General features: G+C 43.6%; 9 protein-coding genes and 2 long non-coding RNA genes across 15 annotated transcripts in view; 4 read left to right on the top strand and 7 right to left on the bottom strand.

Moving 5' to 3' along the window:
- Positions 1-7,275: 7,275 nt before the first annotated feature.
- LOC128448860 (uncharacterized) lies at positions 7,276-7,825 on the bottom strand. The gene is made up of 3 exons (XR_008339818.1): positions 7,722-7,825; positions 7,566-7,609; positions 7,276-7,351 (listed from the first exon to the last, which is right to left on the bottom strand). It is a non-coding gene; the product is annotated as an uncharacterized LOC128448860 (long non-coding RNA).
- A 4,060-nt stretch (positions 7,826-11,885) lies between these two features.
- LOC128448896 (uncharacterized) lies at positions 11,886-12,390 on the bottom strand. Its single transcript, XR_008339820.1, has 3 exons — positions 12,353-12,390; positions 12,090-12,190; positions 11,886-11,968 (listed from the first exon to the last, which is right to left on the bottom strand). It is a non-coding gene; the product is annotated as an uncharacterized LOC128448896 (long non-coding RNA).
- A 7,549-nt stretch (positions 12,391-19,939) lies between these two features.
- Positions 19,940-46,672, bottom strand: nek10 (NIMA-related kinase 10; the record flags this gene model as incomplete). The annotated part of the gene is made up of 34 exons (XM_053432210.1): positions 19,940-20,139; positions 20,354-20,397; positions 20,510-20,615; positions 24,715-24,825; positions 24,947-25,047; positions 25,209-25,246; positions 25,435-25,480; positions 25,746-25,820; positions 25,928-26,015; positions 26,135-26,342; positions 39,671-39,741; positions 39,834-39,963; positions 40,603-40,678; positions 40,772-40,874; positions 41,121-41,242; positions 41,330-41,375; positions 41,486-41,623; positions 41,758-41,886; positions 42,039-42,141; positions 42,298-42,362; positions 42,466-42,537; positions 42,621-42,682; positions 43,132-43,271; positions 44,035-44,259; positions 44,464-44,550; positions 44,628-44,707; positions 45,102-45,169; positions 45,251-45,329; positions 45,442-45,483; positions 45,608-45,692; positions 45,774-45,869; positions 46,140-46,276; positions 46,405-46,477; positions 46,581-46,672. Coding segments are annotated over 34 exons (3,243 nt in total), but the record flags the coding sequence as incomplete, so codon positions are not given.
- Positions 46,673-47,959: 1,287 nt separating this feature from the next.
- septin7b (septin 7b) lies at positions 47,960-61,113 on the top strand. 3 transcript variants are annotated; one of them, XM_053431745.1, is made up of 15 exons: positions 47,960-48,082; positions 49,394-49,410; positions 49,758-49,857; positions 51,363-51,469; positions 52,319-52,419; positions 52,540-52,674; positions 54,876-54,993; positions 55,344-55,436; positions 55,528-55,624; positions 55,759-55,810; positions 55,960-56,088; positions 56,819-56,839; positions 58,056-58,191; positions 58,937-59,079; positions 59,822-61,113. In XM_053431745.1, exons 1-15 carry the CDS (start codon positions 48,079-48,081, stop codon positions 59,859-59,861), a joined length of 1,293 nt encoding a protein of 430 aa, XP_053287720.1. In that variant the 5' UTR covers positions 47,960-48,078; the 3' UTR covers positions 59,862-61,113. The 3 variants fall into 3 exon arrangements, with proteins under 3 accessions (XP_053287720.1, XP_053287719.1, XP_053287721.1); XM_053431744.1 differs by having other exon boundaries at positions 47,970-48,082; positions 49,755-49,857; XM_053431746.1 differs by lacking the exon at positions 56,819-56,839 and having other exon boundaries at positions 47,970-48,082; positions 49,755-49,857.
- Positions 61,030-62,306, bottom strand: LOC128448895 (protachykinin). The gene is made up of 5 exons (XM_053431747.1): positions 62,051-62,306; positions 61,755-61,857; positions 61,643-61,666; positions 61,484-61,540; positions 61,030-61,393 (listed from the first exon to the last, which is right to left on the bottom strand). The coding sequence occupies exons 1-5, from the start codon at positions 62,144-62,146 to the stop codon at positions 61,356-61,358; spliced, it is 318 nt and encodes a 105-aa protein (XP_053287722.1). The 5' UTR covers positions 62,147-62,306; the 3' UTR covers positions 61,030-61,355.
- Positions 62,307-63,171: 865 nt separating this feature from the next.
- Positions 63,172-69,151, top strand: si:dkey-256h2.1 (uncharacterized protein LOC337520 homolog). The gene is made up of 12 exons (XM_053431743.1): positions 63,172-63,832; positions 64,417-64,556; positions 64,646-64,821; positions 65,158-65,318; positions 65,575-65,715; positions 66,309-66,430; positions 66,519-66,687; positions 66,843-66,988; positions 67,614-67,738; positions 67,826-67,946; positions 68,369-68,508; positions 68,938-69,151. Exons 1-12 carry the CDS (start codon positions 63,363-63,365, stop codon positions 69,061-69,063), a joined length of 2,037 nt encoding a protein of 678 aa, XP_053287718.1. The 5' UTR covers positions 63,172-63,362; the 3' UTR covers positions 69,064-69,151.
- Positions 69,152-70,133: 982 nt separating this feature from the next.
- Positions 70,134-82,104, bottom strand: col28a1b (collagen, type XXVIII, alpha 1b). Its single transcript, XM_053432956.1, has 34 exons — positions 81,966-82,104; positions 80,607-81,169; positions 79,393-79,413; positions 79,242-79,301; positions 79,054-79,107; positions 78,918-78,962; positions 78,813-78,839; positions 78,686-78,730; positions 78,559-78,603; positions 77,624-77,677; positions 76,504-76,572; positions 76,140-76,208; positions 75,998-76,066; positions 75,741-75,809; positions 75,269-75,337; positions 75,085-75,153; positions 74,770-74,838; positions 74,376-74,447; positions 74,198-74,266; positions 74,013-74,084; positions 73,837-73,905; positions 73,684-73,752; positions 73,532-73,600; positions 73,379-73,447; positions 73,199-73,267; positions 73,032-73,100; positions 72,857-72,925; positions 72,635-72,715; positions 72,418-72,453; positions 72,122-72,158; positions 71,452-72,006; positions 71,152-71,336; positions 70,394-70,667; positions 70,134-70,306 (listed from the first exon to the last, which is right to left on the bottom strand). Exons 1-34 carry the CDS (start codon positions 82,102-82,104, stop codon positions 70,134-70,136), a joined length of 3,573 nt encoding a protein of 1,190 aa, XP_053288931.1.
- A 1,572-nt stretch (positions 82,105-83,676) lies between these two features.
- On the top strand, positions 83,677-94,342 carry mios (missing oocyte, meiosis regulator, homolog (Drosophila)). The gene is made up of 12 exons (XM_053432601.1): positions 83,677-83,802; positions 84,881-85,748; positions 85,850-86,339; positions 86,762-86,860; positions 86,948-87,202; positions 88,738-88,907; positions 89,403-89,468; positions 89,638-89,796; positions 91,068-91,220; positions 92,073-92,277; positions 92,524-92,653; positions 93,812-94,342. The coding sequence occupies exons 2-12, from the start codon at positions 84,930-84,932 to the stop codon at positions 93,900-93,902; spliced, it is 2,637 nt and encodes an 878-aa protein (XP_053288576.1). The 5' UTR covers positions 83,677-83,802; positions 84,881-84,929; the 3' UTR covers positions 93,903-94,342.
- A 2,554-nt stretch (positions 94,343-96,896) lies between these two features.
- Positions 96,897-115,481, top strand: LOC128449432 (glucocorticoid-induced transcript 1 protein). Of its 3 annotated transcripts, none has more exons than XM_053432599.1 (9): positions 96,897-97,028; positions 97,215-97,598; positions 102,415-102,563; positions 108,686-108,775; positions 111,144-111,269; positions 112,482-112,622; positions 113,794-113,983; positions 114,417-114,537; positions 114,693-115,481. In XM_053432599.1, the coding sequence occupies exons 2-9, from the start codon at positions 97,280-97,282 to the stop codon at positions 115,063-115,065; spliced, it is 1,509 nt and encodes a 502-aa protein (XP_053288574.1). In that variant the 5' UTR covers positions 96,897-97,028; positions 97,215-97,279; the 3' UTR covers positions 115,066-115,481. The 3 variants fall into 3 exon arrangements, with proteins under 3 accessions (XP_053288574.1, XP_053288575.1, XP_053288573.1); XM_053432600.1 differs by having other exon boundaries at positions 96,901-97,028; positions 97,220-97,598; positions 102,418-102,563; XM_053432598.1 differs by having other exon boundaries at positions 96,901-97,028; positions 97,220-97,598.
- A 2,866-nt stretch (positions 115,482-118,347) lies between these two features.
- Positions 118,348-128,748, bottom strand: ica1 (islet cell autoantigen 1). The gene is made up of 13 exons (XM_053432704.1): positions 128,613-128,748; positions 126,842-126,871; positions 126,589-126,760; positions 125,952-126,024; positions 125,512-125,635; positions 123,469-123,667; positions 122,628-122,753; positions 122,297-122,395; positions 121,795-121,895; positions 121,613-121,659; positions 121,258-121,521; positions 118,938-119,027; positions 118,348-118,845 (listed from the first exon to the last, which is right to left on the bottom strand). Exons 2-13 carry the CDS (start codon positions 126,856-126,858, stop codon positions 118,724-118,726), a joined length of 1,434 nt encoding a protein of 477 aa, XP_053288679.1. The 5' UTR covers positions 126,859-126,871; positions 128,613-128,748; the 3' UTR covers positions 118,348-118,723.
- A 12,361-nt stretch (positions 128,749-141,109) lies between these two features.
- LOC128449160 (neurexophilin-1-like) overlaps positions 141,110-141,205 on the bottom strand; it is a 5,684-nt gene continuing 5,588 nt past the window's right edge. Inside the window, exon 3 of the mRNA XM_053432209.1 lies at positions 141,110-141,205. This exon is cut by the window's right edge and continues 780 nt beyond it. Within this exon, the coding sequence (XP_053288184.1) occupies positions 141,110-141,205 (96 nt within the window).

Below are 141,205 nucleotides of genomic sequence, written 5' to 3'. Positions count from 1 at the left end.
AGGCAGATAAATGAATGAACAACAAACCAATAATTGTTCTATGTTTCACAGTTTGAAGAATCAAGTTCTCATGATGGTCTGCACAAAGACCTCCAAAAGGACAAAGCTGCCAAAGCTGCTCTTGAAGAGAAGTTGAGAATAACAAGAGCGGAAACTAAAAGGAAAGAAGCCCAGAGGAGAAAGCGAAAAGAGAACTCCGCTCTTTCAAAATTTTCCAAGAAGGAGCAGGTTGAAAAAGATGAAACAGCTCATTTTAGGCAATCAGAGAAAGACCAGGAGCACAGATATGCAAAGCCTCAAAAGCAAAAAAGCAAAATGACGGCTGACCTCAAAGAGAAAGATGGGCTGGTAGAGAAATTCAAAGATGAGTCGAAGGGGAATTGTGAGGTAATCTTTCAAGGACAGAAAACAATTAAGGAACTCAAACAGGCATATGAGGATCTTTCGATGATGAAACTGAAATTTCTTGAACGAGACAATGAAACCCAATCCCTTCACATCAGTATCGTAACTCTTAAAAACATGTCCGAAGCCAAGAGCAATACTATTTCCATGCTACAAGAGAGAGTTGACCAGTGGGCCTCTGGCCTCAAAGAGGAGCAGGCAAAAAACTACAAACTCCAGAGGGATTATGAAGCTGCCCTCTCCCAACAGCAGAGGGACAAAGAAGAGCTGATCGATCTGACTTGTAAGAATCAGCAACTGGCTTTGGAGCAAAAGAGGCCACAAGGTGAACCTAAGGATGACCACAAGAGACAGCGTGCTCGATATAACCAGTTGACTGCGAAATTCAAACAGGAGCAAGGCAAAAACGATAAACTCCAAAAGGATTTGGAAGTTGCCCTCTCCAAGCAGCACAAAGACAAAGAAGAGCTGCTGCTTCTGACGTCTAAAAATCAGAAACTGGCTTTGGAGCTAAAGAGGCTCCAAGGTGAACCTAAGGATGACAACAAGAGACAGCGTGCTCAAGATAACCAGTGGATCTTAAAATTCGAACAGGAGCAAGGCAAATATAATAAACTCCAGAACGATTTGGAAGTTGCCCTCTCACAGCAGCACAAGGACAAAGAAGAGCTGCTGCTTCTGACGTCTAAAAATCAGAAACTGGCTTTGGAGCTAAAGAGGCTCCAAGGTGAACCTAAGGATGACCACAAGAGACAGCGTGCTCTAGATAACCAGTGGACCTTAAAATTCGAACAGGAGCAAGGCAAATATAATAAACTCCAGAACGATTTGGAAGTTGCCCTCTCCCAGCAGCACAAGGACAAAGAAGAGCTGATGCTTCTGACGTGTAAAAATCAACAACTGGCTTTGGATAAAAAGAGCCTACAAGTTGAACTCCAAGATGTCCAACTCAAGAGAGAGCTTTCTCTAAACCAGCTCAAGAAGGACCAAGACACTTGCAACATGCTTGAAGAGAAACTCTGGAAGTACAAAACCCGCTTATTGAGAGAAATAAAACAAAACGAGTACCAAAAGAAAGCATCAAAAGCCACAGAGAGTAAGATGAACGACATGGCCCAACTTGAAGATGCCCTGCAAAAGGAAACAGTACAAAGGTCAATCTTGGAGGAGAGAACCATTGAGATTGCATCTGCTCTTGAAAGAGAACGGGAGAGAGCCAATGAAATGTTCTCTGCTCTTAAAATCGAACGGGAGAGAGCCAAGGAAACGTTCTCTGCTCTCAAAAGAGAACGGGAGAGAGCCAAGGAAAATGTATCTGCTATTGAAAGAGAACGGGAGAGAGCCAATCAATGTTCCTCTGCTCTTGCAAGAGAAAAGGAGAGAGCCTATCAAGCTTCCTCTTCTCTTGAAAGAGATCGGGAGAGAGCCTTTAAACCTTCCTCTGCTCTTGAAAGAGAACAGGAGAGAGCCTTTAAACCTTCCACTTCTCTTGAAAGAGAACGGGAGAGGGCCAATCAATCTTCCTCTGCTTTTCCAAGAGAACCGGAGAGAGCCTATCAATCTTCCTCTTCTCTTGAAAGAGAACGGGAGAGAGCCTTTAAACCTTCCTCTGCTCTTGAAACAGAACAGGAGAGAGCCTTTAAACCTTTCTCTGCTCTTGAAAGAGAACGGGAGAGAGCCTTCAAACCTTCCTCTGCTCTTGAAATCGAACGGGGGAGAGCCTATCAATCTTCCTCTGCTCCTAAAATAGAATGGGCCACATGCGATAAGTACCCTGTTAGGCTCGAGGAAGTTTTGACGAAGCAGAAAAAAGTGCAGACAAACTTTCATCTCCGAAAGTCTGTTGAGCTCAGGCTGAATGAGCAGCAACACATGATTTCTGAGTTGCAGAGGCAACACACAGATCTTGGGAGGAAGCATAAAGAATTTAATTCTAATTTCCATTAGCAGCGTATACCTCCCACCTCCAGAACAACCAAGAGCTGCTCAGCTCTGCAAAAGGAAAGCCCCGCCCACCATTCAGTCGGTCTCAGACGAACCCAGAGAGGACATCACTAATTTGTACCCCTCCCCAACCCTTATCCCTTCGCTAAACCTCAACCTAAACCCTGCCCTAAAAACCCAACCCCTACTCCAACCCATCAACATATCATATCACATCATGAGGCATGGCTGGTGTTCCTCAATAACAAGACCTGGCAAACTGAGCTGAAGAAGCCGCTGTGCAACGTCTGAATAAAGCGTCAAAGTATGAAGGAGATTGAGCATTTTCCCCATTCATTTGAACGAGTGAAAATATAAAGAAAATACAAACATCCACTCACCAGCTCAGAAAATACTTCAAGAATTAGAAATGGATGAATAAGTCCTGAACGAGCTGTTGGAAACGGGACTGATTTGTTTTCAATCCATCTCGTGGGGGACGTTGATATCTGCGACACCTTTTTTGGGACATTTCACTATGAACCAAAACCTATTTATGGACCCAGAAGAGACAGTGAAGCCTGGATTCAAGCAGTGCCAACCTGCGAGTGAGAAAACGATTACAGGAAATTCATTATTTTCAACTCTTCAGTGACCACGGTACTGAATTTATGTAGGGGCACCTGGATATTTCAGGCAATTATAAGTTGACAGTACAAACCTTGCTTAGCTCCACCTTGAGGTTGAATGGATCGCTTCCATAGTGGAACAGAGACAGAGACCAGCTGCCCGAGGAGCCTCTGGCTGGGATCCACAATCTGTTGAAGCTTCTTCTGGGAGACGCAGATCCCTGCTGACACTGTGTTAGGACCCAAGAACAAACACAGGACAGATAATTGTTTATAACTTTCAAACTTTTAAAACGTTTGTCTGAACTTCTGTTGTTTTATTTGTGACGTCTCCTCATATAGTCAAGATATTGAAAGAGAGGACTAGGTTTTGGCCTTAGCCTGAACACATACCTGGTCTCGCTCTTGTTCTTGCTGCAGCATAATCCTTACTGAGGAGAAAAGGCAGAAAAGTGAGGAAGGAGATGTCAATAAACAATGTGAGAAAAGAAATGTTGGTTTGTGTCTTGATTATTGTCCCAGAAACAACTGGCCATTATTTAGAAGACACATTTTTTACATGCATGGATAAAGTAAACTCAATTTTCGGCTTGATCTGACCACAAGATCAAGCAGAAAAAGATAATGTGAGCTTTTTCACTTACGTATGTAGAACTAGGTCGGGTGTAGCACAGGAACTGGGCGTCACTGCTTTCAGTCAAAACCGAAGAAAAAATATCAAATCAGCGGGGAACAGAGTTGCGTATCATTGATAGCCAAGGGTTGAAGTTATATCTGTTTGGACATCTTTCAGAAAGGTGAAATAATAACGGATATCACTGTCAGACCTTCATTCAGAAACAAATCCAACAATCAAATAAGTGAAGGATCAAAACGTCCTAATCGTGAAATAATACCATGTTTTCAATGTGAACATTGGCTGAATAATAAATTACTCTGATTACTCCAGAGAACTCACCGTAGTGAGGCTATGGAGCAGGTCATACACAGGGACCAGACCTACTTCGTGTCCGGCAGGTCCATGTGGACAATGTCCACCTCATTCGAGACCTTTTGGATGTCTCCAGACCAAGAAAAAGCTTTTGACCGCGTTGAACACCTGTGGTTCAGCGCTGGCTTCATAGCTAAGATGAAGGTGCTGTACAGTGACGTTGAGAATGTTTTAAAGTTCAACGGCAGTCTGAGTGCTCCTTTCAGGGTGTGTAGAGGTGTCAGGCAGGGCTGTGCTCTGTCAGGGATGCTCTACGCACTCTCCCCAGAACCTCTCCTCCACAGAATAAGGTCTAGAATTCAAGATGTGTTTTATCCTGGTTTTAGTGGCTGGTTTTATGATATACGTAAGAAGAACTGGGAGAACGTCACAGAAACAATTGAAAACAGGCTTTTAAAATGGAAATGGCTTCTCCCAAAAATGTCTCTTAGAGGGAGAGTACTGGTCTTAAATAACCTTGTGGCATCCCAACTGTGGCACCGCCTAATGTGTGTGGAACCCCCCCCCTGGCTTGCTTGCCACATTACACTGGAGGACTACACTGGGTGCCACAGGGGGTGCTGTTTTTAGCCAGGGAGGAGGAGGGACAGGGCCTCGTCCACTTAGCCAGCCGGTGTTGAGATATCTATGTTTCTCTGTATCTTGTGATTATATTTTACCTATATCCTGTGAACAAATATTAGCTGTATAATCCATATAATCAATAATGCTACAACAGTTTCTTTTAATTAGAATGATGTATAATCTTTTTGACTCAGACGCAGGGTCAGGCCCAGAGCACGACCACAGAAAGAGCAGGTGTCAACCTGAATGTCAATCTGACCCAAAATATAATTCGGAGAAAAGTGTGTGATGGAAGTTCATCTTGAGATTTGAAATAATGAAAGCACGGATGCTCAGAAAAGAGAGAGGACGTGCCAGAACTAATACAATGAGGTGCTTCATGAAATATTGTGAGAAAAGATATGAAATCCTCCTGAAATGTTCAATCTGCTGGGTCTCCCCACTGTGGCAAGCTCCCTGTTTGTCAAGGCCACAATGATGGGACACCTGGTCAGTTGAAAGTGACGTACTTGCAAAAACTGCATTTTGAGGAAACAATATTCATCTGGCCAATAACTAAATTCCCTCAAAGAAAAAGAACCGCCTCTGTGCCCACCCTGTGTCTGAATATATATATACTGTGGACTACTGAGGATTGAGAGAGGGTCTTCTCGACATGATCCAGTGAACCTGGTGACGTGTCCGGCAGAACCCCAGAGACTCTCTGTAAGTATTGTTCTTATACAATAAACTTGTTACTGTGAAACTTTTGAACATTGAATTTGTCTAATCATTGCCTTTCCCATCTGAACCTCGAATCAACGAACACAACGCTGTCCGGTCCGAACGGGACCGGCCTCGACACCGGACTGCCACTTTTAGACTCCAATTCATTAAAAATTACCTCACAGGTCCAGCAGATCTGGTGTGGAGAGATGTGGCCAGCAGCATCCTTAGGCATGCCAATAACCTGGGGTTGGATGATGCTCTGTTTTTAACAGATTCTAAATTCTTAAAACTAAGTGGGTTGCCTCCTTTTTATAAAGGTGTTTTTAAATCTTGGGGCCTTTTTAACAAAAAAAAGTCCCAAAAAGCAGACTCTCTGTGCTGGTTGTTGAGAGAACCACTCATAAATGGAGCCAGACTGGACGTCAGCAGCACATCAACACCCGGCCTAATGGTGGCACTGACCCGGTCTGCAACAGTGACCTTGCAGCAGCTGGTGGATGCAGTGGGGCCGGCACTCAACAACACCAAGGCATGGGCTCCCTGCTGGGGCTGCAGTCTACCCGGATGGCCCAGAAGATTCTGGAGCTCTTGACCCAGAAGCTCTCCATATGTGAAAAAGACCTCCTGGGGGCCTACGAACTTTGATAACGGGGATAGCGGGCTAGCCACCATGCTAACTGCAGTGGGAACAGCGCAAAAACCTGCTGACTTTAATCCCACAGCTGTCATGACACTGTTTCTCAAACACCGTCAGGTTAGAAGCAAACACTTGGTAGTAGCTAGTATCGGGTGTCCGTGCTGACTGTGTGTGGAAGCTGGGGGGGAAGCTAGCTGCCTCCGTGTAGCTTCAAGCTGTTGCAGCTGTTGAATTAGCAACGCAGTTTGGAAAAAAGACCGGGGAACTGCTGCGCTAAGACACGATAACATAAGCATTATGACCCGCTGGGTTTCACTTTATTTCAGCAAAACTGTCGCGTCATCAACAGCCTTTTTCTGTTGTCATCGTTCACTGTGTGTGAGGAGCCGGGAGGACGTAAATAAACCAGCGTGGACTTCTTCTATATACCTCATGAGGTAGGCTCCTCTAAGCTCGACTTCCGTTGCGCCAACTACTGTTCTGGCGGTGAATTGTTTTCGGAACAAAAAGGTTCGTAGAACTATAAATCAAAAAGTGTCCGTCCGCTCCGTCCGTTCGTCCTCCCGCAGCGGACTCGGAGAAGCATACAAAGGCCTTTAATCCCACCATTTTTTAACAAGTGTCCATTTTGCATCCTGCGTGAAACTATTTATCACGTTTTTACTAAGCATTAGTTTCTTCGCTCTTTTAACTGCGGTTTTTAGTGATTTTAACGTCACTTTTACGGAGAAGGTTTTTATCATCGGGGCTGCCTATAACAAAACAAATAGAGATAAGTGGCAGCTCCTGAACCACCTCTCAGGCAAGGCAATGATGGCCATTTACATTAGTCGAAAAAACAGGGTAGAGAACAGAGACGGGCAGGTGTGGCTGGTAAACCTCCGGGCCAGACTCCGACTATAGTTCAGTTTTTACACAATGGTATCTGATCTCGAGTCTTTTAAAATAATTTGATGTTTTAATGACATACTCTGCACCGTCACGAACAATGAGCTGTCCTTTCCACACTTTTTAGAAGACTGAGTTTTTTTTAAATCAGCTCTCTTGTTTATTTATTGAATAATATTGCGAGCAAGTGTTTTGTAAAATGAAGAATATGTAAATAAAGTGTTAAAAGTTAAAACAGTCAAACCACTGGAGGTTTGCTTTTGAGACTTTAAAGCACTAAACGGTGAAGTCAGTTGTTTTTCTAGTGAAGCTGCCAGTTCACATAAATAAAACAACACTTAACAACAACCATTACAACCACATGCATGTACAGTACAAGTAAAGTATCATACATTCCCATTCAATATCAGCACAGTCACATCCTATTTGAGCGAATTTGATTATTTTATTGTGGAACATTTATTGTTTCTGTAAACAAGTGTTGCCTTTCTGAAATAACAGTTATGAGGATGTATGAGGACAATGATCTTTTCTTTTCTCTTCTGCACCAATGCTGTTTGGTGCTCGGTAGTAGCTGCTCTCCTCCAGCAGCTCCTCTATGATCCCCTGTGAAGAAACAGTTCAACAGGAAATCGTGACCATGAAGTGGAAATGAAAGGAAGTTTACAGAATGATACACAGAAGTGAAACAACCAGTATATTGTCTAAATCACATATTTTAAATATAAGTACTAGTTTGGCAAATTAGCACATGTCCCAAACTGTTCCTTTAATAAATTGGCAAAAAAGGAAATGGATTATTGAATGACCGGAAAATGACCTGCATCTGCTGATAGGTCACTCCCTCTTTTAGGCTCCCATCACCTGTGAACAGAACAAACACTGTAAGATTTCTGGGCATTTCAAAAAAGGAATTTGCAATATTTGAGATCAGGGGTCACTCTCCTCTGCAGTTCAAACTTGACTGTGGCTCTACCTGCGCTGTCAGCAGTGACGGGGTCTCCTGTGTAGCGGTGGACCAGAGACCACCAGTCTGAACTGGTTGAGCCTAATTCGATCAGCTCTGTAGAGGCCTGGAGGAGCTGCAGGGAACAAACGGGGAGATTCTTATTTTGCTCACACAGGTTGAGGTTGGGTTCCCGGTCGAACACGGTCCCATTTTATCTGAACCTCATGGATTGATGATTTCATCATTGAAATGCCTACCACTTGTTGATGTATACCTACCTTTGGAGAGACCTATTTTACAACCAGTGAAGATGTGCCTGAGTAGCTGGAGTTGAGCATAGAGGGCAGGGTGGATCTTCTTTCATGCTTCAGGCTTTTTGGGTGGGAGAAGGACGTCACAGCTCGCTCCAAGCAGGAAGCTAATCATGCTTGCTTCCATTTCCCCACAGGTCCTTCCAGCTGATCCTACCTTTTCTAGATGCTCTCCCGTTTCATCCACTGCTCCTGTTTTGCTTGAGTGACAGCCTTTGCACATCTTGCTGCCTTTTCCTGATGCCGGATTTCCAGGACTACAAATTTTTGCCGCTCTGAAGGAGTTGCCTTGTTCCATAGGGGTCGACTCTAACCTAGGCCCAAACTACTGAATGTCCTCCATGTTGAAGGTGGCTCACAAGTGCAGCTTTTACCTGTTGTGTTGCTTATTTACTATTTTATTACCATCCTGTTGCCAGTGATGTTCAAACAGCCTGTATAGATGTGTCTCAATACTCTGAGAGGGTCTCCAGTCTTGTCTTGGGACCTTTAAACTCCTCTACAAGACTTGAGGATGATGCTTCCATACATATAGGAGTTGATCATTTTCTCCATGTTCTCAACTGTTGTGAGGGGAAGTCAGACCTCTGTGAGTCAGTCAGGGTAACAGGCCAAACTGTAAGCACCAGAGCTTTAAGCCTGCCAGGAGACATGGAATGGTCGATGTTCTTAAGGCCGCTGCTGACATCCTGCTTCAGTTGCTGGACCTGCACGCAGTCTTTGAGGCTTTTTATAGAAGGAAAAGAGCAGAACTGTATCTGAAAACTGAGCCAAGTTGTGTTGTTCTTATTCCCTTTGGTTGACAGGCAGTTAGCAAACAATCTACGGTGTATTACAGCCATCTACTGGACTTCTTCTTTGATCAAGAGCCACATCTTGTGTGTGTGCAGGGTTCAAAGAGAAACATTTGAGAGTGATGCCATCACATTGTGCCTTTAATAGAACAGTCCTTGAATCTTTGTCTTTAAAGGAACTTCGAACAAAGAACAGAAGAAGAGTAGTAACCGTATATATGGTTGGTGGATACAAAGTTTTATCACAGCGAATTCAATCATCGGCAAGTCAAGTTTTTCTCTTTTAAAAGATGGCGAAATTGAAAGTGATGGATTACAGGAACGCTTTTAAGGTGGAAGAGCTGAACTTTCTGAGACAGGTTGAGAAGGAGATTGAGTGCTTCAACCTCCAGGAGATAGAGGAGGGCATAAAGGACAGGATGCAGGAGGAGATTGAGGAGGAGACAGAAGAGGAGATTGAGAAGGAGACAGAAGAGGAGATTGAGGAGGAGACAGAGGACAAGATCAGCTTTCAGCGTTTCTCAAAGAAGATGCCAAAAAAAATGAATGCTGAAGAGGTTGAGGAGGAGACAGAAGAGGAGGATGTGGATGAGACAGAGGAGAAGATCAAGGAGGTGATGGAGGAGGAGACAGAAGAGGAGATTGTGGATGAGACAGAGGACAAGATCAGCTTTCAGCGTGTCTCAAAGAAGATGCCAAAAAAAGTGAATGCTGAAGAGGTTGAGGAGGAGACAGAAGAGGAGGATGTGGATGAGACAGAGGAAAAGATCAAGGAGGTGATGGAGGAGGAGACAGAAGAGGAGATTGTGGCTGAGACAGAGGAGAAGATCAAAGAGGTGATGGAGGAGGAGACAGAAGAGGAGGATGTGGATGAGACAGAGCAGAAGATCCAGGAAGTAATTGAGGAGAAGCTCGACAGCTCCAATTATGAGGTAAGTGTGTATGTAGGTTCACACCCTATACACAAAATATTTGTAATAATGATTACATCTTGTGTAATATCTAATATTTTAACTATTATTGACTCCCTTTCAGTAATTGACTGCATTTTTTATAATTCATTAATTATTATAAATTAATAATTAATTTTGTTTGGCTACATAACCATATGAGTATAAAACAACATGTCAATAGGCAGATAAATGAATGAACAACAAACCAATAATTGTTCTATGTTTCACAGTTTGAAGAATCAAGTTCTGATGATGGTTATGATGGTCTGCACAAAGACCTCCAAAAGGACAAAGCTGCCAAAGCTGCTCTTGAAGAGAAGTTGAGAATAACAAGAGCGGAAACTAAAAGGAAAGAAGCCCAGAGGAGAAAGCGAAAAGAGAATCCCGCTCTTTCAAAATTTTCGAAGAAGGAGCAGGTTGAAAAAGATCAAACAGCTCATTTTAGGCAATCAGAGAAAGACCAGGAGCACAGATATGCAAAGCCTCAAAAGCAAAAAAGCAAAATGACGGCTGATCTCAAAGAGAAAGATGGGCTGGTAGAGAAATTCAAAGATGAGTCGAAGGGGAATTGTGAGGTAATCTTTCAAGGACCGAAAACAATTAAGGAACTCAAACAGGCATATGAGGATCTTTCGATGATGAAACGGAAATTTCTTGAACAAGACAATGAAATCAAATCCCTTCACATCAGTATGGTAACTCTTCAAAACAGTTCCGAAGCCAAAAGCAATACTATTTCCATGCTACAAGAGAGAGTTGACCAGGGGGCCTCTGGACTCAAAGAGGAGCAGGCAAAACACTGCAAACTCCAGAGGGATTATGAGGCTGCCCTCTCCCAACAGCAGAGGGACAAAGAAGAGCTTATCCATCTGACTTGTAAGAATCAGCAACTGGCTTTGGAGCAAAAGAGGCTCCAAGGTGAACTTAAGGATGACCACAAGAGACAGCGTGCTCGATATAACCAGTTGACTGCGAAATTCCAACAGGAGCAAGGCAAAAACAATAAACTCCAAAAGGATTTGGAAGTTGCCCTCTCCAAGCAGCACAAAGACAAAGAAGAGCTGATGCTTCTGACGTCTAAAAATCAGAAACTGGCTTTGGAGCTAAAGAGGCTCAGAGGTGAACTTGAGGATGGCCCCAAGAGAGAGCTTGCTCAAGATAGCCATTGGGCTTTGAAACTCAAACAGGAGCAAGCCAAATACAATCAACTCCAGAAGGATTTGGAAGTCGCTCTCTCCCAGCAGCAGAAGGACAAAGAAAAGCTGATGTTTATGACTTTTACAAACCAGAAACTGCCGATATTGGCGCAAAAGAGGCTCAGAGCTGAACTTGAGAAAGCCACAAAGAGAGAGCTTGCTCAAGATAACCATTGGGCCTTGAAACTCAAACAGGAGCAAGGCAAATACAATGAACTCCAGAAGGATTATGAGGCTGTCCTCTCCCAGCAGCAGAAGGACAAAGAGGAGCTGATGCTTCTGACGTGTAAAAATCAACAACTGGCTTTGGATAAAAATGGGCTGCAAGGTGAACTGGAAGATGTCAAACTCAAGAGAGAGCTTTCTCTAATCCAGCTCAAGAAGGACCGAGACACTTGCAACATGCTTGAAGAGAAACTCCGGAAGTACAAAACCCGCTTATTAAGAGAAATAAATCAAAACGAGAAGCAAAATAAAGCCTCAAAAGCCACAGAGAGTAAGATGAACAACATGCACACACCGAGGATGGAGAACGAGGACATTATGGTTCAAATTGAGGCAGATCTTGGGAGGAAGCATAAAGAAATTAATTCTAATTTCCATGAGCTGCGTATACCCCCACCAACCTCCAGAACAACCAAGAGCTGCTCAGCTCTGCAAAAGGGAAGCCCCGCCCACCATTCAGTCAGTCTCAGCCGAACCCAGAAAGTACATCACTCAGTTTAACCCTCCCCAAACCTGATCCCTGTGCTAAACCTCAACCTAAACCCTGCCCTAAAAGCTCAACCCCGACTCCAACACGTCAACATGTCATATCACATCATGAGGCATGGCTGGTGTTCCTCAATAACAAGACCTGGCTAACTGAGCTGAAGAAGCCGCTGGATATTTCAGTACGACAGTACAAACCTTGCTTAGCTCCACCTTGAGGTTGTAAGGATCGCTTCCATAGTGGAACAGAGACTTTTTAAATCTTTCGATGACTCGACGTCTGATGTTGTGGTGCGGAGCTGGTGGAAGCTGGGGATGACATAACCCAATTCAATACCAGTCCGTTTGCAGGCAGATCACGATGAGATAATCATTTGAATTGCATGGATTTCTTGGATTTTCGGTGACCAAAAACTGTGCGTTACAATACTTGAGAGATGTAGACAATTTTGTGCAGCTGCCCGAGGAGCCTCTGGCTGGGATCCACAATCTGTCGAAGCTTCTTCTGGGAAACGCAGATCCCTGCTGACACTGTGTTAGGACCCAAGAACAGACACAGGACAGACAATGGTTTATAACGGTCAAACTTTAAAACGTTTGCGTGAAAATCTGTTGTTTAATTTGTGACGTCTCCTCATATAGTCAAGACATTGAAAGAGAGGGCTAGGTTTTGGGCTTAGGCTGAAAACGTACCTGGTCTCGCTCTTGTTCTTGCTGCAGCATAATCCTTACTGAGGGGAAAAGGCAGAAAAGTGAGGAAGGAGATGTCAATAAACAATGTGAGAAAAGAAATGTTTGTGTGTGTCTTAAAAAAATGGTGTATCAATAAATGGATAAGTAAACATAATTTACTGCTTGATTCCTTCTCACTGACCACAAGATCAAGCAGAAAAAGATAATGTGAGCTTTTTCACTTACCTATGTAGAACTGGGTCAGGTGTAGCACAGGAACTGGGCTTCACTGCTTTAAAACAAAACCAAAGGAAAAAGATCAAATCAGCAGGACCAGAGTTGAGTATCATTGATAGTGAAGGGTTGAAGTTATATCTGTTTGGACATCTTTCAGAAACATGAAATAATAACAGATATCACTGTCAGATCTTCATTCAGAAACAAAACCAACAATCAAATAAGTGAAGGGTCAAACGTCCTAATCGGGAAATAATACCATGTTTTCAATGTGAGCATTGGCTGAATAATAAATTACTCTGATTACTCCAGAGAACTCACCGTAGTGTTTTCCCTCAAGGGAAGTGGTGGAGTTTTTCATGTCAGACGGTTCAGCATCATCATCTGAGGCCTCTTCTGAACACACATACACATACTTATTAATAACATGGTGTGATGATGAATTTAAAATGCTTCCAGTTGGTTTTAAAATAATAAGCAGAATGAAACAGGAAACAGATTCACCTGGACAGATTATTTCCTCGCTGTGGTTTGAGCTGTAGGTGGCAGATGAGCAGGGAATCTGATATTCACTTTGCATTGAGGGTGTTTCCTGAAATCAGTGCATCACAGCTTTAATTCACCTTCACAAAAAACATCTAATAACATCATAAAAGGATATGAAACGTTCAGGTCCCATCCAAGTTTTCCTCAGCGACATCATTTCATTACCTGCGACAGACTCCAGAGGCAGCAGCTCCTCCTGCTTTTGTGTCGCTCCAGAAAATACTTATGTGCTCGTTTCCTGTCTCTCTCTGCTCTTCTCTCCAGAACATTCTGGGAAGTGTAGAGTCCGTCCATCAGCTTCATGATGAGGTCACAGATCCTGGAGCTGACGGCCACAACGTCCGGCCGCTGGTCTGCATCTGGACTCAGACACCTGATAGGTCCATAACGAAACAGATATCCAATTGCTCTTAGTTTAAAACAGTGAAAATATAAGTGGGATCAAATTTATGACAACTATGATTTTTTAGAATGAATTTATCAGGTTAAGTAGAATCGCTCTTTGAGTTTAAATGCCACTCAATCACAGATTTCAGCATTTTCTTTCCCCAGATCTACGATTACTATCTGTATCTTATCCAGAATGTTCAATCTCAACAGCATAAATATTTCTGGCCCTTTACAACAGGATTCATTACTGAGAAATTGAAGCAAATGCTGAAAAACGACCCATCTTTTAATGATTCAAAATAAATCATTTAATAAGACATTTTATGGATTCATGCACAGTTGCTTATGTTTGAAAACGTTACCTCCTTGGCAGAGGAAATAAGCTCGTAAAACACCAGCGGATCAACATGAGTGTCAGTGAAATATAACATTTAAATTTATTTAGTCATGACATTTTTTACAACTAAGACTGAAGTCCTTCTTTTATGGATTCTATAAAACTTGCGGGCTTGTGTAAAACACCCTCGGGCAGGTGCAGTCACAAGTCAGTATGATTAATTTAAAAATAAAAGTCCCACCATCGAATCATGTCTGTCACTCTCTCAGAAAAAGAGCCTTCTTCAACCGGCTGGTTGTCGCTTTCCACAATCTACAAGGAGGGAATAAGAGGAAAAGATCAATTACAATTATTAATTGTCAAGCATTTGTGTTGTGTGTTGCCCTGTTGGCCAGCGACAGCATGTTACTGCTGTAGAACGGAGGACGTAAAGTGGCCGTCTGGTAGAGGATACAGCCCAACGCCCAGATATCAGCTTTCTCTCCGTAAGGCTCATTCTTCACCACCTCTGGACTGACACACAAAACATAAACATCTGTGAATTTACACAAAACCATTCCTTATGCTAAGTCTGTTTGTAATTCTACTGACTGAACCGCCGGTGGTTTAGTTGGAGCTTTTGACCAGAAAGAAAAATTTTGTCCCCTAAACGTGTAACTGCTTTTAAAATATATATATATATATTCAGTTCACAAAGATCTAAAGATTTAAGTTACCAATTTTTAATCTTTACTTTTACTTAATTTAATAACTAATATGAACACATCTTCCATCACATTCACTCACGCACTGACACCTCTCTCTCTCTCTCTCTCTCGGTGCATGCTGGGAATGTGGTGCGTGAGCGAGTTACTGAACAGTGTGATTTCGTTATTTATTTGTCTTTTTTTGTTGTAAATGTTATATTTTTTCAATCACATATCAAATTAGAGTCACAATAGTTTATTTTCTGGTGGTTGGGTCTTGCTTTGGGTGTCTTTCACCTCACGAGCGTCTGGCTGGTTGCTTGACAGCCGCCATGGCTAGCGTGAATTTGAAATAACTGACACGAAAACATGGGGGTTAAGATATGTGTGAGTTTCCCCTGCAGCATGGAGAGCATCGGGCTCGCTGTGGGGGAGAAGGTCGGTCACAGCGGCGTGGTGTCGGCCGCCCGGATGAACAGCGCCGTGGTTGTGTTCCTAGACCGGGTGTAGAAGGTGAACTCTGTGGTCGAGACAGGTATCACCGTGAACGGCTGTTTTGTACAGGTACTGCCTTTGTCCCACCCCGCTACCAAGGTGGTCCTGTCCAATGTCCCTCCGTTCATCACCGATGAGTTCCTCAGTAGTGATGGAAGTTCGGATCTTTTTACCGTGTCGGTTCTTTGAATCTCGTTCAGTAAAATGAACGAATCTCTTTTTGAGTCATTCGTTCGTTTCAAGGGGGGGGGGGGTGCGGGGGGGTGCAAACGAGATGAACGAATCGTTCAACTCCCGACCGTGTGTTTGGATCAATGATCGGGTTCATCTGCCCACAGAGTCTTCGGCCGACGTGTCGGCCACACAGAGCGAGCTCATCTCGCCGGTGACCGCGGTGCGGGTGGCGCACGGGAAAATCGCCCGGCACCTCCATACCGCTGCACGTCCACCCGGACATGAACGGGAATCTATGGAGCTGCTGATTCGCACGCTGCCAGCACATCCAGCTGGCCCGCCGCATCCGCGGACACAGAGCTTAAACTGCTGCTGATCCACTGACTATAACAACGCTGCATTCAAATAAAAATGTGGGAAAGAATGTTGTACAGTATCTAATATTGTGTTGGTCATATTTAAATCATTCATTATTTTTTTTTGGGGGGGGGAAGAGAGGATAAAATAAAAGAATCGCATATTAAATCTTAATCGTTCAGCCCTATTCACAAGTCATAATGACTGGTTTTGTTATTTTCACTTTACATTTACACTTACAGTTTAGTGCAGTGTAATTATTTCCCGTGATAATTAAATGCCAGTGTGACAATAAATGACAATTTAAAACCATACAAACTGTCATGTTTTACTGTATTTAATAGAGGAGGTTTTCTTAAAAAATATATGATCTGCCACACAAAAGCTGTCAGTCATTGCTGCTTTTTAACAGCTGTCACGCGAAAGGGGATGAGGTAACTGTTTCCTCTTCTGAGCCTATGGAGGTCACGTGGAAAATGATCCAAAGACTCGTACCCGGCAGATGAATGAATCGTTCACCTCCCGACCGTGTCTTCAGATCAGTGTTTCGTTCTTCTGCCAACAGAGTCTTCGGATCAGTGATTCGTTCATCTGCCGGATACGAGTCTTTGGATCCTTTTTCACGTGACCTGCATCAGCCTATGCAACAGTCCCAATGCGCGGCCACGAGAAAATGAACGAATCTCTCTTTGAGAGGACTCGTTACTCCCGAGTCCTTGTAAGGATTCGTTCAAAACGAACGAATCGTTCACGACCGACACATCACTATTCCTCAGTAGAGAGCTGTCCAGACATGGGAAGGTAGCGTCCCCATACGGAAGTTGTTGTCTGGATGTAAGTCTCCGTTACTGAAACACGTAGTGTCCCACCGCAGACAGCTCTACATGATACTTAACAACCGGAACGAGGAGCTCAACCTCCGCTTCCATGTCAAAGTAGATGATTACGAGTACGTGATTTTTGCCAGTTCATCGGTGATGAAGTGCTTCGGGTGCGGAGAGGAGGGACACACGGTGAGAGCCTATCCGAAGCGGAGTGACCCGGCTCTGCCCGGTCCTGATGCTACTGCGAGCGCTCGGGCCCCCGCTGCTCCTCCTCCGGTGCAGGAGCGACAGGCCCCCGCTGCCGGCCGGCCCCCCCAGTGTCATTGCTCTGTGTGGATTATAAACTTCTGTCCAAAGCACTGGCCTCCAGGCTGGGGAAGGCTATGGAGCAGGTCATACACAAGGACAAGACCTACTTCGTGCCCGGCAGGTCCATGTGGACAATGTCCACCTCATTCGAGACCTTTTGGATGTCTCCAGTTCATTAGATGTAGATATAGGCTCGATTTCCCTAGACCAAGAAACAGCTTTTGACCGCGTTGAACACAGCTTCCTGTGGTTCAGCGCTGGCTTCATAGCTAAGATGAAGGTGCTGTACAGTGACGTTGAGAGTGTGTTACAGTTCAACGGCAGTCTGAGTGCTCCTTTCAGGGTGTGTAGAGGTGTCAGGCAGGGCTGTGCTCTGTCAGGGATGCTCTACGCACTCTCCCCGGAACCTCTCCTCCACAGAATAAGGTCTAGCATTCAAGATGTGTTTTATCCTGGTTTTAGTGGCTGGTTTTATGATATACGTAAGAAGAACTGGGAGAACGTCACAGAAACAATTGAAAACAGGCTTTTAAAGTGGAAATGGCTGCTCCCAAAAATGTCTCTTAGAGGGAGAGTACTGGTCTTAAATAACCTTGTGGCATCTCAACTGTGGCACCGCCTAATGTGTGTGGAACCCCCCCTGGCTTGCTTTCCACATTACACTGGAGGACTACACTGGGTGCCACAGGGGGTGCTGTTTTTAGCCAGGGAGGAGGAGGGACAGGGCCTCGTCCACTTAGCCAGCCGGACTGCCACTTTTAGACTCCAATTCATTAAAAATTACCTCACAGGTCCAGCAGATCTGGTGTGGAGAGATGTGGCCAGCAGCATCCTTAGGCGTGCCAATAACCTGGGGTTGGATGATGCTCTGTTGTTAACAGATTCTACATTCTTAGAACTAAGTGGGTGGCCTCCTTTTTATCAAGGTGTTTTTAAATCTTGGGGCCTTTTTAACAAAAAAAAGGCCCAAAAAGCAGACTCTCTGTACTGGTTGTTGAGAGAACCACTCATAAATGGAGCCAGACTGGACGTCAGCAGCACATCAACACCCGGCCTAATGGCGGCACTGACCCGGTCTGGAACAGTGACCTTGCAGCAGCTGGTGGATGCAGTGGGGCCGGCACTCAACAACACCCAGGCATGGGCTCCCTGCTGGGGCTGCAGTCTACCCGGATGGCCCAGAAGATTCTGGAGCTCTTGACCCAGAGGCTCTCCATACGTGAAAAATACCTCCTGAGGGCCTACCAGTAGGGGGAGACCGCACCAGAGGCAGCAGACCTCTACCCGGAAATTATCCTGAGCCCAGGCCTGGGAGAAAAGACCGGCCCCCTACTAACTGAAATAAACAAACAAAAACTAACAATACACAGAGCGGACAAAGAGACACTATACAGGAACTGTGTAAAAAGCATCCACCAGACCGGACTGAGCAACAGATCCCCCACTGTGTGGTCACAGAGGTGGGGAGAACATGCACCCAGCCCACAGTGGAGGATTTTATACAAGCCTCCCCAAAAGAAACTAACAAAAAACTGAATTTTACACGGCGCCGTCGCTCCCAACGCTTTTATTTCTATTCTTAAGGCCAATGTATGCTTCTCCGTTTTGACGGACACGAACAGATAGGACCGCCTTCTCCAACGTGGAACGCCCTTTCTGGGCCTCTCGGAGAGCTTTTCGTGCGGCTCTCATTTTTCTGACTACACGTCGAAATGGCGGCAGCCCATGGATAGCACTTGGCTTTGATTGGTCCACTAAAAACATCATTTCTGCCCAACGTCATTTCCGGACCTCAAACTTCCTGTTCCATTCCCTAAATCACAATAAACCTAAATCACAACTACGACTCTATGATTAATGTGACAAGTGTGCTAAGCCAGTGGAGTTGTCCGGCTGACGGTGGCTGGTTAGAGCACTTACAGCATGTGTGTACGGTCACATACGGTTATAACGAACTTTGATAACGGGGATAGCGGGCTAGCCACCATGCTAACTGCAGTGGGAACAGCGCAAAAACCCGCTGACTTAATCCCATGGCTCTCATGACACTGTTTCTCAAACACCGTCAGGTTAGAAGCAAACACTTGGTAGTAGTTAGTATCGGCTGTCCGTGCTGACTGTGTGTGGAAGCTGGGGGGGAAGCTAGCTGCCTCCGTGTAGCTTCAAGCTGTTGCAGCTGTTGAATTAGCAACGCAGTTTGGAAACAAGACCGGGGAACCGCTGCGCTAAGACACGATAACATAAGCATTATGACCCGCTGGGTGTCACTTTATTTCAGCAAAACTGTCGCGTCATCAACAGCCTTTTTCTGTTGTCATCGTTCACTGTGTGTGAGGAGCCGGGAGGACGTAAATAAACCAGCGTGGACTTCTTCTATATACCTCATGAGGTAGGCTTCTCTAAACTCGACTTCCGTTGCGCCATCTACTGTTGTGGCGGTGAATTGTTTTCGGAACAAAAAGGTTCGTAGAACTATAAATCAAAAAGTGTCCGTCCGCTCCGTCCGTCCGGCCTTCCGCAGCGGACTCGGAGAAGCATACTGAGGCCTTTAATCCCACCACTTTTTAACAAGTGTCCATTTTGCGACCTGCGTGAAACTATTTATCACGTTTTTACTAAGCATTAGTTTCTTCGCTCTTTTAACAGCGGTTTTTAGTGATTTTAACGTCACTTTTACTGAGAAGGTTTTTATCATGGGGGCTGCCTACAACAAAACAAATAGAGATAAGTGGCAGCTCCTGAACCACCTCTCAGACGAGGCAATGATGGCCATTATTAAATAGTCATAGTCGAAAAAACAGGGTAGAGAACAGAGACGGGCAGGTGTGGCTGGTAAACCTCCGGGCCAGACTCTGACTATAGTTCAGTTTTTACACAATGGTATCTGATCTCGAGTCTTTTAAAATAATTTGATGTTTTAATGACATTCTCTGCACCGTCACGAACAATGAGCTGTCCTTTCCACACTTTTTAGAAGACTGAGTTTTTTTTAAATCAGCTCTCTTGTTTATTTATTGAATAATATTGCGAGCAAGTGTTTTGTAAAATGAAGAATATGTAAATAAAGTGTTAAAAGTTAAAACAGTCAAACCACTGGAGGTTTGATCCTGAGACTTTAAAGCACTAAACGTTGAAGTCAGTTGTTTTTCTAGTGAAGCTGCGAGTTCACATAAATAAAACAACACTTAACAACAACCATTACAACCACATGCATGTACAGTACAAGTAAAGTATCATACATTCCCCTTCCATATCAGCACAGTCACATCCTATTTGAGCGAATTTGATTATTTTATTGTGGAACATTTATTATTTCTGTAAACAAGTGTTGCCTTTCTGAAATAACAGTTATGAGGATGTATGTGGACGATGGTCTTTTCTTTTCTCTTCGGCACCAATGCTGTTTGGTGCTCGGTAGTAGCTGCTCTCCTCCAGCAGCTCCTCTATGATCCCCTGTGTAGAAACAGTTGAACAGGAAATCGTGACCATGAAGTGGAAATGAAAGGAAGTTTACAGAATGATACACAGAAGTGAAGCAACCAGTATATTGTCTAAATCACATATTTTAAATATAAGTACTAGTTTGGCAAATTAGCACATGTCCCAAACTGTTCCTTTAATAAATTTGCAAAAAAGGAAATGGATTATTGAATGACCGGAAAATGACCTGCATCTGCTGATAGGTCACTCCCTCTTTTAGGCTCCCATCACCTGTGAACAGAACAAACACTGTAAGATTTCTGGGCATTTAAAAAAAGGAATTTGCAATATTTGAGATCAGGGGTCACTCTCCTCTGCAGTTCAAACTTGACTGTGGCTCTACCTGCGCTGTCAGCAGTGACGGGGTCTCCTGTGTAGCGGTGGACCAGAGACCACCAGTCTGAACTGGTTGAGCCTAATTCGATCAGCTCTGTAGAGGCCTGGAGGAGCTGCAGGGAACAAACGGGGAGATTCTTATTTTGCTCACACAGGTTGAGGTTGGGTTCCCGGTCGAACACAGACCATTTTATCTGAACCTCATGGATTGATGATTTCATAATTGAAATGCCTACCACTTGTTGATGTATACCTACCTTTGGAGAGACCTATTTTACAACCAGTGAAGATGTGCCTGAGTAGCTGGAGTTGAGCATAGAGGGCAGGGTGGATCTTCTTTCATGCTTCAGGCTTTTTGGGTGGGAGAAGAACGTCACAGCTCGCTCCAAGCAGGAAGCTAATCATGCTTTCTTCCATTTCCCCACAGGTCCTTCCAGCTGATCCTACCTTTTCTAGATGCTCTCCCGTTTCATCCACTGCTCCTGTTTTGCTTGAGTGACAGCCTTTGCACATCTTGCTGCCTTTTCCTGATGCCGGATTTCCAGGACTACACATTTTTGCCGCTCTGAAGGAGTTGCCTTGTTCCATAGGGGTCGACTCTAACCTAGGCCCAAACTACTGAATGTCCTCCATGTTGAAGGTGGCTCACAAGTGCAGCTTTTACCTGTTGTGTTGCTTATTTACTATTTTATTACCATCCTGTTGCCAGTGATGTTCAAACAGCCTGTATAGATGTGTGTCAATACTCTGAGAGGGTCTCCAGTCTTGTCTTGAGACCTTTAAACTCCTCTACAAGACTTGAGGATGATGCTTCCATACATATAGGAGTTGATCATTTTCTCCATGTTCTCAACTGTTGTGAGGGGAAGTCAGACCTCTGTGAGTCAGTCAGGGTAACAGGCTAAACTGTAAGCACCAGAGCTTTAAGCCTGCCAGGAGACATGGACTGGTCGATGTTCTTAAGGCCGCTGCTGACATCCTGCTTCAGTTGCTGGACCTGCACGCAGTCTTTGAGGCTTTTTATAGAAGGAAAAGAGCAGAACTGTATCTGAAAACTGAGCCAAGTTGTGTTGTTCTTATTCCCTTTGGTTGACAGGCAGTTAGCAAACAATCTACGGTGTATTACAGCCATCTCCTGGACTTCTTCTTTGATCAAGAGCCACATCTTGTGTGTGTGCAGGGTTCAAAGAGAAACATTTGAGAGTGATGCCATCACATTGTGCCTTTAATAGAACAGTCCTTGAATCTTTGTCTTTAAAGGAACTTCGAACTTCGAACAGAAGAAGAGTAGTAACCGTATATATGGTTGGTGGATACAAAGTTTTATCACAGCGAATTCAATCATCGGCAAGTCAAGTTTTTCTCTTTTAAAAGATGGCGAAATTGAAAGTGATGGATTACAGGAACGCTTTTAAGGTGGAAGAGCTGAACTTTCTGAGACAGGTTGAGAAGGAGATTGAATGCTTCAACCTCCAGGAGATAGAGGAGGGCATAAAGGACAGGATGCAGGAGGAGATTGAGGAGGAGACAGAAGAGGAGATTGAGAAGGAGACAGAAGAGGAGATTGAGGAGGAGACAGAGGACAAGATCAGCTTTCAGCGGGTCTCAAAGAAGATGCCAAAAAAAATGAATGCTGAAGAGGTTGAGGAGGAGACAGAACAGGAGGATGTGGATGAGACAGAGGAGAAGATCAAGGAGGTGATGGAGGAGGAGACAGAAGAGGAGATTGTGGATGAGACAGAGGACAAGATCAGCTTTCAGCGTGTCTCAAAGAAGATGCCAAAAAAAGTGAATGCTGAAGAGGTTGAGGAGGAGACAGAAGAGGAGGATGTGGATGAGACAGAGGAGAAGATCAAGGAGGTGATGGAGGAGGAGACAGAAGAGGAGATTGTGGCTGAGACAGAGGAGAAGATCAAAGAGGTGATGGAGGAGGAGACAGAAGAGGAGGATGTGGATGAGACAGAGGAGAAGATCAAAGAGGTGATGGAGGAGGAGACAGAAGAGGAGGATGTGGATGAGACAGATCAGAAGATCCAGGAAGTAATTGAGGAGAAGCTCGACAGCTCCAATTTTGAGGAGGTAAGTGCGTATGTAGGTTCACACCCTATACACAAAATATTTGTAATAATAATTACATCTTGTGTAATATCTAATATTTTAACTATTATTGACTCCCTTTCAGTAATTGACTGCATTTTTTATAATTCATTAATTATTATAAATTAATAATTAATTTTGTTTGGCTACATAACCATATGAGTATAAAACAACATGTCAATAGGCAGATAAATGAATGAACAACAAACCAATAATTGTTCTATGTTTCACAGTTTGAAGAATCAAGTTCTGATGATGGTTATGATGGTCTGCACAAAGACCTCCAAAAGGACAAAGCTGCCAAAGCTGCTCTTGAAGAGAAGTTGAGAATAACAAGAGCGGAAACTAAAAGGAAAGAAGCCCAGAGGAGAAAGCGAAAAGAGAACTCCGCTCTTTCAAAATTTTCCAAGAAGGAGCAGGTTGAAAAAGATGAAACAGCTCATTTTAGGCAATCAGAGAAAGACCAGGAGCACAGATATGCAAAGCCTCAAAAGCAAAAAAGCAAAATGACGGCTGACCTCAAAGAGAAAGATGGGCTGGTAGAGAAATTCAAAGATGAGTCGAAGGGGAATTGTGAGGTAATCTTTCAAGGACCGAAAACAATTAAGGAACTCAAACAGGCATATGAGGATCTTTCGATGATGAAACGGAAATTTCTTGAACAAGACAATGAAATCAAATCCCTTCACATCAGTATGGTAACTCTTCAAAACAGTTCCGAAGCCAAAAGCAATACTATTTCCATGCTACAAGAGAGAGTTGACCAGGGGGCCTCTGGACTCAAAGAGGAGCAGGCAAAACACTGCAAACTCCAGAGGGATTATGAGGCTGCCCTCTCCCAACAGCAGAGGGACAAAGAAGAGCTTATCCATCTGACTTGTAAGAATCAGCAACTGGCTTTGGAGCAAAAGAGGCCACAAGGTGAACCTAAGGATGACCACAAGAGACAGCGTGCTCGATATAACCAGTTGACTGCGAAATTCCAACAGGAGCAAGGCAAAAACAATAAACTCCAAAAGGATTTGGAAGTTGCCCTCTCCAAGCAGCACAAAGACAAAGAAGAGCTGATGCTTCTGACGTCTAAAAATCAGAAACTGGCTTTGGAGCTAAAGAGGCTCCAAGGTGAACTTAAGGATGACCACAAGAGACAGCGTGCTCTAGATGACCAGTGGACCTTGAAATTCAAACAGGAGCAAGGCAAAAACAATAAACTGCAGAAGGATTTGGAAGTTGCCCTCTCACAGCAGCACAAGGACAAAGAAGAGCTGATGCTTCTAACTTGCAAAGATCAGAAACTGGCTTTGGAGCTAAAGAGGCTCAGAGGTGAACTTGAGGATGGCCCCAAGAGAGAGCTTGCTCAAGATAGCCATTGGGCTTTGAAACTCAAACAGGAGCAAGGCAAATACAATGAACTCCAGAAGGATTATGAGGCTGTCCTCTCCCAGCAGCAGAAGGACAAAGAGGAGCTGATGCTTCTGACGTGTAAAAATCAACAACTGGCTTTGGATAAAAATGGGCTGCAAGGTGAACTGGAAGATGTCAAACTCAAGAGGGAGCTTTCTCTAATCCAGCTCAAGAAGGACCGAGACACTTGCAACATGCTTGAAGAGAAACTCCGGAAGTACAAAACCCGCTTATTAAGAGAAATAAATCAAAACGAGAAGCAAAATAAAGCCTCAAAAGCCACAGAGAGTAAGATGAACAACATGCACACACCGAGGATGGAGAACGAGGACATCATGGTTCAAATTGAGGCAGATCTTGGGAGGAAGCATAAAGAAATTAATTCTAATTTCCATGAGCTGCGTATACCCCCACCAACCTCCAGAACAACCAAGAGCTGCTCAGCTCTGCAAAAGGGAAGCCCCGCCCACCATTCAGTCAGTCTCAGCCGAACCCAGAAAGTACATCACTCAGTTTAACCCTCCCCAAACCTGATCCCTGTGCTAAACCTCAACCTAAACCCTGCCCTAAAAGCCCAACCCCGACTCCAACACGTCAACATGTCATATCACATCATGAGGCATGGCTGGTGTTCCTCAATAACAAGACCTGGCTAACTGAGCTGAAGAAGCCGCTGGATGTTTCAGTCAATAATAAGTTGACAGTACAAACCTTGCTTAGCTCCACCTTGAGGTTGTAAGGATCGCTTCCATAGTGGAACAGAGACTTTTTAAATCTTTCGATGACTCGACGTCTGATGTTGTGGTGCGGAGCTGGTGGAAGCTGGGGATGACATAACCCAATTCAATACCAGTCCGTTTGCAGGCAGATCACGATGAGATAATCATTTGAATTGCATGGATTTCTTGGATTTTCTGTGACCAAAAACTGTGCGTTACAATACTTGAGAGATGTAGACAATTTTGTGCAGCTGCCCGAGGAGCCTCTGGCTGGGATCCACAATCTGTCGAAGCTTCTTCTGGGAAACGCAGATCCCTGCTGACACTGTGTTAGGACCCAAGAACAGACACAGGACAGACAATGGTTTATAACGGTCAAACTTTAATACGTTTGCGTGAAAATCTGTTGTTTAATTTGTGACGTCTCCTCATATAGTCAAGATATTGAAAGAGAGGACTAGGTTTTGGGCTTAGGCTGAAACATACCTGGTCTCGCTCTTGTTCTTGCTGCAGCATAATCCTTACTGAGGAGAAAAGGCAGAAAAGTGAGGAAGGAGATGTCAATAAACAATGTGAGAAAAGAAATGTTTCGTGTGTGTCTTAAAAAAATGGTGTATCAATAAATGGATAAGTAAACATAATTTACTGCTTGATTCCTTCTCACTGACCACAAGATCAAGCAGAAAAAGAAAATGTGAGCTTTTTCACTTACCTATGTAGAACTGGGTCGGGTGTAGCACAGGAACTGGGCGTCACTGCTTTAAAACAAAACCAAAGGAAAAAGATCAAATCAGCAGGACCAGAGTTGAGTATCATTGATAGTGAAGGGTTGAAGTTATATCTGTTTGGACATCTTTCAGAAACATGAAATAATAACAGATATCACTGTCAGATCTTCATTCAGAAACAAACCAACAATCAAATAAGTGAAGGGTCAAAACGTCCTAATCAGGAAATAATACCATGTTTTCAATGTGAGCATTGGCTGAATAATAAATTACTCTGATACTCCAGAGAACTCACCGTAGTGTTTTCCCTCAGGGGAAGTGGTGGAGTCTTTCATGTCAGACGGTTTAGCATCATCATCTGATGCCTCTTCTGAACACACATACACATACTTATTAATAACATGGTGTGATGATGAATTTAAATGCTTCCAGTTGGTTTTTAAAACGTCAGCAGAATGAAACAGGAAACAGATTCACCTGGACAGATTATTTCCTCGCTGTGGTTTGAGCTGCAGGTGGCAGATGAGCAGGGAATCTGATATTCACTTTGCATTGAGGGTGTTTCCTGAAATCAGTGCAGCACAGCTTTAATTCACCTTCACAAAAAACATCTGATAACATCGTAAAAGGATATGAAACGTTCAGGTCCCATCCAAGTTTTCCTCAGCGACATCCTTTCATTACCTGCGACAGACTCGAGAGGCAGCAGCTCCTCCTGCTTTTGTGTCGCTCAAGAAAATACTTGTGTGCTCGTTTCCTGTCTCTCTCTGCTCTTCTCTCCAGAACATTCTGGGAAGTGTAGAGTCCGTCCATCAGCTTCATGATGAGGTCACAGATCCTGGAGCTGACGGCCACAACGTCCGGCCGCTGGTCTGCATCTGGACTCAGACACCTGATAGGTCCATAACGAAACAGATATCCAATTGCTCTTAGTTTAAAACAGTGAAAATATAAGTGGGATCAAATTTATGACAACTATGATTTTTTAGAATGAATTTATCAGGTTAAGTAGAATCGCTCTTTGAGTTTAAATGCCACTCAATCACAGATTTCAGCATTTTCTTTCCCCAGATCTACGATTACTATCTGTATCTTATCCAGAATGTTCAATCTCAACAGCATAAATATTTCTGGCCCTTTACAACAGGATTCATTACTGAGAAATTGAAGCAAATGCTGAAAAACGACCCATCTTTTAATGATTAAAAATAAATCATTTAATAAGACATTTTATGGATTCATGCACAGTTGCTTATGTTTGAAAACGTTACCTCCTTGGCAGAGGAAATAAGCTCGTAAAACACCAGCGGATCAACATGAGTGTCAGTGAAATATAACATTTAAATTTATTTAGTCATGACATTTTTTACAACTAAGACTGAAGTCCTTCTTTTATGGATTCTATAAAACTTGCGGGCTTGTGTAAAACACCCTCGGGCAGGTGCAGTCACAAGTCAGTATGATTCATTTCAAAATAAAAGTCCCACCATCGAATCATGTCTGTCACTCTCTCAGAAAAAGAGCCTTCTTCAACCGGCTGGTTGTCGCTTTCCACAATCTACAAGGAGGGAATAAGAGGAAAAGATCAATTACAATTATTAATTGTCAAGCATTTGTGTTGTGTGTTGCCCTGTTGGCCAGCGACAGCATGTTACTGCTGTAGAACGGAGGACGTAAAGTGGCCGTCTGGTAGAGGATACAGCCCAACGCCCAGATATCAGCTTTCTCTCCGTAAGGCTCATTCTTCACCACCTCTGGACTGACACACAAAACATAAACATCTGTGAATTTACACAAAACCATTCCTTATGCTAAGTCTGTTTGTAATTCTACTGACTGAACCGCCGGTGGTTTAGTTGGAGCTTTTGACCAGAAAGAAAAATTTTGTCCCCTAAACGTGTAACTGCTTTTAATATATATTCAGTTCACAAAGATCTAAAGATTTAAGTTATCAATTTTTAATCTTTACTTTTACTTAATTTAATAACTAATATGAACACATCTTCCATCACATTCACTCACGCACTGACACCTCTCTCTCTCTCTCTCTCTCGGTGCATGCTGGGAATGTGGTGCGTGAGCGAGTTACTGAACAGTGTGATTTCGTTATTTATTTGTCTTTTTTTGTTGTAAATGTTATATTTTTTCAATCACATATCAAATTAGAGTCACAATAGTTTATTTTCTGGTGGTTGGGTCTTGCTTTGGGTGTCTTTCACCTCACGAGCGTCTGGCTGGTTGCTTGACAGCCACCATGGCTAGCGTGAATTTGAAATAACTGACACGAAAACATTGGGGTTAAGATATGTGTGAGTTTCCCCTGCAGCATGGAGAGCATCGGGCTCGCTGTGGGGGAGAAGGTCGGTCACAGCGGCGTGGTGTCGGCCGCCCGGATGAACAGCGCCGTGGTTGTGTTCCTAGACCGGGTGTAGAAGGTGAACTCTGTGGTTGAGACAGGTATCACCGTGAACGGCTGTTTTGTACAGGTACTGCCTTTGTCCCACCCCGCTACCAAGGTGGTCCTGTCCAATGTCCCTCCGTTCATCACCGATGAGTTCCTCAGTAGTGATGGGAAGTTCGGATCTTTTTACCGTGTCGGTTCTTTGAATCTCGTTCAGTAAAATGAACGAATCTCTTTTTGAGTCATTCGTTCGTTTCAAGGGGGGGGGGGGGGGTGCGGGGGGGTGCAAACGAGATGAACGAATCGTTCAACTCCCGACCGTGTGTTTGGATCAATGATCGGGTTCATCTGCCCACAGAGTCTTCACACAGAGCGAGCTCATCTCGCCGGTGACCGCGGTGCGGGCGGCGCACGGGAAAATCGCCCGGCACCTCCATACCGCTGCACGTCCACCCGGACATGAACGGGAATCTATGGAGCTGCTGATTCGCACGCTGCCAGCACATCCAGCTGGCCCGCCGCATCCGCGGACACAGAGCTTAAACTGCTGCTGATCCACTGACTATAACAACGCCACATTCAAATAAAAATGTGGGAAAGAATATTGTACAGTATCTACTATTGTGTTGGTCATATTTAAATCATTCATTATTTTTTTTGGGGGGGGGAAAGAGAGGATAAAATAAAAGAATCGCATATTAAATCTTAATCGTTCAGCCCTATTCACAAGTCATAATGACAGGTTTTGTTATTTTCACTTTACACTTACAGTTTAGTGCAGTGTAATTATTTCCCGTGATAATTAAATGCCAGTGTGACAATAAATGACAATTTAAAACCATACAAACTGTCATGTTTTACTGTATTTAATAGAGGAGGTTTTCTTAAAAAATATATGATCTGCCACACAAAAGCTGTCAGTCATGGCTGCTTTTTAACAGCGGTCACGCGAAAGGGGATGAGGTAACTTTTTCCTCTTCTGAGCCTATGGAGGTCACGTGGAAAATGATCCAAAGACTCGTACCCGGCAGATGAACGAATCGTTCACCTCCCGACCGTGTCTTCAGATCAGTGTTTCGTTCTTCTGCCAACAGAGTCTTCGGATCAGTGATTCGTTCATCTGCCGGATACGAGTCTTTGGATCCTTTTTCACGTGACCTGCATCAGCCTATGCAACAGTCCCGATGCGCGGCCACGAGAAAATGAACAAATCTCTCTTTGAGAGGACTCGTTACTCCCGAGTCCTTGTAAGGATTCATTCAAAACGAACGAATCGTTCACGACCGACACATCACTATTCCTCAGTAGAGAGCTGTCCAGACATGGGAAGGTAGCGTCCCCATACGGAAGTTGTTGTCTGGATGTAAGTCTCCGTTACTGAAACACGTAGTGTCCCACCGCAGACAGCTCTACATGATACTTAACAACCGGAACGAGGAGCTCAACCTCCGCTTCCATGTCAAAGTAGATGATTACGAGTACGTGATTTTTGCCAGTTCATCGGTGATGAAGTGCTTCGGGTGCGGAGAGGAGGGACACACGGTGAGAGCCTATCCGAAGCGGAGTGACCCGGCTCTGCCCGGTCCTGATGCTACTGCGAGCGCTGGGGCCCCCGCTGCTCCTCCTCCGGTGCAGGAGCGACAGGCCCCCGCTGCCGGCCGGCCCCCCCAGTGTCATTGCTCTGTGTGGATTATAAACTTCTGTCCAAAGCACTGGCCTCCAGGCTGGGGAAGGCTATGGAGCAGGTCATACACAAGGACAAGACCTACTTCGTGCCCGGCAGGTCCATGTGGACAATGTCCACCTCATTCGGGACCTTTTGGATGTCTCCAGTTCATTAGATGTAGATATAGGCTCGATTTCCCTAGACCAAGAAACAGCTTTTGACCGCGTTGAACACAGCTTCCTGTGGTTCAGCGCTGGCTTCATAGCTAAGATGAAGGTGCTGTACAGTGACGTTGAGAGTGTGTTACAGTTCAACGGCAGTCTGAGTGCTCCTTTCAGGGTGTGTAGAGGTGTCAGGCAGGGCTGTGCTCTGTCAGGGATGCTCTACGCACTCTCCCCGGAACCTCTCCTCCACAGAATAAGGTCTAGCATTCAAGATGTGTTTTATCCTGGTTTTAGTGGCTGGTTTTATGATATACATAAGAAGAACTGGGAGAACGTCACAGAAACAATTGAAAACAGGCTTTTAAAGTGGAAATGGCTGCTCCCAAAAATGTCTCTTAGAGGGAGAGTACTGGTCTTAAATAACCTTGTGGCATCCCAACTGTGGCACCGCCTAATGTGTGTGGAACCCCCCCTGGCTTGCTTTCCACATTACACTGGAGGACTACACTGGGTGCCACAGGGGTGCTGTTTTTAGCCAGGGAGGAGGAGGGACAGGGCCTCGTCCACTTAGCCAGCCGGACTGCCACTTTTAGACTCCAATTCATTAAAAATTACCTCACAGGTCCAGCAGATCTGGTGTGGAGAGATGTGGCCAGCAGCATCCTTAGGCGTGCCAATAACCTGGGGTTGGATGATGCTCTGTTGTTAACAGATTCTACATTCTTAGAACTAAGTGGGTGGCCTCCTTTTTATCAAGGTGTTTTTAAATCTTGGGGCCTTTTTAACAAAAAAAAGGCCCAAAAAGCAGACTCTCTGTACTGGTTGTTGAGAGAACCACTCATAAATGGAGCCAGACTGGACGTCAGCAGCACATCAACACCCGGCCTAATGGCGGCACTGACCCGGTCTGGAACAGTGACCTTGCAGCAGCTGGTGGATGCAGTGGGGCCGGCACTCAACAACACCCAGGCATGGGCTCCCTGCTGGGGCTGCAGTCTACCTGGATGGCCCAGAAGATTCTGGAGCTCTTGACCCAGAGGCTCTCCATACGTGAAAAATACCTCCTGAGGGCCTACCAGTAGGGGGAGACCGCACCAGAGGCAGCAGACCTCTACCCGGAAATTATCCTGAGCCCAGGCCTGGGAGAAAAGACCGGCCCCCTACTAACTGAAATAAACAAACAAAAACTAACAATACACAGAGCGGACAAAGAGACACTATACAGGAACTGTGTAAAAAGCATCCACCAGACCGGACTGAGCAACAGATCCCCCACTGTGTGGTCACAGAGGTGGGGAGAACATGCACCCAGCCCACAGTGGAGGATTTTATACAAGCCTCCCCAAAAGAAACTAACAAAAAACTGAATTTTACACGGCGCCGTCGCTCCCAACGCTTTTATTTCTATTCTTAAGGCCAATGTATGCTTCTCCGTTTTGACGGACACGAACAGATAGGACCGCCTTCTCCAACGTGGAACGCCCTCTCCGGGCCTCTCGGAGAGCTTTTCGTGCGGCTCTCATTTTTCTGACTACACGTCGAAATGGCGGCAGCCCACGGATAGCACTTGGCTGTCATTGGTCCACTAAAAACATCATTTCTGCCCAACGTCATTTCCGGACCTCAAACTTCCTGTTCCATTCCCTAAATCACAATAAACCTAAATCACAACTACGACTCTATGATTAATGTGACAAGTGTGCTAAGCCAGTGGAGTTGTCCGGCTGACGGTGGCTGGTTAGAGCACTTACAGCATGTGTGTACGGTCACATACGGTTATAACGAACTTTGATAACGGGGATAGCGGGCTAGCCACCATGCTAACTGCAGTGGGAACAGCGCAAAAACCTGCTGACTTAATCCCACGGCTCTCATGACACTGTTTCTCAAACACCGTCAGGTTAGAAGCAAACACTTGGTAGTAGCTAGTATCGGGTGTCCGTGCTGACTGTGTGTGGAAGCTGGGGGGAGCTAGCTGCCTCCGTGTAGCTTCAAGCTGTTGCAGCTGTTGAATTAGCAACGCAGTTTGGAAACAAGACCGGGGAACCGCTGCGCTAAGACACGATAACATAAGCATTATGACCCGCTGGGTGTCACTTTATTTCAGCAAAACTATCGCGTCATCAACATCCTTTTTCTGTTGTCATCGTTCACTGTGTGTGAGGAGCTGGGAGGACGTAAATAAACCAGCGTGGACTTCTTCTATATACCTCATGAGGTAGGCTTCTCTAAGCTCGACTTCCGTTGCGCCAACTACTGTTGTGGCGGTGAATTGTTTTCGGAACAAAAAGGCTCGTAGAACTATAAATCAAAAAGTGTCCGTCCGCTCCGTCCGTCTGTCCTTCCGCAGCGGACTCGGAGAAGCATAAAGAGGCCTTTAATCCCACCACTTTTTAACAAGTGTCCATTTTGCGACCTACGTGAAACTATTTATCACGTTTTTACTAAGCATTAGTTTCTTCGCTCTTTTAACTGCGGTTTTTAGTGATTTTAACGTCACTTTTACTGAGAAGGTTTTTATCATGGGGGCTGCCTATAACAAAACAAATAGAGATAAGTGGCAGCTCCTGAACCACCTCTCAGGCGAGGCAATGATGGCCATTTACATTAGTCGAAAAAACAGGGTAGAGAACAGAGACGGGCAGGTGTGGCTGGTAAACCTCCGGGCCAGACTCCGACTATAGTTCCGTTTTTACACAATGGTATCTGATCTCGAGTCTTTAAAAAGAATTTGATGTTTTAATGACATTCTCTGCACCGTCACGAACAATGAGCTGTCCTTTCCACACTTTTTAGAAGACTGAGTTTTTTTTAAATCAGCTCTCTTGTTTATTTATTGAATAATATTGCGAGCAAGTGTTTTGTAAAATGAAGAATATGTAAATAAAGTGTTAAAAGTTAAAACAGTCAAACCACTGGAGGTTTGCTCCTGAGACTTTAAAGCACTAAACTGTGAAGTCAGTTGTTTTACTAGTGAAGCTGCCAGTTCACATAAATAAAACAACACTTAACAACAACCATTCCAACCACATGCATGTACAGTACAAGTAAAGTATCATACATTCCCATTCAATATCAGCACAGTCACATCCTATTTGAGCGAATTTGATTATTTTATTGTGGAACATTTATTATTTTTGTAAACAAGTGTTGCCTTTCTGAAATAACAGTTATGAGGATGTATGTGGACGATGGTCTTTTCTTTTCTCTTCGGCACCAATGCTGTTTGGTGCTCGGTAGTAGCTGCTCTCCTCCAGCAGCTCCTCTATGATCCCCTGTGTAGAAACAGTTGAACAGGAAATCGTGACCATGAAGTGGAAATGAAAGGAAGTTTACAGAATGATACACAGAAGTGAAGCAACCAGTATATTGTCTAAATCACATATTTTAAATTTAAGTACTAGTTTGGCAAATTAGCACATGTCCCAAACTGTTCCTTTAATAAATTGGCAAAAAAGGAAATGGATTATTGAATGACCGGAAAATGACCTGCATCTGCTGATAGGTCACTCCCTCTTTTAGGCTCCCATCACCTGTGAACAGAACAAACACTGTAAGATTTCTGGGCATTTAAAAAAAGGAAATTGCAATATTTGAGATCAGGGGTCACTCTCCTCTGCAGTTCAAACTTGACTGTGGCTCTACCTGCGCTGTCAGCAGTGACGGGGTCTCCTGTGTAGCGGTGGACCAGAGACCACCAGTCTGAACTGGTTGAGCCTAATTCGATCAGCTCTGTAGAGGCCTGGAGGAGCTGCAGGGAACAAACGGGGAGATTCTTATTTTGCTCACACAGGTTGAGGTTGGGTTCCCGGTCGAACACGGTCCCATTTTATCTGAACCTCATGGATTGATGATTTCATCATTGAAATGCCTACCACTTGTTGATGTATACCTACCTTTGGAGAGACCTATTTTACAACCAGTGAAGATGTGCCTGAGTAGCTGGAGTTGAGCATAGAGGGCAGGGTGGATCTTCTTTCATGCTTCAGGCTTTTTGGGTGGGAGAAGGACGTCACAGCTCGCTCCAAGCAGGAAGCTAATCATGCTTGCTTCCATTTCCCCACAGGTCCTTCCAGCTGATCCTACCTTTTCTAGATGCTCTCCTGTTTCATCCACTGCTCCTGTTTTGCTTGAGTGACAGCCTTTGCACATCTTGCTGCCTTTTCCTGATGCCGGATTTCCAGGACTACAAATTTTTGCCGCTCTGAAGGAGTTGCCTTGTTCCATAGGGGTCGACTCTAACCTAGGCCCAAACTACTGAATGTCCTCCATGTTGAAGGTGGCTCACAAGTGCAGCTTTTACCTGTTGTGTTGCTAATTTACTATTTTATTACCATCCTGTTGCCAGTGATGTTCAAACAGCCTGTATAGATGTGTCTCAATACTCTGAGAGGGTCTCCAGTCTTGTCTTGGGACCTTTAAACTCCTCTACAAGACTTGAGGATGATGCTTCCATACATATAGGAGTTGATCATTTTCTCCATGTTCTCAACTGTTGTGAGGGGAAGTCAGACCTCTGTGAGTCAGTCAGGGTAACAGGCCAAACTGTAAGCACCAGAGCTTTAAGCCTGCCAGGAGACATGGACTGGTCGATGTTCTTAAGGCCGCTGCTGACATCCTGCTTCAGTTGCTGGACCTGCACGCAGTCTTTGAGGCTTTTTATAGAAGGAAAAGAGCAGAACTGTATCTGAAAACTGAGCCAAGTTGTGTTGTTCTTATTCCCTTTGGTTGACAGGCAGTTAGCAAACAATCTACGGTGTATTACAGCCATCTACTGGACTTCTTCTTTGATCAAGAGCCACATCTTGTGTGTGTGCAGGGTTCAAAGAGAAACATTTGAGAGTGATGCCATCACATTGTGCCTTTAATAGAACAGTCCTTGAATCTTTGTCTTTAAAGGAACTTCGAACAAAGAACAGAAGAAGAGTAGTAACCGTATATATGGTTGGTGGATACAAAGTTTTATCACAGCAAATTCAATCATCGGCAAGTCAAGTTTTTCTCTTTTAAAAGATGGCGAAATTGAAAGTGATGGATTACAGGAACGCTTTTAAGGTGGAAGAGCTGAACTTTCTGAGACAGGTTGAGAAGGAGATTGAGTGCTTCAACCTCCAGGAGATAGAGGAGGGCATAAAGGACAGGATGCAGGAGGACATTGAGGAGGAGACAGAAGAGGAGATTGAGAAGGAGACAGAAGAGGAGATTGAGGAGGAGACAGAGGACAAGATCAGCTTTCAGCGTTTCTCAAAGAAGATGCCAAAAAAAATGAATGCTGAAGAGGTTGAGGAGGAGACAGAACAGGAGGATGTGGATGAGACAGAGGAGAAGATCAAGGAGGTGATGGAGGAGGAGACAGAAGAGGAGATTGTGGATGAGACAGAGGACAAGATCAGCTTTCAGCGTGTCTCAAAGAAGATGCCAAAAAAAGTGAATGCTGAAGAGGTTGAGGAGGAGACAGAAGAGGAGGATGTGGATGAGACAGAGGAGAAGATCAAGGAGGTGATGGAGGAGGAGACAGAAGAGTCGATTGTGGCTGAGACAGAGGAGAAGATCAAAGAGGTGATGGAGGAGGAGACAGAAGAGGAGGATGTGGATGAGACAGATCAGAAGATCCAGGAAGTAATTGAGGAGAAGCTCGACAGCTCCAATTTTGAGGAGGTAAGTGCGTATGTAGGTTCACACCCTATAGACAAAATATTTGTAATAATAATTACATCTTGTGTAATATCTAATATTTTAACTATTATTGACTCCCTTTCAGTAATTGACTGCATTTTTTATAATTCATTAATTATTGTGAATTAATAATTAATTTTGTTTGGCTACATAACCATATGAGTATAAAACAACATGTCAAAAGGCAGATAAATGAATGAACAACAAACCAATAATTGTTCTATGTTTCACAGTTTGAAGAATCAAGTTCTTATGATGGTCTGCACAAAGACCTCCAAAAGGACAAAGCTGCCAAAGCTGCTCTTGAAGAGAAGTTGAGAATAACAAGAGCGGAAACTAAAAGGAAAGAAGCCCAGAGGAGAAAGCGAAAAGAGAACTCCGCTCTTTCAAAATTTTCGAAGAAGGAGCAGGTTGAAAAAGATCAAACAGCTCATTTTAGGCAATCAGAGAAAGACCAGGAGCACAGATATGCAAAGCCTCAAAAGCAAAAAAGCAAAATGACGGCTGACCTCAAAGAGAAAGCTGGGCTGGTAGAGAAATTCAAAGATGAGTCGAAGGGGAATTGTGAGGTAATCTTTCAAGGACCGAAAACAATTAAGGAACTCAAACAGGCATATGAGGATCTTTCGATGATGAAACGGAAATTTCTTGAACAAGACAATGAAATCAAATCCCTTCACATCAGTATCGTAACTCTTCAAAACCGTTCCGAAGCCAAGAGCAATACTATTTCCATGCTACAAGAGAGAGTTGACCAGGGGGCCTCTGGACTCAAAGAGGAGCAGGCAAAACACTGCAAACTCCAGAGGGATTATGAGGCTGCCCTCTCCCAACAGCAGAGGGACAAAGAAGAGCTGATCGATCTGACTTGTAAGAATCAGCAACTGGCTTTGGAGCAAAAGAGGCCACAAGGTGAACCTAAGGATGACCACAAGAGACAGCGTGCTCGATATAACCAGTTGACTGCGAAATTCAAACAGGAGCAAGGCAAAAACAATAAACTCCAAAAGGATTTGGAAGTTGCCCTCTCCAAGCAGCACAAAGACAAAGAAGAGCTGCTGCTTCTGACGTCTAAAAATCAGAAACTGGCTTTGGAGCTAAAGAGGCTCAGAGGTGAACTTGAGGATGGCCCCAAGAGAGAGCTTGCTCAAGATAGCCATTGGGCTTTGAAACTCAAACAGGAGCAAGCCAAATACAATAAACTCCAGAAGGATTTGGAAGTCGCTCTCTCCCAGCAGCAGAAGGACAAAGAAAAGCTGATGTTTATGACTTTTACAAATCAGAAACTGCCGATATTGGCGCAAAAGAGGCTCAGAGCTGAACTTGAGAAAGCCACAAAGAGAGAGCTTGCTCAAGATAGCCATTGGGCCTTGAAACTCAAACAGGAGCAAGGCAAATACAATGAACTCCAGAAGGATTATGAGGCTGTCCTCTCCCAGCAGCAGAAGGACAAAGAGGAGCTGATGCTTCTGACGTGTAAAAATCAACAACTGGCTTTGGATAAAAATGGGCTGCAAGGTGAACTGGAAGATGTCAAACTCAAGAGAGAGCTTTCTCTAATCCAGCTCAAGAAGGACCGAGACACTTGCAACATGCTTGAAGAGAAACTCCGGAAGTACAAAACCCGCTTATTAAGAGAAATAAATCAAAACGAGAAGCAAAATAAAGCATCAAAAGCCACAGAGAGTAAGATGAACAACATGCACACACCGAGGATGGAGAACGAGGACATCATGGTTCAAATTGAGGCAGATCTTGGGAGGAAGCATAAAGAAATTAATTCTAATTTCCATGAGCTGCGTATACCCCCACCAACCTCCAGAACAACCAAGAGCTGCTCAGCTCTGCAAAAGGGAAGCCCCGCCCACCATTCAGTCAGTCTCAGCCGAACCCAGAAAGTACATCACTCAGTTTAACCCTCCCCAAACCTGATCCCTGTGCTAAACCTCAACCTAAACCCTGCCCTAAAAGCCCAACCCCGACTCCAACATGTCATATCACATCATGAGGCATGGCTGGTGTTCCTCAATAACAAGACCTGGCTAACTGAGCTGAAGAAGCCGCTGGATATTTCAGTACGACAGTACAAACCTTGCTTAGCTCCACCTTGAGGTTGTACGGACCGCTTCCATAGTGGAACAGAGACTTTTTAAATCTTTCGATGACTCGACGTCTGATGTTGTGGTGCGGAGCTGGTGGAAGCTGGGGATGACATAACCCAATTCAATACCAGTCCGTTTGCAGGCAGATCACGATGAGATAATCATTTGAATTGCATGGATTTCTTGGATTTTCTGTGACCAAAAACTGTGCGTTACAATACTTGAGAGATGTAGACAATTTTGTGCAGCTGCCCGAGGAGCCTCTGGCTGGGATCCACAATCTGTCGAAGCTTCTTCTGGGAAACGCAGATCCCTGCTGACACTGTGTTAGGACCCAAGAACAGACAAAGGACAGACAATGGTTTATAACGGTCAAACTTTAAAACGTTTGCGTGAAAATCTGTTGTTTAATTTGTGACGTCTCCTCATATAGTCAAGACATTGAAAGAGAGGCGTAGGTTTTGGGCTTAGGCTGAAAACGTACCTGGTCTCGCTCTTGTTCTTGCTGCAGCATAATCCTTACTGAGGGGAAAAGGCAGAAAAGTGAGGAAGGAGATGTCAATAAACAATGTGAGAAAAGAAATGTTTGTGTGTGTCTTAAAAAAATGGTGTATCAATAAATGGATAAAGTAAACATAATTTACTGCTTGATTCCTTCTCACTGACCACAAGATCAAGCAGAAAAAGATAATGTGAGCTTTTTCACTTACCTATGTAGAACTGGGTTGGGTGTAGCACAGGAACTGGGCGTCACTGCTTTAAAACAAAACCAAAGGAAAAAGATCAAATCAGCAGGACCAGAGTTGAGTATCATTGATAGTGAAGGGTTGAAGTTATATCTGTTTGGACATCTTTCAGAAACATGAAATAATAACAGATATCACTGTCAGATCTTCATTCAGAAACAAAACCAACAATCAAATAAGTGAAGGGTCAAAACGTCCTAATCGGGAAATAATACCATGTTTTCAATGTGAACATTAGCTGAATAATAAATTACTCTGATTACTCCAGAGAACCCACCGTAGTGTTTTCCCTCAGGGGAAGTGGTGGAGTCTTTCATGTCAGACTGTTTAGCATCATCATCTGAGGCCTCTTCTGAACACACATACACATACTTCTTAATAACATGGTGTGATGATGAATTTAAATGCTTCCAGTTGGTTTTTAAAACGTCAGCAGAATGAAACAGGAAACAGATTCACCTGGACAGATTATTTCCTCGCTGTGGTTTGAGCTGCAGGTGGCAGATGAGCAGGGAATCTGATATTCACTTTGCATTGAGGGTGTTTCCTGAAATCAGTGCAGCACAGCTTTAATTCACCTTCACAAAAAACATCTGATAACATCGTAAAAGGATATGAAACGTTCAGGTCCCATCCAAGTTTTCCTCAGCGACATCCTTTCATTACCTGCGACAGACTCGAGAGGCAGCAGCTCCTCCTGCTTTTGTGTCGCTCAAGAAAATACTTGTGTGCTCGTTTCCTGTCTCTCTCTGCTCTTCTCTCCAGAACATTCTGGGAAGTGTAGAGTCCGTCCATCAGCTTCATGATGAGGTCACAGATCCTGGAGCTGACGGCCACAACGTCCGGCCGCTTGTCTGCATCTGGACTCAGACACCTGATAGGTCCATAACGAAACAGATATCCAATTGCTCTTAATTTAGAACAGTGAAAATATAAGTGGGATCAAATTTAATCAATTATGACAACTATGATTTATTAGGATGAATTTATCAGGTTAAGTAGAATCACTCTTTGAGTTTAAATGCCACTCAATCACAGATTTCAGCATTTTCTTTCCCCAGATCTACGATTACTATCTGGATCTGATCCAGAATGTTCAATCTCAACAGCATAAATATTTCTGGCCCTTTACAACCGGATCCACTTCTGAGAAATTGAAGCAAATGCTGAAAAACGACCCATCTTTTAATGATTCAAAATAAATCATTTAATAAGACATTTTATGGATTCATGCACAGTTGCTTATGTTTGAAAGCGTTAACTCCTTGGCAGAGGAAATAAGCTCGTAAAACACCAGCGGATCAACATGAAATATAACATTTACATTTATTTAGTGACATTTTTTTATCACTAAGACTGAAGTCCTTCCTTTATGGATTCTATAAAACTTGCGGGCTTGTGTAAAACACTCTCGGGCAGGTACAGTCACAAGTCAGTATGATTCATTTAAAAATAAATGTCCCACCATCTGATCATGTCTGTCACTCTCTCCGAAAAAGAGCCTTCTTCAACCGGCTCATAGTCGCCTTCCACAATCTACAAGGAGGGAATAAGAGGAAAAGATCGATAACTGATGATAGACAAAGAATTATTGTCAAGCGTTTTTGTGTGTTTGTGTTGTGTGTTGCCTTGTTGGCCAGCGACAGCATGTTACTGCTGTAGAACGGAGGACGTAAAGTGGCCGTCTGGTAGAGGATACAGCCCAACGCCCAGATATCAGCTTTCTCTCCGTAAGGCTCATTCTTCACCACCTCTGGACTGACACACAAAACATAAACATCTGTGAATTTACACAAAACCATTCCTTATGCAAAGTCTGTTTGTAATTCTACTGACTGAACCACCGGTGGATTAGTTTTAGCTTTTGGCGAGAAAGAAAAACATATGGAATATAAATACTTTAAAAAGAGTGAAACCATGAAAACATTTCCTTCCTCATTTTCCCCAAAAATCTCCTCAGTCTCAACATGTACAACTCAAACTTCATTCAATTAAATATTTACTATAATCTTTAAAGGAGACATATTATGCTCATATTCAAGTGGATCATTTTAATTTATGTTTTTACTTGAAAATCTTTAGAAAACACGTGACTTTCCTCATCCTGTCCTTTGCTGCAGCTCCTCTTTTCAACCTCTGTCTGAAACACATGGTCTTAGGGCCTGTCTCTTTAAGGCCCCCCACCAACGAAGCCCAGTGGGCTCTGATTGGTCAACTGGCTAACTCTGATGTGACTGGTCAAATACAGACTTTATAAATAATAACCTCTATAGCACACGAGAGCAAAGAAGAACTGAAAAAGCATATTGAATTTTCTGATAAGTTTTGAAAACAATAAACATCTTTGCCATTGTCTTAATTTGAAAGCAGCTGGATGTTCAGAATGCGTTTCCTCACCAGGAGTAGAGGATGGTGCCGACCACCGACGTCAGCTTGCTGTTGTCCTGCTTCTGTTTCGCGAGGCCGAAGTCGGCTTCAGACACGGGAAAATCACACGGGTGTCATAACGAGACGAGAGAGGAAGTGGCGTACATGCAGATGTGTTACACTGGAAACACACACTCACTGATGGTGACTCTGTCCTTCTCCCCCAGCATGATGTTGTTGGGCGTGAGGTCACGGTGGACTATCCTCTTCTCCTTGTGCAGGTACCTCAGTGCCAGGCACATCTGGCCGTTACCAGTTAGTAATAAATGAGTGAGGAAGAGGAGTTTGTGGAGAGAAGTCTCCACTCGGGCCAATTATTTACATTTATATTTTGGGCTTTTGTTAGATAAAAAAGGATGATTATCATTAAAAGTATGTTTTCTGAATGTCTTATATCTTGACCTCTGACTGATCAGCTCCCAAAGTCGATCATCTAAACACACCCTCCAGAAATTTATTTCCTAAAGGTCGACTTCGGCATCTCTTACCTGAATGAATATATTCCAAATTCTGTCTTCGGTGAACTGCTGCTGCTTCTCCTTCAGAGAGGTGAAATGTTCGGCCAGCGGCACGCCCTCTATCAGCTCCATCACGATGTACAGCCGGTCACCTGAAATAACGTGACTGCATCATTTGTATATCTTCTATTTTGTTGTGCTCCTTCTCACAATTTAGTAAAAGTAAAAATGATCCTCACCTTCCAAAAATGTCTTGTAATATTTAACAATGTTTGGATGTGTCATCTAGGGAGGAATAACAAAACAACACATAATCATAAGTGAATATGATCTTATTGGTTCGTATAGCTTGTTGCTGAATTGTGTGTCAGTGATTCCAGTTGAAAAACGTGTGCCTGCTCTTTGACGATCGTTAGCTCAGAGATGATTTTCTCCACGTTGCTGTCTCTGGACTTCTTGTCTTTGCCGAACACCGGGTTGTGCAGATTCACCTCCTTCAGCGCCAGGAGGTTCTGGCCGCTCTGCTTTCGAACCTGTCAGCGAGAACATTGGCTGAAATCACGCGAGCCGCTGAAAGCACGACTGCTTGAGGCCATAAACGATATATAATGATCACGAGAAAAACTGCTGAGTCAGAGTCTGTCAGTTTAGAGGAGGTTCATCGTACCTTGAAGACGCTTCCGAACGCCCCGGTGCCCAGGTGGTCCAGCACAGAGTAACCGTTGATGACCCTGAGGGGGGGGCGATTCTGGTCCACAGCCTCGACGCTCTCTCTCAGATTGTCCAATTCATCATCCTGAAGTAGAAAAACACAAAGCAATCAATCCTCCCTGATGGTTTGAAAAGTTTTATTTATACCCAAAAAAACGCAGTAATATTTCGTTTTATTTTACAGCCCCAAAACCAGCTGGACAAACAGAGGAATGAATTCCGGAGCTGTTTTCTTACAGTGTAGAGTGAGACCTTGGTTTGCAGCCCTTCATAGGCAGTGAGGTCCCGCACACAGTGGCCAACATCAATAAACATCTCAAAGAGGTCTGTGGGAAAGAGTCTGAAAGAGAAAAGATTACGTAACAACCGAAGGAGAACATTTGATGGAGCTTCTTTCCAAAGCAGATATCCAACAGCTCATGTGCTTGCATGTGACATGATATAAAGATTATAAATGTTTTCCTCAGAAATAATAATTATTTATGAACTTCATCACCTCTTGAACAGATGCCTGTTTCTTTCCACGCGGAAAAGAAATCGGAGGGTCCTGAATGCATAGCACTGCCAACAAGCCAACAGGTTTGCAAGTATGTTATTTAAAATGATAAAATATCTTGATTTAAATCATAATGTAATTTTAAAATAATTGCGTGAAGCCATTTACCTGCAATGATGTGATCTTTGCTCCAGACTTTTGTGGTGATATCAACTTTGCTATAATGTAGATGCCATTTTCCTGAGAAAAGAAAATGAAAAATGCAATGTTTTATATATGGTATATGAAGGTGTACTGTGCACGTCTCAGGGACTTTCCTTTACCTGCACAATGTGGTGAGCAGATGTGTCATCCAGACTGAGCTCGGTCAGAGCTGTACAGCAGGCTGCATTAGACAGGATATGACTTCATTTATGAATTTATACGTGCAAGTGTCAGAAACAGCTGCAACAATAACAACTCTCCCCAAACTGTTTACTGTCGGAAGAGCTGTACTAAATATGACAAAGTAATAGTAGTTTTATACACAGGTGTTTTATTTTAGTATCTTTTGAAATCCAGAAACAGAGAATTTACAACCACTTCCTCCGAAATTCATAAACAAGTCATGTATCAGTGGTCTGGATCGTTCAGGAAAAGCATGTTTATGTTCTCTGCTGCTGATAAGAGTCTTCTGGGGGAAGTGGTTTTCTTCACTGTGCAATGGCTCTGTGCTTCTTCTCCATTTTATGTCATTAAAATAACTTTTTTTCTTCACTGGATGAATCATAACTCTAAAGAAACCTATAAATAACTCATCATTTTCTCTTCCAGTTTGTAGCTTTAACCTCTGACCTGACTGCAGAGCCTCTGTATGGTCCACTTCCTGCTGAGGGCTGAGCTCCTCCCTGACGAGCTCTCTCTGGACGCCAGCGGCTGCTACGGGGCCGGAGGGCGTCTCAGTCGAGGAGCGGTCGGAGACACATTGTCTGTCACTGTGAGAGTTATTTTACATGTCAGCGTGTTGAGAAAATGTCAATTAAGACACAGCTCACATACTCTGTATCTTAGAAGTGAAACTCTTTCAGATGAGTGGAAATCGTTTGTTTCTAACACTGAGAAATAAAAATAAAACTATTTAAAAAAAACAGAAATCTTGTGGTCAACAACTGGAAGATGTATTATTCCCAAAAGTTTAAAACTTTTAGAATGAGAGAAAGAGGCAGATGTGAGGCACGACAAAATTCATGTTGTTGTGCCTGAGAAAAGACTTTAAAATGGGTCATGCTCTAAAATCTCTGGACTACATTACCCTTCAGGCAACCAACCGCATATTTGCCTTAGACACTCCCTGCTTGATAACATCCATGTTTATCAAATTCCACACCCCAGTTTGTAATCCAGGTTTTCTAGTATACATTTTTCCAGAGGCCCAGGATGATGTCGCTGTGATGACATTAGCAGCTAATGATAGCGAACTGCATTGTGGGAAATGTAGGACACATTGCTTTCATGATTGATCCATATTACGGAAGAAAAGTGTGGGTTTGATTAGGATAATTATCTTTTAACCAGTTTCCTGTGAGTCCTCAACCTTGTGGAACCATAGAACCACATCAAGATCTTCAAAGATCACATATCACTTCAATAAAGACGGGATGGTTAATATTCCTAAATGTGAAAGGTTTCCTCGAGCGGCTGTAAAGGGAAGATGTAACATAAAACTCAGTAACACAGCTTCAGTTGAGTCTCAAAAACCTGTTCAGCAGCCAGAGCAGCTGCTGCACCCCTCCCCAGCTCCGGATCTCCGTCCGGGTGGTTTGGTCCTCGCAGAGCTGGACCAGGACCCAGGCGAGGCTCCACAGCAGCTTCAGGTTCTGCCCGTGCAGCAGGCTCAGCAGCACGGGCAGAACCTCCAGCTCCCTCACCTGGTCCCTCACCTGCCGCACAGGGGAAAGGAGCCTCAGCAGCTCGGCAGCCGTCCTGGAGGAAATATCAGTATTAACCAAGTATTTTGTATGATAAATTGTCATTTGCGGCGATAACATCATAAGTGATTTTTCAGCTTGAATTTTGACTTTATCTCCAATCCCCCATGCCAGGATTATTTCTTAAATTCCCCTCTAAAACTTACACGCAACATTTTATCTTTAAGAAAATAATATCAACAAATAATTGATTTATTACCTCTTTGAGAGCAGGTCATATTCCTGCAGGATTACAAGTAGATTCTCTACAATCGGTGGCTCCCCAATCTCCTCTTTGCATTCTGGGCTGCAGAAAACAAAATGTTTGTCAATAGATTAAATCAAAGGTGTATTTAAAGCAAGAGATGAAATGTGTGCATTTACCTCTCGGCCAAAGCGGTGAGAGCCAGCAGAGCTCCCAGTAGAACGCTGCTGTCTGTTGTGGAGAGGAGCTTCACCAGGGTCTGAAAACAGTTAACGCAATAAGAGTTACGCAAAGAGAAAATGTAGAGGAATCTGTGTTGATACAAACTCAAAGTGCAGAGGCCTTTGCTGACTCTCGTACTACAGGAATAGATTGATTTTATATTGTCGTCCATCTCACAAGATTATATGACGACTCAATTTTGCCAATATCTGCACACAGGAAGCAGTAACGTTCCCTGACGCCTACAAGTCATCTATCACATGGAAGTAATTACAGATAATTTCTCTGGTTTATTCTATGAACTAGATGCGGTGGATGAACAGGCTGCCAGTAAAATACACTGTGTCCTGTAGTTTATCTCACATATTGAAAGGCATTGAAAACAAAAAGCACATTCAGACAAATAAACCTCGTCACAACTTGTCATTTACCTTGTGAGCGCCGCTCTTGATGACCCAGGCCCTTTGATCTTCTATGGCAGACAGCTTCTTAAAGATGTCTGTGGAGCAGAGTGTTGATGAGGACGTACACAAGACTCAACTTATCTGTGTAGCAGTGTATTATTCTTCAGATTACTCACAGGTCAGTGTGACCAGTGTCTGAGTGGAAAATGACTGTTCGCCACAGGATATGTAGATGGAAGTGACAGACTCCATGTGCTTAAAGAGAGAAGAGGATACTGAGGATGACCTGTGACACAGTATATATGTGGATAAATCCCAATATAGACCCTGTTAATGCACGTGGGAAGAAACCCAGGAGAAACTTTACCCTGGCAAGTAAACTGATGCCCTGAAGCTGGTGGAGGATTTTCTAAAGGGGGAAGCATTTAAAAGAGACAGTTACTGATTTGACTCTTTTGTTGCACAAGTATAAAATATGGGGAAGTGTTTCAACAATACATAATAATGAATATTAAAAACAGCAGCGGTTATACCTGGTGGTGAGGATCTCTGGTTAACAATCTGAGGCAGATGAGGACCCTGAGGACTGATTCAGGTGCTGCTTGGTCAATCCATTCACTGCAGAATGAGAAGCTATTGTTAGTAACCTAAGCTCTGTGTGTTTCAATGGCAGACTTGTTATTTACGAGGGGATTTTACCTGCAGAGTCGGTTCTCGACCAAAGACACCAGGATGTTGGAAAAGAGTTTATGCAGTGGGTGGCTACTGAAGCTTCTCTGGTCTCTGTATGTTTTACTGGAAAGTGAATACATCAATGATCAGTACAAATGGACCTGAATCTAAACATTCAGCTTCAGTGAGTGTAACAATCTTAACTACAATCAGACTAACATGGATTTTTGGCTTTAAAACAAAAGAAATGAAATGAAATTGAAGGGTTAACATTACTTTCTTGGAAATTGCCAATCTGCTGTTGAGGTTTTGTGTTTGTGTTCTTTGACTTTCAGCTGATACACACGTGGCTCTTAAGATCTGAAGATTATAAATGAACTTGTGATGATCAACCTGAATTTCTCCAGTTCAGAGGCTTCACTGTTGATGTCGCTCTCACTCCGTTGTCTGGTGGCGTCTTTCTGAGGACGCAGGCCTCGTGATCTGCCGGCTCCACCACTGCATGCTTTAGCGTGACTCAACGCTGCCACCTGCAACATGGGGAGTCTCATACTACAGTATATAAACAAACCTGAAGAAATATGAGCCGGTTTGTGTCGTTATCAAAATGTCTAGACACACACACTGCCTCAGAATGGCGTCACTTGTTGTTGTTCACCTCTTGTCTGGGGCCGGTTTTGGCAAGCAGGAACTGAAGCCTCCTGAGATCATGAGATGCCCTGGAAACAAGCCTTATCAGGTGATGTGCTTTTGGTCATAAGAGGGAAACTAACTTTAAATTGTGTTGTGTCACAGACTAGTAACTGGCTTTGAGGGGGAAATGAAGTAGCTTACTTGCTGTGGATTCCTGTGGATTTCAGGTCCAGCTTTTCTCCTTTTCTCACTTTTTTAACTGAGTTGGACATTTTCTGCATCCCCCTCTGTTTCCATTAGAAACCTGTGGTTCAAGTTGGGCAGCAGTGGAAGATGCACACAGATACTTTCAATAGTTATAACAATGTAAAAAAATACTCTACTGCAGGGTAAAGACCTCCACTCAAAACTGAGCAAAGAAATCAATTAAACATGGCATTGAAATATATAAGTAGCAAAAAGGATTAATTTTGCAAAAATATGTGTATGATCACCTCCACAAAGGAGGGTTAAAGCTCTGTATTTTGTTTGATTCATTGTTTATTTATTTGTAGCTCCACCAAAGAGATTATGTTTTCATCCCTGTCCCCCTTTGTTTGAATGTTTAGGGGACAGATATTTATGCTCTTTGGTGTAGCGCCAAATAGGAATCTGGATTCTGTGAATTTAGATGTGGTTTCAAAGTTATATAAAAGTTGTTACTCTGTTGAGCGCCCTTCTGCTTTCTTGGATTATAAATAATGATTCAGTAAAAAATTTCAATATAATGTTTCAGCTACTTAAGAAACACCTAACATAGATGTGGCTATATAAAGTATTGTCTCAATGTATAATAAAAATGAATCTCATATATATAAATATAAATAAATAAGTAATCAGATAAATGTAATGGGGTAAAAAGCACTGGGTCAAGTAATTTCAAAATTATACAGTGCATTTAATAACTTGTAATCTGGTGCATTGGACAGTTAGCTTGAATTATACATGTATTAACCATTTATAAAGAAGCCAGGCCTCTTATTTACCCGTTTAAAAAGGAGTTAAACTGAATTTCCTCACATAACAAGACAAACATCGCCTCCTACCCTTCCTCCAGCCTCACACACCAGCAGCAGGTTGTTGTTTATGGATCCTGAAACATGAATATTTCTTCAATAATTCTCCTTATTCGATGAGACGCTCGACACAACCTTGTTCGCTGACGGACCGACCTCAGCGAATCAGAGAACGCTTTGCTGTGTTTTTAACCAATGAGGGCGCGCGGTGTTAAGAGTTCCTGGTTGTCGTGGCTACAACGGACGCTGCTCTCATTCCGTCACAAGCAAACACAACGTGAAAAACACAATTTCATAAAAAAAAAGACGTAGGACATATTTTAATAAAAGCTCTTTATTATTTACAATATAGTCTTCATGTTTAAAAAAAATATATATATATAAAAACGTGTGGTTATCGCGAGAAGACGCCGGAATTGTGAAAAGAACTCGAGGCGGCCTCGCGAGATTTGCCGCGTGCCATTCCCGTACGCTTCTACGCCAATTTTCCGCCGTAGCCTCGTTGGGCGTCGCTGACGTTGCGCTCCGCACGTTGCGTAAAGCTTAACCCAGAACCAGCGACGACGAGGAGTAGAAAGAGAAAGGAGGGGGGAATGTCGGCTTGTGGGTGATCGGTACTCGAGGCGGCAGGGAGCGTCAGCGTCATGGGTGAGAGCCGACACACTGTTCCCCGGACCCCGGGCCCGGTTTACCTGCGCCCCGGTACCCGGTGTCGACGGTAGATCCGCTTCTTCTCGGGCTAAGTGGCTCCGCCGCGGCTGGAGCTTGTGCAGTTGTCCGAGCAACCAACGCCCAGTCGTGCGCCTCCACTCCCGATGCCTGCTAGCTAGCTCGCTAGCCGCTAGCCTCGGTGGTGTCATTTCCTGCCTTCGGCTCGCTCGTTCGTTCGATTCTCTTCTTTTGGGTTTTAACGTGTGTTAAGTGATCGAGCTCCGCGTGAACACCGCGTAGAGACACATTCCGCGACGGGTGTAGCCAACCGGGCGTCGTAGGATGGGTTCGAAACCCGCTCGTCGATGCTAACTTGTTTGAATCTAAAAGGGGGAGAGGATTGAGATTTGAGCTTTTTATTACATGTGTCCTGATAACATCTCACAGTCCCACGTTATACAGAATCTTTAGATCCGAATCCTCTTTAAAAACAGTGTATCAACGAGCACTCCATCGTGTGTGTGTGTGTGTGTTCGTGTGTGTGTCAGACAGCTGCCCCAGTGTGGGATCGATAATTTGATTAATCTGTATTAATTGGGACATGTAGGTCAAACCAGGAAGCTTTCACGGTTCAACCTCAGGAGGAAGAGGCTGCCATTTAATCTGGATTGCACTCGATCTAGAACCTCCAAGAGTTTTGACTTTTTAACGTCATTAGCTTCAGGCCTGATGATGATGAGGATGATTTTAAATAACACATCTGCAGCCCATTCCTGCATCTTCCACCACTTCCGTTCGCAGACACGGCCTGACAGGAAACTGACAGCTGCTTTCCAAAAATAAATCTACTCTCTTACTCAAACAGAGAAAGAATGTGATAGATTTTTTTTCACAGATATTGATTCACTGGGCTGCTGCTGAGGGTTGAACTCTTCCTCATCCTGTGGGCCAGGCAGCTCACAGTGTCACACTGAAGACATGTGGGCTGCTGCTGGTTGGCAGGAGATGCTGCAGCCGAGGAGGCAGAAATCCTCCCCTGCAGCGGTGAATGGGGGGGGGGGGGGGGGCCTTACCTTACTGTGCCACTAACTTTAAAAGAGCTGCTTTAACGTCTATCTGTGTTTATAACAGTAGAGAAGATCGTTAATCATTTCGCCTCGGGGGGTCTTTGCATCTTGGGAAGCTGATTCTGGAAATTGATTATTTTTCTTTTGTTGTTTTTCTGCTCTCTCTCTCTCTCTCTCTCTCTCTCCCGTGTGACCCTGGATCGTTCGCTCTCTTCCTGCATCTTGGAACTGCCTCGCAAAGATCTACAGAAAGTAGCTGTGAGTATTTAACTGAATCGGATACTTTGAGTTTTGTTTACACTCTTGTTCAGTGTCCAGCGCTGCATAATCCAATTACAGTCAAGATTCTCCATTATACTAATTGTGTTATGCCTCATTCAAGCTGAAAATATGTCACAATGTATTAATTTATTTAATATAATTGGGGCATCTTCAGTCTGACTAGGTCATTAAATTTGAATCTTCATTGAAAGGGTATATTTCAGTTCTAATACTGTGGGAAAAGGGCGATGAAGACTTCTCTTTTGAGTTTTGCAGCCAAACTTGGTTACACAGTCGATTTACTTATTGTTTTGGATGTTTAATTATTTTCTGTCTTTCAGCAGCAGAAGAACCTGGAGGGATATGTGGGCTTTGCGAGCCTCCCCAACCAAGTGTACAGGAAGTCTGTCAAGAGGGGCTTCGAGTTCACCCTGATGGTCGTGGGTAAGCACACACGCTGCTCAGCTCTCTGGCTGCCTTATTGTTTTAATTGAATCCTTTCATTGTGTTCATTGCGGTGCTGTGGCGTTTTTGAAGTTGTCCGTTGTGGTTTCTTGTTGTGAGAGAGGGAGAGAGATTGTCGGTGTGAAGCCACATTCATACACAAGGAACTTGCCCCCAGTTTTATAGTATTTATTGCTTAGTCAGACACAAGTTTACCAGTTCTCTTATTTGAATTCATCCTGATGTTATGTGCTCGACATTGCCTCACAGAACAAAAACATTTGGGTTGGATTTATCTAGAGCAGCACTCGGCGAATCAAAAATGCAGACATTCTTTTGAAATGCTTGGATGTGGTGGTTGACACGCGGCCAAGATCCTCCCCGGCTGATTGGTCTCTGTTTGGAGGGAAATGTTTCTGTGGGTCAAAACCATTTCCTGTTGGGCGCATCTCCAGTTGCGTTCACACCAGCCAGTTCTCTTGCTTATAGAACTACGTTTCTTTTTACTCATTTGAACTGGCTCTTAACAAAGAACTTGGATTTCGCTTGTTCTTGTCCTCTGAAGTGTTCTTGATAAAACCTGCTGGTCGGTGACCAAGTGCTTCTCTGCAGCCAGTGAATGCTTCAAAGTGTTTTGCTTGCAGAAAACATAAAAGATCACTGAGCATCTAGCGGCAGGAAAAGTAGAGGACGTCCTGTGGGCTTTTTAGTAGATAAATGGTTGCCTTTGTTTTTATGGTGTCAACCTCCTGCATAGACACACACAGACACACAAACACACACAATATTCAGTTTTTCTTGGCTCTGATTAGCTGTGTGGCCACATGTCCCCGCCGTGCAGCGCAGTGCGTCACCAGTGGTGTGAGAAGAGGAAAAGAGGATGAAAGATGGAGGAAGTGAAGGGGAGCGACGGGACTAGTAATACCACCAGTGACGGGCACGTCTGTCCCTGCCTCATGATGCACACGACCCAACAACATGTTGACTGCACACAATGCAGAGCCAATCTTTTCACTGGCCTGTCCTCACCTTTTATTGCTGTATGCCCATTACAGATGGTTAAATGCCATGTTTAAAATGTTCGCCAAATGCTGCAGTGCAAGCTCCACACTTTACCCTTTGACTGTAGCTGGGGTGTAAATGTTGGCTCGTTAAATATTGACCTGGAGCCATCAGCCCCCGGGAAGGCAGTGCCAGTGGTCATTTCCACTAATGATCCTTTTCTTTGGGAACTTTGGAAACAGGGCACACAAAGGCCAATTGTCCGCGTTGTTTCTTTAGCCTTTTAACTGCTACCATAATGGATTAATGTCCTGGTCAAATGTCAGCCTCATCCCCGGCTCTGCACATGCCCTTTTGATTCTCTTAAAAATGTCAGCTTTGATTTATGTAAAGCTGTAATGCAAAGGGAGGGTTTTTGTTAAATACCTCCAGATTTTCATTGTTATTCCAGTAATGCAATGATTTATTTTCCTGATTTGTCCTCTCGTGTTCCTGTGTTTCAGGTGAATCGGGTCTTGGGAAATCCACGTTGATCAACTCTCTGTTCTTAACAGACCTGTATTCAGCAGAGTATCCTGGACCCTCACATCGAATTAAAAAGACTGTACAGGTACATTTTATCTTAAAAGCAAATAAACGTCTTTAAACAGAGATAGTCATGCTGTGCTAAAAAACAATCAAACACACCTGCATTGTTCTCATGGAGCCGGAACAAAAACAAACACACAAGGTTCTGTTTTTAGATACAGAAAGTATGTAGACCAAATGTCAGATATGAAACATGGCCGAGATCCAATTTTGACATGTAGATGTTGAAAATGTGGCTACAGAAATAACGATTACACATTCTACACTGTGTCATAGTACATGTGATCCATGTGACGTACATACCAAAGTAGTGATCTGTTTGTTTTATTAAGTATGTTGCTCCAACGAAGATTAAACGACCTTCGAGTCGATTAAGATGGATGCAGTGACATTGCATTCTTGGCTTGTTTAACATCTACAGCAGCATTAAGAAGCATAATATATTATGATTAATGCAGTGACTCCTCAGTTTTTCCCCCATGGCTTCAATACGTCAGACTCACTGTCGGCTCCTGTTACAAATGTATTTAATCTTCATCCTTTTTGAGCAGGCTGGGTTGTTTTGAATCTGGAGAGCCTCAGGTCCTGTACTTTATCTGTCTGGCTCCTGACTAACAGCATTGCTATCTCCAGATGCTTGTGTGCTTTTCTGGTTTCCCAGCATAGTTCGCTAATGGCACAGTGTGGGACGGCGTGTTGCTACATGCTGCTAGCTTCAAGGGTTTTCTATGTGAAATATATGATACCGTCAGCTGACAGCCATATGATCTATACCCCACCTTTCCTAACTGGGTTTTTATTTTTAATTAAATGGTTTTCTCTCAAAGACAGAAGTAAACACAAGGTACTCTTCTTCTTCATCCTGTGTCAGGTGGAGCAGTCCAAAGTTTTAGTAAAGGAAGGCGGCGTCCAGCTGCTGCTCACAATAGTTGACACCCCAGGGTTCGGAGATGCTGTCGACAACAGCAACTGGTAAGAATCTCACCAGCCTGCAGCCTGGATCATATTCCTTCATTTGCAATCACCAAAATGTCCTTCTGGGTCTTTGTGGAGATTTGTTTCTTACTGGAAGCTGTCATTTGTACTATGTAGCTGGCAGCCAATCATTGATCACATAGACAGCAAGTTCGAAGACTACCTGAACTCAGAATCACGGGTGAATAGAAGACAGATGCCCGACAGCCGAATCCACTGCTGCCTGTATTTTATCGCCCCCTCGGGACACGGGTGAGTCTGGACAACTTCACAAGACAATCATTTTAGCGGATGTTTTAATCCAAGGTACAATGTTGTATGTAAGCACAATTCTAGTGTTAGTCAAACTCTTAAATGTCACTGGCTTGATCAATGCAGAGGAAGTCGATGGTAAGAATGTCTAGAGAGGACTGAAGAAAGGAAAAGGTTGGAAGGGAAAGGGTGAACAGTGGGAGGAAATGAGTAAAAATAGTCGGGTGACCCAGAAGGGAAATAAGAGGTCAGCCGTGCCCCAGAGGTCAGAGACTGACTTCCAGCTAAGTTTGCTGGTTCAGATCCCTGCGCTGTCTGAAAAGTCAAGGAAAGGTTAGTCACTAAAGCACTTCCTTCCTTTTTTGATTTGATCTTATTAGGATCCCCATTCCCCCACTCCTCCTGGGGTCCACACACGAAACATGACATGCTTCCTTCCTTAAACTCTCCAGCGAGGTGCTCAAACCTCAGCTGCTTCTGGAACAGCTCAGTGGTCAAAGGCATGAGGTAGATGTGGACAGTATGAACGGTATAGAACGTACACAGGAGTCAATTTGCCATTTGATGTGGATTTTGACTGCACCATGCTGACCAGTGGAGCCCTCGGGGATCAATGATGTAGCTACACCAGTAGGAGGCAGACAAAGTTACTGGTAAAAGGCCTAACAGATCATGCTGATTGCCAAATGACTGTGTGGAATTTGAATGTGGATGTTTATTATTCCGAAGGCATCGGATATTGCGATAAACAATTCAGTCAAAGAGCAAAAAGAGTGGGAGCAGTGAAATAGAAAACTGAGGCTTGAAGTAGTTGCTTCCTGCCATGAATGAAGCTTTAACTCCTTATTCAGTGTGTGAAATTTTGTTAATGTGGAAATCTGCTCCGAGTCACAACTCGTGACCTTAAAAGGTCTAAAACCCGGCTGTTTGCCGCTGCAGGGCAGGAACATGTGTTTATGTCTCTGTCGTGTCGGGCTGCCCCATTTGTGTATACGCAGAAATGCAGCATGTGCTCACATGCCCCGAAAACGGTTGACCGTGAACTGAAATGAAGAAGCCTCTTGTTTTTTTCTTCATCTTATGTCTGTCCGTCTTCTGTGAGACGTTGTGTATGTACAAGCTTGTCCTCTGTACGCACACAAGCAGAGCTTCAGCCTTGAGGATGTGCAGCTTATGTTCCCACAAAGACACAGAGCATTCCCTCATAACACCAGCTGACTCTCTCACTGCAGCACAATGACCTCCGCTGCTCAGACACACTCTGAATATTTAACTCTTGACTGTTTTTTTTGGAGGACAGTGACTAATAAAACTATCGCCCACGCTCGTCCCTGCTAGGTCATAAAATGTGGCCTCCTGCAATTTGCCTCTTTACGCTTTAACTAGAACAGAAGCAGTTACAGAAAGAGGAACTAAAGTAATATCAATTTAAAATGAATCAATAGCTTTATCACTTTGAGTGATTTTTCAAGCAGGAGCGTTAAACATTACCTCCCACCAGTCTAACATTTACGAGGATTTCCTTATCTCTCTGACTTGAATATCACTTTCCATATTGTGATGTGTGGATTTCACAGTCCAAATAACTGTAGTCGTGTCCGCCTGTCGCTTTCTTGTGATAGATTTCAGTGGTTCAAAGGTTAAGCTCACGGTGACCTCATTATTATTGTAAAGCGATATGTCGGGAACACCTGGAGGAACTGACCCTGCACTGGTTGATGGGGGAAGTAATTCTAGTGTCTGTTTTCTCTGTGATGAGATTTCACATTCCTCATGGTTTCAAATCTATTTTCATTTTGGCCCAATCTTATGTTTCCTCTGTTGTTGCCATGTTTGTTTGGGACAGTCTGGTTTGATAAATTCCGAATAAAGAGATGGATCAGGGACATGTTCAGCTGTGACTGATGAATCGCACAGAGGTTAACGTTGTGGTTCCTCTTTGTGGCGACGTCAACAGCACATTCTTCTGTTGAGTTAGTGTCTGGTCAGGCCTTGTTTTAGAGTAATTTATACAAAATGTATTAGTTTTGTAGTTGACTTAGATTTTGAGGCACAATTCAACCAGCAAGAGCTGCAACAGTGATAGAGTTTAACCCCAAAAGCTCAAAATACTTTCTATCCTTTGTTTCTATGTCTACATTTACAATATATGCACCAAGAATTTAATATACAATAACTCTGTGACTAATATCTCTCTGCAGACTGAAGCCACTCGACATTGAGTTCATGAAGCGGTTGCATGAGAAAGTCAATGTTATCCCACTGATCGCTAAAGCAGACACCCTCACCCCGGAGGAATGCCAACAGTTCAAAAAGCAGGTCAGTGGTTTCCACAGCTGCACATTGCTGCAGAAAACAAGAACCGCCACAGAGGATTTAACTTTTCTACATGGGTGTGATGACAGTTCTGTGCATCTTGAAGAAAAGTCCTCTGTGATGTGGGCTGCGACTTGATGACCTACATTCTTTGAATTGTGGAAAAAGATGTACTGAAAAGAAAACAGACATAAAATTCAAAAAGGCTGTAGAACATCTTTCAGCTAGATATTAAGTGGTTGCTTTTGAGTTGATGTGGTTAATGTTAAGAAGAGACAAACCCATTAATGCATCTTTAAAAGCGGGAAAAAAATCAATGATGCTCAGCTCACACATCTTCTCTTCTGAACTAGATCATGCGGGAAATCCTAGAGCACAAAATTAAGATCTACGAGTTCCCCGAGACAGACGACGAGGAGGAGAACAGACTGGTGAAGAAGATCAAGGTTTGTCTCCTCCAGTATCCACACATCAAATTATCTAAATGTACCAGTTTGTTAAATCCCCAAACTCACACACTTTGTGTTCTACTTCTAGGACAAGTTGCCGCTGGCTGTAGTAGGAAGCAACACCATCATCGAGGTGAACAGCAAGAGGGTCCGAGGGAGACAGTACCCCTGGGGGGTTGCAGAAGGTATGAGTGTTTTCTTAATGTAATAATACCACATTCAAAATACCTGATTAAATGCTTTCTTGGTATCTGAGGTACAAACAGGGTTCCTTGTTTTTAATTGATAATTGACTCACTTGTTTTATTTCCCCCTCTAGTTGAAAACGGTGACCACTGCGACTTCACCATCCTCAGGGATATGCTCATCAGGTACTGAAACATACACAGAGACGCAGCCAGAATCATTCACACTTAACACTGTCATCCACCAGGTGGTGATGGACCAAGCTGAGTTTTCAGTTTAAACGTTTCTCACAGAGGATTTTAAATATTTAGAATTCTTTCCCTGCCGTTGCCAGGACACACATGCAGGACCTGAAGGACGTGACAAACAACGTCCACTATGAAAACTACCGCAGCAGGAAGCTGGCGGCCGTCACCTACAACGGAGTGGACAACAACAGGGCTAAAGGACAACTGTGCACCAAGTAAGTCCTGCACGGAACACATTAGAGACAGCGAGGCAGGAGAGAGACGCTCAGAAGTAAAGAAGTTATTGACAGACCTGCATTATTGTATACAATAGAACAGGGTCCTTATGTAGGAGACTTAATTCATATGTAGAAGTTGCAAGATCTGTTAAGAAAATATGTCAAACAACTTGTGTAGTTCCATTTCGTAACGCAATGTTGGTGTCGTAAATTCTACGGGTTTGAAGTCGACCGTGTTTTTGGCCAGTTGCATCCGTTGCTCTGAGGTAAATATAATTGTGAAAGCAACATGGCCGTCATTTCATTCTTCAACCATTTGTCCTTTGTCTGTGATGTTTGACAAACTGTCTGTGGTTTTAGTTCACTCATCACTTAACTGCTCTACTTTGCCTAAAACCATGCCACCGCTGAATCGAGGCCTCACGCTGCTGATGCTAACTCACAGCTGAACAATAAAAACAAAGTCTGCTAATATATTTTTTCACACCCGGCTCATAAAGCCCACATTGTTATTTTTCCACACTTTCAGTTTTTTTTCTCAGTTTTTTCCACTTGCAATGAAAAAGCAGTTTGAGTCACAGACACACGACTAATAGACGGCAGTTTTATTTTAGTGCATGACCTCATCATTGCATGCCGTGTGTGTCTGTGTGTCTGTGTCTGTGTGTGTGTGTGTGTGTGTGTGTGTTTTTGTATGTGTGTGTTTGGTTGTATGTGTTTTTTTTAGAGTTGACACAGTTGACGGAATGTAAGTGGTCATTTTTTCACTTTTTTTGCCCGCCCCTTGTTGAAGATCTTCATTTCTCTGTCGTCTTCTTCTTCTCTCCTCCCTCGTTCACTGCATCACGGTGTTTTCTCTCTTCCCTGTTGACTCAGTTCAGCAGCTTCGCCCCTCGACGTCCCTCTGTCACTAGATGGTTTCAGAAACAGTGAGGGGGGGCTGGACTTTGAACTGCCACATCTATAAATGTTATAAATCTAGTTTGACGGTTATGCTTCCATAATTCATTCCACTGTTGTACGTCTTGCTGCTTCCACCTGCTGCTGTTTGGACTAATAACAGAGACCTGGACATGAGGTGTTTACGGCGGTTACCTGTGTTTGTGACATGCAGGACAACAATGTTGTAATTACATAAAACCTGCAGTGTTTCCACATAAGACAAAAGTTGCATGCTGCTGCTGCTTCAGATCACGATCAGATGAATGATAGTTTTGAAACATTGCTCTTGTTGTCACTGCTCTTAATAATCACAGGTAACCGCTACACACTTTTCATGACGGGTCTCTGGACACTGCAACAAACTGTCCTGTTGAGCTTCACTAACATTTAACCCATCCCCCACACTAACAACCAGTGTACCCAGGTCCCCTCCATTAGCCCCCTGGTGCCTCCACTGGTTTCCAGATATGGTTTGGTTTCCTGCTCCTTTCACAGCCTTGTCGGATCCTAAAACCTTCTCCTCTCTTTTCCCTCCTGTGCTCCAACAGTTTGTTTTCCTTTGGGGATTGTGGGGGTAAAGTTGTTGTCTGAGAACTGTTAGATATTTTTAAAAAGCTTCTACTGCACAGATTTTAAAGGTAGTTCCTTGTTTTTGCTGGCCGCTGTGTAGAAAGGAAAGAAAAGAAGTAAATCAGATTTAGAAATTTAATTCAAAGGCCTTAAAACGTCTAAATTTAATGAGACTGATTTACTTCCATAGGAAAAGGTTGTAGCAGTTTAGTCAACCAGTCCAAATGAGTTGGGACCCAGTTGGCACATTGTCAGGTGTATGAGCCCTGCTGCTGTGTTCCACTGTTAGAAGCCAGAGCAGCTTTTCTCCTGCTTGTTTATAAAACATAATATGGCAATGAATCCTAAGACATCGTTATCAAACCCTCGGGAACAAAGAAATGTAGCTGAGGCTTTTATATTTCACAGTTTATCAGTAAACGTGTGTTTGTTCTCCCGTCTTCCCCGTGCAGGAGTCCTCTCGCCCAGATGGAGGAAGAGAGGCGAGAGCACGTTTCTAAGATGAAGAAGATGGAGATGGAGATGGAGCAAGTGTTCGAGATGAAAGTCAAAGAAAAAGTGCAGAAGCTGAAAGACTCCGAAGCAGAGGTGAAGTTCCTCCTCTATCTGAACATCTTCCTCCGTCATGTGCTCGCGTGTTTCAGTGGTTGATTGTGTAAATGGATGTTCTTCTTGTTAGTTCCTCCTCAAAGCAGATCTCAGATAAGGGCTGTTTGCATGTAAACGTTCATACAGACTCAAACATGTCTGTAGAAATATGTGTTGTTCACATGGAGCAGTTCATGTTCAGCAGGAACATGAATATAAACTTGTTGACACCACACAGGCTTTTACACAAACTGAATATTATCTCTTCGTGCTGTCTGCTGCCGATATGAGAGATTCCTCTTTAAGGATCCATGAAGAGTTTGTGAAAGCAAATCTGATAATATTGTAGATGATGAATAATGTATAAATGACTTGTTTTATGTGCATAGAAAAATATATTCGACATGGTAATGTGACACAGAGTTAAAAGAAAGTCTCAACATCACTCATTCTTGCCTGAATTTCAAAGGAAGTTATTATGTTGTTTTAAGATTGCAGAAGTATTTTCTCATTTCTTTTTCTGTTGAAACTGTTTATAATTTCCCTCCCAGGAGCAGTTAACTGACATTCATCACTTTAATCGGTCCATAATCTTGGAAATATTATTGTTACCTGTGCAAAAAAGCCTGTTTCTCTGTGTGCAGGATACATTTTGAGGGTACAAGCTGTGTACTTTACATTTTGCAGTCTGCAAACTGTGTTTTCTTTTTTAACTGATTCCCCCGACCTGCCTGTGTCTCTGCAGCTTCAGAGACGCCATGAACAGATGAAGAGGAACCTGGAGGCGCAGCACAAAGAGCTGGAGGAGAAGAGACGTGTGTTCGAGGAGGAGAGAGCGAACTGGGAGGCCCATCAGCGCCAGGAGCAGCAGAAACTCGAGGCCTCCAGGTACAAGTCACTGTCACTGTCACACGTTCCATGGTCAGGTGTCTGCATGCACTCCTGTCTCACGCACAAATCAACACAATGTGAATTTGCAGGGTTTGTTCAGATCAAAAGCTCAAGGCAACAAAACTAAAGACGATTCATTAAAGGAAATGCAGTGAATTATCATTATTCACCAATTAACTTGCATGTTTGCAACATGCAAACTTCAGATAACAGTTTCCCTTCAAGGTACTTGGCCTCAGTTCTTCTGTGGATTTAGTCTCTGTGTTTGCTGTCTCCTCATGTGAGGCCAGATCCTCGTGGAGATCAGGGCTCTGCAGGGTTCTCACCTTCTGTTGCTAGACTCCTTGTTCTCTTTGACTCCAGCTTGTGTTCGGGCTTGTGTTGTCCTGGAAATTTGGGCTGATCAGATCCCTCCCTGAAGTTATTATGGGATGGATAAGAAATCTAAAGATCCTAAAACCATTCTGAGCTTCAAACCATTAGTGTTCAGGATTCTGTTAGAGTGGCAGGTCAAAAACAAAACCAGGCCTGATACACAAGATAAAATCAAAGCAGTCTCTGCTATAAATGACCTTTACTTTGATATACAGGATATAACTGCATCATTAAGAACTGTGTGGGTGTTTATCTATCATCCATATCAGACACGACCTATAAAGTGATGTATTTGTCACTTATAGATCTAACAGAGCTGAAATGTTAATTAACATCTTACTGGTTATATCTCCTCCTCTCTCAGGACTCTGGAGAAGAACAAAAAGAAAGGCAAGATCTTTTAAAGTCGGCAGGACCACCCCAACTCGAGTTGTTTTGTTTGCCAACGTTGCCGGTCAGGTCACCAGTGTGTGGTGCTGACATTACCCTCATCCTCTTCCTCCTCATCCTCCTCTTCATCCTCTTCCTTTCCGCTCTGTCTGCCAGCACAGCTGTGCTCCTGCTCCCACCCACTAGAGGGGGTCACTGGGAGTATATGTGGGGGGGTGGGCGGTGGAGACGGGTCTACATGTACAGTCAGAATCGCCATCACAGAAGCCCCTCCCCCCTCACTGCCTCGGGACTCATCATCATCATCAAAGAATGTGTTTACCTTAACAGCCAATTAAAATAACCCCACGTTAGAAAGGCCAAACCCGCATTATTTTAATTATTATTATTATTGATGTTATTATTATTGTTGTTGTTATAACTGAATACTGTCCCCGCGCCCCCCCACCTGCTGCTCTTCTTACCCCCCCATCCCCAAGGTTGCTTTGAAACGACTGACGTGTAGTTTTAATGGAGGTGAGATGGAGAAGAGACCTGAGTTACGTCTGACTGTTGTACAATCAAGTTCTGGTGAATTCTATTTGTTTACAGGAAAAAGTGACAGTAACATTCAGTGAATATTAACCTGATCGTCGTATTAAACCAAGAGGACAAGGCATTAATTAATCCTTCTTTTTCTTTTTGAGTGTTCCTGGTGAGCCGTCGCTCCTGTTAGGGCGACACAACCCAGCCAATCATGAAATAGTGTCAACTGAAATTCATGAATTTTGAGAAAAACGAGGACAAAATGCACCTTGGGCCTTTTTTTTTTATAGATTTTCTTTTTTTTAAATGGCTAAAGCTTCTTCTCTTCTTTTTATTTTTTTGACATGTAACGCTTCCTTTATCCTGTGTTTCGCTGTCTCCACTAGCCTTGGAACCACCATTTATAATGTCATAAGTGTTATACTTCACTTTAGTTTATTTTTATATATATACCGAGCCAGCTGAAGTCATAACTTCTTTTGTATGTTTAGAAAAAAAAGAATCTCAGAGACTTTTAACAGCAGCGTCCGGCGCTCTGGATGAAAACAGTAACACACAAATTCATACACACTTTTACAAATAACATCCTGGACAACATTTCAGTCACTCTGCGGAAAATGAAAAGTGGGAAATGAAGAGTCGACACCGCGATTTGCTTTGGCTATGTACTCCATCTCTGTATTTTTAATTTTATTTTTCATTTGTATTGTACAAAGTCACTTAATAAACCTGTGATGATAACGAGGTGTGAGACGATCTTATTATAAAATGATTTATACATCATAATAATTATGCACCATCAAAGTATCACTTTTGTTTAACTTCCAGTGTTTACCACAGTATTCTGCCACTAGATGTCGCTGGTGTCCCCCAGCGTCAAACTATTCAAAAAGACATTTTCATGAAACCACGACAAACTGAAAACACAAACTTCTTCTTGTTGATCTGAGATGAATCGAAGTAGAGACTCGGATGTTTGCTCCTCAGTAATCCTCGCTCCTCTGTGCAGCTCCCATGAAGCCTGCAGGGGTGAGGTCAGCTGTTACCAGGCAGATTTCCACTGACATGACACTTGTTTTGTTTTTCTTGTGGCAGTTGAATAAAATCATACCGTCATCCTCAAAGCTCCGTTTCCCCATCAGACCCACGAAGGTTTGAAATTTGTGTGCTGGGGATGAAAAACAAGCAACTTCTGTCAAAGCTGCTAAAGTGCAACACTCACTGAAAAATCTAAAATAAAGCAAAAATGATTTATTAATTGGCTACTTACGTTTACCTGCTGGCTGCATTTTCCCTGTTTATATAATGAAAAATAAATCAGTGATCTGTCTCGTTAGGCCGGAATACAGTTTATTTATTTAAATGGAATTAAATATTCCTACCAGAGTATTTCTTCCCCATGATTCCCAGATACTGACGTGGTCCTGGTTTTCTGATCAGTCTCACGAACACATCTTCAATGACTTCAGAGTTCGGCCATTTGTTCTTCAAGGAGACAACGGAGGAAAAACAGACTGAATAATACGAGTATTTCATATTCAAGTCAAAAAGGTAAATAAATCATCTGTGCAAGAGGCTTTTGAACAGAAAAGACAATGGTTATAGTTTATTGTGTCTTCACCAAACATCCTGAAATCGGTTGTGAATTCTAATAAATGTGAGGATGTGGGAGTCTCACCTCTTCTCTGGCTCCTCTCCAGTTGTCCACATCTTGACAGAAAACATTTGTCAGCAGCAGAAGAACAATCACAACAAGTTTCATTATCTCCATCATCACAAACCGTGCGTAAAATGACTCTGCATGGAAATACCAAACGCCTTCTCGTTCCCTTAAGCCCGAGTAAGATAAAATACATGTGCAGGTAGTTTCCACGTCTCTGTTCGGTTCTTTCTTTAACGTCGAGAGAGAGAGAGAGAGAGAGAAGAAGATGAAGATGAAGAACAGCGCGTCTTCTCTGACGATGCCTCAGTTCGCCACAAGGACCCTTCAACGCTCAGGTTGCGCTTTTACGCACAACTGGAGTGGATGAAGTGGATCGATGCTCGTCTTGGGCGATTATCCAGTAACTCACAGGACTTCAATTATGTTATAATTAGTTTAAGTTCCATGGGTCCAGTTTCTGTAGCACCAGGGTGGACGATGTGAGGTTCTACCAGCTCTCTGCCAAGTGTTAATATTGTTTTGTTTGTCAACCTGAGAACAAAACCGAAGCTCTGGCCCTTTAGACGAATAGGAAAAGAATTTTCCAAAGAGGATAAACTTAAAACATCTGTATAGAATCCAGATGTGGAGCTGGAAGTATCCAGAATCAGATCCCTCAGTAAAAATACTTTATTACAAGTAAAGCTCCTGCTTCAAATCACCAGCTTCAAACATTGCACTTATGAAGCCATTCGTTTTATTTTATTGATGCACTTTCTTAATTCTTTGAGGTTGTTGTTATATCACTTTATTTAGCAATTCATTTAATTTTATTTAAATTATTTTACTTCTCCGAATGTTTTTGTTTTTATTGATCAGCAGTTGGTCAACTCTGGTGGTTTAAGATGTGCTTCATAAATCAACTTCTATTATTAGTATTATCATTATTATTATTATTATTATTATTATTATTATTAGTAGTAGTATTAGTATAAGTAGTCGTGGTGGTAGTAGTAGTAGGGGTAGTAGTAGTAGTAGTATACTATTATAGTAAGTTAACACCAACTTTAGTGGCCGCTAATAACATAATCTGCCCACCGACGAAAAATCCCTTTCTTGCTTTAAACCGCTTAGTGGGGGGGTTTGCTATCTGTCCCACCGCAGCCGCCGTACTCAGCAGCAGGTCCTGCCCCCGCCTCAGATGAGGAAGAGGAGGATTAAGGAAGTTGTTTAAGACGCTGCTGAAACATTTGAGATGAAGATGTTTTAAAGATAATCAAACTGTAAAACAAATGCAGGGAGTTCTGTGGTCGTGGTGAGTTCACGGCCCCGCGCTGTGCACAGGATCATGTCCGCGGTGCGTTTAGGCTCCGCTCTGCTGAGCCTCCTCCTTGTTGTGACAGCTCATGTGACCGGGGATCATGCGGCGACACCGAGGCAGAAGATCAGCCTGGCCGAGGCCGAGCACCAGCTCCCGGACCCCAGGGACAACACGGGGTCGCTCGGGTGCAGAAACCCCTCCGGCCCGCAGGTCTCCGCCGGGCCCGAGCCGGGGGACCTCGCCGACGCGTTCAGGGTCCCGACTCTGGCCGGAGAGTTCTCCTACCAGCCCGGAGCGGCGCTGGGGAGCCTGGTGATCCACGCCTTCACCAACCGGTCCGGGTTCCTGGAGAGTCTGTGGAGCTCCGAGTCCTCCCTGCTCAGCCTGGTGAGGGAGCTGCCGGCCCGGGCTCAGGTCCTGTTCCTGTCCCTGGACGAGTCCTCCGTGTCCGATGCTCTGTGGATGAGGGACCAGCTGCAGCGGGCCGCCGGCGACAGGTGACCCGGGGGAGGAGAGCCGAGCTGGGGGGAAAACGAGCTGCTGATTCTCGTCCCTGTATACCTCATGGAGTATTTAAGATTATATTATAAAGTATAATCCAACACTACAGTATAAAAATACTCTATTAAGTTACAGCTGATTCCAAAATGATCAGATGTAACATTAGAAAAGTACAAAATCATGATCAATATCTAACTATATATATAATACATTTATATAATCTACACACACATTAACACACATGTGTATATATATGTATTTATATGTGTATATACAGTTTATGTGTGTATAGTTACAGGAGCATATGTTTTTTATATAGGACTGGGGATCTTGTGAAGCAAATCTAGATAATTTAATTTCAGTTGACATTTATTATTATCAGGATAAATAGTAATTTATTTCCTTCAGCTTTATTGACGTGGAAGAATTTAAGATAATATTCTAAAGTATATTGTATTTCTAGATTACAAAAAGTACCCCAAAGGTTTTAAACTCATTGCTGTGCAGCATCTTCTTCTGAGTGTCGATATGAAACATGATCAGAATCCTCTCCTCATGTGTCTCCTGCTGGTGTCCGCAGTCACAAGGAGGTTCTGTCCAGACTTCACTTCTCTCCGGTGCCGGTCTTCGCTCTGGGGAACTGGATCCCTAAGGTGCTGTACTACTGGGGCTGCACGGGAGGCAACTGTGGCCTCTCCCAGGCCGTGTTCACCTCCGAGGGTAAGAACGCCCACTGAAGCTTCCTGTTCTCTGACTTGTTGAGCAGAGACAAAGACGGTCGGGCAGATATCTGTACTTTGATCTCACAGGGTGGCACATGCCAATAATCATCAAGCGACTGGATGCCAGGTACGACTGGCTCTCGGCCCGCTGGGTTCAGGGGTCGTATCTGCTGACGGAGGCAGGAGACGGATGTGATCCCTCCTCGTCTGTGGCCGGTGCTGTGGCCTGGGTGTCTGAGGGCAACTGCTCCTTCTTCACTAAGGTCTCTGAGCTGTTTCTGATTCTTGTACTTACAAGGCTCAGCTAAATAAATTCCAGCAACCACTGTTTACTAAAGTTAGTTTTTTTTGTGCTAATTTATAAAAAAATTATACATTAATATATCATTTTATACAATAATAGAGTAACAAATAATCTTTTTTTATTAGTGATTAATCTACAATTGTCTAAATGAACTGTCTTTCAATAAAATGTTGAAATATGAACTTAGCATTTAAGAAGCTGAAACCAACAAACATATCGACTCTTATGTTTTAAATCACTTTGACTGCACATGAATTCTTCACCATCAGACCTTCGTGGCTCTTTCTCTCTCCAGGTTCAGTCCATGGCCAAATCCAACGCCTCCGGAGTGCTGGTCTACGCCCTCCCTGGAAACCCGATCCAGGACATGAACTGTGTTGAGGATGAATGTAATTCTTCTCTGAGCATCCCAGCTGCCATGGTGCACCTGGAGCCGTCGGTGGCTCAGGCGCACCGGTGAGAGCGGCTCACTGTCGGGATTAAACCCCCCAGATGTTGATGCTTAACGTCCCTCTACGTAGATTAACTGTTCCTTTCTAAAAGGTTAAAGTGGAGATTCTCTCAAGTCTGAGTGAAAACTAGCATCTCTGCACGTTTAAAGTCTCTTGAGACAGTTTGTCTGTTTATTTTTTAATGATTTTAACTCAATTATATTTTTCCAAGTTAGATTGCGTGTTTGTTTGGTAGTAATGACTCTTAATTTGTCTTGTAGGTTTGGACAGAAGGTCAGTGTGTCCTTCCAGAAGACCCCATCTCCAAACTTCTTCATCGGTATTGACCAACAGGGGGCGCTGGCGGAGATGGGCTGGTTTCTTTACCCCACGTTCAGCTTCATCAACTGGCAGGCGCAGTGGTGAGAAACACGAAGTCACACATCGATGTATATTAAATTCCTTTTTATCTAACATAGAGGAAAATCACTTACATTTAAATGGAATTAACTTTAGACGAGTAAATGCTATTTCTTTATTCAGAAAATATATATTCTTTATTAAAAATAGAATAGTGAATTTCAAAAAGAAATATTTTGTTGTGCAGTGTTGTAGCTTGTATCATTTGGGTCATGGTGGGTTGTGAAGGACCAAATGAGGAAGACATGATATTCTGGGTTAACTGTGATTTCCTCAAATTGAAATATAGGAACTTCAGATGCTGGAGGGTTATTTCCTGAAGGGAAAGTCCAGGACCATCAAGATAGGGAACTAGAACGTGTTTACAAAGATCAACATAAAGTTAGAAACTAGACAAAGACTTGTTAGATATCATTTCTTGAAAAAGGTTTAGTTTCCAAATCTTAGAATGTATTTTTAGCAGTTTTTAATTTTAAACACTGACACAAACTGTAACAATAATCCTTAGAAGCTTTAATATGAATTGAACGATGCACAGAACCATCATACAAATTAGTTTTTAAATGTATGTGAAATGTATTTGTTCCCTCCACAGGTTTGACTTCTCTTCAGATCTTCAGGACAAACTTAAAACTCCGGCCGAAGTTGTTTCTGTCTTCGACAAAGTCCAGATGCAGGGAGACAAAGGAGCGGTGGCTTCAGTCGAGCTGCCGCCAGGTGACGTCAGCAGCAGCAGAGTGTGTGTGTGTGTCTGTGTGTGTGTGTGTGTCTGATATGTGGTTTTGAACGTTGTGTTTGGCTGCAGGCTCGTTGGACTTTGACAAACTGGAGCTGGACGCGTCCCTGTCGTGTCCCGGCAGCAGGGACTCGTCCTGCGCTCACTGGGATCACACGGTGCAGCTGTTCGTCTGCTGCGATCACCTCAGTCCGTACTGCAACATGGAGCTGAGCCGGTGGATCACCGCCTTCCGCAGGTTCGATGCCCACATAGATGTAACACTGAGCTATTCTGTTTTAAGCCTGTGTTGGGTCAAGCTTGACTCCACTCAGCCCTTATTCCACCCAGTATATGAAATGACTGGATCCTGTTATTTAATCTGATATGTGTATGATTGTGTTGTTTTGACAGAGGAATCGGTCGCTGGCTCACAGATGTGTCTCCGCTCATCCCCCTGCTGGACAGCCACACATGCACCTTCACCATGAAGACGGTGCCGTGGGCGATGCCTTGGATCGTTTCCCTCAACCTGAGATTCAGCGTCAGCAATAACACAGGTTCGAATCCCGAGAGCGATTCACGATGTTTCTGGGTGAACAGGTTGTTTGGTTCATTTATAACGAGTCGCTGAGGAAGCATCTCAGGTCCTTAGCCGTCAAAGCTGAAACTGTGCATCTCAGTTTAGCTTGTTACACACTGGACACCGGAAAGTGGATCTGATGGTTGTTCTGTCGACACTCAGAGGAAACTTCCTGCTGTGATCTGAACTCTTCCTCTGTGAGGCTGAAATAAAAACACCTCAGAACATTTTCTGCCCATTTTTCTGTCCCTGGGGGATTTTTCTTTAAAAGCAGGAAACAGGAACTTCTCTGCAGGAAGGAACAGACAGTGAATAGTTACTGGAACTCGTCTGGAACAAGGACACTCGGAAACAAATACATAAAAAAACAAGCAAACATGGCTTAAAATTATTACATTTGTGTGAGTTTGATACTTAAACTAGACTTTTAAAGTAAAAATGTAAAAAATAATTATTTGTGTTTGTATAAAAAGGTATTAATTCCGTATAGGCCTTTAACTAATGATTCTTTTCATTATTGATTGAAAGGTTGATTATTCCCACGACAAATCAATCAATCTAATGGTTGTCAAATATCATATCTTGTCTCTTTGGTGACACAGGAAACCACACGGAGAAGCTCCGCCCCTTCCGAGTGATGTCACTGTACGGCGGCGGGACCTTTGACAAAAACTACAACAAGCGATTCCAGCCAATCAAATTCCCCGTCCCCCCCTCAGCCATGAAGGTAACAGACCCATCAGTGACTGTTGAGCCCCCGCCCCCCCCCCCCTCTGTGGAGCGTCTCAGCAGCCGTGTGTCCCTCTCTTCGCAGGTGGAGCTCTTCGCCGTCATCACGGGTCACGGCAGCGACGAGAACGGCTGCGGGGAATTCTGTGTCACCTCCCACCACTTCCTAATAAACGCCTTGTTCAACAACACGCGCATATTTGACTCTGCAGGCGAGTGACAGGTTCTTAATCTCAGCTGATGTTCCATCTCATCACGTGATCAGTTTCTCTACCTGTCATTTATCTCTTGTTTACTTTTTAAATTCATCTTTTAATCTCTTGAAGTTCGAAAATAGAGATAATTTTCTATCAGAAGTTCTGTGACTGCCTGAGTTGATGTCTTTACATTCAGTGTTTTCCAGCCAATTCTCTAAAATCAAAGATTTTCCATTTACAAACCTGTAAAGCAGACATTTTCAGGAAATACTAATCTTTGAGAAGCTGGATCCTGCAAACATTTGATTGATACTTAACCTTAAAGTTCAAATTGAGCTTTTATCATTTGACCTTTTCACTGAATTGCGGGTTAAATGTTCATTTCTCTGCACCGACTGTCACTGTTGGACATCTTTTTGTTATTTCTTTACCACCAGGCTCACCTCTGGGCTGTGCCATGCGGGTGACAGAGGGGGCGGTGCCAAACGAACACGGGACGTGGCTGTACGGCCGAGGAGGCTGGTGTGACGGGCTCCAGGTCAGCCCCTGGAGGGTGGACATCACCGAACAGGTCCGTCCCCACAGCACAAGTCCCACTATCCACATGTTGGAAGTCAGACTGAAGTGAGAGTGAAGGAAGACCATTAGATTTAAGGAGCACTTCATCATTCTGACTAGAGAGACTCTTGATGTAATCAGGACGTGTTTCTCTTGTGTGCAGCTTGTTTCTCTTGTGTGCAGCTTAGATCTGGAGACTATAGATGTGAATCGGTGTTTGTGTCTTGAAATATCTAGAAAAGTTGGTCTAGACATTCTCCTGGAGTTTGTCTTTCATATATGAAGATGCAGCAGGAGATGGTCCAGGTTGGACATTTGCAGCTCCTCAGGAAAGTGTCCAGACTTCAGTGCATGTTTTTTACGCAGCTTTAAATAACTATTGGGTGGTTTTCTTTACACTGCAGTAAACCCTGTGTCTGTGTCTGTCTCTGTCCTCTCTCAGTTGGACTTGAGCGGATCTGAATCCAACACAGTCGTCTACTTCGGGCTGTTCGAGGGGCGGGATCCCAATCCATCTCAGAATCCCGGATACATCATCATGTCGTCTTTTCTCGTCTTCTACAAATGACTCCCCGCTTCTGTGTTGTTGTTTTGTCAAAACCAATGTGATACTGATTTCAAGTCCATGATTAAATTTCTATTTTTCTACTGCTTCAGTGAGCGTTTCTATTCCACTTGCTCCTGCTTCATGAACGTGCAGAGGAGGTAACGTCTGATGTAAAGTATCACCTGACACACTCGCCCTGCACCAGCGGCCATTTGCATTTTCCCTCAAGACGTGGCCCTGAGGTCAAGGAGAAGATGTCTCCCACCTGAACAGACCCTCTGAGCTGAAGATGCTCTGTTCTGAGATCAGCCTCTTCTCACTAATCACACGTCATCATGTCCAACTTGAAACTCAGAGGTGAAGGAAGCGTTTCTCTGTGACTCATCTTCTGGAGCTCCGCCTCTTTCAGGCCCTCAATTATGAAGAAGTTTAAACAAAACTATAAAAAATTATTTGCTTTATTTATTTGTCCTTTAATGACATTACACTTTATCAAAAAATATTAAGACATTAAGTAAAAAAAAGAATACATTATTGAATCATACAAAATTGTTTCCTCTTCCAAATAGAAATGTTAGTGGTTAAAAGAGTTTTGGTTTATTTTACACAACTAGTCAACACATTAACTTGTTCACACTATTGATACAAAAATCCATCTGAGCAACAGGAAAACAAAACAATTTAAAAACGAAAACGTGATCTTTGGCACATTTTGTTTAAAGGTGACATATTTAACTCATATTTAGGTTCATGATCTTCATCAGTGTTATCATTTGATCATGTTTAAATGCTCTAATGTTCAGAAAACATATTTTTCCTCAGACTCATCGCTGCAGCTCCTCTTTTCAGCCTCTGTCTCTTTAGGGTTAGGGTTAGAGCTGTGCTTTCTGTCCCTTTAACATTTAAGACCTGGGCCTTTTAACTTTACAGATGTTTAACATACACAAAAAAATCTTTACAACACACAAGTGGAACAAAACTGAAACTGTTCGATCTCTATCTTTGTCAAAGTAGCTGCAATAAAAGACACTGAGGCTCCGAAGCTGCAGGGAACTTGGTTCGAGTCTCCTCTGAGCGTCAGTGGTCGGTGGTCAGACCTTCACGCAGGTTTCTTTGCAGCTCCTCTCGCTCTCAAACTGGTTCCTGTTTCCCACACAACCTCCGAACCAGAACTGGGAACAGGAGTTGCCGTTGGGGTCGTAGTACCACCTGACCACGTAGTCTCGACACGGGCCCGGGTCCAGGACCTGGAGGCACCGCGCCGCTGGAGACGACAGCAAATTGAATGTCAAACTTAGAAATAAGAGTGAGTGTTGAAATCAAACATCCCCACGCCTCTGTCAGTATTTACCAGGTAAGCCTGTGTCGGAGGTCACCAGCGGGGGGGGCTGTGGTGACGGCGGTGCCATCTTCTCCTCGGGCGGGGCCTTCACAGTGGGACCGGCTGGCCCGGCGGCTCCGTTCGTCTCCATGTGGGTTGAGGGTTTCTTCCCATCTGTCACTGGTCTGAAAGGCTCCCAGTCGAAGAAGGGAAACCTCTGGGTGTCAGTGGGGGTTCTGGCGTCCGGCTTGGGTCTCTGAGGAGAGACGGCTTCTCTGTCGAGCTGAGAGCCGGGAGCGCCGGGCTGGAACAGAGGAGGGAGGCTTTTAATCCACTGAACAGACGAGATGTGATCTATGTCCCTTTATTATCGTAAAACAGCAGACTCAATATTAATTTGATGGTTGAACGAGAGTGAACATGGAGAAAGTTTCCTCCTTCTCTCCCTGAACATCTGTTCTGTGTGACTCTGGTGAGTAGGTTCCATCTCCTGTGAGAAGAACTGACCGAGAGTCACAGATTCAGAATCAGCTGCAGCGAGTTGAAGATCGAAGCTGAACTGTGGATCAGGTAAAAAGACTCAGAAGTTATTAAAAACCAGAGTTTATCTCCAATATTCAGCAGGAAACTTCAAAAATATGAAGAAAACAGAGAAGCCGGTGATCTAGAGTGTTATCCACCATCACCCCTTGTATCTGTAGAGGGCGCTGTTCAGTATAAGTTACATAGTGTTACTTTAAGGTTAATAAGGTTATATTAAGTTGTTTTAAAACAAGTTTTCTCCTCACCACCATCTGAACCCTCCTGGAGTCTCCTGTGAAGGTGGGCGTGTCCGTGTCCGTCCTGTACGGGGGCTCCCGGACGTTACCGGACGTCTCAGGGACTCCCGGGGGATTTCCGGAGCTCGGGATGGAGCTGAACAAATGTCTCTCTCCTCGTTCACAGATACGACTCAGCAGTTTCGTCTCAAGAGCTGAAGCACCAGGAGAACGTGATGGTGAACATACAGATGAACGTGGGTGGTGGTTGAAGCTGATATGATAAATTGAGTTTCATTTGAATGGTTAAACAGTGATTGGAGTTGTCACCTGGCAGAGTTTTGAATTCGTCGATCAGGTACACGTGGTCGCTGTCGGGGTCGGAGGCCATGAGGTTCAGCTCCTTCCTGAACTCCTCGTACAGAGGGTCGCTCTGGTTCACCACCCCGACCACAAACGTCTCGATGTTGCTCCCCTGAGCTTCGGCCACGGCCGTCTCCAGCTGGACCGAGTCCCTCTTATCGGCCTGACCGTCCGTGATGACGATGGCCACCTTCCTCACGCCGGCCCGCGCCCCCCTGAACACCTGGTTGGCCTGCTGGATGGCGCTGCCGGTGAAGGTGCCCTCGCCCATGTAGGTCATTGAACGCACCGCGGACTTGACCTGGTCGGGGGTGGCCACCTGCTCCAGGCCGACCACCACCGTGGTGATGTGGCTGTAGAGGACCACGCCGACCCGCGTGGTGTCCCGGCCGACCGAGGCCCGGTCGATCAGGGCGTTCACGAAGTCTTTAATCACGTTGAAGTTGTCCGGGCCGACGCTCTCTGAGCTGTCAATCACAAAGACCAGCTCCAGGGGGGTTTGACGGCAGGTCACTCCACAACCTGAGATCCAGACGCAGTTTATTATCACTTTTTAAAACTGAGAATTAAAGATTTAAATATGAGAAGATGTTTAACTTCAGTAGCAGCATTGATTTTCTTCTGATTGATGACTTACTGCAGATGGATCTCACTATTCTGACGACTTCTTCCCTCTGTGAAAGACGGAAAATGTAATATTTTCAGAGCTGGTTTATCACTGATTTATATTTTAAGGCTGCAGCGTATATTAATATTCTCCAAACTGATTAATAAATCCATAATACCAGAAACTAAGGTAAGAGCATCATATCTGTTTTTGAGGCTGAGTCCAAATGAGTCTAAATAAGTACATTTTAATATTTAAGAAGTATTTTTACATCAATCGATTGTTTCCACACTCTCTCAGCTTCATGAGCGATGCCTGACACTTACTGTAAGTCCAGCTTCTCCCTTCTGTCCTGCTCGGCCCTGTGATGTGACAGAACAAGTTATTTATGACATATTGACTTTGAAATTCATCACATGAGTGTGTTAGAGAAGTGGTTTCCTCTGAGACGCCGGCTGAGATGACTGCACTGTTCATACCTGGTGTTTCAAATGCCATTTACAATATATAAAACAATGATAGAAATTTCTCAAAATCCAGTACCACAGGTCCGATGGTTCCTGGTTCTCCAGCTTTTCCTCTGTCTCCCCCTCTGCCCTTCTCACCTCGGAGGCCTCGGTCCCCCTGAGGAGGGAAGAGAACAGAAATCATGTCATCCTACATTTTAAAAGTCCCTGTAGATCCACACAAACCCAAATAACCAGTTAAGTTCAGTTCGAGTTGAAAATAATAATAATATTTATCACTTATTAATATTTTTGTTACCTTGCTCCCCTGCAAACCGAGTCCAGTAGGACCTCTGGGGCCGGGGACCCCCTGAAATCCAAGCTCCCCCTGGAAACATCGAGCAGAGACCACGTTACAGAGAACTTATAAAACAAGATGAAACCAACAGAGGTCAGAGGTCATATCTTCTGTCCTTTAGAGGGGACAGCCGTACCTTTGGTCCTTGAACGCCCTCTCCAGTTAACCCCTGTGGACCTGTTTGTCCCATTTGACCGACTGAACCCTGCAGTAAAGAAAAAAACTCGGAGGATTTCACAGATTTTGCATGTATGATTTTTTAACGTGTTACATGCATGTCGTTGTTTTTTGAGGACACGTTACCTTAGGACCAATCAAACCGATTCCTGGAAGCCCTGCAGGTCCAGAGGGTCCCGGCAGTCCTCTGTCACCCTGGACATAATGTTTAAATATGATTGTTCATATCTCAAAAATGATAATATCACCTCGGACAGACGAAAAAATACACAAATAGAATGTCACATTTAATTATGTTTTTCTGACCTTTTGTCCTGGTAAGCCAACCCCCTCCTGTCCGGCCTCTCCTATCAACCCAGGAGGCCCCGGAAGTCCCTGAGACCCAGTTTAAAAGATGACTAAGTGGTGATGATGAGATTTAAAGTGATGAAGGTGGCTGAACTGTGGGTTGATACTCACTGGAGGACCAGGGAAGCCTTCACTGTTGAATCCAGGGGAACCAGCAGGTCCTGGTGTTCCTCTGTCGCCCTGCAGACCACAACACAACACTTACTATTCACCATCAGGGAATCTGGGGCCCTGTTCACACCTGAACGAGGCTGGACACTCACCTTAGGTCCAGTCAAACCGATCCCTGGTTCTCCCAAAGCTCCGGCTGGACCCTGTGGACCCGGCTCTCCCTGGCAGAGCAAATAAAGTAGATCAATTAACCAAACCTAGTTGCTGTTTGTCAGTTGAAGTCGTGTTGTTTCTGATGCCCTCACCTTGGCTCCAGGTATCCCTCTACCTGGAGCTCCAGTCGAACCTGCTCTCCCAATTATTCCTGGTTCCCCCTGGAAAACAATCCAAAATCACCAGACAGGAAAAATATAAAATACAATTTAGTCCTAAACTCACTCAATCACTTCACTTCTTAGATACTGTGTGAAAGGATTCAAACCTTTGGCCCCATCGGCCCCACCGGCCCGACTGCACCTGACGGACCTCTGCTCCCCCGGTCCCCTCGGTCGCCCTGCAAAACAACATAATCTCCAGATCTGAAGCAACAACTTTGAGTTCAACTTTCTCATGATTATTATGTGTAAACTCAAAATAATTGTCTTTGAATATATATTTTTCTGTCACCTTGTTTCCAGGAGCCCCTTTACCCGGAGCCCCGTCAGGTCCCCTGAGGCCCGGTAGCCCGAGGTCCCCCTGCCATCAGTGGAAAAGAAGTCAGTGGAGCAGACTGGTAAGAAATATGTATGTATTTATATATTTTATTATTTAAGAGAGAGAAACTGGTTTTAAAGGATGATGTTACCTTTTGTCCCGGGGCTCCATCCTCTCCTAGTTGACCTGGTATACCTGCCACCCCCTCTGCCCCCGGGTCACCCTGATGAAGAATGATATAAATCTCTGAATGAAAGTTCTCAAATGGTCCCTGCAGGATCTCAGTGGAATGTTCCAGAGATTCAGGCTCTGATTGTGTCTCTAGTCTGGATGAGAGCTTCATCTAAACGTCTGCTTATCGATCATTTCCAAAACATTTTACAGACAAAACTGATGAATTACCTTTGATTTTACATTATTAAAAAGACGTACTAAGACTTTTTCTAGGGTTGTGGGGACTTTAAGGTTCTTGTGTATTTCCCATGATGCCAAACAATCCTCTGAAGTGACGTCCTCTTGTGAACAGTGGTGCTCTGGTCTCTTACCTTCGGTCCTGGTTGTCCCACTCCTCTCTCGCCCGGCAGACCAGGTTCACCCGTCACTCCCTGAATCCCCTGAAGACAACGTTCACACAGACACGTTCATCTCCTCTTTCTTTTTCTCTGTGACTGAGACTCTGATTCAAACTCGCTGGTGTTTGATTGACAGTTCGGCCGAGTTTCACCCTCGTATTTATGAAATAAAATATTCAAAGCAATTTGGAGGCAATCAGACAGAGAATCAGCTGAAAGTCAATCACAGAATCTGCTCTCAGACGATAAAATCACCAGTTAATAGACACCACCCTCCTCATGCGTTACCTTAGGTCCTGTTATTCCGATACCTGGAGCTCCTCTGGGTCCTGTGGGTCCAACTGGGCCTTGATCCCCCTGAGAGAAGGAAGATGAAGCTGAAGTTGAATCGTTTCGTTCTTTTTCTAACCCGATTGAACCGTTCTGTCAGTTCCGCACTGAGCACTCTGACGCGAGCTCATCCAGGTTTTACCTTTTCTCCTTGAGGTCCTGAACCAGAAGCCCCGAGTGGACCTGGAATCCCAGGAGGTCCGCGGCCGCCCTGAGAACAGATTCATAAACGTTTTAAAAAATACAAATGAACCAGAAGATAAATTCGAAAATGTTGCGGCATCGGAAGCAGTGAATAAAACCATCGACTGTAAATAAAGATGGATCATATGACGGCTAACAAAGGTGAAGCCAAATCCTCTCTATTGCCTCCTAGTGGCGGGCTGCAGAACAGGTAATAAACCCTGCCCCCTCCATGTCAGTGGATCAGACATCGACCAACCTCTGTTTCCTCTCAGGATCAATATTGTTTTCTTATCTTGATATTTGAAGATTAACTGAAGCTCCTGACCAGTATCTAAAGGATGGTATGGGTCACAATGCTGCCACCTGATTGGCTCACTGAAGGATTATATGAATGAGCAGGTGAACCAATACTGGATGAGTATATTTACCATATCACCTTTGACCCCAGCTCCAGGAAGCCCACGGACGCCTCTGGGACCCTGATGTCCTCGATCCCCCTGAAAACAATGACAGTGAACACACATCTCAGTTTCAAACATATTTCAAAATGTACAAATGTCCTGTTTGTCATCGGCAGACAACATTCAGAGATGAAACTTAGGATACAGGTGTTAAAGGTTGTTATGTCGGATCATATTACATCACATCCTATGTCACATAAATGTTTATTTGAGACCCGACTCACCTTTGGTCCCGTGAACCCCTCTCCAGGTGGTCCAGGGTTTCCTTGTGCTCCAGATGGTCCTTGAGGACCCTGGGACAAAGCAGACAGATGTTTTATATCTGTATCTACTGGGTTTTATTTCAAACACACCAGACCCACTCACTGGTAGTCCTGGTTCTCCGATCCCGACACGACCTGTAGGACCTGGTCTTCCATCGATTCCTTTTTCACCCTGTAAGCATCACATATATTTATCAACTATAAACACTTGACAGTCTAACAATTTAACAGCTGGCCCTTTTTGGTATTTTTTATTATCTTGCTGTAAGAGAAATTGTCAAATATTTCAAAATAAAAATCTTTAATTTTCAAATGATCCAATGATAAACTGTTTTTGAGTCATTTGGATTGAAAATATTAGATAGCGGACAAATTATTTGATTTGAGGAAGATTATTTAACTGTAAATTGTATTATTTACAGTTAAAAGCAAAAATACTACTACTACTAGTAAAATAAAAGCGTTACCTTTGATCCAGGGAATCCAATCCCTCTTTCCCCCGGTGCTCCAGGAACTCCCATGAATCCTCTGTCTCCCTGAAACAAATACACAAGTTTAGGTTTTCATAAAACAGGGAATAATAAGATCATATGTCTGAGTCATATTTATTCCTCATGAGAGATAAGAGCAGAGTCATCAGCAAACTAGTTGACATAAACATTTGCTTTTGGATATATGGGCCACACTAGTCTTTTTACATGATTTATAATAAACAGAGATTTACAGCCACCACCCGAGTCCCATTCATCCACATCATAAAGTAACAGCAGTATAGGTTGACATCTATTCACATATGTTCTTCATGCAACATCCACATTTTCTCCACTGGTTAAATAACCCTCAGTCAACCAAATATTTGAAAATGCTGACAAAATTAATGTGAAAAACTCAAACTTCATGAAATTATTTTTCAGCCTTTAGAGTATTTTAGTGACGGCTGATAAAAAACTTTGTCTAAATGGCAGTTTAGCCTTGAATCAACCTTTTAATCCTTTAAGAAACTTTGTTCCTTATTTTAAACTCGAACTTGATTAATGTGGGAACTTTTCCTGACAGTGATATAAATCAAATTTCATTTCCTCTGTATAAAGGCGTCTTTGTTAAGAAGCAGCAGAGCCGCTCTGTGGAGACGGAGACACTTCGGCATCTTATTGACCTTGGGCACATTTTAAAGGTCGTTTTTATGTTTGGATTAAATTCACAGATGTTGTCTGGGAATGGGTTTGAGAAGAGCTGCGTGTGAATGAAGAAAAATGAAGAGAATCATTCTGACAAAAAATAAAAAAAGTAATTCATAATAACCTGCTTTTTCTGAATGTTCCGTAAACTGTAGAACATTTCAATTAGTGCGTTTAAGAAATCCTTCCCCTGCTTTCAGTCTTCATGCTAAGAAACTTTAGCCAGAACCCGTGAGAATCACAATAACTCAGTTTCTGCAGCAGTAACTGACTGTTCTCGTATTAAATGTATGTTGACTTTATCTCAGTGTTATGAGGTTTTGTGCAGTTTACAATTTAAGCCATTTGACATAAAACAGACCTGAAAATCTCCCTTATTTAAATGTTTAAATCTTTTGGGGAAACTTACTTTAGGTCCCGTTGGTCCCTCAGGACCTGAGTCTCCTGCTGGTCCCAGTGAACCCTGCAAGACAAATTTAAACTCAATCATAACATTTCTATATCTGTTGGATATCCAGGAGCAACATATATTATAAATATCATCGGGTATGAAAAAAATGCAGCTGTACGACTTTGGTCCAAACCAGTGCAACACAACTGAGTGTAAACTACAACAGGTTTAACAGGAACATTCACGTCTTTCATGTTCTTTGATTCTCAGGCTGTATTCTGACACTGTGCCAGTGACACAGAGGAGGAAGAGTTGGGCGGTCCAGGTCGCCGCGCTAATCCACCCACACAAAGTCTGCTCCTGCAAAAGAATAATATCCTGCAAGCCTGGATTCACTGCCTCCAATAGCCACATGAGTATCAGGATTACCCATAATCCAATATTCACATTCCATTAGTGCACAGCTGAATAAGAGACAAATTCCACTTCCATTTTTCATATTGGCCCGTGAACGGACTCTGTGATCTGGACATGTGTTGTATAGTGTCACGTATGTGAGGGAGGACGGCTGGAAGTGACTGGAAATCAAATATCTGGAATTTAAAACTTTTAATATCACTCAAAATCACAAATGTGAAAGTTGTTAAGATTCATCCTCTGGTACCATGAACAATTTACCAACAATCCAGCAAATGGTTATTTACCATATTTCTGCCTGAACCACAGTTTGAATTGCTAATAGTAATCAAGCTGACTTTGAGATATTAAAAGGAAGTTCTGATACATCGTCTCTTTTTAATGAGAAAAAACATGATTTTTTATGTTTTTTCTCATTAAATTTCGTACACGTGTCTCCACTAATCAAAACGATGTTGTGTATTTAGCATTTAGCCCATAAAATGATCATAAAAGACGATAATAACCTTAATTGTTTCTGAAAAATGACACTCTACCTGTTCTCCATGTGAGCCTCGTGGTCCTGGAAGTCCCTCGGGTCCCTGCAAGATGAAGCTTATTTTATTACGAGGTTAATAGTCTGTGATATTTATTAATTCATATCTTAGTTACTAGCGATCATACAGCGTCACCCTTTGTCCCTGGAGTGCCACAGTCTCCTCTCTCGCCCTGTAACACAAAACGTGATCATAAACAGATTTTCTACGCTTTTATCACTTTATATAAACGTGTTGCTGGAGGCGATTCTCACCTTATTGCCCTTGAACCCTGAACGACCCTGAGGAGGAGAAAACACCTTTAACAATCTGCTGAAACATCATCGTATCTTTGCGAAAGAGAAGAAAGAGACTTTCACCTCTGGGCCGTCACTTCCTGGTCGACCGCTCAGTCCGGACTCCCCCTGAGGACGAGACACCGGTTTACAAAGAGCTGCAAACAGAATCCAACACAAAGCTTTTGGTCTCTTTGTGTTTGTTTGCGTGTCGACTCACCCTCGCTCCTTTGATGCCGGATGGCCCCTTGGAGCCGGGGTCTCCTTTTCTACCCTGGAATTACAAAGTCAAGTTCAGGTTGTGTCTCGGTTGGAAGCTTTAAGACGAGATGGTTCTGTTTATGTTCGTTATGAATCTTCTAATCTGGGAAATGATTGTAGTTTTTGCATGATTTCTGAAAAACTCACCGGACTTCCAGGAGAGCCAGTCTCTCCTCTCTCACACAAACACACCTGGGTTTGTGGACACTGACACAGAGAAACACAAAGTCAGCACAACAACAATTCACACTCATTCATTAGAGTTTATGTAAATGTTAAATGTATTAGACGGACTTACTCCTTCTGACACGACTGTGGCCTGGAAAAACAAAATCACACATTCTCAGATTAATGACAGATTCAATAAAAGTCATTAAGAGACAGAAAAAAAAAGGAACTGTTTTTAAAATATAGTTTTTTGTGTAGTTGATGTTGCCTTTTGACACATCCAGTCTGTGAGTGAGTGTGCAGCGTCACACATTTCTGGAAAGCAGGATTCTGGAAAGGAATTCCAGTCGCACTGACCCTCTGCAGACATTTGACATTTCGGCGATTGTGGAAAATGCAAAGGAGGCAGGAAAGCCCCCCCCGAAAAGCCCCCCCGAAAGCAGACATGACTCTGTGACAGGGGGATTGACCCCAATGTGAGGACAGAGAGCAGAGACCCTGAAGGAGACGCTTCTGTCACTGATGATTGGTTCTTCTCAACCCGGGAGGGGCCGAGGAGAAGTGAACATGGTTTTAAATCCAAGCAAACAACAGCTGCTGTCATCAGGGATTTGTCAGATTGTGAAATATAATTATGATTCAAGGCTTAAGACTCTAGAGCATCTTGGACACGTGGTTCAGAATCAATGAAGCAGTTTCTAGATGACGATCTATCATCAATCTTTTAGAGGCTTCATCTGCCTGTGGTGGTCAGCGTCTGCTTAAAATGAGAAACAAGCAATTATCAAGATATTTCAACTTTTTAGATTTGATAACCTCGGCCAAGGAGGTTTTCTTCTGCATCGTTTGTCTGTCTTTCAGCAGGGTCTGGGAAAAGCTCATTAACATTTGGTGCAGATCCGGATCTGGGGGTCGATTGTTTTATTCTTCTTTTAACATTGTGAGATAAGGTGTTTTTTAACATTTTCATTGATTTCTTATATATATATTGTGTCTTGAGGAAAAAAGGCTTATTTAAGGGACTGATATTTATGAGTGTGTGCAATTTAGTGCAGATCCAAATAAAAACTGGATCTAGTGAAGTTAAATGATGTTTCATAAGGGGCCTGAACACATGTGCTCTACTGAGGGATATTCTATTTGGTATGTTTGTCAGCAGGATTATGGAAAAAATATTGTAAAAGATTTCCATTAAACTTGGAGGAAAGAAACTATCAAAGTTTATCACAGATTTATAGACAAAGGCTCAGACATAAGGATTATTATCTTTTCCATTGCAGGATGATCATAAATAAATAATAAATAATAATACTATGGAGGAACACACCCTGTCCCTCCACTCACCATCTCCCTGAGCAGCGTCTCCTCCAGCTGAGGATCCAGGAGGCTCTGGAGGAACCTCTGAGCCGGGGCGCTGGCCACGGCCCGGAGCTTGGCGCTGTTCGGACCCTGCTGGGCGATGTCCGACAAGCCCACCGCGAAGAACCTGATGCCGTGACCTTTGGCCTCGGCCGCAGCTGCGATCACGTCAGGGCTGCGGGGATGGTCGACCCCGTCCGTCATCAGAACCGCCACCCTGACGCTGTCCGCCGGCGTCTCCTGCACCAGCAGCTGCGAGGCGTTGGTGATGGCGTACGTGGTGTAGGTGCCGTGGCCGATGTAGCTCATGTTGCTGACCCGCCCGTGGAACGAGTCCAGGTCTGTCCAGGTGGAGAAGCGCTGCTCCACGGACACGGAGCTGCTGTACTGGAGCGCGGCCAGTCGCACCTGCAGCGTCCAGCCGGCCGCCTGCAGCGTGGAGAGCCGCGTGCTGGAGCTCAGCACGAAGTTCTTCTGCTTCTGGAACAGGAAGCCCTTTGCACTCTCAGAGCTGTCCACGATGAAGACCACCTCCAGGGAGCAGGGGCCTGAGGGACGAGGACACTTCAGTCAGAGTCTAATAGATGTCCACAAAGACACAAGTATCTGGAGAAAGGCTGTGACCTATGTCTTCTACTGGGTTTCTACCAGTTTGTCCTTATAGACCAGTGCTGCTACCATGTTGGTTTGATATACATCTAATATTTCTTGTCGATATTCAATATTTTGAAGCTTTTTCTAGCAACATGCTGCAGCATTGAAACAATTAATGGATTTTCAGATTTACAGAAAGTCGAGTAAATCACGATTTATCAAATTGAATATATTTGACTTTAGGTTTGTTGCTACTTTGAACTCTAGATAGAGCGATGGACAGTTTTTACTTATATGTATTCGTTAACTGATTAATAACCATTTGACTAATGGACAATGTAAATAATCATAATTTCATATTTGATATTACCACTGGGGGTCGTTAAGGCCAAAAATACTTCATTTAACTCCTTCTCTTCAATCTGATGTCCACAAAATAACAACTTTCATTATTCCAGAAAATAATAGAGCTATAATTTGACTGAACCATCTAAACCATAACATCATCAGAACACTACAGATCTATACCTGAGCTTTTCACTATGAAGTTCAATGCTACTTCCCAACTGTTCTGAGTGACTCCTTCTCAAGTTCTGAGAAGAAGACAGAACGTCTAAGAAACAGTCCACTTGTACAACTTCTGGTTGTTTGTAACGTCTGATCCTCTGACCTGGAGTCTGTTACACCCACAGGATCCAATGACTACCCCCCCCCCCCCCCCTTCCCACCAACACATTCATAGAGAATCACCATGTCCTCCCTCGTCATTGTGCAGCTTGTAGTTGCTCCTGCGTCCTGACTTGTGTCTCTGGCTCGTGGCCTCGTGTGCGAGCGTCAGCAGCAGGAGGCAAAGCCCCGCTCCGCTCCTCAGGTTTCCCCTCAGCAACATTTCCAGTTCTAGCAGAAACAAAATTGTTATGTATGTAAGCTAAACAATCTGTCAGTATCATTAGATTTAACTGTTTTACTCTATGTGCTGCTGTTACACTTCCTATTAACCACACCCAGACGGCACTTTCATAATGACAACACTTTAATTTACTCAAATAAAGGTAATGGTCCTAAGATATAATGGATTTGACAGAAAAAACTGTAATATTAGGCTGGTAGAATAAAATAAAGCCAGATTAACATATGGAAATACAAATGAGCAAGTTTAAAAAAACCTTTAAATAGCTTGTTATGTAAAGAAATTTAGTTTATGTACAAGCATCTGTGGATGTAGAGAACATTCTAATGGACATAATCACTTGTCTAAGCTGTTATTAGACAAGTTATATTACAGATGTTATTCAAGCAGCACAGAAGAATTAAAATAAAGAGTTCCCACCGTGCAGAGAATGCAAAATTAAATCTCTTACCTCATTTAGCTGCAGTCAGTGTCTGTGGTCTGTTCAGCTGCGGCTCTTCTGGAGACATTTGACCCAGAACCAGGCCCCTTCTCACCGGACTCAGACGAAGTGAGGACCCTCGGACGAGCTGATGTGCTGTGTGTGTGCAGCCGGAGGCTCTGGGGCCGCTCCAACATTTCTGCGCTGCTCCAGCTCAGCTTGATGAATGGCCGAAAGGATTTTATTGTCTCTCTCCTGTTCACAGACAGTGCACAGACCCGGAGGGGAGATTATTGGACTGGTGTCAATAAATTACAGCAGTTAGGAGCTGAAATGTTAAAAAGAAATCATAATCATAAAGCTCATGGATGCAGGACTATGAAAGGAAGCATCATAGTCTCCTGAGCAGATTACCTGTTGTAAGGGGTTAACACAGTTTTCATTCCACCTCCCTGTTTTGTTCTGCTGCTGCTCATGGAAACAGTTTTGGATCCTGAGCGTTAAAGAAAGTCCCGAATGAGAATATTTTACTGTTCCACTCTCGCCCACTAATGTGAAAACCAGATGAGCTGTAGTGGGATTCCCACGTACAGTACACACACACACACACACACACACACACACGTACTACACACACACGTACTGCACACGCACACTGACCTTATTTCAATTTGTAGTAACAGTAAAGTGAGTTATGAATAGAAGATCAGATTTACAGATTCAGTGACTCATTCATGTTCTTTTTGAAAACCCTCATATTCATCCCGGATCACCATTCTTCATTATCGTTACACATAGAACTTTTAATGTTTTATTGGTCTTATTTGTGTTAGACCTGCAATGTTTGGGCATATAACATGTTTAAAGATGTAAATGAAAAATGTATGAACACGTAATATAGTAAATACATATAGAATAAATACCTACATACATATTCTATTCTATTCTATTTGTGTTATTCTATTTTACTAATATAATACAATATAATATAATATGATGTAATGTTATGTATGTATGTAAGTAATGTAATGTAATATAATATAATCTCTGCTCCTAATGTTATTTTCCTGTGTGGTTTGTGGCGCCCTCTGGTGGTAAACTGCCTGCAAAGCGCCAGCGGAACGTTGAGCAGCGTGCTCTTGTGAGCGCCCGGTCGTGTTTTGGTGTAACACACAACAGCACCCTGGCTCTAAGTTGTCGGACATGTGTGAATCCGGTGGAAACTCGTCTCCCTCTCAAACTGTGTGTGTCTGTGTGTAAGTAACAAACCGTCTCCCTGTCGTGAACCCCCATGCACCCTCTCAGCTGTTAGCTTAGCCGCAGTTAGCTAAACTCTCCCGTTCTGTGCCGCCCTTCAACGTTTAGCATTAGCTTCGGGGAGCTAGCATGTCAACAAACTTTCACCTGCACTTCGACTTAGTGGATTAGTGTTAAAAACGACTCGTCTCCGGATTCACGTGATTGTTTATTAATTTCCTTAATCAACTTTTCTCTCGTGGAAATGTCCAGATTAATGTCAACAGTTTAAGAAGCCTCTGCGAAAATGTCATTTTAACATGTTTATATAATTTCTGAGGCTGTGTCGTGTACACACAGGTAAACACTGTTCTTCTAATAGAGTTAATACAGATGTTTTATATTCATGACGTCCAGCTGGAGCTTATCTACAGCCTGCGTCCTTGAATTAGAGTTTTAAATCTCAATCTAAAACTGACAAGTAAGTAGATCAAACAGACAGATATCATAATCTGTTTAATGTGAATGTTTTAAAACTTTGATAACTTTGACATCGAGTTGTGCAAAATGTAAAAGGAAACTAGGAAACCTAAACACACCTGTGCAATAAAGCAATATCACTCATTATTAGATATTAAGCTTTATACATTGAGTAAACACGGTGAGGATATTACTTCAATTTTACATAAATTACACTCAGGTCAAAATAGCAGCTTCTAACGTCTAATGTTTCTCTTTTGTCACTTGCTAATGTTCATCTCTCACTTTTAACCAAATACAGGTTCATCTGCATGTTTTAAATTATATACAAACCTGTCACATCTGATCCTTAAAGATGTGTCGAGGTGTTTTTAATACTTTCTAAACACATGTTCTTTCCACATTCTGACCTCAAAGCACATGAACACACCGGGATGGGAACACAACAACAACTGAGGAGCACACAAGTTCACAGAGGATCCAAAAATCTAAATCAGAAGTTGTTTATACACTTAAATATAGTCTTTAGGGATGAAAACCTGTCACAACAGTAGTTTATAGATATATATCTGGTAGTATGTATCAGTGTGTTTAAGTGTCAATCTGCTCTAATCCCAGTTTGCAGAAGGCCGATTCCTGTGAGATCCTTCCAGCCGCTTCTTAAACCATGAGCGGCTCAAAGCCCGACATCCTGTGGTCTCCTCACCACCCTGACCGATATGTCATCTGCGACTCCGAGCTGGGACTCTACCGCATTGGACCCGTGGGCAACGCAGAAACCAAGGTGGGCTCGCTCCCTCTCTCCGGGGAAACCGCTGCTACTTTACTCGCCATTAACTCTGACACCCCGTACATGAAATGCGTGGCCTGGTACCCGAAACACGAGCCGGAGTGTTTACTCGCCGTCGGCCAAGCCAACGGCCGAGTGGTGCTCACCAGCTTGGGCCAGAGCCACAACTCCACATGCAAGGAGCTCGTGGGGAAAGAGTTTGTTCCCAAGCACGCCCGCCAGTGTAACACGTTAGCCTGGAACCCCGTGGACAGCAACCTGCTGGCGGCTGGTCTAGACAAGCACAGAGCCGACTTCTCTGTCCTCATCTGGGACATCAGCAGTAAGTTCTCCCCGGAGGCCAGTGTCACAGCTGAGAAGATCCGCCTCTCGTCTGTGGACTTGGACTCGAGCTCGGTCGTGACCAAGCCACTCTACGAGTTGGGCCAGAACGATGCCTGTCTCTCCCTCTGCTGGCTGCTCCGGGACCCGAAGCTGCTGTTGGCCGGCATGCATCGGAACCTCGCAATATTTGACCTGAGGAACACGAGCCAGAAAACGTTTGTCAACACCAAGGCCATCCAGGGGGTGACGGTGGATCCTCACTTCCATGATCGCGTGGCGTCCTTCTTCGAGGGCCAGGTGGCGATCTGGGATCTGAGGAAGTTTGAGAAGCCCGTCCTGACGCTCAGTGAGCAGCTGAAGCCCCTCTCTAAGGTAAGACAGGTTTCTTTACTTTTAGAAGATTTAGTAATGTTCTTGTGAGATTCTGAAGATGTAGCTCACATTAATCTTTAATTTGATTATACCGTTTTCAGGTGGCCTGGTGTCCAACGCGAACCGGCCTCCTGGCCACGCTCACCCGTGACAGCAACATCATCCGTCTGTACGACATGCAGCACACGCCCACTCCAATCGGGGACGAGACGGAGCCCACCATCATCGAGCGCAGCGTGCAGCCGTGCGAGAGCCAGATCGGCAGCTTCGCTTGGCACCCGTCCTCCCAGAACCGCATGGTGGTGGTGTCGGCAGCCAACCGGGTCATGACCGACTTCACCGTGTTCGAGCGCATCTCGCTGGCGTGGAGCTCCACCACCTCGCTCATGTGGGCGTGCGGCCGACACCTGTACGACTGCGTGGAGGACGGCGTTGACGGACTGGAGAGCGCGATTGAGAGAGACATCGCCACCAAGATGAGGCAGAGGGCTCAGTCCAGGTACGGCCACGACACGGTGCAGGTGTGGAGGAATCACCAGCTGGCCGGAGGGAGCGACCCCCAGCTCAAGTCTTTGTGGTTCGACCTGTTCTATATCCTTCACGACCAGGAAGTGGTGGAAAAGACCAAGTAAAGCAGCAACTCAATGAATGATACGAACAATATACTGGTTACCGGACACTGGTTGTGATGGTTTGGCTTCACTAGTGAGCCCTATGCTCATTTGTGCTTTAGGACAATTCTGCTTATGCTGCATTTCTAGAAACTTACAGTGAAAACTTACATTATCTAGTTTTACACAAAAGCTCATATATTTTCCATGTTTTCTAGTCATCAATGCTAATTTATTCTAGAAAGAAAATATTGAAATCTTCTTTAAACAGCCCCAGTTATTGTTTTTATGTTAAAGTTCACCCGAGGAAACAGATTTCTCCTCCTTTGATGCAGTTTGAACAGTTTAGAACGTTGCTGCTTGATCTGTCATCATCAATGTTCCTTAATTTGTAAGAATCACATATGAAGCAGTGTGCAGAGGACACGGAGCTGAAGCTGCAGGGGAACAAACAGACGCTTGTTTACTCTGGTATCAAGAACATCGTCAAGAGCAGCTCAGGTAAGAAAGTGACACATTTGAAACCTTTTATGTGTCTTACATTAATGTACAAGGCAATATATGATGTGATGCCGTGTGTCCTTCTAGGCACAACAGAGAGCCGCAAGAACTGGAGCGGCTCGGACCGCCAGACGGACGTGCCGCGCTACCACAGCGAGGAGCGCTCCCTCGCCCTGCGGCTCTGCGGGTGGATCAGCCGCGGCCCCGACATCGACGTGGAGACCTTCCTGCGCTCGCTGGAGCTGGAGCGCGAGTGGGAGCAGGCGGCCGCCGTCGCTCTGTTCAACCTGGACATCCGGCGGGCGATCCAGATCCTCAACAAGGGCGCCACCGCTGAGAAGGGTGAGTGAGCAGAGAGGACAGGAAGCAGGTGTGTGTTTGAAGTGTTGACAGGAAAGAGGATTTAACTCATTAGGGTTTATTGTAACCTAATAAGGACTGTGACTAGTGATCTTTTTCTAGATTAACCATTTCTAGGTCAAGAAAACATCACAATATTAGAGAGCATAAGAACTATAACATGAAAAGCATGAATCTAACTGTCAAAAACCTCAAAATATGCAATTTTCTATGACAAAAGTCCAACTGAATCAATAAATTATCATATCTGACGACATAAAACCAGCAAAGGTTTTGCACTTTGCAGATTTAAACCATAAATTACCGATCTTGAGCAGATTTATTAACCTTTCTTTGCACTAGTGATGTGCTTCGTCTCACATGTTCTGTTTTATTTCCTTAAATCAAATTCCTTTTTAAAATGAAGCAGGAAAGATTCCAACCGCTTAAATAATCACAAACTTTGAAATGGTCTTTTCTCTGTGACCGACTCGCCCATTGTTCCACACTTCACAGTGATCTGCCTCCATGTTGTTCTGGTTCATAATGTCGTGCTGCTTCAGGAGGAAGTTAAATAAGAATTATTTATAGCTTGAGTCAAGTCATGGTTCCTGCAGACGTCTGTAGAAACGTATGAAAAACCAGTCTCATCATTTTAGGTCATTCAGATCATGAACTGCTCAGAAATATGTCCGTCTGCAACATGAAGTGATTTTAATTCCTTGATTTCTTTCTAATATTTAACATTTGTTGCCGTAAATGAAAAACCTTTTTTGACAAGAAATTTTGTCTGTAACAAGATCAGTCGACGAAAATCAAGTTTTTAACCAAACAAAATCGAATAAATTAAAGATTTTTGGGGAATTTAAAAAATGTGTCAGCAGCAGGAGAAGCTTGTTTTTCACACTGAGCGACGGGTGAAGCCTCCTGTTTACACACGTTGTGTCTCAGAAGAATTCCACCAATGTGGGTCAAACATTTTTCAGCTGTGTGTTCTAATGAGGGTTTCCTGAGCTTGAGTGATGGGCTGACTCATTAGAGGAGGTGTGTCAGCAAAACGGTCTCAGCAGTTTCAGTGGGGCAGGGCGGGGGGGTTTCTCTGTTAAACAGCAGCTCTGAGTTCATGAACCGAGGAGTTTGAAATAAAGGTTAAATTTCATTTCATACGTCCTGTGGGTGTTTCACCTGTTCTCTGTCTGTTTGAATTAGATGAGAAGCTTAATATCACTTGTGTGTTTCTGTTATAGAAACTAGACTCTGACAGATATTGATTTTTTGGTGGCAGATGTTGAAACCAATATTAGTGAGAAAAGAAAATTATGATACTGATATATCGGCTGATATCTTATCGGCTGATGTCTTATCGGTCACTTTGAGCAATAGTCTCAGAAGCTGCTCCTTACTTACGACAAAGTCTCTGCAGATAGTAGATAAACCCGTCTTCTTCTTCTTCTTCTTCTTCTTCTTCTTCTTCTTCTTCTTCTTCTTCTTCTTCTTCTGCTTCTGCTTCTTCTTCTTCTGCTTCTTCTTCTTCACAGGTGACCTGAACCTGAACGTGGTAGCCATGGCTCTGTCGGGCTACACCGATGAGAAGTCCTCCCTGTGGAGGGAGATGTGCAGCTCTCTGAGGCTGCAGCTGAAGAACCCTTACCTCTGCGTCATGTTTGCCTTCCTCACCAGCGAGCCCGGAGCCTACGACGGCGTGCTGGTACTGCAACTCCAAATATCACCAACTTTTTAAAACCCAGTTAGTGAAATGGGAATAAACGATATCCGACACTTTCAGTAAAAGTCTTCTTTGACTCAACTGGGGCCCTTTTGGTTTCCCTCCATACAACATGTTGTCAACACAGTGGTGAACAGACAGGTGATGCTCCAGTGGTCTCAAATCCTCAGGTGCACAGGAACAGATGTGTTTTACGTTTTCCGCCATCGCCACCGAAAGTCATAAAACACTTCACCGAACATGAACCGCTGCCCAGAGCGGAGCGCGTGTGTGTTTCCACAATGAGAACATTGAAACACTTTGCGTTTATAGACCGTAGAAGCTGATTGGTTTCCTGCTGAAGTGGGTCACAGAGCAGAGAAACCCTAAATTACGAGCTTCACGTTCTATGTACTGAATATCATAAGCACATTGTAAATTTAAACGTTTTTAATCAAACTTTAATCCAAAACTGAAATAATGAATTCTCTGTCTCAGCACGAGAGCAGTGTCGCTGTCCGGGACCGAGTCGCCTTCGCCTGCATGTTCCTCAGCGACACACAGGTGACAAACTCCTCTTCTAACTCCATTCAAACTTCTAACTTCATCTCCTGTTAATGTAATGTTGAGATTCTACGTGGGCCACACCCTGTTGTGCCATTTCCTGAATGTTCTTAGAAGCCTCTGACGTGTTTGATGAACTGAGTCTCTCTGGGGGGAATGTGGTTTACAGCTGCCGCGATACATCGACAAACTAACCAATGAGATGAGGGAAGCGGGGAACCTGGAGGGCATCCTGCTGACGGGGCTGAGTAAAGATGGCGTGGATCTGATGGAGAGCTACGTGGACCACACGGGAGATGTGCAGACCGCCAGCTTCTGCATGTTGAAGGTACAAAACACCAAAAGACCATTTCTTTTTCTCCCCAAGTATTCATAAGCACCAAAAGGAAATTAATATTACTTATATTTAAGTCACAAATAACAAGAAGAGTGTTTTTATTCTAAGATAAAAAACAACCTTGACTTATTGTGTGGGGATAATTTATCAATTAATTAACTTGTGCTAACTTAAGTGAAATTATAAGTTAGCTAAAGCAAAGTGACAATTTACCTCAGACGCAGTTCTAAGTCTGTTTTCTAGTTATATATTTTTTATCCTGAGATATTTAAAACCATTCCCGTCACCACTCTACTGACGATACCAGAAACCAGCTGCCCCATGAGAGCAGTGCAGAGTGAGAACTTACAATTCACTTCAACAGTCCACAGCCTCACTGAGCTGCAGGAAGTGACTCAAAACACGAAGGTTGATTGAGTAACTTAAAGGAAATTACTCGAAACCCTCTCGGTTCCCCCCCCCCCGGGAGGAATCTGTGCTCACACTAAAACATGCGTCTTCATTTTCTCAATTTTTTACAACTGCTCATACTTTCCGTGTCCTTTCAAAATACAAAGCAAACCTCTGTTAGTTTTCAACATGCTTTTGAAAAGCTTTGTATTCTGTCCTTCTCTAACCTGCTCCTGAACGTAGTGATGCTGTACACAAGGCAGCCACCAGCTATGTAGCAAAAGACTATAATTTACATTCATATACATGAACACATTCCACCGGAGGGATGGGTGCAGGAAGGATGAGCTTTATGGAAGCAGGCTACACTTCACTGGTTTCCCGGTGGTTTCCACAGATCCTTTAACAAGTCTTCAACTGTCTTCAACTCAGTTTTACCAAATAAAATCAAAGTTGCTTTTTAGGCACGTCACCAACAAAGCTCTGCCAGACCAGAATTATTATTAGTTCTGGTATGTGCTGCATCATTGGTCTGTTTCTGGTTTTCTAAACATCCTGCTTGCTAGATTGTGAACATGTGGAAGTTCGACTTTGAGGATAAGTTTCTTGAAAATTATGAATATTTAAGATGATGCCTGGAAGTTCCTATAAAGCAAACTTTGGACCACGGGTCTCAAGGCAGTGGAACAAGAATATTTTAACTTTTGATCATTATCTCCCTCGAAAGTTTGGTCTTAATTTCAAGTTGTAATCAGGTACAAAAGGTCCTGAAACTTCAAATTCAACTTCCTTACAGCTGTAGACATTGATTTTGTGTAAGTATACGTTTAATCGTCCTGAGCATAAAGAAAACCTCTCTCTCCCTCTGACAGGGATCCACAGGGGAAGTGTTGAAGGACCCTCGAGTCCAATGCTGGATAGAAAACTACCGCAACCTCCTGGATGCCTGGAGGTTCTGGCACAAACGGGCGGAGTTCGACATCCACAGAGGGAAACTGGACCCTAGCTCCAAACCGTTAGCCCAGGTACACAATGTCAGGGGAAGAGTTTTTTAATGTCTGTAGTTTTAAAACAATTCAGTGATCAATTTGTTGATGAACTAAGGTTTCCCAGGGAATAACTCGTGGATCTTGATGCAGCAAATAAATCGGGTTCATTTTCGAAGACTGATATCTATGACTGTGCAATTTGGTGCGGCTCCAAACAGAAACCTGGCTCTTGCAGATTTAAATGTGGCTTCATAAGGAGACTGTGGGGCCTGGGCGGAGGAATGTGCCATTTCACAACAAGCGTAAACAATTATTAATGAATACAAGTTGCAGCCTTAAAACACTTGATAAACTCAGTCATTATAAGTTAAGTTGATGAAACAGTTTTCCATTCCTGTTTGTTGTCAGATCTTCATGCTCTGATGTCTCTTGTCTGATATCACTGCCCTTATAGCAAAGTAGAGGGAATTTGTGCTGTTTATTGTAGCTGACGTTTATATCGACCAATCAGAAGAGCCAGCAACCAGCCAAACACATAGCACCTATAAGCCCTGGTTTTTAATTCTTATCAGTGAAAGCTTGCACTTAGTTCTCTTCTTTATTGCTTCAGACACACAAACCTATCTTCAATATACTTTTATTATAAACTGCATATTACAAACGGGTGATTATGAGAACCCTGGCACTGCAAACCCAACCTGGCACTGCCTGACATTCCAATAACCACCGTTAAGCGCTCTGGGATTATTGCTGTATTATCTAATTCTTATCTCTCTATCTCCCCTAAAAAATGAAATCCTGACAGCTGGTGAGCATGTGCTTGTTGGTTCTACCTTCATATCCGCCGTCTCTTATCACCCGACCTTTGTGTTTGTTCCCGGGCGGCAGGTGTTTGTGAGCTGCAACTTCTGCGGGAAGTCCATCTCCTACAGCTGCTCGGCGGTGCCTCACCAGGGCCGCGGCTTCAGCCAATACGGCGTCAGCGGCTCGCCCACCAAATCCAAAGTGACGAGTTGCCCCGGCTGCAGGAAGCCGCTGCCGCGCTGCGCCCTCTGCCTCATGAACATGGGGACGCCTGTGTCCAATTGTCCAGGTAAAGAGCCCAGTGTGTCAACAGATGCTCGGCTGACAGGAAACCTCTCTGAGCAGCTTGAGGGGCCATAACACCTAACTACACATATGCAGGGGAGGATATCTCGACTTTGATCCACATTCACCTGAGAGTGTCAGTGCAGCAGCCAATCCAGCTGTCTCATCGCTCTGATGTCACTGATACCTGCCAGATTTGTATTGATTGTGAATATTGACTCATGGATGAATATTTATTCTGTTTGCTCAGGAACAGGGAAGTCGGACGAGAAGGTGGACCTGACGAGGGAGAACAAACTGGCCCAGTTCAACAACTGGTTCACCTGGTGTCACAACTGTCGCCACGGCGGCCACGCGGGCCACATGCTCAGCTGGTTCAGGTGCGACTCCCACACGTGTGCATCACTTTGAATGTGGACGTGGTTAACTGCTGTGGTCTGTGTTCTGATTCTGAAACCAAAACCGCCCCTGACCCAAAAATGAAGCCTGTAGAAACTACGGGTAGAATTTTGTATATGGTTTCACTCCATATGAGAAATTTATTCTTCCCATCACTAACATTTTTACCTTTGACTATAATCAAAGATATTAAGGGATTTCTGAAAATGATCGTCAACAGTTATTCCTGTATTTATTACAGATCCGTGAACACATGCTGTTCTCAAAGCATTTCTCTCTGATATAATTGTGAAGTGATTCTGTTGAACATCTACGGCTCTCATATATAATACTTAAAAACTCTTCAGTAAAATGTTTGAATACATCTAAACCCATGTTCTATATTTGTTGACTCTGAGTCCAACAATGTTTAAACCCAGAGAAATCCCCCATTTTATTCACGTTCGCCATTAAATTGCATCACACCTGCTTCAGCCGAGGCTTTGCTCGTCTCAAACAACCTGATGACGGATGAAAAGCACACAGTCACCCAGTCGGCTGGTTTCCCTTTTACTGCTCATATTGGTCACTCATAACTGATCATGACTCATAGCTGCGTAACGTGAATAAAACAACTTCATCCAGGAACATGATTTGCACTTGAGTCACGTCCGTTAGATTTTCCTCTGGAATGGCGGTGAAGACATAAACTCTTGATCCATCTCTTTAGATTGTTTTGAAATCAGAGATCCCTAGAGTTTAAACGTTAAAGTAAATAAAATGCTGGAAAAGTATGGTTTACTGGTGTAAACTGGTTTGCTTGGAGGCGATTGTTGCATCACCTGTGAGAGTAAAGTTAGTCAACCCTGTATTTACCTAATACAGACTGAGGCAGTGTCAGGTGGAAGGAATATCCTTAGTTATATTTTGTGGTTTGTTTAACTTTGTGGGCTTATTGAATAGAAATACAGACATTTGAGCCATATTCCTACAAACCGAACTTTTAAAAACAGGCTCCTAAATAAGTTCAGAATTCTCAGTGAATAGAAACTGACCTCCTCTAATCTTGTGGCCAAAATGTGCCAACTCCTGTGATATCTGCAGCTTGTTGTCTACACGTGGCTTCTCTCTGAGACTGACCCGCGTGTGTCTTTCCACAGGGACCACACAGAGTGCCCGGTGTCGGGCTGTACATGTAAATGCATGCAGCTGGACACCACGGGGAACCTGGTGCCTTCAGACTGCAGCTAAACAGGAGGAGCCTGTCGGACTCTGAAGCCAAACACCAGCCCAAGGCCGACCAGCGCGGGTTCACTGCTGCACCCGCCGCACCGACAACTGGGCCGGGGACAAAGGGTGACGGCAGCCTCCCTCTGCGACACGCGGCTGCTGCTATAGAATTTAAATACTGTTACGTATAGTCTAGTGAATGTAACGTGGTAACATAGGCCTGCACGTGAAGAAGGGAGGCAGCGTGTGTGTTACTGATCTGACTAACTGACACAATCACACAAAGGGAGCAAATGAAAACTCACTGCTTTGCTAATCAAAGTCCCACTCAGGAGAAATACACTTTAACCTGAATCAGGCTTGTTGATTTTTTTTTATTATGATCCATTGGGGGAAAAATAATATTATGAAAAGTCCACTCGCGCATCAGGTTGTAAAGATGTGAACACAGGTGCCAATATATTTTGTTTGCTTGTGTTTTAATGCTCTATTTAACGTCTGCGTTGTGTCTTATGAAAGGATCTTCACATACCTCATGAAAGCATTGTTCGGGGTGAGGGATGGTACCCCGGGTGACGGGGCGGCGGGCAGCGCACAATAACAAAACTCTCTTGCTCTCTTCATGTTCCACTGTGCCACTGTTCATCTGGCATTGTGCGGGAGGGCTTCCAGTGCGAGGGGTGGTTTTTGGAGGGAGGGGGGGGAGAGGATGCGGAATTGGAGAAGGTCGGGGTGGCGGGTGAGGAGGAGGAGGCGCTGAGGGAGGAGGAGGAGGAGGAGGAGGAGGAGGGAGGAGCGGGAGGGTGCTTCTGTATTCAGCAGCCCACTCCAGGCCTGTGGCTCATGAAAGAAGCTCCCCAGAAAACAGCAGCTGCTCGGCACTCTGACAAGACCCTCCAGATTGTTCCCCTCATAAAGAACCTCAGCTGCCGGAACACTATTGACTCAAAGCGAGGGCGAGAGAACAGACAGCCTGAGCTCTCTCTCTCTCCCCCCCCCCCCCGCCTCTTACACCCTGTGACATACACAGACTTGCCCTCTCTTTCTTTCTCCATCTCTCTGGTGCCCAAATTGCACCCAAAAGCTATGCATACCACACATCAATCCAAGGATGGGCGCCGTCTGTGGGGGGACCGCCGTGTGTAAGCCGCATTGTAAATGGGTTTTCTCTCTTTCTCCGCCACCCTCCCCGCTCTGTCACTAACCCAGGGAGGCATTGTAAGTGAGAGGCGGCCGGCACCAGAGCTGGCTAAATCACTTAGTCATGGAGTAGGGAGGAGGGCGCAGGACGGGGGGGCGCACAAGAGCTACTGTATGCTGCTTTCACCAAGATCTCTCCCCGGTGTGGGAGGTTTTATAGGCCTGCGTGCCCTTTTGTGAACTATTTTGGAGTGGAGCTGACAAATTGGCGAGCCGTGTAGCGTCCCGAAAAACAGAGTGGCTGGAATTTCATCCTTTTCAGTGTTTTCTTGTGTTTGCCTTTTAAATAAATTCCGACTGACTAATTGGAGCGCTGCTGAATGGGGTGTTTTCCATACGTTTGCATGGTTTATTTTTACATTATCATGTTTCATAGACACAGATGGCGCTGGGTTTCTCTACCATGTGCGTACTCGGATCTTCTCATAAACGCATTGAGTCACACATTGCTCTCCCATGGGAACTCCCACATTATCACAGACCATCGACGGAGGCTGGAAGATGACACTGACAAGAACAGCAACACTTTGGTTTCAGATCTCCATGAGCAAATAAAAACCTGCATATGAACCAAAATCTCAAATTTGCATGTCAATCTCACTATGAAGTCCAGTTGTAGGTGTGGAGCTCTCGGTCCTATCACATGATCTTCCTCTGCAGATTCTTCTTTCCCATTTGTCATGAAGGGAACTTCTAATATGAAAAATATAATATGAAGTCATCCTGGCCAAACAGGTGCTGCAATATTGAGAGGAGAATGAAGCTGTCAGTGAAAAAACATCAGTCAATCTTATTCATTATTATTTATTTGTATAGCACCTTTCATAAAGGTTATTGCAGCTCAAAGTCCCGACTCGATGATTGTTCAGCTCAAAACACCACAGAGAAATGCTGGCAATGAAATACGCTACTGTGAAGTTTGTGTTAAATCTATAAATGACTAAATTAATAAAAGAAAAAGACCCCACAAGGGGATAAAAACATAACAAACCATTAACATTTTAGATTTGTCCACACGCACTTCTAAGAGGAGGTCTAATCAGAGCCTGTGGGGGGGGCAAAGGCTGAACAACAAGATGGCAGGATGGACAAACTTGTATTTTATTCTTTATATCAATAGCAGAGTTTTGTGACAGATGTGCGACCAATCGACTGATTAGAATGATAAAGGAATAACGTTGGCTCTTGAGGCCCCTGGTTAGTGATCCAGTGGAGCTGCTGTGACACAAACCTCACAAAAAATGTCTCCTTTAAATTTTTATATCTAACTGTTGTATTTTATGGATTTTCCTCAGCGTCTATGTTTAGTTTATATATATAGATATATAGATATCTATATATACAGTTTTTGTGTCTTTGTTTGCCTTTTCTGTTTCTAACATCAACCTGCAGATGAAAATTTGTCTCTGGTACATTTATCTGATCCATTGTACTCATATTAATTCATGTACTGTGTAAATAAATAAAAGTTAAAAAGTTAAATAAAAGTTAAACAAAATAGCTTTAACTGGACCATGTGTTCAGATCAGATCATTTAATTACTGTCTTTAAACTGTAATATTGATTTTTCACTACTTATTCTAATCAAACATAGTTTACAAGTTGAGTGTGAGTAGAAACTTTTCCACTAAAACTTTACCCATGTTGACACACCGCGGACCTGATTGGCTGAAAGTACAGTCCGTAGCCACGCTCCCACCAATCAACGACGGCGGTGTGCGACGGCGCTATCCAATCAGGAGCGGAGGAGCGAGCAGCGTGGCCCGCCCCCTCGCATCAGCCAGTAGTGTGGCAGCAGCAGCTGTCATTCAGAGTGAGGACGTGATGGAGGAGACGCAGCAGCCGCTGGAAAACACCAAGTGAAACGTTTCGCGAAAAAAGTGTCGAAAAGTAACTTTTAAACTTTGCTCCGCGACGCTCGAGGCGGGATGTGTTAGCGTGTGACCGGTGAGTGTGCGGAGCCGCAGCCGCCCGGAGGAGCCCGGTTCTCCGCCGCCGCACGAGTTAGACTTTGTTAGAGAAAAGGAAGCTAACGTTTTTTGTTTTTCTGCTAACAAGCTAATGTTTATTTTACCCTCCTCCTCTTCTTCCTCACCTCCTCCTCCTCCTCGTCACCTCCTCCTCTTGCTCCAGAGAAGCAGTGACTCCGGCAGCTCGTCTCTCTTCCTGCTCCGGGGAATTACAGCCAGTTTCGGAGGATGTCAGCCCCCAGCAACTCTCTCCAGCAGGCGAGGGTGAGGCGCAGCAATGCGGGCTCTCCGGGCGGCGGAGGAGGTGGAGGTGGAGGCGGCGGCAGCAGCTGTCGTCTGCACCCCCTCCGGGCCACCGTGCCCTACCAGCTCCTGCGTGCGGGTCAGAGCAGCCCCACGCGGCCGCAGAGCCTCCACGGAGGGGCCACGACCAGCCGGGGCTCCAGCACCCCCTCCAGCCCGACGCTCAGTCCAGGAAGCGCAAAGCCAAGACTGTCCCCCGAAAACAGGGACTCCTCCTGTCCCCCTGACTCTCCGGTCTCCAGAGGTAAAACACACAATCCCAGCTGTGTGGTAGGCCACGAAATGCAGTGTCACCACGTGCTATTGTTCCCTGTTCCCCAGCAGCAGTTATCCATTTACATTAGATTATTACCAAGGTGCAGAAAAGGGTCATATATCAGAGTCAAGGTGGTGGCCTGTGAGGCTGGAACCAGTTTAAGCCTTTATTTGCAGTAGGTTTGCTGCGTTAACTATTCAGCCTATCGTCCACTTACACAATTAGACACTGGTAGAGAGAATAGAGTGCACTGGTGGCTCTGTTGCTTCCTATGGACTTTTGACAGGAGGAGATAATTGGCAGAGAAAAACCTGCTTTAAGTTGTAAAAGGGGCCACGTCAGTCCCAGCAGGAGCCGAGCAGGGCCTGAGCGAAGGGTCAGGTGCTGTCGTTGGTCTGACTCCACTCTCCACACATGCAGCTTGTACTTGACACATTCAGACCATATGCTGCCTCTCCACGTGTCGCTCTGCACAGCTTCACGTCAGGCTCAGCTGCTCCCTGGAAGTGATTCAGAGACGAACAGAAGGAGGACATGAGAGTCCAGGCAAGCCCTAAGCCCTAAGTCCTGATCCTTCCCTGAATCTCATTTATGTGATCATAGCTGTAGACCAGGACGTACAATGCTAAGTTTCTTTCTGTAAAACCTGTGTTTTCCAAACATGTGTGTTGTGCAAAGCGTGTGAAGACAACAAGCGTTTCCTGGCGTCTGGAGATAAAGCGTCTCATTTTCCTTCTGTACAACCTCACGGGGAGTTTCTGAGATTTGGTAATTAGTTGCAATAACGTTCTGTATCAAACGGGATTAGATCGCAAATCGCCACGAGCTAGACATCAACCACATTCCTCCATCGGCCTCGTCTAACAGCATCTCCCCCTCACTTTGTACCAAAGCCCTCATTTCGGATATCGTGGAGTTGTGTGTGGAATTTAATGTTTGTGCCGTGCTTCACATTCCGCAGCTCTTTGAATGAGATGACCTCCAACCTTGACCAGTGTACCATGCAAGGCAGGAAACAAAGTATTTTCTACAACAACCGAGTAGGCAGCCTCACCAGGCATGATGAATTTCACCAGTGTTTGGCTAGCGGTCCGTATTGATTTCCCACCCCTGCGGCATGCCACGCATACCTCTGTCCCTCTGAAAGAGAAGAACTCTCGCCCCGGCCAGTGTCCCATGTCAGTGGTGATGATGGAGACTTGACCGTCCGTCATGGCTGTGACCTCACAGTCCAAACACACGTGAGAGGCCCCAGATGACGACACTCCCATCAAGGGGTTGGTTAGAAATGCTAATTAGCTGTGTCAACAAGTGGTTTTTTTACATTTACAATACCACATTACTGGTATGTTTACTCCTGCTGTCCATACTACTCTGGAGTTTTCAATGCTGCTTGCCCTGTTTTGGTTTTAAAACTGCACGTATAGGCCATTAATCCCGCTTCCCTCCATGTTAGTGGATGGGACATGCACCCAACTAAATGGATACAATTTCACCTGTAGATAAATAGAATATCTCAAAGACGGGCCTGTCATTTTAAGTAGTTCTTTCACACTGAATGTTCATGTTTCTGTTAGTTATTTGATCGCATTTCTCTACCTCTGCCTTCAAATATGAAAGACGGTAACGATCGCATCTGTGAGATTTGAGTTTCATTTCTCGATAGTGGGAGGAAGTGGTGACGCATCGCTCATCTTTATATTCACTCGATGGTTTACACTGGTTCACATGTTATTCACTTTCATGTGTGCTAGAGGGTCTTCACTGATATGGAACTTAAATGCTCAAGTGGACGGAGATTGTTTTGGTTTCAAAATACAATTCCAAAACAAAAAAGACGTATTAGCATGGATGTAGCCTTAGTGTGAGGATAATTGATCCTTGCTCATCTTTCATCACCGCAGCCAACCTCGACTAGACTGAAGCAGTGGGCTTTGCACTTTGTAATTTCCCATTCACTGTAGCACTTTGAACCCACTCGCAGACATAATGCTTCCCATTTGGTGGGATATCCAGTCCAAAGTGCCGTAAAGTACCATGAGTGTGTGAGTGCCAGACAATGTGGTAATGGACCAGTGTTCACTTCTTGGCCTGACGATCAAGGACAGGGTAAAGAGCATTTTATTCCACATTATGACCTTTCGGATCCACCATAATGACATCATTCTCTTACCATAGCGTCCCAACAATGAGAGTCCCACACTGTGTCAAAGTGCCAGCTGTGCTGAAACAGCACTGGTTCATTGTCACCCATTCAAACTGCAGAGTAGGACCAAATCTGAAAATGAATGTGTTGTCCAAATCACTTGACTCTGGAACTGTACTCTGTGTCTCCTGTGGTTTTTATCACAGCTTAGCATTGTGACGCGTCCGGGAGGTGAAGGGTAATGTGGTGTGGAGATTGCTCAGTGACAAAAGGGGCCATTGTTAGCACAGTTAGCATACCTGTCTCTCTCATCTAGGTATTTTCAAAACCAGTCCACGCTGGCATGCTGTGGGAGGTACCTACTGGACTCGTTGAGAGATAATATTAATAGTAACAAGCCGTTTCCTGACCAGCTGAGGGACAGATGCTGGAACTCATAACCTTAAACCTCCCTGCTTAAGATAAATACCATCTCACATATTGTGTGAAAGACGGCTCCACTTGACAATTCTGCTCACATTTAACCCACATAACTGAAATAACTGATGTATATTATTGTTGAACTATGACCTGCAGGATGTCAGAGTGTGTGACCAATGCTTGATTTTAAAACCCACATATATCAAGGTTATAAGGTTGGGCTTTCATTTAGAATGAATAGTGATTACCTTCAGACCCATATGTGTTTGTCAGCACAAATTTAAATTCATAAAACCAGTGACAAATAATCAACAGGTAGTATCAGTAAAACCAGATACTGGAGCTATTGTTTATATTTGCAAACTTGTGTTCAACATTCACCAGTTTGTAATTCAATTCTTTATTAACCACCTTCTAGGGGCTGCGAGCAACTGTATTAAATATATTTTACTTATTTTTCATTTCATTAAGCACTAAAGCATCAACTTAAAGTTCTTGTCATCCAACTCAGCAGCTCTCGGATCCCAAAAGTGCTGAGATTTTGTTTCTTGAGCCCAAGATGAAGCTAAATATTTTGATTTTTCCTCTCGACCGGTGTCATGAAGCCTTGAGAGAACCTAAAGGAAACCGTTCTGCTATGGTTTACTGATTTGGACCACATGTTTGCTTTCACATTTTGCCTCTGCCCCTCAAGTTAATAAACCACCCATTTATCCCTGGAAATGTGGAGATTTCTCCCCCCGCAGCTTGTCAAATGGCCAGTTTTTCTATTTAAATTCCGCCTGAGAAATACTTCTTTAATATCACAGACACCACTTACTTATCCCTGAAATCAGCAGATGGACTGCTTTGATGTCTTGGCTTCTTTCACACTCTTTTCTCATCCGGAGATTACTCTAGTCGGGCAAGTCGAGGGGGAGACGATGGAAAATATCCACAATCCCGGGTTCTGAGAGCACCGGCTTGGCCTGTATCAATATTGATGGAAATTTAGCCTGCTTCCTTTGTCTACAATGCTTCAGGGAATTTTATTGTAGCCCAGTAAGCTTACTTAGGCAATACCTTTGGGTGGGTAGGCCTGTGTATTCTATGAACAAAGAACAACAATAAATGGCTGTGTAGTTTTGCTCGGAGAGGGGTGCCTCATGTAGATGGTTTAGTCTCTGCGTGTGTGTCTGTGTGTGTGTGTATAATGTTGGAACGGCCTCAGCTTCACCCGACGCAGACGAGGAACAGAGTAAACTCCCTGATCGTCACGATATTTCCTTTGGTCTGACAGAAACAGACCAAAAGGAAATTCTTCAACTGGAGTTAATCAACCAAATGAACCCTAATGAATCGAATCCACTTCTCGCTGCAGCCTCACACTGATCTCATACTAATGTCTTTGTGTTTGTGTGTTTTGTTTTTCTCTCTCTCTCTCTCTCTCTCTCTCTTGCTGCGTGTCACTGCAGGAATGTTGAGTGGATGCAGGCAGTATTGATGTGCATTGTGGTGTGGTTGTTTATGAGTTCTTATGTGGGTGGTGTGTGCTTAACTGCTCTGGCTCACCACAGCCTGCTCTCATAACATCAGATACTCCTGCTCAGCCATTTACATTTGCTTCGGGCCTCGGCTCTCAGACCCACTCGGCTCCGCACTCGTACTTGTGAGATTGGAAAATCCTGTCCTTGTGTCTTGGAAACAAGAAAACATTGTGAGGGATTTTTTCGGGGGGGGGGGGGGGGGGGGGGGGGGGGGGGTCGTGATTAAAGCCTGTTGCAGTGGTTTACAGATGTGAGGGTGAAGTGTTGATTTCAATGTTTTGTTATTGGGAGATGTTGTCTTAACTTATTTTTACTCCCTGGGTCGTCAGTAAATATGTTCATTCTTTCAATATGTGAATATCACGCTACAATATTTATTGTTTTACTTTGATTATTTATTGGCTTTTCGGTCCCAGTTAATGGCAGTTTGACAAGTTTTTTCCAAAAATTTAAATTATTAAGAGTGGATAAGCTGCTCAGAAGATGGCTACCAGTCCGTGGCTACACATTTGCACTAAGAGATTTATTACTTTGACATTTTAGCACTGTAAGTTGAACTTCTTCTTATTGACACAGCCAGGGAAGTTGGCACATAGTATGTCGAAGATGCCTCAGGGTTCCTGGGATTATTGTTCACTAACTGGTGCCTGCGTGAGTGTGTGTCTATGTGTAGGACTCATTTTTGTTTCTTTATGTTTTCTCAAATTCACAGCAGAAAGGTCCAAGCTGCAGGTTCGGACTTCCAGTGCCATCCGGCGGACATCTTCCCTGGATGCCATCACAGGGCCTTACCTCACAGGCCAATGGCCTCGGGACTCTCATGGACCGTACGCTTCCTGTATGAAAGACAAAGCCACACAGGTACATACCGTTCAGAGAATCATGTCTGGGCTCTGCGCTTGAAAAGGGGTGTGCTCGCATGTTTTTAATAATCGGCTCTGAAGTGGTAGAAGTGTTCTTGTTCGGTATTAAGATGTCAACATAACTGGATATAGAAAGTTACACACCCCTAGACAATCCTTGTGGTTTATGTTATGACGTCCATGGTGGATGGGTCCAAATATTAGAATACCCATGAGTCTCAGCCAATGTTGCCATGGAGAAGAAATCAGGGCACTACTCTGTTTTCAATTTAAGAAAGTTACTGATTCAATCCAGAATTTAAAAGTAGATTTGTTGAAGCCGAAGAGCGTTTCTTTTTTACACTGTGAACTTTAGCTTTTCCCTGGTCCTGGTGATTGGTGCATGTTTCCTTCTGAAATGCACGTTGGGAGAAGTAGTTCAACTCTCCCTCTAACTTATTTGTTTTCAGTCTTGTAGCTTCTCCCTTTCACTCATGAGCTCACTCAAAATGGTTCCTTCCTATTTGCAAGTCAATCACAGGTTCACATCATGATATAAACACTACAGCGACATGTTAACTTGCACATGTAAATTCTGAAAACGTTTTTTTAGCTAATGTTTTAGATGTTCCGATACCAGCATCGCTAAATAATCCCAAGAGGGAATTATTCTTATTCAGCTCAGCAAGTTGCAGGGATCGATCATCATATTCACGTTTTAGTAATTAATCAGAAAAGCACATTTCAAGGGGTAAAACGAGGTTAGGAAAAGTTGAGTCATTTGCCCATTAAGGTCTCCATTTAGTAGAGCTTAGTTTAAAGTTTGAAATTAAATATTTAACTGTCAGAAACCCCGCCCTTAGGTCAGTTTTGTCTGGTAAATCCCTAATTTTACCACTCACTTCCACCTCTCGCTGGCCGCTAGGACTTCCAAATATCTATTGGTTTGTGTCATAGTGCCTGCAAAGGAAACGCTTACAACCCCGGCCAAAGATTTCGTTATAGTGATGTGGTGGCTGTGGACTCAGCTGCCAATACAGGCCTGTTAGACTTTAGAGTAAATAGTCTAAAACACTCTCACAGCACCACACTTTAAAACGTTATTACACTTAATAAGGCCCGTGTATGTTTTTCGCATTGGCCCTGACCAGACCACACTATTCCTGGAGAGCAGCCCCACTCATGGTCACCCACAAATCTCCCTATGTGACCCATGGCTAAATGCTGTTTTTCTCAGAGGGCTTGCTTTTCCTCCTGTTTTTTTTTCTTGAGGGGGGGGGGTTATGAAAGAATATTGAATATGTATGATCATGACGAGGGCTGCTCCCTCCCTGCTTACAGAAGCCTTTCATGTGTCTGAATGAGGACAGCCAAGCCTCATTTACATGGGCTTCATTTCTTTGTGTGTAGGCTGAGGAAGTTCTGAGAGGGCAGAGCAGGGTTTCTTGAAGTGGCTGTATGCTGAATAAACACCTCTAATTACAGGGTTCCTGTTCAGCCCTGGAAAGACTGGACGAGTATGGAAAATCTATTTGATAATTATCTCTTCCTTGGAAAAATGCACAGAAACGTTGGTGCACAAATACACACTTAACTTCTGGTTCTTTGGATAATGGGACATTTGCCTGTGTGATATGCAGACATTAGAAATCAGGCTAAGAGACATGTCAGGGGAAGTTTTTAGATGGAAAACATTTTTCTGTGTTGCGTGACGTGGGAGAGTGAACACACTTGACAATCCCTCGGCGATTAAATGCACAAAGTCTCCCAAGGATTGTCCGATTTCCTGTTAACAAGCTATGCCTGGACCCAGCTCTCTTTATAAGACAACAACAGCAGAGAGCAGCAGACAAAAGGTCCTCGGGTTCTTTTGTTGTGCATTGCACAAGTTCAAGACAGCCTCTCCTTTGAGCTGTAATGTAGCCCTGCATGGAGGTGAAGTTGTTTGCACCTGTCCCCCCGGCTATGGCTTAGGCAGGGAGAAATCCCACTGCTTACCACCTGGCCCTTGTGGCTGCATGGCCCGCCTGCCTTTTGTGTGGGAGACGAGGAGCAGAGGGCCCATACATATGCTAATCACTGTTCCGGGATAGTCCTGTGTGCCATAGGCCTCGTGGTTACAGAACACAGAATGTCTGTATGAAAATCAGGGCCCTGACACACCAAGCAAACCTCAAAGAACTTACGCCGACAAAGACGGACTGATCAAACAGCGTGCGTCACCTCACGTCTTCTGTTTAAAAGTTGGACTTGAATGCAACACAAAGGCGCCGGCCGACCGCCGGTTGACCACCACCGTGCGTGTGTTTGTGTGTTTGTGTGTGTTTGTGTCCGGCTGCCTGAGCTGAAGCATCATATCAGTAGCTTGTATCTGTAAATACAAAATGACAGAAAAGCAGAATAAGCCGACCTGCTGGTTTTCAGGCCACTGAATCTGCTCAGGCCGTTTCCTTATTGGCTCATAAAGTGTGCTGGTAAAATTGTTTGCTTTGCTTTGCTGACAGCTGCTGAACCCCTGGTGCCAAACACATGTGGCACACAAATGCATAATGAAAGTGTGCCATTGATCGACAACAAACTTTAGCTGTGTAACACAATTAATCCAACTTGAGATCTGTAGTATATGAATGTTATCGCTGTTGATCAAATACCACTTCCCCTCGAGGTTAGCCTTGTATGATCCTTATTATGTTGTAGATTATTGGTTTATATGTATGAAGATTAACGTTGGACCAACAACAAAATTGACCTTTTAAAGATACCTCTCCACTTCTCTGGAAGACTTTGAGAGGTTCAGACATGCTCAAGATGACAGATTACTTAATTCAACTCACTGAATCAAAATGTACATCCTCATATCTTAACCCTCATCAAATGACACTCTGCCCGCACGCCACCTCGTGCAATCTCAACAAACCAGCTCCAATTCCACTGAAATTCTATTGAAGCTCAGTCATTATTTCCTGCTTTGGAACAGAGCTGGATTCTTGAGGATGTTGCCGGCATGCAGCCCCTTTTGGGTGGGAATCAGAATGTGAAGAAAGCTGCAGGCTATGGTAGAAGTGCATTATCAGACAAAACACCTGGCGCACAAGTCTACAAAACACACAGCGTGGGCCGGAAGTTAAAGAGCTAGCATGATAAAAGGGCCTCTGAGGTAAATAAAGGTGGGTGTTCATGTTAACAGACGATTTGCTTTGGGGGGGGGGGGGCAGTAAATACAGCCTGCAGTATTTCTTAACTGTCTTGTCCTACTGTGGATAACCAGAGGGAAATCTTCACCTTCATTCCAAACTCCCAAAAATGTGACCCCTACCAGGATAGGTGTGGCCCGTTGATAAGAAATTTGCATTCTTTAGATTTAAAACAAACTGATGTGGAAAGTCCCCTTTGTATCTGAAAGACGGAATGTTTGGGAAATAAATCCCCCCCCCCCCCCCCCGACCACATTTGTTTAAGTGTTGGCTAAAATGCAAACAACTCTGCCATTAGCCTTGAGCTAAGTCAGCACAAGTGTCAACATACTGTATTTGCTTTAACTATTATTCTTGATAGTGTCAGAAAGGCACAATCATTGCTGCTTTCACTAGTTCTGGTTTGTATAGTGGGAGCTCACAGGGCAGTCCAGAATTAATTAATGTCTATGGAGCTGTAGCCTGAAAATGTTTTGGAATATATATTTTCTATGTAGAAACAATCGATAAATTTACATTAGATTCCCACCTTTTCAATCATAGTTAAAATCTGTCTGTAGATATTTGTGATGTTGCCGCACAACAAGACTCTTAAAACCATTAACCATTTAGGTTGCACTGGGGGCCTGTTTTTTGTGTGAGCGTGTAATGTAGTGAATTCCTCCATGACCAGTTGGCAGCTGCTACATTATACACATACACAGTGATCCCATTGGTCCTCCTCTAGATTAGGCATTCAACTTAATTGTCTTCTCAGCGAGTGTCCTGTCGCACTCAGATGTAAATAGTCTAATCCGTACCGTATTTGCCTAAAAATACAATGTGGAAGAGGCAGTTGTAAAGTCTTTGCAGTGAAGCTCCCTTCACTGGTGAATTACAGCCAATTCTGGTACAACGGCAATAATAGGAAGCTGGAACTACATGACCTCTGTTGCTTCATTGAAATGAAAGGAAAGATCACGGCTTGGTAAATAAGTAAACTGAATTGAAGTCCAATAACAGCACCAGAAAAATACCCTTCCAATTTGCTCTCTTGATTTTCATGCTCAACGGAAATTCCAAGCGTTTCACATGGAGATACAAGTTGTGAGAGTAGCTCGCCTCCTTGACGTCAGAGAACATCTGTGAGAACTTAGTTTTTCCTCAACAGCAAAGTTCACGGCTCCATAAAGGTCGTTGGGAGTCTGTATTCTGCACGAGCGGATCGGGCTGCAGCTTCCAGTCCCTCGGTCTTTGGCCGAAGCATCAAACGCCGCAAGCCATTCCATAGGCCATGCACGAAATGTTAATGCTAAAGGCTAGCAACACATCTGCCGTCCAGTGTGGCCTAGCACAGTCGTCTCTTTATGAGAGCACAGGCAGCCATTTAACTCGCTGTCCTTTGCTAGGGGGGAACCAGCGCCAGCAAGCCAACGCACACGGCTTCACGGGTGTTCCCTCATTATTCAGTGTGATATTCCAAATCATAGGGCCGGGCTTGTGCGCTGGCTGCAGAGTCATAGAGGTTTTTCTGTTTGTGCGGGGGTCAGACATGAGGCAGCGCTAAGACACTGACATTTAGGCTGTTTCGTACTCACCAGAGAAACGTCAGATGTTTGAGGATTTGTTTGAGGGACTGGAGGCCCTGTTGGGGGGGGGGGGGGTTCTAACAACCCCTATGAAACATCCTCAGTCTTTCGGCTTTTGCATATATTTACATAACTTAACCAGTTCCCTGTTTATGCAGCAGAGGTCTAAAAGACGTGTTCAGTTGGACAGAACTGCCTCTATGCTCAAACGTTTTGTATATTAGATGTTTTCATACTGGTTTTACAACAACACAAAATGTCCCTGCAGACTCACATTGTGCAGGACATACTCTGCAAATCACATCAGGATCTACAAGCTGAGTAGTCGCATTCATTTGTTTACTTCTATACTGAAGGTGAAACTAAAACCAGCTGCTAATAACTTCCTTGTAAATGTCACCTCTTTCCCACGATGATGTCTTCGTGTCAGATACAAGTAAATATTATTTGATATCCCTGTAATTATATTCTCCGACTGTGTCTGGCTTATTAAACGATGATAAAAGATGGATTTTGGGGGAAAAAACTGTTTAGCCTAAAGACGAAAATAGTTTTCTGCCCTGTCACAGATGTATTTATCTGAACCCGGCTCACTAATGGAAACAGTCAGACCTGCTGCGACTCTTGTGTTTTTCCTCTTGAACGAGGTTCTTTCCTCTGGGACGGTTTCTCAACGCTGTTTTTCCTCATCTTCATTGATTCCAGATTTTCAGCTACACTTTTGAACACATTGCACTCATTTACCACTCTCACCCACATCTTTCCCAAACTGCTTATACAAACATTTAGCGCTCTGGATGCTCACTGGACGCCCACATCTTGAGTGACTCCAATGAGAGATTGCTGAAGTTATTTAGCCTTTTTTAATCAAAGACATTTAAGGAGTTTGTTGTGAAGATCTTTATAAAACCCCAGTCCCTCTCCTGCACACAGTGGATATTTGAGTATAGGTGAATGTGTATTTATATACAGTTTGTTTATATAAGTGAGTTGTTTGTGTAACTCTCTAGTCATTAACAACAGGGACAGAGCAACACAAACTCGGTGCATCGGGCTCTGACACAATAAACAAAATGCTTGTTGTGTTTGAATTGAGCTACGTTTGTTATTTTGTGGGTTTGGACAGAAAAGTGCGACCTCAGTTTCGCTCTAGCAACGACCTTTCTTGTGACCTTTCAGTTATTTGATACCTAACAATAATCCGCCCTGACACTAAGAACCTGCAGGTTGATTACTTTAGGTTTTAAAGTTGATGTAATCTCTTTACACATATATGCATCTGCAGACAGTGAAACATTGTGTTTATGCTACTGTGTTTGCGTGTGAAAGGAAATGGTGTGAAGTTGTGTAACACGTGGTCATGTGTCTGTGTTTTTCAGACTCCAGGTCTCTGGAACGATGAAGGAGCAGAGCAGGGAAGTCCTCACCAGCGGTCGGCCTCCTGGGGAAGCGCCGACCACCTCAAAGAGGTACATTCACCTCCGTTAACCTCGGCTCAACCCCAGTCACAGCTGCGTCTGACAACAGACGCCACAGACAGTTGGATAACCACAGTGTAGTGGTGTCAGCAATCCGTCTACAAGCCCCAAACACCCATGCAGCCAAATCAAAGAGCATGTTATTGCCATTTTTGAGGTTCATCGCATTTACTCAAAAATGTGTTTTATTTGTCAGGGCCTGAGGTCAGCGTAAATAGCATGCTCCTTAAGACTGGTTTCCACTCCTGTCTATCTGCTGGGCTCGGTGGCCAACCAGCTGACCACACGGAGCTATTAGGGCTCCAGCTTTCCAGACCACGCTCTAATTTTAACTTCCTTCTCTCCACTGTTTTCCACTCAAGTGCACTCTCGCATCTCATTATGGCCTGTTGTTTTTTTGTGAGACAGTTCACGAGCTCCACTCAAAGGGTGAAACACATTGTTCCCTCCTTAGTGGACTGACTCAGGCTCACTCGTGTTTCTAAAAGAGCCGCAGAGATGCTGCTGCAACACAACAGCCACTCGCACATTTTTCTTTTTTTCACGTAGAAGTACTTCCGAAACGTTAATGACACACATGTCTTGGGTTTTTGTGTTTGACCATGAGAAAGCCAATATGTCAAGAGTCATAAAATTCCTTTTGTAGTGACTTTATTATGTACTCAACGTACATGAAGTGACATATATGAGCTCAGAGTTATTCACATGGCTGTTTAAATTAAGACGACATATGGAAGTGTTCAGGTTTTTACTGTGCCGTCTCGCTGGCAACAACCATGGGTGGAGTTTGTCCATCTGTCCCATTCTGGTGAATTTAATACCTCAGGAACATCTTGAAGGTATTTCTTTAAATTTGGCAAAAACATTCACTTGGATTACATAAGAGTTTTGTGGTCAAGGTCACTGTGACGTCACAAAACGCCTTTTTAATTTTTTTTACTCAAAATTTGTATGACAAGATTTAACACACACCGCACAAGAACCACAATTGTACAACGTTAAGTCAAATCAATGCATTTCTTTTACCCTCTATCATTGATAACAATTACACTTAATACCTTTTTTTTATTAAATTACTCCAGTCACTTCACTACATATATTATGAGTCTGGTCAGACTTCTAAAAAACGATAAACAGGAAGTGACCTCTTCACCGCATAAAGTGTGTCCTCATGGCGAGGAAGCAACAGTCATTGAAAGTGTGTCAAGGTTTTCATTAAAGCCTCAAAGAAATCAGGAGACGTTGTGTGTACCGTGCTTAATAACAAACCGGACTAATCGATTACTAAATACTAAATTAGCTAACAACTGTTTTTAATAATCTATTAAATCGATTTATTGTTGCACCCGAAATAATCTGAATTTCTTAAATTAACATTTGTGTAAATGTAGCCGCACGCTCCAGGAATTGTTTTCAACTTCCTGAAAACAAACCCAGGACCTTGGCTGCACAATCCCCAGCACAGACCAGCCAGGAAAACCTCTGTGTCATCCTCTTGAGATTAAACCGGGATTGTCTGGACTTGTCATCATCAACTGCTGCGGTCACTCGATGAACGTAGTGAACTGCGTTCTGGCTCTGTAACCTCTGTGTTTCCGTGTGTGGGAGGACATCTATGAAAAGAGCGAGTCTCTTTGTTGACTGTGTTGCCAGGATTACAAGATCAGCACTGAAGACCACACCTTTGTCTGCATAGTACAACTGCGTCTGTTATGCTCACAAAGGGTATCCTGTTTTTAAGCTGATACTGGGCCACATGCAGAAACACCCACTGACCTAACTTTCATCATCCGAGAAAATCCGACGCACAGTAGTGCACATTTATGTTGTCAGTCAAATAGTAGCTATTATTTGGTAAAAGGCACAATCTTCCCGTTAGTGTAGGTTATTATTGTTCAAAAATTATGAAGCTAGATCAATTATAAAATATATTCAACCAAATCCCACGTTAATTTATAGGCGATTTATCAGCCACTGTGATAATACATTTATAGTTTCAGACCTTTTTGGGGTATTTTCACTTTGTCAAATGGGAGAAGTTGTTGCTTTTCTTTTACTAATTTAATTTAGTAAATGGATTTTCAACCAAGTTGCCTGTCAGACAAGATATTTGAAGACATCTGCTTAGCTTCTAAAAAGGCAGTGGTCATTTCTCACTGTTTTTATACACTTTAAAAACATTTCCAAGAATGACACAGATTAAATGTCCTTCATGGAAGCAAATATTGCCTACGGTCTGCTGATTTCATGCATTTCAATGATGGTAAAAATATACAATTGCTCTGTTGACAGAAAAATTGCCCCCATGACCTGATTGTGACCCATGAGCTGAAGTCATGTCATGTCTCTCTTCCTCCAGCAGATTGCTAAACTACGACTGCAGCTGCAGCGCAGCAAGCAGGTCGGCCGGCAGAGTAAAGACCGGGAGCAGAGCTCACTGCAGCTGCCGCAGCAGGCGCTGCACAGCACGGCATGCCAACCTCAGGTGAGTGACTCCTGCTCTGCCAAATGAAATCCCTGGCATGCCCCCTTCTGCCACAGACACCACAAACTCATGATTTAGAGATGACAGCAGTGATATGACAACGTAGCTTAGCAGCCAAGCAAAAAAACATGTGCAACTTAAACAGATGGTGACCAAACCATATCACAGCTGTGAGAGATAAGAAAAACTGAACATGAGCAGACCCGGGTTAATGTAGGTCACCTTCTACATTACCCAGTTAATGCTCACACCGTTTCATGATGATGAATTAATCATTAGTTAAATTTGTTATATTGCTTTCAGTTTCATTTTTATGAATCTAAAGTTTGAATCTAATCATTATTTTATAATGATACAACGTCCATAAGATGCATTCTTCATTTGATTGTGTTTATTATTAAATTAGATTTAATCAAACATTTGTTGATTTTATACATTATACATCAACTTATCAGGATTTGCACTTTGTAAGCCGTTTTTTTTTTTTCAAGTTCATTCTTGTGATGGATAACTTAAGTTTGAACATAGTAAAAAATATATTGAAGTGTGTGTATATATATTTGATATTTATACATATACACACTCCATAAATGCATATACGTACACACAGACAAATACATGTCTATGGAGGAATCTCCAGTAAAACAGCCTCTTAAACAACAAGTGACATTAACACTTGGTGTTCCTGAAAGTTAGTGTACATTTTATAGTCTTGTGTCTTTGTGTGTGTGTGTGTGTGTGTGTGCGTTGGTCATATTTAGTTTTAGATGTTGTGTGTTGCACTGACAAGTCCTAGTTACTGAGTCCCTGCTCTAACCAGCGGTGAGAGGAGAGGGGGGATAAGTCCGGGCATGTCCCGCCCTCCTCCTCTCCTTGTTTGGAGTTCATTCATTAACAGATGCCAAGCAACTGCACACATGAACCACTGTGGGGGGAAATGAACATGGACGGAGACATGCTACACCCCTCGACCCATCTGTGCTGGATGACAGTCGTTTCTTTGTTTGTGTTCCAAATACAGCAATATGTATTTACACTGAACATCTCCAGCCATTAAATATCATGAAACTGGATCAGCCACAGTTTCAGGACTGCGAGCGGATCTCGATGTCGGACTCTGAAACACAAGCTCTGTTGTGTATTTGATTGCACAACTGATCTGAATGGGTTGTGGTGTTTAATGGAGTGTATCTTGTCTGTCCGTTCTTCCAGTACAAGGGACCTTCGTCAGCCTTGTCGTCCTCGATCCCGGTGCCAAAATCCTTCATCTGCCGAGTCCCGAGCAGCGTGGAGGGAATCAACCACGAGCTAGAAAATGTATTTATCAGAGACGACTGGGAGCAGAGGATACAGGTAGGGACATGTACACACACTAACACACACACACGCTCGCCTAACACAAACAGAATTGTGAGGTCTCTGTGTTCCAAGTTGTGTTAAATGTCAGGTTCACTTCTTATCTGACTGTTACTACAAGCAGCCAAGTTGTGGTTATGTTTTATCTGAACCTGACCCACATTACTAACCCTCATAGATAAGAGTCAACCAAACCGGCCTGACCTGTGAATTATTCTCTGAGCAATAAGTTAAAGTAGTTAAAAAAAAGTTATAGAGTGTTAAAGAGAATCATGAATCTTCCCCCTGATCCTGATTTACACCAGAATGTTAGAGGTTTTTCCCCAACCCATAATGCACTGTTCCACAAACGTTTTGTGGTAATCATCCATCTTAATCTAATTTGTGTAATCTTGCTTACTAGTAGACAAACGCAAATTAAACCTTGTTGGTGGAGCTTATTAAAACCAAACCTATCGTAAAATAAACACTTGAACTACCTTTGGTCTATGTCCCATCTGCTAACATGGAGGAAACAGGATTTATACCTATTCTGCAGGTTTTTAAACTGTGCTCAATATTTATTACATTCAATCAACCCTCCTGTAAAGTCCCGACACACTATGCAGTCGGTCAGCCGGACACATACATTCCCACTCGCACTGAATTAAATGTCTGCGAGACAAGTGGAGCAGTATATCTTGCCTGATGTGGGGCAGTAAACCTTGGCAGGTCGGTAAAGCTTCCCTCTTAGAAAGAAACACACACATACACACAGTTTAAACATGCGTACAAACATCACACAACTCCAGATTTACGCCCCCGTCCCGCCCTCCTGTTTGAATCAGCCAGGCCATTGATGCCAATGTTGAACACTCTGCACATCACACTGATCATCTGCTGTCACGTTTCACCATCTGGTCGAGTGTGTGTTTCTCCAGTTGCCCTTTAAACCGAACACACCAGTGGCCTTTCGCTTCCAGTCGTTCTGGGATTAATATTATTATATTTTGTAGTTGAGGTTCTTAACCCAGACTGTCCAGTGGGTGAGGAGCAGGTCACATGTTTTCCTATGACACACTGGAGGATTGAACGTGACCTTTTGACTTATGACTCTCTTGAAACGCTCAGCTTCACCTTTCTGCTCCGTGCATGTCAACACCATCTCCTCTGACCTCTGACCTCACAGGCCATGGACACAGTGGACGGCCGCCGGCCCCCTTTCCCTCCGCACCGCTACAGCAGCGGGGGGGACACACGCGACACCGACACACAGGCGCCTTCGAGCGGCGACTCCAGCCCGTCGCCCCGCCCCTTCAGCTCCGAGCACCTCCACTCCCCCGATGGAAGCCCCTGTTCTGCTGAGGACACTGACAAAGGTACGACTTCGCTGTTTGACAGATGCAGCTTCAGTGGAAGGGAAATCGGTCTGACTTTAACATCGGAGTGTATTTACAGGTCTTATTGAGTAAAACTACATAAAGATATAATATATAACAACCTGTGACTTCAAATTATTGTAGTTAAGAATATTTTCTTGGTCTTTTTCTGCCTATATGTAAAAGATATTATTACAGACGCGTGAATAAGAGTTTGCCAAATAAAATCAAGTCCAGTGTATTGACACTTATATACACATATACAGGTTATGTACTGAAAGCTGGCATTACATTTATACCTAGACTCATTTAAATCTGAATTTAACCAGTTTGTAGTTTGACTTCTTTCATTAAATAAAAGGGTTTCTAGCTCTTTTTGCCGACTCATAACTTAAAAACATATTAAATGTCTTCCTCTTCCTGTGTTTCTCAGACGGTGTGTGCAGTTCTCCTCTCCCCAAGTTCGCCACTTCTCCCAAACCCAACAACAGCTACATGTTCAAACGTGAACCTCCAGAGGGCTGTGAGAAGGTCAAAGTGTTTGACGAGTTTGTGTAAGTCTTCTTTTAATCCTTGTCATTTTGAGATCGGTGGATGTTTTAACCCTTATTATGCTGTTTGCCCAGGAAACATGGAAAATGGTTGTGTCGGATAAACAACTTGACTTGTCTGCAAACAGTCGTATTAACAGATCTTCTGTTGTCTTCAGGTCTGGCAAATCAAAAGGCTTTCCTCTCTTCTCATGCCCGGACAAAAACAAGGTGAACTTCATTCCCAGGGGCTCGGCCTTCTGCCCCGTCAAACTCCTCTGCTCCTCCCTCTTCTCCCCCGTGTCTCCCCTGTCCTGCTCCATGGCCAACGCCGGGCTCCATGGCGGAGAGAGCGCCGGGCCGCTGGTGACCCCGATGACCCCGACTCTGCCCACCGCACCACTACCTACCTTTCCGGCCTCCGCTGACCGGAGCATCGACAAAAGCACAGGCGTAAACACAGACCACAGCACAGACAACAGCACAGACGGCCCGAGCCCCGACGCAGATGTGGGGAACGACGGCTCAGCACAAGTTCTGCTCACCAGCTAGTCCTCAGGTGTTCGTGACCAAACCTCCCACAGGGAAAACGTCTCAACTAGTCGGGTGGTTTGGTTTAAAAAACAAACAAAAAATTAAACGAAAAAGATGAAAACAAACAAAAAAAATCCTTGCACTCCGGTAATCCTAACATTAGCCAGCAGGGGGTGCCCAAGGTCCTAGAAAAGACACAAACGTACGGATACTGGGACCAACTTCCCGCTGCACAATCGTTTTCTGCTCGGGTCCAACTTGTCTCGGTCGTTGTCTCTCAGACTTTAGAGTGAGTGTTGACCTTGGGCACAGCCTCATCTTGTCCATCACTAACCTAGCCTTGTCCTCTCTACCCCCCCTGATACCACCCGTAACAAATATAGCTTTGCTTTCTTTTTTGCAAAAAAATGAATAAATAAAAAAAATAAAATAGGGATTACTTCTCAAATTATTGTTACATAGCACTGGCAGTTGAAATAAAAACAAATTCACAACTTTGACAAAAGACAACGATGGGATATCACAAACTCAGTCTACTCATGTTATCTAATCAGCTTATTAGCTGTTAAGTGTTCAGCGAGCTTACGTTCACATATATAAGCTTTTTGACAGTATGGGATGTTTTATTTTGTTTCATATACAGTATTTAACATATGGGGACGTCTTGCAGTCCCAGTACACTCTCTCCCACTTTAACCACAGTGTTTGCACTTGTTAGGAGCTGGCTCAGAGAGAACCAGAACTCTCTGCAGCCCGGTGTCACACAAGACTTTGATCTGCGTTAGTCTGATCACTATCAAACCTCGGTTCAACACGACTTCAGCTGTTTATTCAGAGACCAAATAACCAGTCACAAAGCACCCCCCCCCCCCCCCCCCCCCCCCCCTCCCTCGTCCCCTCCGTTGCCTTGTTGTATTGCCCCACGCCCCCCGAACAATAACTCAGGTCATGTGGAATGTACTTGCTTGGACTAAGTTGCCTTTTTCCAAGTGTTTATAACTTTCTCTGACAGAAATATTTTATTTTTCTCTCCCCCCCCCCCCCCCCCCCCGGAGAAGGGACGTTATTACAGAGACTGAGTCCGATGGTCGGACGTCACAGTTTGTGACGCGCGGCTTTTGTTGCGTGAACCTGTTCAGGAGCTTCAGGTGCTATGACACATTCCAGAGGGCGCCGTTGCATCGGTCAACAGTCGGGCCTCGTGTAAATGGAACTAGCTAAATAAGCTACACCTTTTCCAAATTGAGAAGTCAACAATTCTATTGTTTGTTTTTTTGCCCCTTTTTTTTGTAAGAAATGTACCAAAGTTGAATTTGAAAAACAATGAAAGTCCCCTCGTTGTGTGTTTGCGTCACGCGAGGCTCCGTTTTGTGCAAGAGACCGAATGTTAGTGTGTTTTTGTTTTGTTTTGTTTTATACACACTTCAGCGACTTATAAACACTGGTTGACGTTGTTTGAAACTCAGGCGGTGATAGTGAAACCAAGCCTCAGCACTTACTTTGTGAGTGAGATGATAATCACTACTTTTATTTTGGACCAATTTGTGAGTTAAAACAATCAGAACGTGAGTGTGCAATTGATTATTTTTGAAGTACTGTAAAACATACACTAACATATATTTTGTGTAGCACAGTTTGGCTCAAGATACACACTGTGGCAGATGTTCCCTGATGTTACCTGCACATGTTGTATCACTAGAACATATTTAAATAAAATACACTGAGGGATTTAGAGCAGGTTAATCTTGAACGTGAGGATTTAACTATAAAACGTTTCATTCCAAAACCGCTGGTCTTATCTTTTCTCACTCGCACACAGAATCACATATGAACAACATATGCAACACATTCCTCACAGAATAAGTTGAAATTCTCTGTTTTGCTCTTCGGCTCCATGAGTTTTCAATCGTACTCAAAAATATATTTCTATTTGCAAGCTCATTGTGCAGCAAAGAGACGGTTGCCACGTCCGGCAACGATAAAATTCAGTTTTCCTGTGTATTACGCATTTCTATGTAGAAACTTGTGTGTTTTTCAATAAAGAAAACAGAAAAAGTCACAGATTTTGGTTTCTTATCCTTTTATAAGAGTCGGGGGGGGGGGGGGGGGGGGTGGGGGGGGGGGGGGGGGGAGGAAGGAAGAGAGCTGTAAGGCAATCAATGCATTTGGTTCTGGTTTAAAAATGACAAGTCAAACACGATACAATAAAATAAAGTCACTCTCAGTTATAATGTTCTGCAGAAGGAATCCAATGATTTATAATGAGCTTCAATACTGTTGAGTAAAGATTTAGATTAAGGCATTTACTGATACACACATCAATCTATACAGCGTTGTTGTCACAATCAGCACATGATTGTGTTTTCACGATTATCAAACCTTCAAGTTAGAAAAGAAAACACAGAAAACTGCAGATGTTAAATAAATACAACAATGTACAAAATGATCAAATCTGTATTTATACTTGAAAACAAAACAAGTCCTCGTGGAACATGCAACAGTTAATGTGTATTTATGTGATGTTGAATTCTGTGGTGACACATATATATTCAACAGCTGTAGCAAACAGGTTTCAAAGCATTAATCCTAGAAAGGAAAACGTGTTTTCTTCCTGAACAAGGGAAACAACTTCTGGATTCATCCACTTCACTAAAATGTGACGAGAAATATGAATTTCATTTCAGTTTAATTCATCAATGGCAGAAAAATATACTTCTGGATATTTCATTAACTTCCCTTCACCCAGCGTCATGAACTACTTTGCAAACATGAACTATTGCACTGTGATCTTTGTCACTGTTGTTTCTCATTAAGTCCGAGGAGTCTTGTCTGTTTGCGATCTGCAGTAATGAGAATCAGAAATAAAGCGTGAATGCTACGAGAGACTCAAAAGCTTTACCAAGATAAATACACAACAGGCCTGAGAAGGTTGTGTTGTTAATGTTTGTTTTCTTTCACAACGGAAAGGACACGAGAGCTGGTGCAGATTAGTGGGGACACGCTCCAGCAGGAGGAAAATCTGAAAATGAACCTTGTTAGAACGAGAAATTCGTCTTGTTATTCTCAATATCATATATTTGTTATTAAAACAAGCAGCCTTTTTGTTTTTTTACTAACGTTTCTGGTTATAACAGCATATTAGTGGTCTAAGAATAGTTATTGTTACACTAAAGGATATTTATGTTATATTAAAGAAAGGTTCAAGTTAGTTCTGCATTTACAGATACATTTAGATTTGTTATGATTGATTTGTCTCCGGCTAATTTCTCAATTAACTGTTTAGTCTTTAAGATAAATGCTGAATTTTTTTTTTTGCAAACGAGTCAAATCAAAGAAAACAGGAGAATCCGTGGACACAATTTATACTGGAAGTGCGACTGAAATCATTTATATTATTGTGTCATAGTTGCTGATTAATAAATTGGCTTATAGCAGACAGTTCTCTGGCCACAGTGGAAGCAGTATGCTGCTGTTCCCACTAGTAAATGTTCCCATTGGAGAAGAGAGAGAACCAGGGCCGGGTCTAGACAGGCATGTATGAGGGGGCAGCCACAAATCTTGAGGGGGCATTGTGCCTAACCCTAACCCTAACCCTATTTAGTTTGAGGGGGCACAACATTTATTTGAGGGGGCCAGGCCCCCTCTTGCCCCTGCCTAGACCCGGCCCTGGAGAGAACTATGCGGTGTGAAGTTCGTGCGCCGAGTCAGTTTTGCCGACAGCATCAGGATTGGAGAGCGGGTCCAAGTCGGCGAACAGGTTGAACCACGCAGAGAGGTCTTTGGACGCCGCTGCTTTCTCTGTGAAATGAGTTAAAGGATTAGAATTTAATAGAATAACAACACACAAGCTCTTAGACACTTCAGTTCTCACACGTTTAGCTCCGTCCTACCTTTCACCGCAGGCCTGGCAGCGTTCTGACTGGTCCCAGACGAGGGCTCCGGTGTCTGGGCGACGGCCTGAGGAGCGCCGCCGGCCCAATCTGAAGAGGAGACGCAGGTTTGGATTAATCAACAGCCGACACTTAAAGTGCCAGATCGTGATCCTGCGTATAAATCAAATCTCTCAATCTCTCAGATATTGTGTAACAGCCTCACACAAACAAATCAAAAACAATCACTGCAGCAAAATCAAATCAGCCGTTATCCCTGGATCTTTACATACAAGCTGAAACGTGCAGTCACTCTCCTGAGCTCTGGTTTAAGAGACGTATAATTTGTCCTTTTGTATCTTGATGATAAAACGTGTAGCAACATGTATGATTGGCTGAAATGAACAACAAGCTAAACACCAAATGATAAAGTTATAGCAAATGTAGACGTTTATTATTGTATATTGTAGAACAAATAGAATAGAATAAACTAGAAGGGTGTAATTTAAACTAAAGTGAAAAATAGAATTGGCTCCCAAAGCTCACGGGCTCTTCAGGCCTCCACCCTCCACCCTCCATCCTCCATCCTTCACCCTCCACCCTCCACCCTTCACCCTCCACCCTTCACCCTCCACCCTCCACCCTCCACCCTTCACCCTTCACCCTTCACCCTTCACCCTTCACCCTCCACCCTTCACCCTCCACCCTCCACCCTCCACCCTTCACCCTCCACCCTTCACCCTTCACCCTTCACCCTCCACCCTCCACCCTTCACCCTTCACCCTCCACCCTCCACCCTTCACCCTTCACCCTTCACCCTCCAAAATTCAATACAATCGGTTCAGTAGTTTTTAAGAAATCCTACTAACAGACAAGCGGCAATGGAAACCTTCGTTGCTCTGAGGTAATAAAACATTCACAGATACGTGTCCCATGACGTCGAGGGTAATGTAGTGAATCCTTAAAGTTTAGATCGAGGTGTAACTGGAGCGTGTGTGTGTGTGTGTGTGTGTGTGTGTGTGTGTGCGTGTGTGTGTGTGTGTGTGTGTGTGTGTGTTTGGCTCATGGGAATTTGGGGATTTTCTTCATCAATGATTTGTCTGTTTTGTTTCACATTCTTGATCTTTTGCCCTTATTAGGTTTGCTTTGGTTTTTCAGGCTGATCTGTGATCAGGGTTCCTCACGTACTTGACTCCCTGGACCAGGTTCTCTCCATGATTCACTTGTTTTGGGCTCCGGTCTTTCAGCTGACAGAAGGTCATGAGCTTCAGTTTCTGCCCTCGTCCCTTAATTTTGAATTCAAGCTGTGGAAAACATCAAGCAGCTCGAATACGTTTTTAAATAGGACACTGATCGAATCCGTGTGTGTGCTTCACTGACCACCTGGACTCAGAGTCTCCCTTTCAAAAGTCACAGCCATCTTGTTTTCCTCCGAACCCACACACCAGAGGTTTCTCCTGAACCTGCTGAGATGAGTTTTTCTTTCTAACACGTTTGACTATTTTCATAAATGTGTGATTTTATCAGAAGGGCACTTCTCTCTGCCTCTGCCTCAAAGACTTGATGTATATACAACAGGACATAGGTTCACATTTCTAAATGACTTTATAATAATGCAGCCGCTCATAACCGTCCAAGCTGGAAATAGACAAAAACCGAATGGAACCGAACCAGACGCGGTGCTCACAGCCAGCGTCCAGGCCCCGGATGAATGGAAAGCAGTTGGCAATTACCTACAGCAGGTCATCAAATCTAACTGCCATGTTGTAATAGCTTCCTTCTATTACTTTGACAGACGTGGGTTTGATAAATCATTATACAGCCACTTTTCTCCCTGTGTGGAAAGCGTGAGCTACAACCGAGTTTATTTTACTCTTTTATTTTTATACTTAATGGTCAATTTCATGGAAATTTCATGGACAATGCAAGTTATTATTGAGTTTTCATTGCCTAATGAAATTGCAGCTGGTTCTGATGTTTTTTACGGTGTTTTAGCCGAGAGAGAGTTTTTCTCCCTAATGGTCGAAACCTCTGCTGATGTGTTTTTGATAGATAACATACAGGCTGCGGCTCAAATCACCCGCTATTCACTATAAAGGATATTTAAACCATATACAGTGAACTCATTGTTTCCAATAATGTTTCCCATCATGCATTGCTCTTGCTATAGAAGAACTGAATGACTTGAATAAAGTGGATTAAATAAAAAGCCTCAGATGTGACTCGATTGAAGTAGAGACAAAGAGAAAGAACTAATTGAAAAGAGGCCTTTAACCTTTGGTTCACACAAACGCACAAACACACAAACACACACAAACACACAACGTCCACACGTGCTGACCTGAGAGGGGCGAGTGCAGATTGTTCAAGCTCTGGTCGAGCAGATGAGACGGTAGAAAGAAGTCGTCTTCCTCTTGCCGGGCGTCTGCTGGTCGCCCGGCGGCCGCTGCGCTCGTCCCGTCCTCGCTGTCCCCGAACACCTCGGTCCACTCCCGGGAGAAGTCCCCCTCGTCCACAGACAGACCGCCCAGGATCTCTTTGAGAAGGGCCAGGCTGTCCTCCTCCCCGTCCAGCTCTGGACACGATGAGAGAGGACACTCGTTTCCTGTGGAGGTGGTGAATGAGAAACAAATCGAGAGAGATTCAGCATTAACACAAACTTATATAATAACACCACAGTGATAACACTTCTTTACCTTCCTCCGTCTTGTCGCTGGTGTTTTCACTCTCTAGTGAGATGAGTCTATAAACATAAAGAACAGAACTTTATAAAACTCTATGTGTACATAAGGCGACAGGTGAAGAAAGACTGTCTTCACTGTGTCTGGTCTACCTCCATGAGCAAAGATCACCAGGAGATAAACCTTTCACAACTCACTGCTCGTCTGTCCTCTCGGTTTTCTTTCCGTCCTCTGTCTCCACTTTACTCTTCTTCTTCCCTTTCTTTCTCACCAGCTTGTCCTTGGGGTCTTTTAAAGTCTGCAGGAAAAAAACAAACAAGTTAATTCTAATTCTCCAGGTTTAAATCTACTCAACCAATATTTGGATATGAACCTTGTTTAGAGGCAAAAGTCTGAATAAGAAACTCATGAAAAGAGCATTTTCTAACGACCTTAAACCTGAATGAGGAGAAGACATAGAGTATTTTGAGTGTAGAGTGTGGAAACATATATGTCCTAATCGCAGTATAATGTCCTATTGGAGTTTTCTGTAACTGAGTTTTTTTTTAAATTGGCAGGATGACGTACTGAGCACAAACAGATGAGAAGATATATGATGATATAAGAATATTCTCTTAGCAGCTCATGTAAACATCATAATTGGAGTAATGCATGTAAACATTAGATCAGTTCAGGTCGAGTCGACCTCTGACCTCTGACCTTCAGTGTGGAGAACTCATAATGCTGACTGCCCTTGAAGCTCTCGTGAATGGCTGCCATGGTGCGGGACGTCTTCTCCCAGAAGTGCAGGAGTGTCGTCTGAAACCCAGAAACAAGCCGAGAGCAGCACATCAGCTGAGGACACTTTGAAGATGAGTGAGTGTCCTGTGAAGTGTCCTCGGCTGTGATGGTTAAACCCTGTGCAGTGACTTCCTTTGTCCCCTGTGTGTCTGTCTTCCTTCCTGTGGTCACATGATGCACCGGAGCCACTGACCACAGCCTGTGTCAGATGAATGGAGTGAGGTAAACAAGCCAGATGTGCTGTGTGTACCTGGTACGTGGTCAGGACGTGGGACAGCAGGTTGCAGCGGCTGGCTCCCAGCAGGTCCACCTTCTGACACACGTCGTTCTTCAGCTTGTCAAAGCCGCTTTTGGTGGATCGCACCTGGGCCTGGACCTGAGGGACAACATGAGAATCACCAGTGTCATCCAGGTGGGAGCAGTGAACACAGAGGAGAGCTGGGTCCTCGTAGCGTTAAGGTTTGAATAGTGGGATCTAACGGTGTGTTGCGCCTTCTAGTGGCTTCTCTCAGTGTTTTTCCTCCCTCGTGCCCTTCGTGTTGTCTCTTCAGCAGATTGGGGATGAAATGAAATGATGAGTCATTATATTTAACTGCTCAAGGCTAAAGTATTTTTGTTTATTTGTCTGCAGGATTACTCAGAAAACACTGGAACTGATTCACTGAAACTTGGTGGAAGGAGTAATTCATGGAGATTGATGAAACAGACAAATTCAGGAGGCTGATCTCTATGATCTACTTTGGTCTGGATCCAAATTAAAACCTGGATCTAGATTTAAATGTGGTTTCATAACAGGCCTTTAGGGGCTTGATGGAGGAAAGTGCTCTACTGATTCTACTTTGATATTTGACTTTCCCATTCAGGGCTGATGTTTTGAACCTCACTCAATATTATAATTTGTAATTACTCGTATAACTATAAATTCTGATTTGGCCTGGCAGTAAAAGCTACTATGCTCTGTTGCTATAAACATGAACAAGGGTCCATTAGGTCCATTCCAATGTCCCAGCGATCCATGTCATCAGAACTACATGAATTACAGCCGTTACTTATGTTAAGAGTTATTTCTGTTATCGTGTGTTTTTTAAAACCTTGCGGAACTTCTCCATCTGCTTGTGCGTGTCCGGGTCCAGCTCCTGGGACACGTCCTTCATCCACAGCAGCGCCCCGCGGTACTCGGTCCTCGACTGCTCCATGCGATTCACCGTCAGCCACGTGTCTGAGATGGCTCGGTAGCGGAAGGTCTCCACCTCCTGGTAGAGCCGGCACAGAGGGTTCCTCAGAGCCACTCTGCAGGACGGGGATGTTAAAGTCTCTGTTAAGATGCTGTCACTGGTTTACAGTGAAGGTAGTGAACACAATGGTATTTGTCACATTTGTGTACCACACCTTCATTCCCCATTATTAACAGGGAACTACGATAACAGAGCTATTGAATTAGTGTAGTGAACGACTTTGTATTATCAGTTATTACGTGTTGTTCTTTTTAGCAAACACAGGTTTAGATACAGAACCAATCAGTCAACTTTTAGAGTTGAACCTGCAGCTGCTGTGTAGGAAACTGGTCCTGTAACTGGGATTATTTGCTTCCTTTGGGGTCAAAGTTTCCTGGAAGTGTCCTCACTAATATCTGGGATTACAGTTTTTCTCCATTGCTTTGGCTCATTTCACGAAACAGAAATGACATTCTCAGAGCTCTAAGTGCAATTGGCAAAATAGCCCATATGGTTCAGCACAACTACATAGATCACCTTCAAAAGGTCATATCTCACCCAAAACAGTTAATTCAAGTTTCAAAAGCAAATCATTTTCTCATATAAATAGTCAGTGCCCCCAAAATGAAAATTTCCTTCTCGATTGCTGTGGCTCATCTCTCAAAATAACATAGATGGTTCAGCAAAACTCCATAGCACACCTGCAAAAGGTCATATCTCTCCCAAAACAGACAACTCATCAGTCAAAACTAAATCCTTTTCTCATACAAATAGTCAGTGCCCCCAAAATGAAAAGTCCCTTTGGCATTGTTTAAACACTACAGGTCAAAATGTTTAGATGTTTTGTCAGTATGGCAGTGGTCCATAGAAATATCCCTCGTGTGCACATTTCAATCTTGGCTCAGTCCTTGAATGGTCACTGAATGGTTACAGTAGATGTTTTCCTTCCAGAATATTATGTGTATCAAACAGAAAAAAGATTAATTCAAGGTTTCACATAAAATATGTTTATTGAACTCATACTGCCATGGAAATTGTTACAGTAATTGCCATACATCGTGCTTACAGTAACAGAAAATGTGTACAGCACAATATACTGTCAAACAATAAGCACATCAAAACTAAAATTTGTTATAGTGAGATATGACCTTTTGAAGGTGATCTATGTAGTTGTGCTGAACCATATGAGCTATTTTGCCAATTGCACTGAGAGCTCTGAGAATGTGATTTCTGTTTCGTGAAATGAGCCAAAGCAATGGAGACAAACTGTAAACTTACTGTGTGACTGGTGATCAGATGTGTGAAACTCAACCATGATTACTAAAGTTCTAGTTGCACCTGAAAATTAAGCCAATGATCCAATATATCCTTATTACAGTATATATCATGATGTTTTTCATGGTATTATGTGCCTGTACGATTTTGACAGTAGAGTGAACTATTGTGCAGGTGATGATGTAAACAATGAAATTATGCCAACATGTTCTGCAGAGAACAACCACTTGACTGAGAAGCGACAGTCAGTTTTCACCAGCAATATGTATTCAATTGGTAATTGGGCTAACTGAAGGCAATTGTACCTAACCGTTTGCAAAGGTGTGCTGAATCATTTGAAATTTGTGCAAGCTGTTGGAAATTGTACTTGTCATTGAAAGGATGTGCTAATACAATTGCAATTTGATTAAAGGAATGAGATATTCCAATCTGTTGTGAACAAGTGCCCAGTGGTTTGGAGGTTTGCACGTGTTGTTTTGAGAATGTCATTTCTGTTTCGTGAAATGACCCAAAGCAATGGAGAAAAACTGTAACAAGACGCTCTCTCCTGCTCCCTTTGTGGGATTTGAGCTAGTAAAATAAAAACGAGGTCACATTTTGTCTGTGGTTACGGAGACAGTGATGGTATTTGTGTGTGTTTCCTACCTCTGCTGGGAGGAGAAGCACAGGGCTTTCCCTGTGGCCTGCATGATCTTTCCAGCCCTGGTTTTATCCTGGGAGCCCTGGGAGCGCAGGAAGCGACCCAGCTCGTTCTCTTCCTGGGAAAGAACTGAACAGGAGACACGAGGAATGAAGCCGTCAGATTCAATCAGTGCAACCTCGAGAACATGGACGTGCAGTTTGATCAGATGACACAAGAAGTTCCAGTGTTATTGGATATATAGGTTTAATTGTTTATAGTCTCAAATGAATAATGCTCTAGGCTTTAAGAGCATTTAAAAGAGGAAAGATCATCTCTGGAACACGTATTTTTGGTAGTTTTACTCTTGTTGAGGGTTAAGAACAGAGGAAGTTGCACCTTGTTAATCCTCATTGAGACCTTGTGAATATGGACTGTACATATTAAATGTGAGTGGTTAACGTACAGCAGATCCTCCTCTGGTACTGCTCGATGACCTTCAGCAGCTCCATGCACGTCCTCTGGATGGAGTGGAAGACCTGCAGGGCACAAGAGCACCAGCGTGAAGTCAAAGAAGCAGCCGATCTTTGAAGTGAAGCTTGTGTGTAGTCACCTGAAACCTGGAGAAACCCAAAACACTTGATTGATTTCAAACGCTGGAGCTTTTAAAAGGCTTTTAAAAAAAATGTCACAGCTTTAAAACATGATCCATTATGTAGATATCAAGTTCTGAGTGGTTTATCGCCTTATTTATCGAGGGCCCGAATCTAAATCACGGTTGGACGTCCAGGCTTTTATGAAGTATCGATTTCAGCCGGTTCAATTCCCCCTCACTCCTGGAACAGAGGTGCAGATGATGGAGGGTGGGGGGGGGGGGGCGGCCTAATGTGAGATCCAGGCCTGGAGCTGATTCTGGCATCGTGCAAATCAAAAAGCCATTTTAGTCAATTGAAGAATCCACCTGAGGCGGAAGGATCTCCCGTGTTTCTTAATGACTCTGTGATGTGACTAAAGGCAACTGGAAGCAAACATGGCAGCTGGCGAGTACGCTGTAAACCCCCCCCCCCACCCCCCCGACAGACACGCTCTCATTTCCTCCTCACCTCCAGCTTGCCGTCCAGATCGGCGTCCGATGCCACCACATGCTCGTCCTCCTTCTTGCCGGTGACCTTGATGAGCGTCTGCTTGGTTTTCCAGTACCTCTGCTGGAACTTGTTCACCACAGACGAGTCCTGGCTCTGGATGAAGCGGTCCAGGTAGTCGCGGGAGTAGCCACTGCAACGAAATGATCAAACATCTGTCCCCTGCACTTTGAATAAACAACTCAAACTGAGCGTTACACAGAGGTTTACTCACAAATGTCCTCCGTCCATGTTTCAGGATTATCTGTGGAGACAGAAGAACAACTTAAGAGTCTCAGGTTTATCAAGCAAAGGGGTTAAACTAACACTGGATCACAGATAGAGCCTGAAACACAGTAGCAGGGTTTGGGATGATTGTTTTTACATTTCCCCAAATTAAAGTCAGCAGATCCCTTATATTTTTAAACGATAGGCATTAAGGTACGTTGTGAAACTCATATTCTAGATATTTCTTGGGCTGGAGCGAGCAGGGATTACATGCAGCAAAGGGGGCGGGGTCGGAATCGAACCTGCGGCTGCTGCAGGAGGACTCGAGCCCCTGTGTTTGCTCAGCTGCAGGTTTTTAATGGAACAAAGAAACTGGATCATGTTTCACTGATCCTGGTGACACGTTGCTTTTTAAAACTAATTCTGACAAAAGTTTACAGATTATTTACACAGCATCTTCTGCTGTAATATCCAGTTTAAGATTGTTTATAATTCTACGGTTTAAACAGGTTTAATTTTCAATTGATTCATTTTATTATAATAATTCATCACTACTTCAGACACAAATCTCCAAATGTGTCAATCTAAAGCTTGAATGCTTCTGTTCATGTCTCTTCCACTTAGTCATTCACAGTTTGTTGACACAGTAATAGTACAACTAGTACAATACCATCAAGTACATGGTCACTGCACAATACTACAGAGGCAAAGGGAACTCCTCCTGACCCTGGTCTGTAAAAAGCCTGACGCATGAGTCACAAGGTGCGACTGAGGCGGAGCTGCTAATGAGCAGAGAACAAACACATAGTACCATGTTCATGTACCTGTACTTTAGTTTGTAGTATTTCCATTTGTGTTCTTCTCTAAATACCTTTTAGAGGCAAATACTCAAATACATTTACTTGACAGCAGTGGATAAACAAATTAACTGTCATTTTAAGACATTAAGAACATTTAGCAAATAGTTATGTGCTTTAACTCAGAAATGATTTTGAATGAGGGCTTTAACTTGTAGGCTAAAGTAATATATATATATAGTAATATAAACGATAAAGTGAGATATATAGTGATTGTTTTTACGCTTTTACTGAAGGGACCTGAACACATCATCCACCAGTAGATTTAAGTTTCAGGAGATTTTAAAGAGATCAACTAAAACAGGTTTGATCACTAAATACATTCATCCTGGAAAACAGTGAATTGAATATTCTCTTGATCAGAGAATCTAAAGGAATCGAACTGAACTGATTCTGATTCCTGATGTTCGTTCTGGACGAATGGAGGTTTGTTCCCTCTGTGTTTAAACACTGACACTATAAACCTGATCATAGTGAAATAACAATAACGGATCCAAACACAGAAACCAGCTGTTTCCCAGATGTGCATCATCACCTGCTGTCCATCAACAAACCATCACATCCACCATCAACCACTGGTTTCGACCCAGAACCCGCGCGTCACGACTCATCGAAACATCCTCATCGATGATGTGGAGGAAATAAACCATCAACCAGAAGAACACAGCGACAGAGATTCACTGGTTCTGGATTAAACATGTAAGCGTCTGTGAATGTGAGGGAATCGAACCGCAGCAGCATCGACACAAAGCCTGAGTCACTGAGCGGAAACAACAGCGGCTTCCTGCATCTCCTCCTCCGACAGGGAACCACAGAGAACCACAGGGAACCACAGGGAACCAGAGGGAACCACAGGGAACCACAGAGGGAACATCTGAAGACCTCAGAGGAAACGATTCATCTGGAGAACAACACAAATACCTCAGAGAGACGATGTCCAGCAGGAGAATCCCGTTATTCTGCGATCATCGCTGCACGAGGCTGAGTCTGGATGACAGGCCACTAACACAAACACACATATACACACACGTACACAAGATACACACGCACGCACGCACACAGCTGCTCATTCAACGCCGCTGCATCATCCGCCCGCTGACGTCACTGTCCTCCGGTTTCCAATTGGCCAGATCTGGCGCGCGCATCACGTTCAAAGGTTTTGGGCTTTTTCTCTGTCTCTCGTGCAAATACAAGCAGGTGTGGGTGTCGCGTGCACGCGTGTGGTGCTCGGGCGAAGTGCTGTGATGGAGGCAGAGCATCAGGTAACACAAAAGTGTAGAAGACACAAAATGGAGGGATTCGATCCTAATCAAGGATTTATTACCTGTTTGTCAAACATTGAAGATTTTTAAATTTGTTACTGATTTACCAGAAATGATTTTAAGGATCTTGATGAAAGAAATCAGGCAAATTGAGGAAACTGATTTCTATTGTTCAAACTGCTTAGTTGAATCTAAAGGGACTGTTGTATCTCAGCGGAGGTATGTGCTCCTATTATATTTAGAATAATCATGATTATTAATTATTATTATTTTCAGCATTAACTGTTGCTACTATCCTTGTTTACATGCGAACATCGATAACAATCACTCTTGTTATTTTCATTCTAACAACTGTCGAAGAAGAAAACAACAAATACACAACTTAGAAAACAATGTGTAGACAAATTAAAGTATCTGTATAAGATTTACGTGTCTTGAACCAGTCCCTCCTGTCCACCGCCCACCATCACTCCCACCATCACTCCCACCATCACTCCCACCATCACTCCCACCATCACTCCCCACTACCATCAGTTCTGTGTTTGTCCAAACGAGGGCAGTGTAACACAGAGGACGGGTCTTGTGTTTAATGGTCTCCTCTGCTGTGCGGGGCCCCCGAGCTTCCATGTGCTGGCTCCAGTTTATTCCATCACACCACACCGCAGCTGATCTATAATGGCATGTACATTTTGTTGTCACCTAAAGGGAATTTTCTTGTCATGCTCCAAATTGATGTACCTGCTGGTGGCCCTGGACAGTAACTGGGAGAGTCTCACACAGCTCACACAGCTTCACTGCACAAGCCCACTGAGCTGCGTTGACATTATGGATTTACATCTGGGGAGCGTGTAGCTTTTTGTTTTGTTTACATAGATCTTAATTTGATTAGCAGCCAGCGAGTGTTGAAGCTTTTGATCCTTGAACACCCTGAGGTCAGTTTCGGTTTTCATCCTCCACCGGAACGAGCTCGTTGTTGTTTGTTGTTCGGTTGTTTTGCATCTTTATTGTCGTGATACCTTCTGATTTCCCCCGAGGACGTCCTCCAGCGTCCCTCGGCGTCCTTCCAAACCCTGACCCCTGACCTCCGCCTCCGATGGCAGCAGATAGACTGACGCGTCTCTCTCTTAAAGGAGGATATGATCTCCATAAATGCTGGTGTCCTTCGCCCCCCCGTCTGATCCTCCCCCAGCTCGTACCCTCCTTATCTTCAGCTCCGCGATGGTATCGAGTTGAATTCACTTAAATAAGACAAGGAAACAATCAGAGCCTTAATTTAAGTGACGCTGTCCGGGTTTTAATTCAATCAGGACGCAGTCAGAGAAATTCCCTTTTCCGATATCGCCCACAGATCTGTGTCACCATTGATTTCCTCTGACATTTCCCGACTCCAGCTCGTTCCATTCAGGAGTTTGTTTCATTCTCTCTCACACAATCGCCCACTCGCCAGAACACCCAACGCATCGAGAACCATTTTCTGAGACGCAGTCAGAACCCGACTCATGAGGGTTCTGCGTCCCCTCCGACCCGACCCCAAAAACGGCTCGATTGACTTTTTCCATCTGCAGTTATGTGTGGTGATGGGGAACCATGACATTTACATTCGCACCACTCCGATATGATCCCTTGCTCGGTGCGAGTCGCCCGACACAGACTATAGCTCAAAACAGGTCACAGGATCAAAAGTGTCTCTTGCCTGAAGGAGCCACCGAGTCGATCTTTCCCATTTTCTTTTGCACCAAATGGTGTTTTCTCTCTCTCTCTCTCTCTCTCTCCCTCTCTCTCTCTCCCTCTCTCTCTCTCACCAGTAACTTGCCGGAACACATTTAGATCCTGAGTAGAACTCCTCGGTGCCCACTCATCACTCTGCGTGGTGTTTGAAGATTACTACGCTCAGAGACATCCTCGCTGGGCATCCAGGCAGCTTAGAGGCCAAAATCCATAATCCCTTACCCTTCATGGGAATTCTCCATGCACTTCAACACGCTGAAATACAGCCGCGCTGCAGCAGCCTCTCACGGCCGAGGAGCCAGTGCAGCCGCGGGCCGAGATAGATGGATGACATGTCTCCACGAAATGTGGGAGAAGTGGAGGAAGTTAGATTTAAAAAGAAGTTATATACCGCAGGTTAGTCTCTGCCCGGAACTCCAAACCAGAGAGATGTTTTCTTGCACGGTACTTCTACTTGGTATCTAACGGGTTCCTCGGCCGGACCCCACGCAGCGTGCACTGTTTTATGTTCTTTGCCGTATACCATAACAGCCCGGAAGACATTATTTACTGAGAATATGGGTCTCAGCAGCTGTGCAGCCTTTTTCCCCCAGTCGTCTCAATAAAATAATTTCCTCCGAGGCTTTACCGCCTTATTAAAACGCATAAATAAGTGCAGTTCCTTGATTTAGTAATCTGAACGAACAAGTAATATGTAAAGTTCAGCCGCTGTAGCTGAAGAACCAGTGGGGCTTAATTTTTCCCTCCTCCAGGCTAGACTCTAATGCTTTGTTCATCTGCTGTGCTAAAACCCCTGTAATAGCTTTGGGGCTGGTCTTGCACCAAACAAGGAATAATTAAAGTAATCTCATATTCACATATATGTGTTTTCTCATTATGAAGGTGTTTCTTGACCCTAAGCCTTTTGCCTTTTCTCTCCCCCCCCCCCTTGAAATAAAAGATAAAAAACGAGGACGGAGAGAGAGAAAAGGTCAAAGTAGATTTCACTCAGGATCACATGCACTGAACTACACTCAATAAATCAATCTCATTTTATTTGTATTGCCCATATTTATTATTTGCCTCATAGGGGTGTGCAAGGTGCGACATCCTCCAGCTTCTTGATGTAAGAGTCTGATATTCTACATAAGCAATCTAGTTGTAGTCATAAGATAAGACAAGATAAAACTTTATTGATCAGACTCCAGCTTTAATGAGGAAGACGAGAGATTATATTAAATAAACAATAAATACAGAATATGTAATATATACACCTTTCACTACAGGAACATATTGTTTGTATATTTCAGTAAAGTGCAGTGGTTTAGGACGATTGGACGAGAATGTAAAACTGTATTTGTGTGATATTAAGATAGGAATAATAAAGTATGATATGATGCTACACATGTGATGTGCAGGGGATACTAATGTGCAAAAATACATTCCCAGATTCGAACCGTCCTGCATCACATTTCACACAATCAAAGATCCTGAATGAAACTCTCTGCGTTTTCCATCACGATCCATGAAGTACTTCCTGCGGAAAAAAATGGAAAATCGCAAAAAGAAATTGCTTCTCAATGTTGAAGAAAGTGAAATATAATTTCCTGGATCTGCAGCAAAATCGTTTGAGTTCTTTCCCGACTGATAAAACATCCTTCAACCGAGTTTTGGTAGAAATTCGTTCTGTGGTGTTTGTGTTATCTCGCTCACAAACAAACACACAAACACACTTTCCTTTTCTCTCAACCATCTGTAACAAATGTTTTCTGATTTGCACTAAATCAAAAGCGGTCGACAGGGATCATTTTTTATTTGGTGTCGACTTCTCCAAGGACGTCTCGGCTCCTCTGCCTCCAAAATGTTTTGTCCTGTGACACGTTGACCTGGACAAAATGTCGGCTCCTTGGTCGGGCGAGGACCCCCCCCCCCCCCGCTGCTTGGCATGCTCCATGGCACCGAGCGCTGAGGGCAGAGCGTGTCACCGGGGCTGGCACCGGCCTGAACCCCCCCCCCCCCCCTCCAAGGTTACTCTTTGATTTAATGGTGATGCATTTTTTAAAAGCCGCATCATCGCTCTCTCTCTCTGCCACCGCGCCCGGTCCATCTCTGTCACGAGCGCTGGCCGTGCGTCTCACCTTTAGCAGCGGAAGCACCACGAGAGGTTGTTTCAGACATAAATCACCTGCAAATGAAGCGTCGGGTGATTGTTTGAGCTGCTGCTGCCTCAGTTTAAATCCAGGACAGGGAAGGGAAAGGGTTTCTGTTTGTTTGGACTATGACACAGTAAAACTCACGTTGACAGGCAGCTCACTCTGACTGGATGTTTGGATGTGAACAACTAGGGTTGCAAAATTCTGGGAATTTTCAAAGTTGGAAACTTTCCATGGGAATATACGGGAATTAACGGGAATTAACGGGAATAAACGGGAATAAACTGGAAATTGTGCGGGTAATTTATACTATCTGTATTTACCTTGTCATATACAGACATAAATATAAACATTTTGTTTTGTCATAGGCTGATTTGAGCCCTGAGGAAACTTTGGGCACTTGACTATATGCTTTTGGATCTTTATGTCATTCTTAACATAGGTCTTTGCACAGCATTTGCAAATGCACACAGCCTTTCCTTCTACATTGGCTGGAGTGAAATGTCTCCACACATGAGATAGTGCACGTGGCATTGTTCTGTAGAATAAGATGAGAAAAAAACTTGTAAAAAACACTAATGCAATGCCAGAGATAAAAAATATTTTACAATTGATGGATAAATGAATAGAAATAGGGTAGATGAACAGATGAACAATCCTCAATCAGCATGTTAGTATATTTTCCCCAGTAATATCATTGAAACTTACCTGACTAGTCCTGATCAATACATCAGGCCTCAATAGCCCTGCTGTAGTGTGCAGGATACTGGGAATTATCTGTGCATGTGATGGAGAAATGCACAGTGCAGGGTTGAAATTCAACTTGCAGCGTGCGCTTATTTTTTTTCCCTTCAAAATTACCAAAATTCCCGAGCTCAATATTCCCATGGAAAGTTTCCGGACAGTTTCCAAAATTTACCGAAAATGTTTCACCCCTTTGCAACCCTAGTAACAACACATCACTGGTTCTCTCTTCCTCTTCTGAACTGGTAAACGATAAAGAAAAAGCATCGGCTTGTTCTCGGTCTCATACAAACAGCTTCACCTCCAAACCATCTGCACGCACTGACGTCTCTGACGTCTCTGACAAGGTGAAATGTGCTAATCACCACCTCTGGCTGCTGTTGTTTCAGTAAACCCACGGTGAATCACAGAAATAGATCATCAACCAGTTGCTCTGAATGTGTTCACACACACACACACACACACACACACACACACACACACACACACACACACACACACACACACACACACATTCACGTTCAGCCGATCAGATCATTCTTATCTTTTTGGTGGCACTTTATTTTACAGTGCGCTAATAAGACGAAACAAGCCAAACTATATATATCAAATTAGACCAATCCAGAAATCATATGTATTTTATTATAACACTTCCATTAGAAAATAAACAAACACAGTTGTATCCAGATTTTACTTTTATTTCCTCTCTTTCATCCTACAACACATAAAAACACAACTACACTGCAAAAAAATTTGAATCCTGCGACACTTTGTTAGATTTACAATGAAGAACATTTCGTTTTTTAGTTTTGTGCAATTTGTATCTTATCTGTGCAGTTCCTGAACTGAAATCAGATCTGAGCAGCATGAGAACGTCAGTGTTAGTGCAATCATACGTAGAATCACAGGATAGAAACGGTTCATATTCATGATCCATGAAATCCAATTATATCTCTTGACAATAAACCATCTTCACCACCAATAAGCTGGTTCTGGTTTGCTGAAGCTAGTTCTTCACAAACTGGGATATGTGTTGAGGGACAATTCATTGACTCGTGTATGAACTGAAATCCTCTGCAGCTCCACGATCATGTAAAAAAAATAAAAAACAACTTCTACTCCAGTTTTTTAATTTCATCATTACAGGACTGGAACTAATTGTTTATTGTTATTTTTATCAGCAACTAATCCCTTAATTAGTTTTGATTATTATTTTTCCTTCATTGTTTAATCATGAAAAAATGCCAGAAGATAATTGGACGACGCCCCTCACAGCTTTCAAAGCGTCTGTGACATGTTCAGGTAAAACATACATTTGAGACACCGGTGCTCGATAAACAACTTTTACTTACACGTGTGTATTTAATGCATTTGTGTCCATCTGTTGTGCAGCTGATCTCCCTGCAGGGTTTTACTCTGATGACATGTGAGTTACACTAATACGACTATTACTGAAAACTATAGGTTGACTTAGGTTGATTTAATTACTACAATGTGAATAGATGTTTGATATAAATCCGTTAATATACCGAAATTAATTTGTCGACAGTCAGTCAAATATGATAAATATTTACTTAGACTTGTTTAAATATGAATTATATTTGCATTCTGATGATCAATATTTTCTCTGATCTTCTTTAAATTGAGTCTAATAGCTCCAGCGCTGGATTCGTATATATTGACAGATGTGTAACTAAAAGTCAATTACAAATGTACTTGTGTAAAAGTTTGGATTGTCAAGCAAAACCAACACATTGGGTTGTTTTCACGTTTATAAATATGAGGGCCGGAAATGCAACAGACAGGAAACATGGAGAATTCAAATATCCATGAAAAAGACGTGTTGTTAACAAAGAAGACGAGAACTTAGAAAGACGTTCTTGTGATGAATAGAGTTTATATATCAGACTATATATTACAGACTATATATCACAGACTATATATTACAGGCTATATATAGACTTTTCATCTGTTTGTAATATAGAGTCTTTCGATGTTTAGCATCTGTAACATCAGCAATCTCAGAATTTAACCTCAGAGTTCAAGAATTATGTTTCAAATGAATTACTACAACCCAAAATTACATCTTGGTTCTATTTCTCTACCTCTATCTCCACTTCTTGTTATATATAGACTTTATATAGACTATTAGTCAAGGTGTAAAATGGATTATGTCCTCAAATGTTCCTCTTTTATCAGCAACATGAGCATTTAACTTCAGAATGAAATGAAATCTGATAATCTAGGATTACTGTGACTCCGACTCCTCCTACATTCACTGTATGTTTATGAAATCCGTCCTGATGTGAGTGTGAGACTCGTCACATTAAAAGCAGAGCTGTTAGCAGGTTGCGTGATGAGGTGACGAGTGGAGACCTGCCGCTGAAAGAGACGTCCAGCTGACAGAAATTTAAAAGCAGCCTAATTTCTTTCAGATTCACGGCGAGCGGAGGAGCATTAGATCATAGATGAGCAAACAGCCGAGCGGGACAATGAGTCGCTGCCGTCAGCCATTACCCAGCGCGCTGAGAACCGACAGCGTTATGATTCCAACATCCATTAGAGCAATTAGCCGCCGCACACAGGTGCCCTGCGTTTCAGACCTTTTATTAAAAGCCTCGCAAAATATTCTTAATTTTCTCCACCTTACAAAAAGGAAAACCTGTTTACCAAATGTAATATAAGCAGCGGGACGGAATTAAATAGAGCGTAAACTTAATTTCGTGTTGCCACAATTCATTCGATTCATAAGGGCTTAATAGCATTGTTCATTTTCCTGCATGTTTAGGGGTGAACTGCTCGTACCTGGTTATGTCCGGGGGGCATTAAGTCTGACTAATGAAATGACTCTATCCTCCGTGGCGTTTTAATCTATTCATTGGGAAAGTAATTGACAAGCCCACAGTTTGTGCATTAGGATACCAAAGGACAGCTGTCACTAAAGCAATTAAAATGACAAAGGTTAATTAATTCCCTCCACTCTTTTTACCTGATATGAGACGTTCACAATGAGTGAGTTTTCATTTCCCGAGGAGGAGTGGTGTTTTTTCCAGGAGAGTAATTTATTTGTGATTTTATTTTTTTGGGGAGGGAGAGAAAAAAGAAAAAACCAGCAGCTATTGTCTGAAAGAGGCTTTAATACGTCAATAGCTCAGACCAGCACTGAGCCGCAGGACGACTTCACCCCGCTCTTCAAATCCAATCTGCCCCGGGACACGAGCTGAAATGACAAGTGGTTGTTTGTTCTCTTTTTTAAATGTAAGGTTTTCTTCAGTAGGAGCTCAAATGAAATGTGTTCGGTGTATAAACCAGGGCTGTGAGGAACGTTTCACACTTTAATATGAACAGATGTGGGTGAGTGGAAACACACTGCTTCAACATCTTTCCCCTGCAAGTGTGGGGGTGTAGGGGGTGTGTGTGTGTGTGTGTGTGTGGGGGGGGGGGGGGGGGGGGGTCACGGGAGAGAAACCCAAGATGCAAATAATTACTATGCCAACCACCTCTGACACCTCGAGAGCAGAACCCAAGAACTTTCTAATCCACCTAAATGTCAGAGCGCCGCTCGCAGCCCCCCCCCCCCCCCCCCCCGTGTGGATCTCCACAGGCTGCCAAAAGGCCACTGGTTAGTCATCTGTTTACTCTCGCAGCTGCTGGGTGTCATTGGGACTCTGAAGGAGAAATCCCATGATTCTCTCTGCCATTTCTGACAGCTCCCGCCCAGACCACATTAAACAGGGATCGAGGGTGCGGCGGCGAGGGGGGGGGGGGCTCCGGCCCAGGACGAGTGAAGCGAGGGAGTGGATTTGTTGTTTTAGACGTTGTAACGCCGCCGGTTTCATTCACACGCCGATGACACAAGAACCAAAAGGTCTATTTTGTCTTGTTGCTACTTGAGATGAATCCTCGGAGTAAAACGAACCCATCGCCTCATAGTTCTGCAAATCGTTCTCCCAGAAACAGAAATTTGCCGGATTGAGGTTATTATTATTATTACATATTTGAAATGAGTTGGAGTGAAGTTTATTTGTGAGAGCTTCCCTCTGTTTTAATTATAAAAAGCTCCAACATCCTCTCAGTTTTAATAATTTCACCGAGTTCTGCCGGAGGAACGATCAGTGATCCAAAGGTTAACAAAAGATTTGCTGCAGAAGCCAAAAGTTCAGCAAGAAGAATGAGAACTGGGACTAAAACAGAAAAGAAGGAAACAGCTCAATGTTTTTAACGACGATTAGATTTGAAACAAAATGCTGATTTTTTCATTAAACTCTTAAACTCCTGCTTCAACTGGTTTGTTTGGTGACTAAGAGGCGGTGAAATAACGTAAATATCATGTTTTCAACTCTTGAGAATTTATTTGGAGTCTCGTTTCTGGTCAAGTGGCAAATTAAAGAGCAGTATTCAACTCTATTATATCTGTACATTTACCAGATTTTTCCTATTTTATCATTCATTGATTTGTTTTGCGACAAAGAGGCACTGAAATAATCTTTTATATGGTTTATGAGTTTGCTTTGTTTTAACTATTCCCTCTTTTATCATCTCTTGAGTTATTGGGCATAAAAAATGTTTCTACGAAGTAATAAATAGTCTTAAAGAAAGTCTTACAATTTGCAAGTATCTCAATATTACATATGACGTCTTAAGCACATTAAACTGGGTCTTAATTACGTTAATGTTCCTTTAATGCTCACTTCCATCGTACTTCATAATACATTTAATAAAATGTCTCACTGTTATATCCATATGATTCAAGGATTATTCTCTTATCACCTACTTCAGCTTATCATCTATCAGGAGGAAGTGAAAGAAACTCTGGGACTCTGATATTCAGTCTGACTGATAAAACCAAACAATGAGCTGAAAGACGCTAAAACAACACAGACTCCTCTTTGCTCGTTTCACATCACAATCATTTGATTCAGTGATCATGTTAAAGATATTGATTCAAGCAGCTTTGTGTCAGATCTGTGAGAACACGTCTGTATTAATATGATCATGTATCATCAGGAGACTCAGTGTTTACCCTCCGACGACACCAGTCAGCGAGCGGCTCCAAACACTCCGGTGCCAGACTGTTGACACCGGTGAGATGATGTGCATAATGAGGCCGCATTGTCTCGGAGAAGTGCTGCTTTAATTCTCCGGGGCTGAACAAACTGTCCCTGGCACATTCCGGGCAGGAGAGATTTCAAAGTCACTTCATTGAGATGAAAGCGGTGGCGGCGGCGGCGGCCCCGGCAGCACCGGAGACATTAGTCACTTCTTCTCCTCTGTGACAGAAACATGTTCTCAATTTACGAGTCAGGTGCTTCCAGTAATTTCTGCCAGCCTTGTTCCTCCACATCATAAATTCCTGCTCCCCGGGCCCGCCCTTGTCAGGACACCGCCGCCCTGCTGGCAGGTTGGAGAAGTGTCCGTTGACAGTTGCTGTGTTGGTGAGACCTTCACGTGCACTCTAGAGATAACAGTGAATTTCAATAGACAGCAGTGATTGTGCCCCCGGGTGCACGTTTGTACTTTTTTACAGGTTTTTTCTATCGGCACTTTAATTCATTCTTTGGATGGTGTTGACTCTGCAGAGCTCCCACTTACACTGTGTTCATTTCCACTAAATGCTTCACGCGTAGCCACTGGCTCCCAATTTATGTAATGAAGGTTTAATAGCCAATTGGAACATCCAATATCATTAAAAGCCGGTGTTTGTCTCATCCTGGATTTTTTCTTCCTCGGATGCGGAGAGGTGCAAAACGTGAGGTTGGGTGGGTGGGGGGGGGGGGGGGGGGGTGATTAGCACCTGCTGTTAGAAGTATGTCCCGACTCCTCTGGAGTGAGACGCCACATTTCAGCAGCTCCAACACTTCAGCACTTTGTTCGCTCCTCTTCAACCGGTGTCAAATGAACATCAGGAAATCAGCATCTCAATGTGTTTCTCTGCCTTCGGCTGCTGAGGCGTGGAAACACTTCTGACCTTGTTCTTTGTTCTTTTCATCTCAAAGACCGGAGGAGATTCACCAAGTTGTGTGTTTCTGTTTGTTTGTCTGATTGTTGGCAGGATGACTCAAAAACTATCTGACAGATTAACATTGTTTAACAAGGTTCTTTACCAAGCAAGATTGTTTTTCAAATTGATCCTTGATTTTTTTTTACTTTATTACATTGTTGTAAATTCACAAAAACGTTTAAAATAAAAAAGCAGAAATGAGAAAACTACGAATTAGAGCAGAGGCATGGTTGATTTTTTAAATGATCTTCTCGTGTGGGTCTTCTGCATCTTTAGTTGATTTGTGAACATAGAAAATAGAAACACAGTTCTATCTGATTTAGACAAACACGTGTTCACACAGATTGGATTTCTGGAACAATTATGAATTTTTTTGTGGGAATATCAGAGCAGTCAAAACGTATTAAAGTATGTTCATCGACCATTTTAGCAAATTACCAAAAACAACAAAGTTTATGTTCAACTTACAAAACCTACTATGATAGAAATTAACTAGAATAACATTCAGTCATGTGATTGATCTGCACCCAAAACTGTCTTGAACTTACTGTAAATTCACAAAAATAAGAGTCTAAATGTCAAAATCTAAGAGAAATCACCAGAATTAGTTTTTTAAAATGCAGTGCAGAGAAATGATCGTCTGTATTTCTGTCGTCTGCATCTTTTAAATCTTTATTTTCTTGCTCGTGTTGGACTGGAACCCTCCACTGGTTTCGTTTACTCGGCTCCTCCCACGTCCTTACGACACATAACACAGAATTAAAACAGAAGTCTCTCTCTCTCTCTTTTCTTTTTTTTTGTTGTTGTTGTCTTGTTCTTGTTCTCCGGTGACGTCTGAGGCTCCATGAAGGATTATTTGTGACAGATGGATTGTTTCTCAGCTGTTTTCCACATTCTGATCATGCACGCACGTGGACGACTCCAACAACTACACCAGAGAGGTATATTCACTCTAACAACCACACGGCAGAGAACAACACCACTCCAGAAATGTTTGCTTTTTTCCATTACGCCCTCTAATGCATACTGACAGACTCTTCCTATTTGCATTGACATTTACGTGTTTGCAGTGATTACCAGAGACTGATTGGAAAAGACGGAGAAGCACGATTGAGACGGGAAACACACCATCAACGTAATAAACAGTGAGAGGAGCCGGAGAAAACATTAATAAAACTGTTCTCAGGTCTCTGTGTGGAATCCACGATATATATTTACATAAAGACAATCAGCGTATTTTTACAGGTTGGCGTGAGAATTTCCTTTTCGATGTATAAGCAGCTGTGTGTGTGTGTGTGTAGTGTAGAGTGTGTTGTGAGTCTGTGAAGTCTCCAGCCGTGACCCCCGGGGGCAGGTGTGTTCACTGGAGCTGGATCAGTCTCAGACGAGGACGTGTTCGATGAAATCAAACCTGTCAACGCTTCAACTTGGAAGTGTCCCGACTCCACTTCTATTCAAATAATCTGACCGCCTGTCTCTACGGGGGGAGGGGGGTGGGGGGTGTGGGGGGGGGGGGGGGGGGGGGTTCATCTCCTCCTCCACTCACACCAATCAGCCGGTGGGGAGGTAGGGGGTGTCGCTGTGGTAGTTGTAGTCCGGACACACCTTCTGCACCAGCTTGTAGTCGGTGCTGTAGAAGTTGATGAA

Source organism: Pleuronectes platessa, chromosome 10 (assembly GCF_947347685.1).
Source record: "Pleuronectes platessa chromosome 10, fPlePla1.1, whole genome shotgun sequence".
Taxonomy (NCBI): domain Eukaryota; kingdom Metazoa; phylum Chordata; class Actinopteri; order Pleuronectiformes; family Pleuronectidae; genus Pleuronectes; species Pleuronectes platessa.
This window is presented reverse-complemented; position numbering and strand designations above follow the sequence as displayed.

Bases quoted from the DNA above. Each gene is read 5' to 3' on its own strand.
- septin7b (XM_053431744.1), top strand. The intron at 51,470-52,318 runs GTACATTTTATC...ATCCTGTGTCAG, and splicing joins GAATTAAAAAGACTGTACAG to GTGGAGCAGTCCAAAGTTTT. The intron at 59,080-59,821 runs GTACAAGTCACT...CTCCTCTCTCAG, and splicing joins CAGAAACTCGAGGCCTCCAG to GACTCTGGAGAAGAACAAAA.
- LOC128448895 (XM_053431747.1), bottom strand. From the start codon at position 62,146: ATGATGGAGATAATGAAACTTGTTGTGATTGTTCTTCTGCTGCTGACA. The intron at 61,858-62,050 runs GTGAGACTCCCA...GTCTCCTTGAAG, and splicing joins GGAGAGGAGCCAGAGAAGAG to AACAAATGGCCGAACTCTGA. The intron at 61,394-61,483 runs GTATGATTTTAT...TCACCCCTGCAG, and splicing joins ACGGAGCTTTGAGGATGACG to GCTTCATGGGAGCTGCACAG.
- si:dkey-256h2.1 (XM_053431743.1), top strand. From the start codon at position 63,363: ATGTCCGCGGTGCGTTTAGGCTCCGCTCTGCTGAGCCTCCTCCTTGTT. The intron at 65,319-65,574 runs GTGAGAGCGGCT...TTTGTCTTGTAG, and splicing joins TCGGTGGCTCAGGCGCACCG to GTTTGGACAGAAGGTCAGTG. The intron at 66,989-67,613 runs GTTCGAATCCCG...TTGGTGACACAG, and splicing joins CAGCGTCAGCAATAACACAG to GAAACCACACGGAGAAGCTC.
- col28a1b (XM_053432956.1), bottom strand. From the start codon at position 82,104: ATGTTGCTGAGGGGAAACCTGAGGAGCGGAGCGGGGCTTTGCCTCCTG. The intron at 79,302-79,392 runs GTAAGTCCGTCT...TCTCTGTGTCAG, and splicing joins CCACAGTCGTGTCAGAAGGA to TGTCCACAAACCCAGGTGTG. The intron at 74,267-74,375 runs GTAACATCATCC...CACTGATGGCAG, and splicing joins ATGGAGCCCCGGGACAAAAG to GGGGACCTCGGGCTACCGGG.
- mios (XM_053432601.1), top strand. From the start codon at position 84,930: ATGAGCGGCTCAAAGCCCGACATCCTGTGGTCTCCTCACCACCCTGAC. The intron at 86,340-86,761 runs ATATCCTTCACG...TGTAAGAATCAC, and splicing joins TTTGTGGTTCGACCTGTTCT to ATATGAAGCAGTGTGCAGAG. The intron at 91,221-92,072 runs GTACACAATGTC...CCCGGGCGGCAG, and splicing joins GCTCCAAACCGTTAGCCCAG to GTGTTTGTGAGCTGCAACTT.
- LOC128449432 (XM_053432599.1), top strand. From the start codon at position 97,280: ATGTCAGCCCCCAGCAACTCTCTCCAGCAGGCGAGGGTGAGGCGCAGC. The intron at 108,776-111,143 runs GTACATTCACCT...CTCTTCCTCCAG, and splicing joins GCGCCGACCACCTCAAAGAG to CAGATTGCTAAACTACGACT. The intron at 113,984-114,416 runs GTACGACTTCGC...TGTGTTTCTCAG, and splicing joins TGCTGAGGACACTGACAAAG to ACGGTGTGTGCAGTTCTCCT.
- ica1 (XM_053432704.1), bottom strand. The intron at 121,522-121,612 runs GTAAAGAAGTGT...CCACCTCCACAG, and splicing joins CAGCGACAAGACGGAGGAAG to GAAACGAGTGTCCTCTCTCA. The intron at 119,028-121,257 runs GTCAGCACGTGT...TCTCCTCTTCAG, and splicing joins TCTGCACTCGCCCCTCTCAG to ATTGGGCCGGCGGCGCTCCT.